The sequence below is a fragment of the Cydia pomonella genome, chromosome 2 (genome assembly GCF_033807575.1).
Source record: "Cydia pomonella isolate Wapato2018A chromosome 2, ilCydPomo1, whole genome shotgun sequence".
NCBI lineage: Eukaryota > Metazoa > Arthropoda > Insecta > Lepidoptera > Tortricidae > Cydia > Cydia pomonella.
In genome coordinates this window covers 23960181-24069073 of record NC_084704.1, presented here as the reverse complement: position 1 = coordinate 24069073, position 108893 = coordinate 23960181, and the positions used below count along the sequence as shown (strand labels likewise).

Below are 108893 nucleotides of genomic sequence, written 5' to 3'. Positions count from 1 at the left end.
TGTATTCTAATCATTTTGAAAACTGCCTTATCGTAATATCATTAGAGTTATACATTAAACTCTATCTTCTGGTCGCCTCTTGCCAAAGTTTTGTTTAAATCGCCGTGATTCACAAATTATTTAACGTAAATAATTCATGGATTGTATATGTTGTTTACCAGCATTATATTTTGTGTGACTAAAATGGGTTTGAACGATTTTAATTATAAATAAAAGCATTTAATAAATAAGGGTCTTTTATTTGTATGGACGGAATACAGAGCATAGTGATTGCTTTTCTCTTAGCTGGTTTAGAAATATTACCCACTGATTACCTACCAATGAATTTCCTTGTTTGTAGAAACATCTTGAAGCATTTGGTTTGTTATTAATCTGAAACGAGTTATTACTTGAAACATACAATACAGGTCAGATACACACAATGAAATGGAACTAACACTAGCAATAGGATGATGTCAACAATTATAATCTCCAAGCACATGGTTCCCATGTAAAGGTTCATTGATAGATCAGAATGTGTCAGGATTCACAGGGAATAAATTTTTGGTCAAAAAGAATGGCCCAGATACATACAATGAAATGCAACTAACACTAGCAATAGGATGAAGTCAACAATTATAATCTCCAAGCACATGGTTCCCGTGTAAAGGTTCATTTATAGATCAGAATGTGTCAGGGTTCAGAGGGAATAAATTTTTGGTCAAAAAGAATGGCCCAGATACACACAATGAAATGGAACTAACACTAGCAATAGGATGATGTCAACAATTATAATCTCCAAGCACATGGTTCCCATGTAAAGGTTCATTTATAGATCAGAATGTGTCAGGATTCACAGGGAATAAATTTTTGGTCAATTCAATTCAATTCAAATATACTTTATTCATGTAGGCCTAGCAACAAGCACTTATGAATAGTAAGACAGTATTACATATAATTATCTTAATCTAATTATCAGAGCAATTTATTGATGTTGTAAATATTATTCCATATATAATACTAATGAATATAATTCAAAAAGTCAAAAAGAATGGCCCAGATACATACAATGAAATGCAACTAACACTAGCAATAGGATGAAGTCAACAATTATAATCTCCAAGCACATGGTTCCCGTGTAAAGGTTCATTTATAGATCAGAATGTGTCAAGGTTCAGAGGGAATAAATTTTTGGTCAAAAAGAATGGCCCAGATACACACAATGAAATGCAACTAACACTAGCAATAGGATGAAGTCAACAATTATAATCTCGAAGCACATGGTTCCCGTGTAAAGTTTCATTGATAGATCAGAATGTGTCAGGGTTATAAATTTTTGGTCATAAAGAATGGCCCAATCACACCGTACCGTAATACCATCTCTTTCTCACTTTAATCGCTGATGAGATATTTTAACTCCTAGCCGCGTTCTTATCGCAAGCACAAATACGAGTATCGTGGTTTGGTACGTACGTCTCGGAAGTTAATTTTTAGTTAAATTATTAATAACGATTGCATCGCCACCATCTGCTTTGAACTTATAAGTTCAAAGTACGAATTAGTTATAACTAATTCGTACTTTGAATTTGTCAGCTAATCTTGATGGTGCTGTACGGTTTCATACATTGTGCGTAACTCTGGTAGTCAAAAGTAGACTTGACAATTATTCAGAACAGTTCCTACAAAATATGGCGCCAGCGCCATCTTTGTCGGTGTTAAAATTGGAGGAACGATTTTTTCTTTCATTTAACTCATGTTTATTAACAATAAATCGTTGCAGTAAGGATTACCTCATTGTGTGACTGGGAACTGAAGATGAATAAAGCGCGCAACATAGTAGGTTTCCAGATCTCCGGGCGTGGCATTTGTGATATTCTGACACCCACGTAACTTCGCACATTCCATCTAATTCTTCCAATTCATCTGTATTATAAGATAAACATTGCGTTTATTATCTACAACTATACCAAGTTTACGCAATATTTATTATCAAAAAAAATCAGTCGAATTGAGCACCTCCTCTTTTTTGAAGTCGGTTAAAAAGATGTAGCAAGTGTCTTCGAGGCAACACTGCTAGTCAACTACAAATCAAAATCTTATGTAATCCAATTGGGTTAATCACTAGCAATTGCTTACAACAGAGGGCGCTAAATAGGTTTCAACTTCTTTAATCTATGGTTTCTGCTTTCCGCTATTTGTTCGCGTGTTTTTTTTATTATTCGGCAAGTTAAATTTAGGTCAATTAGCAAAACATTATACAAATTAGTAATAATGATTGCAGCTGCATTAGCGTTGAACTTTACAAGCAGGTTAGGTAATTCTACCTTTTTCCCCACTTCGTGATTTGTCCTCGCGGGCCAGCTCTCTAGCCGTAGTGACGTAAAAAGTTCTCAATATGTCCATCTTGTGAGCGCCGGGCATACCTCGGCTCTTCTGATTGGTGGCGTGTAGGTGACGAGAAAATACGCATCTTTGGTTGCTAGTGTTAACTAATAGAATTCTGAAAAAAACAGCCAATAAAAATGAGCTTGTAGACCACGATAGCTACATACTAACATAAATATTCATATTCTTTACTCTGAGCTCTCTGGTTTGACCTTTTACGAAGTAAACGTACCCCAAAACACATGGTTCGAAATGAATGCTCATCGGAAAATTCCTCGGATAGGCAACCTTCGCGTCCTTGATAACCTGCGCGAAGCCTTCCCAGCACTGCAGCACTATCTCGTCGATCTGAGAGAGCGCCGGCGTCGCTCCGCACACCACAAGTATGTAAACATCCGCTAGCAGTTTGCAGGTCACAGCTCTGAATGCAACCTGAAATAATAGCGGGCTGTGAGAGACAGTGAACCTGCATTTGTTTTTGTCTACTACCTAAACTGTTACCTAGACAAGTTCTGAGTGCCCCCATCAAATGACCGTTCCAACCCCATAATATGGTCAGCGTCAAATCGCCCCGCTGAGTCAAAAAATTTTGGAGACCCGCTTATGAGACTCGCAATCGTTAATAGCGAATCGCAAATCCTGCAGTTTTTCAATAGAATCGTGAGCAATAATTTAAGTAACTTGTCTCGGTTGTAAGTGTGATATTTAGACGGAGCAGTGGACCACGGAGTGAAGTCAATGATGTGTTTAGTTATGCCTAGGAATCACCTACTCCGTAATCCCAAATTATTAGTGTAAAAAGGTGGTTTTATACTTGCATTAGGACTTATCTGCGGCAAGTAGACAGGCGTCTCTCTTAACGGGGCTCCATCTTGCGTGGCAGCTAACAATAGCAACAGTCTCGCCTCCCGAGGATCCAATTCACCGAAGTCTGAACTTGTGGCTACCAAGTGACCGTGGATGCTGAGGCACGCCCAGCGACCAGTCACGTTCTCTGCGTAGTTGTCTAATGCTTGCTGGAATAAGTTTCAATTCGTTTATGGGCGTATCCTATTTAGGTCTGCTTAACTCAGAAGTTTGGTGAAAAGTCATTATGGTTGACTTCGTATTTTAAGATTTTTTTAAATTACTTAATTGTTCGTACGCTACGCATAAGACGATCAAAGTGCAACCATCATATTATCCACCCAAGTTTTATGAAAGCCGACACCGAATTGCAATAACTTAGTAACATGGGTGAATTTAAAAAAATCGTAGTTAAGGACCTGTGTTTCTTAGGCTAATTGTGTTACGAAAATTAACCATATAAATTGTATTGTATACATTGTAGGGTTGTTGTGGCAACAATGGGTCAAGTGGCAATAGTTGCGTCTCTCACACATTAGAAGCGCGCACGTTTGAAGAAAAAATATTAATATAGATTATCAGAAATCTACCTCGAGCGTTTACATTCCCCACCTCAGATAGACCGTATCTCTTTACAGTACACATTTACATGATGGCTGCGATTCCTCGAGATCCCCAAATGTCAAATGGTGTAGGCATGAAAAAGGAGCCTTTAATTTATATACATACCAAATTTCTGGACTGTTCCAGAGATTTCGAGGTTGGTCCAATTCCGATTGTGCTAGTCCTCATTAACGTTTCACTTGAAAGTAAGATAGGTATTGCTATCATAGTACAAGTTTCTGTTAGTGCTTCATAAATTTACCCTAATTAGAGTTTGACATTAACAGCTTGTATAGATTTCGAGCTGTCTCTAAAAAAAGGTGACCCACTCTTGCCACAACGACCCTAGTAATTCACACACACACATGAGTTTATACTTATAACATACGCCAAAAAACTTTCATGCATGTAACTTTAATTGAAACTGCTAAGTAATTGTAGTAACAAAATTAAGTCAATTAAGTATATGTACTATGTACATTTTTTTTACAATGTACCATTTGAGAAATGGACCCCAAGAAATTGTAATTCATGCATTTTGAAATTAATGGAGCTAGATTCTAAGACAGAAGTTTTCAGTAAAGAAAGAACAAAGAGAAAAAGTGCTAAGTATAGTAAAAGTCCCCCCTTATTCATTGCAAGACTCAATTAGTCAATTTATGTTTTATCCCTTTCTTACAAATACATAAGTCAAAATGACAGATTAATAAGACAAACGAATATCAGCTATTTGAGGCTTGTAGCGCGTTTATAAATAAGGGGATATTATCCATATTATCATGACTTGCACCTTATACCTGGACCGTGAAAGTTCAGAACCCCTAGTGTTAATTTATTCGATAGCGTGACGTGACGTACGTATGCATTAAGTCTCATTTTGTATGGGATTTAGAAACAGCGCGCCAAGCGGGACCGTTTGGAAACTCAAAATCTCATACAAAATGAGACTTAACGCAAACGCGTACGTCACGTCTCGCTTTCGAATAAATTTACACTAGGAGTACAGGACGCCGATTTTTGAATTTCGATCGCTCGATTTCGTCACTAGAAAATCTGGGGAAACAGGGGAAAACGGCGAAATGCTATTTCTGAACTATAAGGGTTCCGTTTTTTGCCATTTGGTTACGGAACCCTAAAAACGATAGTTAGAAATTGGGAATATAGTGGTCAACACCACTATATTCCCAATTTCTAACTCAACACTCGTTTTCAATTCTAGGAGAAAACGAAATCGAGCGATCGAAATTCAAAAATCGGCCCCCAGAATACAAAAACAATTAAGTAAATGCCTTTAATTGAAACAAGTTAAAGAAAAAATCTTTAGCAAGCCTTATAAATACTGAGAAGTCGAGAAGAATTGGTACCTAACAGAAATTTGTAATCCCAGACCTTTAACCCATACACTCCAATGCCATAACCAAAATACGTAATTTCACCTGCAGTTGCTGTGCTTGAGGGCACAATGTACTCTGAATCAGGTCCAATACTAACGTTGGGTGGGGACTAAGCACCGCTTCTGGATCTAAAGATTCCAGCAAATAGTCTAGAATGGCGTAGCACTGACGCAAGTCTCTCTTTATCTGATCAATGTTCTTAAAACTGTCCAGCTCTTTCTTACCAATGCTGAATATCATTAGATTATGAACAGTAGAGAGAAGGAGCTCCAAATCACTCTCTAAGCCACCTGTTGCAATTCCAATTAGTGTGACACTGAAAGAAATCACATGTTATAGTATTATTTTGGATTGGGCACAATTGAATATGTAAAAAAATACATATACCTATCTGGGCAAGCAACACAAGGCATTTTTAAAAGAATGAACTGGAGAGATGAAGGACTCTGGATACAGGGCAAGTGCCTTAAGTCACCTTAGATTCGCAGACGATATCATCCTCTTTGCGGAATCAGCCAAATGATCCAGACACTTGCAGATGAAAGGAAGAGAGTCGGTTTGTACATGAACACAGGGATAACTAAAGTGATGACTAACAGCAGTAACAGCCAAATCAAACCAATAGAGATTACTGGGAACCTAGTAGAGTATGTAAATGACTATGTTTACCTCGGCAAACAAGTCTCGTTCAACACAAAGAACAACGAGAATGAAGTAAAAAGAAGGATAAACAGTGCATGGCGGAAATACTGGGCACAGAAAGAGGTACTCAAAGGAGACTACCCCCAAAACCTAAAAAAGCGGCCAAGTGCGAGTCGGACTCGCCCATGAAGGGTTCCGTACCATTTATGACGTATTAAAAAAACTACTTACTAGATCTCGTTCAAACAAATTTTCGGTGGAAGTTTGCATGGTAATGTATATCATATATTTTTTTTAGATTTTTCATTCTGTTATTTTAGAAGTTACAGGGGGGGGGGACACATTTTTTCACTTTGGAAGTGTCTCTCGCGCAAACTATTCAGTTTAGAAAAAAATGATATTAGAAACCTCAATATCATTTTTAAAGACCTATCCATAGATACCCCACACGAATGGGTTTGATGAAAAAATATTTTTTGAGTTTCAGTTCTAAGTATGGGGAACCCCCAAAATTTATTGTTTTTTTTTCTATTTTTGTGTAAAAATCTTAATGCGGTTCATAGAATACATCTACTTACCAAGTTTGAACAGTATAGCTCTAATAGTTTCGGAAAAAAGTGGCTGTAACATAATCGGACAGACAGACGGACATGACGAATCTATAAGGGTTCCGTTTTTTGCCATTTGGCTACGGAACCCTAAAAAGGTCATAATGGACTTATGCATATTGCCCAGTCTTACATATGGATGCCAGACATGGACATTCACAGGCAGAATTAGAAACAAAATTTCAACATGTCAACATGTGATGGAGAGAAGTATGTTAAAATCAGGAAAATACAAAAAATCAGAAATGAGGAAATAAGAAAGAGAACGAAAATTATAGATGCATTAAAACAAGCCCTACAACTAAAGTGGAAATGGCCTGGCCATTTGTCCAGATATTTGGACGGAAGGTGGACCTTAAGGGTAACAGAATGGCTGTCCATTGACCAAGAAAAAAAAGAGGATGAGGAAAACCTAAGAAACAATGGGCAGACGACATCATAAAACTAGCTGGAAAGAACTGGATGGAAACAGCAAAAAACAGAGAGAAATGGAAGGTTATTGAGAAGGCTTTCACCCATTAGGGATCAGTGCATCGCACTGAGCATTTAAAAGCTATAATAATAATATTATAAATTTTGCCATACTAGTTTATTAACTGTGGGGTTTAAATTAAAATATTTTTTTAAAACTATATTTAACTAACAATTAGGAAAAAATTATTTTAAAAGGGATGTACCATTCAGAATATCTCCCACTTTTCAGTAGTTAGATAACTATAAAAAAGTCAGAGTACAAATCATCAGTCTCAAGAATTTCAAAATCTCATAAATGTATTGTGAAGTGGTTGTGTAAGTGTTAATTATTTTTAAATTCAGTTTATTGCAAATACATGTTCTGAGAGGTAAATGACCATATTGCCTTGGTGCCTTGCATGTCTATTAGCAATACACTTAACACATTTACTGCCAGTGGAACATTTCCAGTCTCGGCCGCCCTGTAGTGAGTACTAGCCACCCCTTTCTCAGAATTTGGTGTGTTCAGTTTTGTATTGGATATGAGGTGATTGGCTGACTGAAAGGTAAAGTGAAACTTCACAATGTTAGCATCTGCCACACCAATGCAACTTTTCCCTGTGGATATTGAAAAATCATGAGCTAAGGTTGACTACACAAGGATAATATTAAAAAAAATTACCTTTTGCTATATTCCTTCCATAAAATATTTCCATTGTCTACTTGAGTGTTGATCATCAACAAGTTATGGCATTTGCTGAACATGTTGATTCCATGTAGAGATGCTATTGTTGAGAATTGAATCTAGAAATAGTTATAAAAAATATGAATTAAAGTAGTGAGAGTTAGTATGGGAAAGTCAGTAAGTAAATGCAATAGTGAAGAAATTCCGGAATTTCGATTTAAGCCCTCACATTAATTGCTATTCAAATCAATAATACAACCACTTATGAAAAAATTTAAACATCTATGATTTAATCTATATCACCACAGTATATATTTAAGAATATTAATACATACATATTAGAAATCCGTCAGTAACTCATAACTACTAATAAAACTCACATTTTCGCAGTTTCCTCGTTTTCTCGAAAATATGGGTACGCCACTTTCTGTAGCTACGGCTATAACTAAGACGGACATTTTTAAGTTATTAAATTATGATTGTAATTCGAAAAAGCTTTAATTAAAATTTCATCATTTCGAAAACAATGAGATGTTTTTGTTTTAACAACTTCAAAACTTTTACAACTTAGCTGGACAATAATTAACAAAATACACACAAAACAAATAGTGACAGTGACAAATTGTTTTTTTTTTTTCGTCCATCTGGACTCATTGATCTGGACAGGCTAAAGCTCTAAGCCATACTGCCTTCAATCACTTCAATGTCATTGCAAGCGCCAAGATATTCAAGATACTGCTTTAAACTGCGTGGTTCGATCCGTGGCCTGTTCGATCGTGTGGAAGTGCAAGGTAGTCCGCCGTACTAGAAGACTACGAGCAAGAAGAGATATACTGACCGGACCAAGGTCGCAGTTCGGTACGCCCGTCTATTAGAGCTTATCCCATGGTTAACAGAACTTGCGTCAACTAGTGGCCAGTAAATAAACTGAAACACCCAACCGTAGTGATTATATGCTCTTTGCACCCAACTTGTCAGAGGCAGTATGGCTAAAAAAAAGGGGGCGTTTTTTTTAATCTGCCTCCTTTTTCTACTGACAAAGTGGGTGTGACAGAGCTAGAGTATATAATAAATCTTTATTACACTTTTTATTTCGTTAACGGTAGATAAACAATTTATTATTATTATTAAGTATATAATTATAGGCGAGCAGCTATTTAGCTTTTGAGAAGTTTGTAAAGTCGTATCACTATCACATTTTACCATATTCTATTACCGGGAATGCCAGGATCAAGTATAATCGACATACTATAGAGAAAAAAAACGGGGCGGGATTTATTCTCAACGATATTGATACCTATTACCTATTGCAATTCCAATTTTTCAATGACACGTGCTTTGACTCTGCGGAACGGAAGTAACCTTAATAGCAGGGGAACCGGAGATGCTAAATTTGGAGTTACTCGAGCGTCGTAAAGACCTATTGGATTCGTAAGATTTGATGATGGGAAGTATTAAATGTCATATGTATAATGTTTTCTTTATTGCAGCGGTCAGGGAAGCGTCAACCGCCTACAGATTTTTAATACAAACATCTTCCTCTCGTTGTACTTTGCATATCATCATAAATTTGCTTCGGTGTCAATCCTTTTTATGCAGGTATTTAATCACATCACGCTGCTCTAATTTATCCATTTTCACGATATCAACCGACACGTAACTTTAAATAGATATGCCGTAAAATTGCTTTTAAATATAGACGCCAATTGAAATTTCGCGGGAAGACAGTTGAATAATGACAGTTCAAAAGGGCGGCAAAAAAAAGAAAAAAGTTTTTTTTTAATTGGCCAGGCCGCGAATTTTTCAATCAACCCTTAGAAACTAAAATGTCATATAAAATTTTCTGGATTAAGCCTAGTTTCAGAGATAATTAAATGTTTTTCGAAATCATTCTTTCGCCATAAGTCAGTACAAAACACATTTTTGACTGCGGTATTGCCACTTTGAGGTCTAGTCTGGACATACCTACTGATTCACATCGAAAAATTAAAAACATGTATTCGAGAGGCTACCCCCAAATAAGATAAAAACTTTTTAGTTAATTTTAGGTTGTGTTTATCAATAAAAATTACGTTTTATGTACAGGAGTGTTCAAAAAAAGGGGGATTTTTTTTAAAAGTCATATAACATTTTTTGCTTCTGTTGCCATCAGGAATGCACCGTTAAAATCTCTCGCAATGCTCACGGCCACCTTGTAAGTAGTGATTTTTGTATTTTCATCAACAAATCGAGCATTTACATTTAAAAAGTGACATTTGATGAGGCGGAACTGCTGATGATGAACAGAATGGAACTCTTCAACACCGCATTTGGCAATTTGTTCTCTTCGCACGTTTGTGAAGCAGTTAGGTTTTCAAGGCACATTTTTGTCAAGCTTGAGTTGATGGATGGATGATGGATTCCATGAGGAATTGAGGGTACTTCTCAACTTTTTTAAGCAAACTTATAGTCATTTTTATTATTATTTAATGCATGGTTTGAAATAATTTATTTTAAATACAGTCGAATTGAGCAATTAAATTGCGGGTACCAGTCAACCAACAAATCTGAAATGTGTCAAGGTGGGTACAGTGACAAACCTCCTTTTACTTCCTTTTCTACATAATTAGGCGTAGCTTAGGACGCTGTCTTTTTAATTTCATTGTATGAAATCCAAAATCAACAAAAATCTTTCTTTCACCGGTCTCCCTCATTGAAGTAGGTTTTTTTTCTTAAAAATTATTTAAACTGTCACTGTCCTATCCGAGGAAGTATCGTTGTGTTGCACATCAGCTAGAATTCAGAGGTGGGCAAACTTTCTTCATAGGGGGCCAGAAAAATTAAAAAAATCTGAGGAGGGACCACAACTGCAGAATAAATGCATTTTGTTTTGAAACCGTTATGTCGCGAGCCATATAAGTACTAATTATTTCGAAGTACCGGCAGCGGGTCGGCACTGGCCCGCGGGCCGTAGTTTGCCCACCACTGAACTAGATCCATTGAGTCGTCAGTATTAGATTCAGCCTCCAATGCCTCCATATCACTAACAAGAAATCATTCACAAAATACCTACAAGCCTGTAAACAATAGGGCACGAAGTAATGGCGAAATCAAGCCTCCATATTCATGCGTCTAATTCCTATTTCACATTAAGAGGAAAGAGGATGGCAGATTCTCTATACAAAGGTAGTCCCCATTTTCCTCTGTGGATATTGACATTGTGGATAATATTTTTATGTAATTTGATGTATATTAACCATAACTATGCCGCTCCTTACGTTAGACTCATTTCGATTTTTTAATTATTGCAATTAGGAGCGAAATACAGATTTCGTATTATTTTTTAAACGCTCTATAACTCTTATAACTAATAAAAAATCGATAAAAATTAAACTTAGAGGTAGGATAGCTATGGTTAATATGCAACAAATTTTGTCAAAATATTTTCAAGACGAAAATGGGGACTACGTTTGTATGAAAAGTTATTTAAATGAAATTAAAATGCATTTATTTCAAGTACCATAATGACTCATAATTACATAATTAAATTAGTATTTACATTAAACACGCACAAACATTAAACAAATAACATTAAAATTTAAAACATTAATGCAACCGTGGTTAACACATTGACAAACGTCATCTATTTCTCAATGTGTTAATCACAGTGCTGCCGGGCGTGCGAGTATGAAGTCCGCAGGAAAATGTAATATACGTGCAAAACTTGTCCGCAATCACTGCCAGGACGGTGTTGGCTGTTGGAGCTGGTGCGCACGCGTCGCACCAGGGACGCGGCTCGCAGGCGCTATTAGCTATAAAACACGCCACATGCGCAAACATCTCTGATGCGCTGCAATACCGTGGCAGCCCCATTAGCGCCCTATACTTAAGCGTTATTATTTGTAGGAGTTGAAGGGCTTCACACACTTTACACACCTTCTGATGCCACATACTGACGCACTCAACAGCACATTTCGCGGTTTTTGGGGTCGTCCACTTATAATAAATAAAATAAATAAAAATGATTTATTCAGTAGCACAAGTTATTTTACAAAGATCAGGTGGGTGCCTCTTTTTAAGTATAAAATTACCTGTGTCAAGAGACACCGCTCCTCCATTGTGATGTACAGGATCGTAATACTATGGTGTGTTTAACATAACTTTAATTACTAGAGTAAAGAACATTATTCACTAGGAGTAGACGCTATAACAACAATATTAATATGTACTAATTAATACGCTCACGCCATTACATTAAAATTAAAAACTAGTATACTCGTATTTCTAAAAGATAAATTGGTTCAAATATAATTCGGTTTTGGACAGAAGGTAAGGTATAGGGTACATAGCATACATATATATGTGTGTATGTGTGTAAGTATGCGTGTGTGTATGTATGTATGTGTGTGGGTGTGTGTGTGTATGTAAAGGTACGTGTCAGAGAGTCAGAGAAAGGGCAGCTATATTTAAATCAGTTTAAACTGAGGCAGATTACATTACTAACAAAACTACAAGAGGTAAAATTTAGGAGATTCAATTTACGAGGAAGTTTTCTATTTCAATATAGGTTTTTGTTTTGATCCAGTCTAGAATTTTCTTTTTACATTCTCTGTAGGTCGTGGGATAAATGTGAATGACTTTATTAGTACTATTGTATAATCTTGCTGATTGTGTAAGATACCTATTGCCTTTTTGCAAAAGCGGTCTTTGTTGTTAGTAGAGGAATTACGTTGACTTTCTTTCTCCTCAAGTTTGTAGACTCAGGAGAAAAACAAGTGTCTTTATGTCTTCGTAAAATAACATTTAGGATATATAATTTTCTGACCGATAATAGGCCACATAACTCATATAAGTCACTGGTGGGAAATCTAAAGGGCTTGAAAAACATGACTAAAGCGTAAAGCTCGCTGAGCTCTTTCCAATTGCAGGAATTGAGTTTTAGTGGCACCACCCCAGACAGAGATACAGTAGGAGAGGACGGATTGTGCGAGGGAAATATAAATTTGTTTTAGTAGTTTAGTTGTGGCAACGTGTCTTAAATGCTTAAATGGCCATATAAGTTTCCGAATTCGGGATATCATCAGTTCAGTTTGCATATGCCATGTCTCTCTCTCTGGTCAATCATTACTCCTAAATATTTAACACATTCAACTTTCTTGATGACTGGGCAGGCGCATTTTGATTGATTTTTGTCATTACAGTTATGAATCCTGATCTTGAACGAAGTGTCAGGCTGTGTACCGGCAGTCATCGTGAAGCAAATGTAATTGGTTTTTTGCATATTTAAGGTTAACAGGTTTTCCTGCAGCCAGGGATTTGCGTCTTAAATCTTTAATTTTATATACATTACTCATTTAGGAAACAAGATTTTACCGCGTACCCCACATTCCACGATTTCTAGAAGAAATAAATAATAGATCATCAAAAACATGATTTACTTCGAAAAATATTTAAAACGTAATTTACTTAGTTCAGCCGCTTACAAATATATTTCTAAAATAGAACTTCTTAACCTAATTCAGATCTTTTAACACCAAGTCTTGAGTTTTTAAGTAGGTTGCTTTAGTTAATTATGGGATGGAGAATTCTGAGAGGTACGAGTACCTACCTACATGCAAAGAGTAAAGTAAGTATATAAGTACATATCATCTTAAAGATGTATTGACGATAACTCCGTTTGACGGCCGTTTTTATCATCTGAAGATCTTGTTGTTTCTGTAACAAAAATTAAGATTTTAAGCCATACTAAGCTGTATTCCGGTGATGTATTTGTTAAGCTACTTTCAAGATAATCAGCTGCAAAACAAGAGTGACGTCATTCGAGGTCAATATTTTGCATGAGTTTAAGATCGTTGAACCCAAAATGGGAAGGAGTAAAATATTACAAAAGTAGTGTATACCTATGTCAATGATAGGAGTGCACTTCAGCTAACGTAGAGCTTAGGGCTCATACTTATTTTGCACCCACTCATCAATTAGGGATTGCAAATATTCGAAACTTTCAGGTATTCGAATATTCGATCTTTTCTGACGAGATATTCGAATATTCAAATAAAATTCGAATATTTTTCAGAAATAAGAAAATGAACGAGAAATCGGTTTTTTATCGTTTCATTCAAAAACTATTTGCACGTATTGCAAAAACTAATGATATTTTGCAGAAATACACTTAACTGGCTAGATTTTATCATGCTACTGACAAGGAAAGGTACCCAACTGTCCGGTTCCGATTTGATTTAAGTATATTTATATATGTTATAGAGTAGTCTAAAATAACAGACACGTATTTTATTTTAGCTGCCCAAACTCAACCTATTGGGAGAAATTGTCCTCCAAAGTACTAAAAAATTACTAAATCGTCTAACTCCTATAGAAAGTGATGTTCAAGCAACTTGCTAGTTAATGGCTGGTTTGAGTATATGTTTGAAAGCAGCAAAAAATAATGAGCACGTGTTTTGTTATATCGGCTAAAACTCATTTCTTCCTAAAAATATCGACATTCGAAGTTTTATAACATCTTATCGCTAAAGTTACACATAAAGACGGGTGTTTTTAGGGTTCCGTAGCCAAATGGCATAAAACGGAACCCTTATAGTTTCGCCATGTCCGTCCGTCTGTCTGTCTGTCTGTCTGTCTGTCCGAGGCTTTGCTCCGTGGTCGTTAGTGCTAGAAAGCTGAAATTTGGCATGGATATATAAATCAATAAAACCGACAAAGTCGTACAATAAAATCTAAAAATTTAATTTTTTTTAGGTTACCTCCCCTACACGTAAAGTGGGGGTGAATTTTTTTTTTCGTATCAACCCTAGAGTGTGGGGTATCGTTGGAAAGGTCTTACAAAACTAATACGGGTTTTCAAGAAACATTTTTTGATAAAGTGAATATATTCGGAGATAATCGCTCCGAAAGAAAAAAAAATGTGTCCCCCCCCCCTCTAACTTTTGAACCATAGGTCCAAAAAATATGAAAAAAATCGTGGAAGTAGAGCTTAAGAAAGACATTAAATGAAAACTATAGCGGACATGATCAGTTGAGCTGTTTTTGAGTTATCGCAAAAAGTTTTCCCTTCATAGTAAAAAGACTTACTTTAATTAGGTACTGATTATGCAAATTTGCCTATTTGTTTAACTCGGGTGAAAGGTACCGTTTCATCCCTTGGTTAACAATTTACTATACTTTAAGCTCCAGTTTAGCTTATTGTGACGGAAGAGTAACTACGGAACCCTACACTGAGCGTGGCCCGACATGCTCTTGGCCGGTTATTTTTTTAGGAAAACTTGAGTTTAAGCAGATATAACAAAACACGTGTACATTATTTTTTCCTGTTCTCAAACATATACTCAAACAAGCCATTAACTAGCAAGTTGCTTGAGCATTATTTTCTATAGGAGTTAGAAGATTTAGTAACTTTTAGTACTTTGGAGGACAATTTCTCCCAATATGTTGAGTTTGGGCAGCTATAAAAAAATACGTGTCCGTTATTTTAGACTACTCTATAACATATATAAATATAAATAAAATCGGAACCGGACAGTTGGGTACCTTTCCTTGTGAGATGCCCACATTTATAAAAACGAATTGAAACGCAAAACTACGTATTCAATATTTCTAGCTAAAACTTTTAGTATAAGTACATCGTTGCGTGAATTAATATTATTATAACTATAACCATCCAAACACGTAAGAGAAAAAGATAAATTAGTAGGTAATTATTTTCCGATTTATTTTTAGTCACTCAGTTGCTTATAAAAAAGCCTTTCATTCCATTGTATTTTGAACCGCTCTATTCCAGTGGTTGTGTGAGAGTAAACGGACAGTTGAGTGGTTTAACATCGAAAAGAGTGTTAGGCAAGGATGTGAAGCGGCACCGTGACTGTTTAATCTACTCACGGACAGTAGCTTGCATTGCATCATTTGAGAAATGATGAATGTGAACTGAGAATGAGTGGGTTACTCAACAAATGTCTTCTTTAGATGGCCTAGTATTGCTAGCGTCATTGCAGCGGGCGAAGAGTCGCAGGAGATACTAGAATGCATGGGTCTTTTAAAAGGAAAGGAATGAAAATAAATGTAAGCAAGACGAAAGTAACGGCATTTGGAAAGGGAGAAAATACGACAAACTGTGTTTTGATTGATGAAGAAAGAAAGGAACAAGTGAAAAAGTTTGTGTATCTTGGAACCTTGTTCACTAGGGATAGGACGGTTAGCATGATAAAGACATTGAAAGGAGAGTAAATGCTGGAAATCGTGTGAAAGGAGCACTTAACGCTTTTATGAGCAGCCACAAAGAAGGTGTCACAAAAAGCACGGTTGGCTGTGCATAGAGGGATGTTGGTGCCCACACTTATGTATGGTGGCGAAAGTTGGGTATGGCAGAAGAGGCATCAGAGCCAAGATGATGCAGAGGAAATGAGAGTGTTGAGAAGTGTATGTGGTGTGAGATTACAAGATGGAATTAGGAACAGTGTGATAAACGAAACGTGTGGACTGAACGAAGTTGTAGTGACAATAATTTGAAAATGTATGTTGAGATGGTTTCGACACGTGGAAGAAATGAGTGATAGAAGGGAAAGAGAGTGTATAAGGGAGGAGTAGAAGGCGGAGCTGGAAGGAGTAGACCTCGGCTGGCTTTGTCTGATCAAACCGGAGAAATCCTGATAATTTTTTTTCTTTGAATTTTGTTTTCTTTCATTCAAAAATTCATTAATAGTATAAAAACATCTCTGTATTAGCCAAGCTTGGACTTGTGGTTTAAATTTATTCAAATTATTATTCTTAAAAATGTCAGGTAATTTATTATAAATACGAATACGCATAATATACGAGTTTCTCGAGGAAAGTGCCGAATTAACCGAAGGTTAACGTAAACTTATACTGTATTCTTGTAGCGCGGGGACCCATGGTTTGGAATTCCACAAACATGTATTTATACTTGTGTACGAAAACACACACTTCGAAAATGTACATACTAGGGAAAGTGAGTATGTTGTTTTCTATAAAATAAGTGCGACATGAGCCCATATATTGTATGCCAAATATGGCTCTAATACAACGCTTCTGTGTTATAAATATTGCGTCTTTGTCAATACAGTTTCCCATTAACACGGGTTTAAATTAACTTTCACTACTTTATTTTATTTTATATACAAATGTGCAAAAGAGCCGACTCTGTTCGGTATAGACATACTTTGAAAAAAATAAAATACGGAAAAATATAATTTTCTTTAATAATACAAAGAATTTAAAGAAAGCGTATTTATTTTAGAAAAAATGTAAACGTCATGCCTTATTTGGAGGGAAAGGTGATGTGATTCATTTTACTGGCAACATTTATAAGTAATGGCGGCTGACGAAGGTTTGGATTTCAGGGGGCCTACCGCGAAAACCGAAATTCGCAAATTGCGGGGATCTTTCTCTTTTACTCTCACTAAAACGTAATTAGAGTGACAGAGAAAAATGCCCGCAATTGACGAATTTCGATTTTCCCGGTAGCCGCCCTGTATTCCACCTGTATTCACAATTAGGTCAAAATATCATATTAAACTCGATACTTACGCGTAAAATGTAATATCAGCCGATTTGTTTTTATTTAGTGATGAGTTGTGGACCCACATTCACCGCACATACCGCCACCTTTCCAGTATTTTTTAATTTACAACCGGGAGGTGTACACAAACCGACTCGACCTTGAGTACTTGAGGGCTGTTGGGGCTGGGCTGGCGAGTGCGACATAATGTCGTAGTTGAAGTGGCTTCACTAGGGACGTACGGACTAGGGATCTATGGCATATAAAATAGTAAAACGAATGTTTATTAAAAATCTGTCACTGTCATTAAACCTGTTTGTTTTTGCCATACGTATTTATTTATTAATTCTATATAAAATCATGGCGTGGATGGAAGTGCTTGTTCAATAGCGACATTCGTAAACGCAAACGCGTCTTGTAGTGTCATTTTTTTTAATTCAGCATGTCATATGTCATTGGAGTATTTGCCGCGCTTAATTTCAACGAATTTAATGTAGGTATAATTTATATTTTAGGTAAATTAATAAGGCAGAACCAATGCAAAATTACAAAAGCAAAGATTACGAAAATGTCTTGACACAAATCGTATTTTCATTGGGCTAGACGAGAATCAAGAACCTATATTCTTGATATTATTCGTGATATTCGTACATTACAAAATCAAGCCAAAGGTTAGTTGGGTTTTCATATTATAAGTACTTAATAAAGTTAAAAAAAAAAGCTTACCATCTTTGCTCAATAACCTGGGCCCGGTCAGTGCGATGAAGATGGCTCCCATGGGAGCTGAAATGACGACGCTAAGGACGCTGACAGTCAAAAGTGCTGTAGCAAAGACTAACTCCTCAGGACCACCAAAACTATTTCCGCTATTTATTATGTCTAGTGCTGCAGGGCCAAGTGCTGCCTAAAATAAATAATAAATAAATATTATAGGACTTTCTTCCACAAATTGACTAAGAATAAGAATATGATTTTATTGCTTACATATTAAATACAATACAGGTGCAATAGCCCTAAGCCCCACACTGATCTTAAGAAGGCTTGTGTTGTGGGTACTCAGATAACGATATATATAATATACAAATACATAGAAAACACCCACGACTCAGGAACAAATATTTGCGCTCAACACACAAATAAATGCCCTTACCAGGATTCTAACCCAGGAAACAGAGCACTACCCACTAGGCCAGACCGATTGTCAAAGGGTTGTAATTATTTGTATCACCATTTTTTATAGTAGGTAAAAAAAAAAATTGTAAACAGTCACTTGTATTTGGAAGAATTAGTATGAAATTCTTTTTAACTTCTATACACATTTTTTATCAGTTTTAATTTTTGAAATCTATCTACCACTGATTAAATATTTTATGTTACTGAAAATGGCATGGCACTTTTTATAGTGACATTAAACTTGCCTGTACAGTAGCCTTAGCCATCCATGCTAAGCCAATAAATAGTTTCTCCTTTATGTTCAACCCACAGCCAAAGCTGACCAGAAGTGTGGAAATTATTCGCAGTACCAGACAAATAACCAGGCAGACCACTCCCATGGCTACTACTTGTGGGTCCAGATCGCTTATCTGAAAGTAAGTGTTTTCATTATTGTGTTTCTTTAGGGTTCTACAAAACATATCAATATGGCATTTGGTTGATCAATTGAAGTATGATGCTCTGACACTAGTTACATGTGAAATGTTGTGTGACAGGGGCAACATAATACACCGTGTTTTTGTTGAATTCTGTTTACTTCGGGGTATTTGTAAGTATGTTTAAGGAAACTACATGGCATAGTTAATTTTCCAAATTTTTTATATATTTTTATTTTCATGAAAAGTAATTAAATGTTGCATATAGCGTTGTTGTAACACGGGCATTACATTTAACTCAACCAAACAATTGAAAACTGTGACATATCAATGTCATTTTGAACATCGATCATCCAAGATAGTACTTATGTGTAGTATCAAATGAAATTTTAATATTTATAAAATATAACTCATACTAAACACTAATTAATACGTAAACAGGTCCTAAGGCAAGTGTACACGTAAGGGCCTTATCAGATAAAAAAAAAATTATTACCTCCGAAATGGAGTTACTTAATTAGAAATATTAGAATACTGGTGTCTTTGAGAAAGTTACTTAATTTAAGCTCAGGAATGCACCCTTGAAATTAACGAAAAAAAAAAAACATGGTGTATAACACTATCCATACTTACGAAGTAACTAATTAATAATCTGTGATCAATGCTATCATGTTGTCCCTGTCGTAGGATGTTATATAATTTTTGTAATTCTTGAAAATGATGATTTAAGTGGAGTGGCATTTCACGCCAAGCGGGCAACGAAAAAAATATTAAGTCATAGAATTTGCTGATATTTGCAATAGATATACTACTTGATGTCCTGAATTTATGGATATTTTTATTTTATTTTGATTCGGCACCGTTTCCGGTTTAGAAGCATTTAAAAAATAGACAAAATCGGAGGAGTGCATTTTTCAAAAGCTGATATTGCTATTATTTACAAAACTGAAAAATAAGTTTAATATTGATTTTTATACCATATCAATTGCTCTTTCTCTCAGTTATAATAATTTTGTTTTTTTTTAAATTTCCTACAAAAAACCGGAAATTTCAAGTCGAATTTATATAAAGTTCACTATTTAAAAAAAAAATTACTTCGAAAAAACATTTCACAAAAAATGTAGTTCACAAAAAATGCCTGATAAGTTTGAGAATGGGATCTGCATTAGTTTTGGAGATATATGAACTAAAGTGCAAACGTGTCGGTCTGAGCGTCGTACTGGCGATACCACAGACCACCACCCAGTCCTAAAATATTAAATAATAAGCTGGAAGCTCGTATAACTACACCTTCGTTACGGCGGTCTATAAGTTACATTAAAAGTCACAGAAAAAAGTTATTAAAGGACGAAGGTCACAAAAATTGGATAATCACAAGGTTTCGATAGTTCCAATGAAATGATGTTTCCATATAAATGAAGATTGTATAGCATAACATTTATGACAAGTCATGATCCAGACATTTTTTCAGACAGGCCGTATGCTTGTTTGCCACCGACGTAGTATAAATAACATTTTTTCAGACCTTCAATCGTTTGTAGGATAGACCGCGCTGCGTTTCGTAATGCCAGTTCACCAGTCAGCCAGTTCACAAACTGTGGGCATCTTGCCTTGCAGGTTCTAATTACGCCTTAATTGGAGGAAAAGAGACGGATGCCCGCAATTTGCGAAGTTGGTTGTTTGCGGTAGGCCCTCTGATTTGGGTATTGTATTGTATTGGGTATACTTATTTTTTTATTGGCCGATCTCATAATATGAACTTAAATGAACTCAAAGAAATTGTTTTGTACATAATTATTATTGTTATAGTATGAATTATGATATTCATATCATAAGGGCTATCTAATACTCTTTGTAGGTACGTGATATGTTGCAACATCCAAGTTGAGTCATAAAGTCACGAGCATAATGTTTATTTTGTCCTATAAATAGGTACACTTCTATTTAGCAGGTCTATTTGATAATGATTTATACAAAGTCACCTTGGTATGAATATGAAATGCTTCCTACATGTTAAAATGACAGGAACAGTAGTCGCTCGGTAATTCGGCGCTCGCAAGTTCGGCAGGTCCAGTAATCCAGCAACAAGCGACTGAGGTGACCACTCTATAATCCTACAGTTTACACAGCCGAAAGCCGGATTACAGAGTGGTTGGAATAGGGGAAAATATTGAGCGCCTACTGTATCCATTTCAAATAAATTTAGTTTTTTTAGTCCTTAAGAAAATTAAAAAAGGTTTTTCGGGTTACCCGAGGAGTCGAAACGTTTCGTTTTACTAATCCCGTGCTGTCCGTCTGTCTCTCACAAGGCAGTATCTAAAGAACCTCGATCCTCCCCACGCTAAATGCGAGTTGGCCCTCAAAGGCTCTCAGTTATACACTCAAGACCAGATAGTTGTGTCGTGCAATAGCAAATCCAATGTCAAAAGAAGCAACATAAAATAAAATCTTTTTCTTTCTTAAATCACTTTCCAAACATTTACATATGAAACATGTGTTTCCAAGATGACTATAATTATGTATTAGGTTGACTTAAGCGCGACTTGATTAAAAATAGTAATTATTCTGGCAAATTTGTGTTGTTAACATTACGGTGCACTTGATTTACCTTACATTAAGTGAGTGCTAATGTTGTTATTTTACCGTTAGCTAAGTAGGTAATATAGCTAACGGTAAGGTAGCGTGGAATGCAATTGTAAACCTGTACTGAGTTACTTATACGTGCGAATACCAGGGGATTTTGCGCACAGATTTTGAACGATGAAGAGAACCTTCAATTGTAGATAAAATTTAAATACTTAGGTATGTTATGGTTTGGGAATCAAGGCAAAGATACCTATTCGATGCGGTGTGTGTGTGTGTGTGTGTGTGTGTGTGTGTTGTTGAGATCTTTTTAGTTGTACATATAATAGGTTCGTACTTCAATTACTTTGTACGGTAAGCTGCAGAGAAAAGGTACCACCCGAGCATACAAACTTCTATGCAGGGGTGGTACCTTTTCTCTGCCTATTTCAATTGGTGAAGGAAAACAAAGGAACATAGTATACCTTAAGAAATTCAAAAGTTTATGTAAAATCCTCAACTCACTTTGGAAACAAGCCTTTCGTTAATAAGAAGCATTTCCTTAAATCTTTAAAATAGAAGTTGTTGATGATACTTGCCGTTATTTGGGCTCCAGTAAACGCGAAGAGTATTGGCTCGAAGAAGATCCATAATATTCTGAATATATTGCTTACTGGATTCTTGTTAACGGGCCAACCTTGCTTTTCCCAATAATAAGCTGCGATAAATCCAGAAGAGACGATGGCTAGTGGACCTGGAATAACATAAGGTACTGGTAGATTATACAATAGTAGCAATTCATCCTTAAGTTTAGCTAGTCATTTAAGTAAGACATGGACATAAAAACTGCATGGTTGTATAGAATCTACTAGATACCTGAACCGCTCCATCCAATTAGATTTGATATGAATAATGAGAATAACCCGCCTAAAAACAAGGCCAGAAATCTTAAAGGTACCACGTAAACGTCGTCTTTTTCCGGAATAACGGAAGTCATGGCACCCCACAAAGAACCGAGTAATACGCCAGCGACGATGGATAATGGGCCCTGAAAAAATATTACTGTTATAAAAGTTGTAATTTGTGAAGTAGTTGACAATGAGATTTATGGGATGCTAAAATACATGAGAATTCCTTGGGTGATGTTGGACCTGCCTAACAGTTTGTGCCGCTGGTGGGGATGCATGAAAGATTATGGTATGATAATAGAAATTCAACAAAGAACAAATTTGGTGAATGCAGTCTTATCTACGCCTATATACCTTTATGATATTCCAAGTCACGGAGCCCGTGGAAAACATGGCATTAAGTATAATGGAGAATACAGCTACGCTGACCGAGTCGTCGATAGCAGCAGCTGCGAGCAGCAATGTTGGTATACCTTTAGCGACTCCATATCCTTCATCCTTTAGTCGGAATAGACATGGAACTACAACGGCAGGCGACACTGACGCTATCATAGATCCTAGAAGGAAACCTGAAACATTATAAAAACAGGCCTTATATTTAAGATCTGAATTGAACTCGATTATAATTCTATTTTTCTCGTACTCTCTCTTTCTCTCTCTCTCTCTCTCTCTCTCTCTCTCAGCCTAAAGAGAATCATTAGCAGGGCGACTCTACCAAAAGAAAATCATCCCTTATGCACTATTCTGTGTGGGGGTGGGGTGCTTTGCTTTAGGACCTTTGTGTCCGAGCGACTACCACTTGCTACTGTCTGAGCTATATCAAGAAAAGGATTACTTACCCCAAATCCATGGCAATGATAGAAGGTAGTGTGTAGTAATGGCGATACATAAGCATTCGACTAGCCAAGGTAAAAGCCCTAGTTGAAGAACTGCTGCATAATGCTTCCGTAGGACTTTAGCATCCAAACCGAGCCCAGCACGCGTTAGTATGATAACCAGAGCGACTTTTCTAAAACAAATAGTATGGGATCAATGCGAAGGTAAATTAGATTACACAACAAAGGAAGATTGATCTGCCTTCGAGTTTTTTGACTTAACTAAAAGTCATGTACGTAGGTATACGTATTATGAATTATCTAAAGACATTTGAAGCAAAATAGTCTACAAAACTAAACTAACCGCAAATCCTGATTAAGTTTTCTATAATTATCGGTCATATGCACAAGCCCGGCGTTTTGAAAAATGATCCCGGTCAGCAACATTCCTATAAGTGCCGGCAATGTGGTAATTTTCAGCCATAACCACCCGATTACGTACGACGCGATGACCAACAGTGTCATGCTGAAAATTTCTCCGTTTAGACTTACCGGTTGGCATATTTCAGCGTATAATATACCCCATGCCAGGAGAACTGAAAAGGAACAATTTATAATTTTAATTACCCATGATATAAATTTTAATAATAATCATAATCGCTCAAATTTTTGTAATGAAGAGTTGAAATTTTACATAAATGGGCCATTAAATTCTTGCGCTTATGATGCCGCAATGAACCGTCCTGTTTCAACTGCTGACCACCTTCACTCACATGTTACATTACCTATACATCATTGGTCAACTAAATTACGCGATAATTTTATAAAATAACAAATAAGTAAAAAGACTTACAGAAAATAATAATTAAAAGTTGCTGTGCACTTTGCCTATAAGTGGGGAAAATTGGGAATGGGAAAACTCTTCCCCACCACGCCGGTTCCCACGACGGCGTTTGGTCTTCTTGATGACATCGTAGGCAGAATTTTTGCCACCACCTTTTAAAAGACAAATTCCTATTAGGTAATGACCTCTTGACTTTTCTAGATTATTATTTATTACACATCTATGATAAGAAAAGTCGAAATATTCAAACTTACTTGTCATATAACTTTCGATGAGTCTGATTGTCTGCACCTGGCGAGAATGTTTTATTTTCTGTTAAATATTTGAAAAAGGCAATAAAGCAGATTAAGTACAGCCAGCAAAGGTAGCAAACTTAATAAAAATCGGTAAGATCGATCATGAAATACCTATGTCACCTGCGTCATAATCATAATTAAATCAAAATTACATCCTTAATTTTCCTTTATTCATAAAATTACAAATTTAACATGTCGAAAGGGTAATTAATATTCATATAATTAGGTCGATGTCAATTGTATTACAATTCATTAAAATAATAATAAAAACATAATAGGGCCACTTTATTTAAAGTTGTATACTACACAGTTATCTCTGCAGCTTACTGTATATAAATAATACCTGTGGTCATGTTAATCATGGTGTTGATCAGATCACTTCCTATTAGAGTTATACAATTTACAGTTTAGAATCAGCAAGTCATAATCTATACCACGAAGTGCCAGAACAGAATGAAGCCCTATTAGTGCCCGCGTTCGTATAGGTACCCTTGTAATTGTTGTTAAACAACTATTCGCGACGATAATCTTGCTACTACTGAGCACAAGTCTGCAATTGATAACAATGTGAGAATCTAAAGTAAATTTATTTTCAGAGTGCGGCCGGCATACTCGTACGTACTCGTACTGCTCGTATTTGCTATCCTTGCTTGCCGCGAGGCCGCTAAGTCAAAAGTCAACAAGATACATTTGTTGGTGATAACAACGTACCACGTGACGGTCATTCATGTGATTTTATTTGTGTACACATTAAATTGTGAGTGTTAAGGCAAAAAAATATAGTGGAATGCTCAGTGTTACAAATTCGTAAATTTATTTTATAACATATATATATATATAAGTATACAAAGGTATTACAGTGACACAATACAAATACTTACTATAGGTAAATTAAATTAATATAGGTATGTATATCTTAAATCTACAATAGGCCAGAGGCATAGTACCAAGGAATCCAAGGATGCTGGCGGCATTTCCTCGTTGTATCGCAAGCAAGCAATAAATTCTTAATTAAATGGATATTAGGTACTCGCTGATATTTTGTCTGCCCGTTGAATACAAAATAATGTCGTAAAATGATCATAAGTAGGAATGTCGAAAAATATTAGTAAAATAGGTATATTTTATTAGCAGTTTTAGACTCCCCGAAACAACTCCGAGAAAAATATTTACTTGATATTTAAAGTATCTATATTTTGTGTATGATGTCCGATAATAATTAATAAAAAATATTGAAAATATAGTTTAAATAGTTAAATATCGCGCACGCGGGCGATGTGTTCTATCATATTACTTATTTGTAGACAGAAACAGAACTAAGCAACTAAGTATTATCGGTTTCTTTATACGTGATAAGTTTTTTTTATGTGAGAGTCAGCAAACGAGTAGACGAGCCGCCTATTGGGAAGCGGTCACCGTCGCCCATGGACATAAGCAACATCAAAGGAGCAACTTGAGCGCTGCCGACCCTTAAAAAACCTGAATACCCGCTTCATGAAGAACCCTATGTCAGCATAGCGTAAAGAAAATACCTCATTCCACATTCTGCACGTTCTGGGATGAAACAAGTGAGATGCCCGCTATTCTGGGTGTGCCATGTACCTAAGAAGTGGGAAAGCGGTGCGGTGTTGATGCGGTGATAAAAGCGGGTTATTCCCACTAGTTACCACCAAGTTGTTATCAGTGGTAAGTGCTGATTTTTCTCTCCTTTTGCCACTGGTAACTACTGGGAAAAAAAATTCCCACTAGTTACCACCAACTCGGTTTGGTGGTAACTACTGGGATTTTTTCCCAGTAGTTACCATTACCACTGGTAAAAGGTGGGATTTTTTTCTCAGTAGTTATCACCAACATTTGGTTAGCGTTCAATAGTAATAAAAACAGTTTAAATAGAGAGTGCTTTAATCAATAATTAATTAAAAGTTCAATTAATTATACTTTTAATTAATTATTCGTTTAATTATAAGTCGATTAGTGATTCAGTATACTGCCTTAAAATTGGTCAAAAATATTAAAACCGGTGCAAGTGCAAAAAAAAAAAAAAAACTATCGGTAACTACTATCTACTATCGGTTATGTGGCCGGTTATCATCCGGTTACCATCTGGATGGACCACTTGAAAATACAAAAAGCTAGCCTCTAAAAAAGTCCACAGATGTAGATCGTGTCATTCACGACGACGCGTGCCTTGACTCATAGTGTCATGTTATTAAAGGTTAGATTTAACAAACCCGTGTTTAATCGTGGATGACACGAACTATGCCGTAGTGCCCGTAGTAAATTAAGTATTGTTGATTTTGCTTTTGTCGTTCAGGCAAGTTAGTCCTGCAGCGCAAAAATGGGTAATTTGAGTGCTAAAAATTGTAACGAATGTGGTCACATAAACAAATAATAGAGGTTTAATTTTGACTTTATCCATTTAACAGCATCCTTTCTAATGATTGCCCCGTACATAAAAAAACGCAAAAAGAGAAATTTGTTAAACATAACCTAAAAATTCGTTAACAATAATATTTATGCTAAACAAAAAAATTACATCTTACCTGCTTCTTTTTCGGCAAGAAATGGGCTTATTGCACTCATCGTTTTGTATATAATATTAGTAAAAGTAGAAAATACTGCTACTAAGTAAATAAATACAAGTATGTATAGGGCAAAATTTGTTTATTCAAGCCATGACGCAGACCTGACGCAGACTGTCAGTCTGTCACTGTTCAAACACTACAGTGTGCTTTCGGAATTTAGTTTTGTATGGTTTAATAATAATAGTTTACCTTGATTTCTAACTTTATTTATTTTACATTGGGATTATGATGAATAGTGTGAAGTATATTTGGTTATATTGCACACAACATTGTCGTTGTTTCACTGTTTTATAATTAGGCCATGTTTTAAAGCGCCTGTTAATAAAGTGTTGGCTAAGTTGCGTATTTGTGAACAGAAAAGCAAATTAAAGGGTCCAGTGCAAAGCAATAATTTTAGGAATAGCTAATTTGAATTTGGACCTGGCGGTCGCTGTCAGACGGAAAAGGATGTGCATGCGGGCATTCTAGAAGAAGCAGCAATATGATTAAGTAGATGTGTTGTTATGTACCTAATATTATGTGAAAAAAATATATATTAAAGTTTTGTTAATTCATGTTTAGTTACCTTCCACATCCTTTCTATTAGGTCGACGTCTTTTACAGTGCCCTGCCTATACTCCCTAAGTGTTAGTTAACTGCTTTTGAACTGCCCTATTCCAGAAATTGGGCCTGAGAAATTGTGTACTCTAAAAGCGATTAAAGAAACCATACAACTTTCGATTCTAGTTAGAATCAGTATAATCTGTGGCTTTTTAACCTCATTCTAACATGCTTATTACTTTTCTGTCATGCAATTTTAGGTCAGCAAGAAAAACTCAGTGGTCTAATTACCTAACATTAGACAAGTAGGTAACTAAGACATTAAACTAGACGGGCTGTTGCTTAGCCAGCGTATCGTCTCAGAATCCTCAGATGAACAAGTATGATGTGTAATCCCATAATAAGGAAAAGCTTTGACGGATCTCTGTCGCATTGTACTGGTTCAATTGCAAGGCGCACGCGCGCGGCGGTGCACCCGACGCGATGAGAATAGGTACTTGCACTTTAATGGTACCCTAGATACTAGCAAGTTCAATGTCGAGCAACAAAAACTAAAGACGTGATATGACAACGATTAGCCGAGTTGATTTGATGAAGCGACCGTTATTAACTGGTTCCGTTGAGAAATCTAGTTTATTTGGTAATACTAGATTAGCAGGTAATATTTGGATTCAAAGTACCACCACTATTTCTTTTCGCTTGTAAAAGAAAAATAGGCCTAAGAATGACTAGGTAACGAAATGTTATATAACATTAACAAAATATAATATCTTGTGAAATAAAGGGCTAACATATAAGGGCATACTGCATTTCAAGGTCAACCTATGTTTTCTTTTACAAAAATGCAGTGAACTTTTTCATTCTTGAAAGCATTGCTGCCAAAGTCTGAACAGTCCCAAACTCATTGTACGGATTTTCAATGACCCTTCATGAGAATATTCCTTCCTTAGAATATTTTCTCATCTATCCTACTTAGGCTACTTATATGTACTGGGACTGCCTGCGACAAACCTACTTTGGTCTGGTTATCACCAACAATTATAAATATTTGGGAATGATCACCTTTCATCAATTTATCAGCTTTTACCTTGTCTTATCTATACTACATCTAACTGCTAACCTCCTCTCATGGATGAGAGAGAGAGTCTGGAAATTTACTTCCTCGAATTACCCTGCAGAATTGCAGATGTAGAATGTATAATGGCTAAAGATGGGTAGTAATTAAATACTCAGTATTTACTCAATATAGCAGTTTTTACTCATTTATACCCAAATTCGTGGGTATTAAGTATTTAGAGTGCTGAAAGGAACATATAATATTGAAATATTTTGTAAGACGCTACTGGATTCACTATTGTAAGAAATATTTTTTAAGGGGGCACTCCATATATGTAAGTTGTAACTAATTGTCACAAAATAATTCAGATACCACCGTGTCACACATCACTAAATGGGACTTTAAAAATAACTTCAATGTTTCTTAAAACTTTATGGATAAATTTAATACTTTTGGGAAAAACCCGTTTCTAAAGGCCGAAATAATGGCCTTCTTACTTCCCGGCCTCTGTAGTAATGTACTATCTAGCATCCAGTATTTAGTTGATACGTCAATTAAAACCTACCGGTTAGCGGGAAGGTAGAGCATGGTCACGGTTGTGATGTTGAGCATTTCTCTTCGGTGGCTGTCCCCGTCGCACGCGCCACTTCTGTCGCGCGTCATTAAACTTCTCAACTGTCGTTCACTTTATCATGTTCACGCGGTTTGCATTCAAACATAACACAACATGCTTGCGATTTTTTATGAATAAAAAATATGTCTATGAGCTTTAGTAAATTTCTAAAAGGATTGACAGTGAATTTATGAGTGTTACAAACATGTGTGTGCTTAAGTGTGTTCTAGTGTTATTAATATTAATCACTATCGATATAGGTAAGTAGTATTTTTAATTACCTACTCCCTCACATATACTTAGTGTTTATTAAATACGAAACTTATTTTCAAATCACAGTAATTACACACTTTTACAAATTAAAACTAAACTAAACCTATCTTGGGGTCGAAATTATACCTACAAATATCTCCTATGCTGCTGCCATTTGGTAATGTGCCCATAAGACTGGCCGCGTTACCTCGCTGGATGGCAATGCTAATGCGCTGAGCGAGGAACGAGCCAGCCTTGCCACCACACGCCACCAGTGGAGCGGATAAGAAGGTATTTTAATTATTGAAAAAGTTTTAGGGCCTCCGGCCCCCAAGGACCTAAGATTTCTACGGCAAACGCCGCTAATACGTGGCCGTCGCCTAAAGACACGCATTTGCGACGTTTTGCAGCTTCAGCATTACTATAAAAGAAAGTACATATTATCTCTTTTTTGTGCAAAAAACTTATGGTAAAGTGTGAGTTGTTTCTAAACCTAAAAGCTTCTTTAACCAGAATAATTATAACCAGACTATGGATTCTTTCGAACCGAACCTCCTCCTTTTTGAAAGTTGGTTTAAAATGTAGCCTATATTATATTTCACCCAAGTCATAAAGAGGAATCGTTTGACACCCCATTTATTACCCACCAAATTAGCTCAGTAGTTTGGCAGAAACGTCAAAAAGATAAAAAAAACCGCCGAGTGAAAATATCACCGCTTTTTCGCTCCATCGATATCTCTGACGTTAATATCGTGCTTGACCATTTTCTAATACACACGCATAGGCTGGGATTTACGCTATTGCTGACCATGCGACTCTCATTAGATCGAGTAGGTAGCACTTTCCCCATGATAAGCATTGGGAACATCCTGAATCCAGTGATCGAAATTACATTTGTTTTGAGTTTATAGTACTTACCTACATATTAACATACTTATAATCACATGCGGCTCATACTAAACCACGTGAGCAAAAAACGTCCACAAAAATTTGTGCAAACAATTGGCGTTGGTGATGAGAAAAGTATGCTTCGACTTGTTACTTTTTGTAATTGTACAGCCGTAAAAGTGCATGGCGACTTATCAATGAATTCATTCATAATTAATCTATGCAAATTGCGCTGCTTACTTTACCTAATTTATTTATTTTCACCACAGTCCACATCAAATGGTAAAGGCCCTCTTGATTGCTCAAAAACTAATGAGAAAGTTGCATTTTATCCACATGTGGGGCAACGTAATCAGATACAAATTTTAAGTTGTTTCCTTATGTTATGTTAAATTTTACTTTTAATGATGATTTTGAATGATATTTTTTTATTACGTTAATTTGGATTTGATTTGGTTTGATGTTTTTGGTATTTCATAGTATTGTCCTCGCGTTGGTGTGTGCAAAATTTTGTGTTTGACTCGGAGGCAAAGTCTGTTTAACCTTCGTGCCTTGAAATCCTCGCCTCGCAACGCTCAAGATTCTACTACTCGAACCACTTGCTACGCTCGTGGTTCAATTTTGGGATTTTTCGCTTGCTTGAGTATCAATATTAGCACTAGCGGTTAAACAACAACTTTGCCCCTTTGTAAAACAAATAACTATTATTTATTTAATCTTTATTGCACAAAAAACTGCCATATGCATCATTTAATTGAGAGACAATAACCGAGTAGGTAAGTACCTATACGTATGTACAAATGGCATTTTTATTCCCAGTTGTTTCAGTGGTACAAGTGGGATTATTTCGTTTCAGTTGTCCGGTCCAGTGGTAAGTTGGACTGTTTTCTCCTATATTACCACTGGGTACTAATGGGTGGGACAAACGGGAATACGCCCTGACTTGCATCATTTTTTTTTTTTTTTTTTTTTTTTATTTTTTTTTTATTATTATTATTTCATGAAATAAACTTATAATCTAGTACAGTTTCCTGCAAAACTGTTTACACAGTTTGACTGCAGGCGCGAGTCTCTGTTATAAGTTCTTAAGTACGTAGCCAACGTAACATATTATTAATTAAAACTTACACCATGAATATAACTCTCTTCACTTGAGTGACATTTGCAGGCACAGGCATACAATTGTCACCCAAGTGTTTCCATTAGGTGCAGCTTTAGTGCTTTTTTAAATTTAATTTTATTGGGCTCAAGTCTGATATTTTCAGGCAGACTATTTAAAAAATACGGCAATCTTTTTCTTAATGTTCTATCTCCATAATAGTTCGTAACGCGGGGTATTTCATATTTTTGCACAGCCACTGATCTTGTATTATGTTTATGTTCTAATCGTGTCGAGATATGCACCTTATTGCTGTGGTTGTTAATAGCTAAGAGGTATTTGTGTTTTAGACTGACTGGGAGTATTTTACAAATTTTAAATAGTTTATTATAATTACCTTTACAGCTGTATCTAGTTTTTTTACTGACAAGTAACTTTAAGAATCTAATTTGTATCGCTTCTACTTTATCTATGTACGATTTGAAAGTGAGACCATAGCAATCAAGGGCATAGCTTAACACGGAATCAACTATGGCAAAGTATATTTGATGTGTCGCTTTTAGAAACAGCAATCTTAAATTGAACCTTCGATCTGGAATTCGGCTAGACGATCTATTTTCTTACTTAACATACTTATTCAAATCAGCTTTCTGCGGCCAAGCCTTCAAAGGGCCTACCGCGAACCACGTTGGACGTGATGCCTCCCTGTCACACTTGCGTGCGAATTTACAAGTGCGACAGAGAGGCAACACGTCGAACGTGGTTCGCGGTAGGCCCTCAGGTCCTTTAACCAGTCCGTAGCTGACCATAATAAGTATAATAGCTTTTTACCAACCGCCTCAGTTAAACGGCTATAACCAATTCACCATATAATGCCACTGCGTGCACCATATAATGCCAGTTGGCATGTTAAAACATTAAAAGTCATCGTTTAATCGGAATGCTTCTGTATTAAATAATTAATCATCCGCAACACCATTCTAAGAATATTTACCTAATTTTACTACGGCAGGTATTACGGTTTAGATAGAGATAAAAGATAAGTAATAAAACAATATGAAGAAAGTAAAAGTTAATTGCGTAATAGTACGATTTGATGCAGTTCATTGGGTGAACCAATGAGGTTTAACCGGCTGTTATACTCCCTCCGTCATCCAATCATTAAATTCTTTCAGTTTCTTTCGCTCTGCGGTAGGTTTGACTTACCACCAAGAGTTATTTTTGTTGTTGTTAGTAACGAACGGATCCAAGACAGGACAGGTGGAGAAAGTGGCGAGGTAGCTTTGGCCCCTTCACCTGTCTGGTCCCGAAGAACTAGGTACTGCCGTAAAATTATGGCAATTTTACCTAAGTACCTATCTAGTAGACCCGCGATTATGTGATGTGATTATTATACTCGTAATATTTCATCACTTAATCTCTTGTAGGATGGTAAATATATATATTTAGGCAATAAAGTTGGTAAGAGTCCGTGTGTACTTAAACTAACTTTGCACCGATGTGAACAGAACAAAGCAAGGGAGTGTCATTATAAATGTCATATTTTCATAGAAATTTGACATTAATGATGATATTGTCATGCTCACACTTTGTCATTGCTTAATTAGGGTTAGCTTCGCCCGACTCTACTCGACTATGAATTTATTAAAGTATTACATTTAACTATGACCTTATTCTTGTTAATTAATGAAAAAAAAATTAAAGCATAACTTAAAAGCTACCTTACCTTTCTTACAGATGTTATGTTGTATACCCACTATAACCGTACGTATTCTGTCGCCATCCAACCCAAGTTGCTAAAAATAGACATCGAAATATAATTATAAACATCAAAATTTATAATGTAAATCAGCTCATTTCGATGCTGGTAAACTCGTAATACTTTCACCTTCGTACTACGTACTTCGAAACCAAGCCTTAAATTCGGCTGAACTTGATTTCCTTTTTAACCGATATTTTTATGGAACGTTAACATGAACTGGACATTCCAGTTAACATTCGCCATTTATCGTTCACGTGAACGAGATTAATAAAATTAGCACGATGGCACCTTTAATAACAAGAACTATCTAATCAGACTCAGAGATGCGCAAAGTGTTGGCAGAGGTATCTGTTTCGGCCTAGTTAATTCTTGACGATGCGCAAAAGAAAGAAAGCAACATGGACTGTTGTCTATAGCGTGTGGTAACGCTAGTTGCAAAAACAGTTATTTTTAATGGATTTAACATTCGCTTTGATTGATGGATCCGATGTGAAAGAATGGGATTAAGCGTGGCTTTCGTTTGGCGATGCTTATCACGGTCATATTGTAACGTTTATCAGTAGTTGGAATTAACTCACTCTTAAATTAAGAGTCTTAATCTTGTAAAACATGAAAAAAATAGTTTTTCTGTTAAAGAAGATGCGGATTTAGCCTTGAATTACATTCAGAGCTAAACGCCCAGTGTACAATACGCTTTATATAAAAGTTTATCAGATGTCAGTTTTAAATTTTCGCGCTGATTTGGAATTCACGTAGAGGTTGTGAATGGTCGGTTGTTTTGACAGCTGACGTTTGACAGATATTCATAGACAAGGGTCCTGTTTCCGCAATGTGATTATATGCTCTTTGCCGCAATTATTCAAACATGCCGCCATCGCGCACGACATATGGGTACATAATCTTGATATATTGCATCAATCATGGCTTTTTTCGTTTTGAGAGTGACATAAAAATGGTCCTAAATGTTTGTTTTATTGAAAAAAAAACTAATGTACTGTAAATGCACCATATGTACTGTAATATCCTCTTAAGGCCTAGCCATAGAAATGAAAAATCCAAAATTTGCCACTGGAATTTGAACCTATAGTGCACGGAATACAGTAGATTTTATTTTGTTTGAAAATTGCACGAAACAAAACAAATGCAACTCTGTCCTAATTGAATATGATTTAAATTTCATCGAACTGAATAAGTCCTATAGGTAGGACCTTGGGCCTTACGAGGATAAATCAGTAAAGTACATATGGTGCTACTTTCCTGCACTAGTGCGCGAATAAGCACTTTCTGTGCCTATGCTGAAAATTGAAATGTTCTTGTTTTTCGAATCGTCGGTCGAATTTCCTACTTTCCACACTTGTATCGTAAATAACTATTATTCCACAGTTCATATCAAAGCGCCTTATAGAGGCTTCTGGTCACCAGAGCGCTGGCCTATATTTCGCTCAGCGGATCAGCATTGCTATCTAGCGGGGCAATGCGGCCAGCCTTCTGGGTACTATACCTAGGTTATAGCCTATTTTTTTATTTATAAGTTTTTAATAGTGTACATTTTATCTGTTGTATTTCGTTGTCTCAATAAAAAATCTACTATTTATCTATGTAATGGTAGTAGTAGTAGTAAACTCTTTATTGTACAAAAATATATATTAAAAGTAACATACAATTAATAAGAAGTACAAAGGCGAAGGGGGGTGTAATATCTAGTACTTCACAATAAATATTTCTCTAGTAGATATTAAAGTATTTGTTTTCGTAAAAATTTAATCTAATTTAAATACTCTGCAATGGGGATGAAATGTACATAGTTACTATGAAACCTCTCCCTCCCACTCAACCTTCACTGAAAGAAATATTTGCATAACTGTAACAAAATTTTGGTTACTGTTTACACAAAAATTGGGACTTGCGAACTATGTGTTATATGTTACAAAACCGTGTTTGGCTATCAGTGTTCAGGTACTGGGTATACACTACAAAATAAGTTTGTAAATTTATGCAAAGTTTATTTTCTTATAACAGTTATAACCGTAGTTTAGTTATTTAGTAAAGTTACAAAACCAGTTCGGCTATCTATTTTTTTCAGTGTTGTTATGGAACCTACTAGACAACGTAAATACATACTGTACATAGGGTACCTATTCAAGTTTCTGCCTCACACTTAACCCAGGTTTTTTGCACGCAGTGTTCTAGATTCTACTCGCAAATTGTTAATGTTGCCACGCATCTCTGACCATGCATTTTGTCAACAGTGCCACACGCCGAAGGAGATCTTATGTCGATGATCGACTTTCGCTACTGGCGCTGTGTTATGAAACGAGAGTGGAAGTGTCCGGATTCAGAAATCAATTTCTTCTTGTATACGCCGTAAGTACAAAAAGTGAGTGGCAGAAGACCTGAGTTGTCGGTATAGGTGTGATAACTGATAAATTCACTAGTTCACTTCACTATAGTGCGTTTTTTTTTTAAATTAGAGACGGTAAACAATCTTGACATGTCTTTTTATTGAAAAACGCTTCTTAAAAATCAGTAACTATTACTTATGAAAGCAAAATAATGTAAACGAACGTATATGATTTATAGTTGTTGCATATTTGCCGTGACTTATTTTTCAAAAGTGTTTTTCAATAAAAAGACACGTCAAAATCGCTTACCTTTTTTCAATTCAGTTAACCTACTTACAAAAAAAAAAATACAGATTTCGCGCTTCTCACGACTATCAGAGAATCGGAGATTTGAACATGAATATAAAATATAAAAAGTCAATAAAAGTGTCGTCTCATATAAGTGTCGAACGCCCCGGCCCGGGCCTGGACAGTTGTAGCGTATATCCGGAGTCATCCTTTATACGTTATTATCTTTTTATGTAAGATGTTGAAAGAATGTAGACAATGATATCAAAATTTGAAAATACATATCCGATTAAGCATTGTATCTACGATTTTGTAATGAATCATACATGTTTAATACATGTTTCAAGGTATCAACAGGTATAAACTATGTACTTGTACATTAATGACGTAAATTTCATAAAAGTAATTTGACTGACTTTTCTGGATTGATTCATTCCCAGAGGGCTTACATTACTGTACATTTATTCCCACTCCACTGAGGGATGGGGACAAATAGGGACAAGTACGGCGTTTACCTTATTTTAATACTTTCGATATAAAAGACATGAGGGACTAAACAGTCTTTCTTGTAGTAGTATTAATGTATTGTACATCAGTGTTACGTGAGCAGGGAACGGCCGTGGAAGCAATGGATCGACGTGCGGCACAAGGACCTCCTAGACGTGTACGGTTGGAAGCGGAGCAGGAAAAACGTGCTCATCATACACGGATTCAACGGGACACATTCTAAGAGTCCCATGTCGTTTTTACGTGATGGTAAGAAAAGCTTCCGTTCACCATGGTCGAAGATCCTCTTCGCAAATAGGGAACAATCATCGAGGCGGTCTTCTCATTGGATGCGGAACCTCACAGCGGTCCGGGGTGCAAACGGGACATTGTTGCAAAGCGCTGACTGCAGATCTGCACCAGTGTGATAAGTCGCTGGCCCAGTATTACAGGTTTCTATGTTTCACTTTTATCGAACTGAAATTTGAACATTGTCATAGTGACATTGAGTTGAATTTCAACTATCTTGAAAATGTAACACAGAACCCTGTAATATTGGGCCAGCGAAGTGTGATAACAGCTATAGTTCATCATCCACGATGACGCGCAGATTTGTCAAATCTAACATGATAATACCAGTCAAAGGTACGCGTCATCGTGAATGACACAATCGATATATACAGAGTGGAAAAAAATAATAGGCCCTGGACAGAGGCGGCGTGGGCGAGGTGGGCCACCGCCTACGGCCTCGCGGTCCGAGGCGCCTCGCGCCTCAAATCAGTACCTATATCTCGGACACACGTAAAAATGTTCATTATTTCTTACACCACCAGAGGGCTTCGCTAAATGTACCTTGCCCACATAAAATTTTGGTCTTGCCCCGCCACTGGCCCTGGAGGGAAAATGCCTTAAGACCTAAAGCTAGCTCATTTACTGAAAGGAATCATTCTTTTATTTTTAAAGGAACAAAAATGTAAAAAAAATCTTGTGTAATAAATATTCGATTTTATGGATATTTTGCAGACAAGTGTAAAGATCTAATGTTTCTTGGAAAAAATTACCATTAACATTAATTGTATCGACCAGCGGCAATCGATAAAATAGTGAGTGTTTATTCGATTCCCGGGCGAGACAAGCGATTTAAACAAAAAATGGAATGCAGTTTTGACTTAAGGTTTTAAGGCACTTTCCCTCGAGCCCATTATTTTTTCCACACTGTATATTGTCGTGTGTCACAAGGATGTCGTCAACGTATTGGCTATGAAAGACACCAGCAGTGGCTATGAATGAGCGCTAGAGAGACAAGATAAAACCTCCTTGATCAGTGAAGTATGACCACGACGCATGTAATAGTATTTTATACAATCCTGATATAATGGAGAGCTTTTCAGTCCAGCACCTTGTTTAGGCCATGAAGCTTGCTGAGTGGCCTAAGTAAGATACGAGATTGAAAAGCTTGATTATATCACTATTGTTCAATAACAATAACTAGTGATATAATCCAGCTTTACAATCTCGTATATAATATTTTTTCTATGAGTCAACTATTTAAAATAATACTTCCTCTATTATATAATCTAAAAAAGTAAACAAAATTAGGTAAGTATCTCAGTAGATAAAATGATAGACCAAAATGGTCAAATTCATTATATGTTGTAGTTCATAAAGCGATTCGTAATGAAGTCATTATAGTTGAGTGAAGAACTCATAGTGAAAAGTATGCGATTATAGTATTTTATGCAACAGTTGTATAAGAAGGGTCAAAAAAGGCGAGTGGCGTGAGTTACATTGTAAAGGAATACGCCACGAGCATTTTTTGACCTACTTATACAACGTTGCATACAATATTTTTCCTACGAGTCAACAAAATTAAATCTTAATTTAGGTAAACAAATTACAGCAAATGTATATAGCCAAGACGCGCGAGCATACTTTGTTACGCGCCCGGCCCGCCCCGGGCCGCGGCCGGCCGGTTAGCGACACCTCGTAACTCATGAGGCCCTGGTACTTGCTACTTGCTAAATTAAATTTTTGGACAGTTTTTTCTCAATTTTGGCCACCGTAGCCCTCGGAGACTAACAAGCAACGCTAAGCGGTCTTCGTAGTCTATGGGTGTTGCTATATTACGGGTGTCACATGCGTATTTCTGACTTATGAAGTAATTATTTTTACTGCAACCAAATGAATATTTTGTAAGTTGGCAGCAATGCACTTAGTTTAAAACTGTATTCGTTTTGGTTTTGTTAGGTTGGTAGCCGTTAATCGCACAATCGATTAAAAGCACAAGAGCTTTTATGAGGAATAGACAATATAGACTTTTCTTGAAACCTTTTATGTATGTTCTTATATTCGTGTTAATGAATGCATAAATGACAGATAACAGTAGAGGAGTAGAAAAATGGCCTTTTCACACAGCGAATATAAAATTCCAAGAACCCTGAGTTTTTTCTGACATGACAGTAAGTAAAACTGGTTCTTGTTTATCGGGGTTGAAAATCGCTTCACAATCGTCCAAGCAAAGTATTCGCATCACAAAACCGCCTGGGTGCATATGGCTAGAAATCGAGCTGGAAGAACGTGTACATCGGTGGCAGGACGTTCACAGAATGAGGAATGAGTTCCCTGCTAAGGTTTTCTTGAGGACATACAGTACTTATAGGGTTCTTCAAAAATTAGTATATAGGCTTTTAAATCATGCGCGTCTCTTTAATAAAAGAAAATCTATTCGTTTTATTTCCGTTCGTCACCTCATTTGCTGCCTTTGCGCCCCCTAGTTTTCAGAGCTCTTGGTTTAATGCATTATGTATGTGTTTCCCAGCATACCTGTCCCGCAAAGACTACAACGTGTTCATGGTGGACTGGTCTCCGCTGAGCAGATTTCCCTGCTACCTCTCGGCGCTGTCTAATCTGAGGTATAAGTTGACCAACAAAACGATAATTTCTATGTTATTTGAGATTTTGAGATTTAAGTCGTCTTATTTACTTACATTTTATACTTAAACTTAGCTGCCGCTGGAGCGGAGGTTGAAAAAAATAAGAGTGGTGATACCATTAAACAGATTATGGTTGCATTCTTTCAGATTAACAGCCCAGTGCACAGCACAACTGTATTCATACATAACGCAAGCTGGCGCCATGGCCAAGATGATCACCTGCGTCGGCCACTCACTGGGCGCCCACGTGTGCGGTATGGCGTCCGAACATCTCACCAAGAAGCAGTACAAGATTATTGGTAAGTGATATTAAAGAATAAGAAGTAGTCAATACTCGTAGTAGGCAATTCGCGCAAGCGTGCCTTTCCATTAACCGAACCTTACATGGAATATCATTTGATATAGGTAATTAATCACTGGTTTAAAAACCTTAGGACTTTCTGGAAACCCTCATGAGGAAGACGCATGAGCAAATAAGAAGCTAAACAGTATATAGGTAAATGGTATAAAGTTTGCAACTATAAATGGTCCAATGGATTATACCCTAGTCTCTCAGAGATTCCCTTTAAACGATAAAAGGTGGCGTGTCGTGTAGAGGTTGATGATGATGACTGAGAAAGTAGAAATGTGCGGAGAAAATATAGTCAAATTAGAAGTATGAACGGGATGCGATCTCTAAGCGCCCATTTTACCAACGTAACAAACACGCGTAGGTACATAATTTTTACCTCTGACCTTAAGGACGACGTAGATATTGAACGCGAACGCAGAGCGTTGTCCGTCAGAGCTAATATGATAGCTCGCAGGTTTGCTCACTGTTCCAAAGATGTAAAGGTCACCCTTTTTAGGGCTTACTGTACAACCTTCTACACAAGCAACCTGTGGGCTGATTATACTCGTAAACGGTACAGCGCTCTGCGTGTTCAATATAATAACGCTTTCAGAGTGCTGATGGGTCTGCCCAAATTCTGTAGTGCATCGGGGATGTTCGCGGAGGCGCGGGTAGACTGCTTCTACACCACCATGCGCAAGCGAGCGACATCCCTTGTGCGCAGAGTGAGGGCCAGCTCCAACAGCATTCTGAGTATGTTAGCAGAAAGATTGGATTGCATGTATTTGAATAACTGCTGCTTGATACACGCACGCAGTAATAAATAATTGTACAGTGTAGTTATTAAGTATAGTTATGTATAGATAGTTATAGTTCTAACACTTGGATAAGATTTACTAACACAATGATCCCCGATGGTCTTAAATAAAGAAATAATAATAATAATAATAATTAACATAGTGAAAACGTTTTCTATAGATTTATGATATTACGATAACAGGTTTTTATTGATTTTACTCTATTTTAATACCTATATTGACAGTTTATTTTAAAATGAGATATTTTAGTTAGGTATTTCGTTAATGTAAAAAGCTGTAGTATTAACGGTGATTCATTGAAAAAATTGTAAACATATAAAAATATATTAATAATTTGATTATTTGTATATCGGCAAACGCATTTGTAGATTGTAGATAACTATCAACTTATACAACCTTTACGTATGGTTTTACGCGTAGTTAACTGCATATTGTTTATTTGGTTTAATCTTACAATTGTGGGATTTTAGGTAAAGCCATTGTAATAGTTTTCGTTTCTAAGTATTGATTGATACCGTCTTCTCCCCTGAAAATAAAAAAAACTTGTATTAGAATGTGCTCAATATAACGAAAAATGTCTTCCTACCAGAGCACAGCAATGGTTGAAAATTGTTTTAATTACATAAAAAATTCGAGGTTTTATTATGTATATAATATTCCCGTAACCAGATTCGTCAGAAATTTTGTTGCGGGTGAATGCTTACATTATTGTTCCTCTGGTCGAATCGTTAAAGACATCGATCGTACAAATAGTTCATGCAGAGTTTATTGCTTTCTAATAAGAGCAATGCATGCAATGAAAGATGCTTGAATACAATAACAGTAACCTAAAATTACTTACAATTCCCGCCCAAGCCCAGAATCCTTGAAACCACCAAACGGAGTTTGACTCGTAACATGATCGTAGATGTTGATCCTGAAGTAAAAATACATGTGTGTTGGTAGGTAGATTACACTTATGTACAAAATAGAGTCCATCTAAGCTTACTCTGCGCCTACTTTGAGGTGACAAAGTGTATGTAATTGTAAAGTCATTTTTTCATAGTAATTTTTCGTTTATTTCCACACTTAAAACACTCCGTGCAAAGTCTGTGCAGAATTAGTTTGGTACGATTCTAGTAAAGTTTAGTGTTGGATTGTTGAGAAAATTTGTCAATAATCAAAATTTAAAACAAAATTTGTAATGAAACAAATGTTGTACGTACCAAACCGAACCCGCCCTGGCATATTTAGCGAACGTCATTGCGGTGGTGATATCATTCGTGATAACCCCGGCGCCTAGACCGTAGTTGGAATCGTTGGCTCTGTCCACTACTTCGTCGAATGTTTCGAATTTGAAGATGCTCTGCACTGGGCCGAAGATCTAAAAATATTTGTGAAAGTAGATTTGCAAATGGGCATTGCACCGTGAACGCTTATCATTACTACTAAGATGAGCAATCGATAGAACGGTGAAATCCGAACGGATATGACATTCTTGAGAAAGCAACAGGTGGGTGTTTCTCCTGGCACTATGGAGTGCATATTTTGGTACGGGTTTTTAAACAGCATGTTGGCATTTGAGATCAGCATAAATATGATGCAATATGCCAGTGTCTCATTATCAGATTAATTATACTCACTTCTTCTCTAGCGATCTTCATGTCATCTTTCACATCTGCGAAAACAGTGGGTTGGATGTAATAACCCTTGCCTCCCAACTTGTCGCCACCGGCCACGCATTTCGCCCCTCCCTTCTTGCCTGCCTCGATAAATCCAAGTACTTTAGTGTACATTTCTTTGTCAATCTGAAAACAAATCAGTTATGTATTATTATGACCATGTTCCGAACAATTGAGGTTAATGCTGTATGTGATATGGATTTATTTACGTTTATCGATTTTGTGCGTTCCGTGCGTTACTTTGAACTTTTAATCAAAATGCCAGGCACGAAATAATGGTATATAGATTTGCGTTTGAAGATGACGCCATACCATACTGAGTATAAGTCGTCGTGCCGGCGCAGCGACACTACCACTAGCCGCCGTTGCTAAACCGCGATAAAAATAAAATGCTACTAACCTGAGGGCCCTGTTGAACATCATCAAAGGGATTGCCAACCGATCTGCGCTTAGCGATCTCGGCTGCCTTCTGGACGAACTGATCGTAGACTCCAGACTGGACGTAGGTCCTGGTACCGGCGCAGCAGCATTGGCCTCCGTTGGCGAAGGCAGCGGCGTGGGCGATTTGTGCGGCTTTCTCCACTGGAATCATTTAAAGTAGGTAAAATTTAAACACGTTCGCGGCGGCATCGGGTCAATTTGGTTTCCCGCAAGTATGATAAATTGCCACAGCGAAAGTGTTTACTTAAAAAGTAATCTGTTATCATCTAGCTATGACCAAGATCCAAAATGCTTATAAAATATATTTTATTTTATTGTAAATAGATTTTTTGAAGTTCACATATAGTCCTAACTTTGGCGATGTGGCCGCTGTGACTAATATCAGCAGAGTTAATATACTCAACAACTTAGGTTCCTAAAGTAAAGGAAATATCCCGAGTCCGTTAATCCAATAGATGCTTTGTTCAAGTTTTAAGGTGCCGTAGGTTCAGAAAACGAGAGTTTTTGAAAAAAAAATGCAATTTTGAGGATTTTCTCTAGAGACTTCAGCAATTTGAATCCGCTCGATAGAAAAAAATCAGGAACGTCTAAAACGCATTTAAAAAAAATAATTTATGCACAAAAGCTACTAATATGAAAACGGCTTCTAAAAATGCGCAATTTTATTATTGAGGGAACTCGGCGATTACTTTTTTTTTAAATCTTACTACAAATTTTATTATAATTCAAAAACATGATATCTGCGGTCCCGAGCACGAACATCCAATACATCCATCTCGCTCACGCTTACGCTCAGTGATAGTGAGAGAGGAACCCGAACCCACGGCACCACCTCAAGCTAATTTAACAAATCATGTCAATCATCAAGGTGACGATGTATCGAGAACGTTAGGGTTAAATTACGCACCGTCGGCATCATTGAACACTACTAGAGGACTCTTTCCGCCCAATTCGAGTGTAACTCGCTTCAAGTTTGCGACTGTCGCTGCACCCATAATGATACGGCCAACCTAAAATATAAATTGCACATAGAGATACAAAAATAATGACTTATTTAATAATATGCAATATACATCGTTAAAATGATCTCGTTTAAGACACAATTAGACGTAGATGTAATCAATTAAGACGACTTGTCTAATCAATACGAGTATTTAACATAATTAATACGCTACGCTTGGTGCTTGTGGACTACTCACTAACATGCTAAACAAGTCTTAAATATCAGTAGGTATCATGCCATGTTTTGCAGTGCAAATAGTGCAAGGCATGCCATTTTAGTTAAAAGGATTTCAAGGATACATAATATGCATTACGTCCAAAGGAGGCTCTTCGCTTAGTCATTTTTAGGGTTCCGTACCTCGAAAGGAAAAAAACGGAACCCTTATAGGATCACTATGTTGTCCGTCCGTCTGTCTGTCAAGTCCCTTTTTCTCAGGAACGCGTGGAGGTATCAAGCTGGAATTTATATCAAATACTCAGATCTACTGACCCTTGCAGCAGTGAAAAAATCAAACTTCTAAGCCAACGCAATCAAAAGATACAGCCGTTTATGCCGCAAATTTTCGACCCTCGCAGGGGAATCAAAACCGACAGGGTACTTCCCGTGAACTCAGAATCTTGAAATTTGGTACAAAGCAACGTCTTATAGCACAGATAAAGGAAAAATTGGGAAAACCGTAAATTTTTAGTTACATCATGTAATAATATATACCTACAGGTTTGTATGGAACCCTCGGTGCGCGAGTCCGACTCGCACTTGGCCGTTTTTTTTTTAATTCAGAAGGTTCCCTTGTATTTGGCAATGTTTTATACCTTGTGTATCAGGCATTCTTATCTGCCAGATAATCTAATGCGGACGATCGTCGTACCTATTGTTAAAAACAGGACCGGAGACCTGGCAGATAGGAGTAACTACAGACCCATTTCGTTGGCAACAGTCATGGCAAAAATACTTGATAGTGTGCTTAACTCCCAGTTAAATAGCCATGTGAAACTGCATGATAACCAACTAGGTTTCCGACCACAGTTATCTACTGAGTCTGCGATCCTATGTCTTAAGCACACTGTCAGGTATTATGCCAAAAGTAAAACCCCGGTAGTGGCCTGTTTCCTTGACCTGTCTAAGGCTTTTGACCTGGTTTCCTATGATATACTGTGGAAGAAGCTGGAGAATACCAGTGTACCGCAGGAAACCATTAGAATATTTAAGTATTGGTATGGAAACCAGGTCAACTGCGTTAGATGGGCAGACGTGCTATCTGATGAGTACAGGTTGGAGTGCGGGGTGAGACAGGGGGGGTTGACTTCACCTACGCTCTTCAACCTGTATTAACATACAGGACTAATCGAGGCGCTCAGTAGAACCCATGTCGGCTGTCATGTGGATGGAGTTTGTGTCAACAACATAAGCTATGCGGACGACATGGTGCTGCTGAGCGCGTCGGTGTGTGGGCTGCGTAAACTGTTGCGAATTTGCGAAACGTATGTCTCAAATCATGGTCTTAAATATAACGCAACCAAGAGTCAGTTCATGGTGTTTGAGTGCGGTCGCAAGAAGACAATGGATATTCCTGCTATTTGCCTCAATGGTACCCCCATAGATAGAGTGGACCATTTTAAGTACCTAGGCCATCTTCTCGCGACCGACCTCAAGGACGACCTGGATATGGAGAGGGAACGAAGGGCCCTGTCGGTCCGGGCGAATATGATCGCCCGCAGATTTGCAAGGTGCTCAAAAGAGGTTAAAGTCACACTATTTAGGGCATTTTGCACTTCCCTCTACACTTGCAATTTGTGGGCACAGTATACGCAACGGGCATACGGGGCCCTTAGGGTCCAGTACAACAATGCGTTCCGGGTGCTGATGGGGCTGCCCCGTTTCTGTAGCGCATCAGGGATGTTCGTGACGGCGCGCGTGGACTGTTTTTATACTACCATGCGTTCACGCGCAGCATCCCTGGTGCGCCGGGTGCGTGGCAGTCCCAACAGCATCCTACGAATGATAGCGGATAGGGTCGACTGTCCCTACTTGTCGCACTGTGAGGGATTGCATTCCCCCATCAGTGTTGTTTTATTTTAAATTAGTGTTTGTTGTACCTACTAACCCCTTAGTTTGTAAGTTCTACTAATGAAAATATGTGTCCATGTGTTACATGTAATAAAAAAAAAAAAAAAAATTTCATGTATCGAGAGGAAGGCTCACTCAAGGCAGTAATTTTTCCACTATTCTAGGCTTGATAGCATCGTTCGCAGACGTTTCTGCTTGTTAAAAATTTACTTTATAGAAATCCGGATGGTCAGTGACCGCGTGACGAATCTGACCAAAAGTCAGTCTCTAATTTACACCGTGTTTTTTTTATTTCCGTTAATTTCAAGGGTGCATTCCTGAGCTTAAATTAAGTAACTTTCTCTAAGACACTGTTATTCTAATTAACTCCATTTCGGAGATAATCTATAATTTACGATTTCTTATAAGGCCCTTGCCTGCTTACATATTGATTAGTGTTTAGTACGAGTGTATACATTTGCTACTAAACGTAAGTACTATCTCGGACGATTGATGTTCGAAATGACATTGATGTCACAGTTTTCAATTGTTTGGTTGAATTAAATGTAATGCCCGTGTTACAACAACAAAAATAATAAAAACAAAAAATGGTAAAACCATTTTTTTATAACTACATCATTTAGTTTCCTTAAACGTACTTACCCATACCCCGGAGTTAACGGAATTCAATAAAAACACGGTGTATAATTAGCTTCACGATTACTGTAAATACTTAAAGCAAAATTCAGTACCTCAGTAGAGCCTGTGAAGGCAACTTTGTCGACGTCCGGGTGGTGGGTGAGCGCGCCGCCGGCCGTGGGGCCGTAGCCAGGGACCACATTCACCACTCCCGGAGGGAATCCTGCCTCCTTGATGAGGGCAGCGACGGCTAGAGCCGTCAGCGGGGTCTGTTCGGCGGGCTTAACAATGACTGTACAACCTGCAAAACGTTTTGAAAAACGCATAAGTCATAGTCGATGACTAGGTATGCGAATACTAAAGTTCGTTTGACGGATACGGGCATAAAGGACCAGCTATTATACCCTAGTCTAGGTGCAGTTGGGGCTTAAAGAACCATTCGACTCGATTTTCTATGTCCTCAATATTTTGCGTGGAGTTGCTTAGTAAGTAAGCCGTTGGTGCTAACAGATGAAGGGCTATGTCGCCTAAATTTTAATATTTTTTCTTTTTTTATTGTGTTACGTTCCACAAGGCACAAGGTAACGCGTTGAACCGGCAATCCAAATCTGTGGGTTCGAGTCCCACGTTGGCCAGAGTTGATCATAATCGATTTTTCCATTGTGATTATTTGTATATAAAATTGATGCATTGGCTATGCTGCCATTAGAATGTTTTCCAGAATTAACATGAAAAATATAAATCTAATAAAAACATAATGAACATTGTCTTCGATTACCGCAAATGTTACTCATGAAAAAAACTATTTTGACGGATTAAATCCAAAACATTTGTAGGCCAATACAATTTTTTTAGACAAATTAAAATTGGTTTATTAAAAAAAAATTATGGCCTACGATACCATATTTACGTATCTACTGCACGGAAAAAACAGTTATGTTAAATTTACAGATAATTTGTAAAATTTACAGAGAAATCTGTAAATTTAACACATATCTCTGTAAATTTTACAAATTATCTGTAAATTTAACATAACTGTTTTTTCCGTGTGTAAATCGTTTTGATTAAAAGCCAGTTTATTTTTTCTTAAATTAAGATAGTGCAGTCTTCATACGTTTTTATACTCAATAAACGTTGTAAAATAAGTTGTAAGAACAATCTAGAATACAGCGTACGTTACGCGAGTGCTTAAGGTTTATCGACATCATCAGCGCCTGACGTTCCCCTGACTATAGAAGAGAACGATTGCCGTTAGAACATTGGTACCTACACTATCTACTCCTGGTACCAGGGAATAGTTGTGTATAATTAATTGCATTGCAGGCACCTACCTGCTGCTAATGCTGGTGCAATTTTCCACGTCAGCATCGGTATGGGATAGTTCCAAGGAATAATCTGACCACAAATGCCCACAGGCTCTTTGAGCGTGAGTGATAACACATCACCGTCTGAAACGTAAACAGACACATTAAATTGAATAAAGTTAAACAATTACTTAACTTGACCTATTTTTCTCATTAAGCGTTGATCACGCATTGTAGCATAGGAAATCTCATGATAGCTACGTCAATTATAATTATGTATTATTAAGTGATAAGAAAAGCTCCGCCACGGGTTAATGGTAAACATGTGTGGATTACAAAGATATTAAGATGCAAATTAATACAATAAAAGTAGAAGTACCTAAATTATATATATAATATAATTTTTAGAAAAATCATACGAGTATATTTTGCAGTTGTTTACAATGTAGGTACAGTTATTGATTATAAACATTTGAATCCATCGCTAAGCCGTATAGTTCTTAGGTTTTACCTGTTATCGGAAAGTAAATGGTAAATATAGTACCTAGTTTAGCCAATTATGGTCTAATTACAAAAAATGTAGCGGTTACCTGCGGGTATAGTATTGCCCAGTATTTTATCGGCTTTGCCTGCGTAATATCTGAAAACACTCGCTGAGAAATAAACTTCTTCTTCGGATTGCTTGACGGGCTTGCCGCAGTCAAGGGTCTCCAGTTCGGCCAAGTACCGGGCCTGGGACTCGAGGAGGTCAGCCAGTTTGAGGAGTAGCAGCCCGCGCTGCGAAGCGTCCATGGTACGCCATGCCGAATACCGGTGGAATGCCTTCTTTGCTGCAGCTACAGCCACGTCTATGTCAGCCTATAATATAATAATTAAAATAGGTTAAAAAAAAAACATATTTTTGCCCACGTCTAAGCCCTATGCGCCAAATGTTCTAAATAAATAAGTATAGTTAATTAATCACTTATATATTTACAAAAATGCAAATAATATTTTCCTTTCCTTGTCAGAGAAATATTAAACTATAACTATGCATCATTAAATTCATCATTCTTGCATAAACAATAAGTTGTTGCCGACTAAATTATCAAAACGATTAATTTATTGTTATTATCATCAACAAATTCGCAATCATTTAAATAAAAATGTTGATTTGAACTTTGCTTCCATTTTATCTGATATTTTTATTCGAATCACTACATATATTTCTAGAAAAGACTTACCTTATCGCCTTCGGCGACCTGTGTGATGACCGACTCATCCTGAGGATTGATTGTGGGGAAGGTTTTTTTGCTGACAGCGTCTACCCACTCGTTGTTAATGAACAACTGCACATGCCAAATTAAATACACGTTAAATGCTTAAAATAAGAACTACTTTAGGTACATTTATTTATTTAAACTTGATTGCACAGTAAATGCTGTACAAAAGGCGAACTTAATGCTAAAAGGCATTCTCAACCAGTAAACCCTTGGGCCAAATAGAGATCAAACAGTTATTGCAGGAAATATGTATGTACAATAGGTATAAGAGAAATAGAAAACTAAATATTTATGCTAAACATCATAGGTACAAATTCATAGGTATAATTTTCGTATGTCTAGAGATGTCCCTTTAAATACCAAGTGTTTGTTATCGCCGGTTTTCATTAATTAAATAATTGTCGATTGAAGTAAAACTATAGGTTAATATCGTTTCTTAAAACTAATGTTATGCTAAAATGCTATTTTTTCTCTTACCTTCGTGTATTTGACGTCTACTCTCACCATGTTGGTGTTTATTTTAGTAAGAGACCGGCTGTTAACGGCACAGGCGTATCGTCCGGTGTCCGGAGCAACACTGTATTCGACGTTAAGTATATCAGGAAACTCTCCCTTTTTCTTTTAAATTCAATCGTCTGATGCGTGTATTAAGGCTCAAATTTGACACGGCAGTATTTATATCAAACAATATCACGTGGTCGCTGTAGTTCGATCGGACAAATTTGTACTTGCTTACGTATTTTCTGCTGATGTGTTCTTGTGTGTAGGAATAAAGTGTATGTGGGTGGCCACACTATGTTTGCCGGGTTGCAGACTGGCATAAATATACATAGGAATACTTAATACGCATCTATATGACTGTGTGATAAACGCAAGTGCAAACCTTTTTATTGGTTCTACACGAGTAATGAGTAGATTTGTGAGCTGAACATTGATAATTTAATACAATTGATTATTCATTCAAGCGCTGCGTTCTTATTTACTTACCATTAAATATTCTGGTAAGTAACATAACACATTAAGGGCCTACTAAAGCCGTGAATACCGGTTCGTAAGCCACGCCCGCTAGCTTCCTCACTCCCCGCTAGCACGCACACATGGAAGCGCTCCGCGGAGTCCGCGGCGCACGTGAAGGTGAAAGCTCCATCTAGCGTTACAAAAGTTAACTACGATTATACGCGGTCGGCCAGAAACTTAATTCTTAGAAAATAAAAAAGATGGCGTTATTACTTGCTACTAGAAAATAAAAAAATATATTGTTGTAAATTGTAATAAATCTGCGACTACAATATAGCCAATTTTTATTGTTGATTTTTGGAAGATGTTAATAGTACAGTTAATTGTAAGTATAACACTACCTATCTTTTTAAATTCGGTGTGATAACTAACAATGTAAGATTACATTGTTAGTTATCATATTTTATTTAGTAATATATTGTTGAGGCAGGAAATACAGGGTGCCGTTTTCCGACGACCAATTTTTCGGATGATATTGAATCACAGTTGTCAGTGGTAACTACCTACATATAAAAAAGAAAAATGTAAGTAATATGGTAACAACGAAAACTACCAAAAAAAGTGAAGTAAGTATTTTTATTACGCTGAAATATGTAATATTCAACTAATAACTTTTAAACAATTACTCAAACAATCAGGGTGATTCTTAAATTGTGTCCAGAAAATTTTTTTCATAAAAGATTTTTATTTTTCACATATTGTTACGTATAAAAAGCATTTTTTGATGCATATGGTCAAGCTTAATACCCTCAGGAAAGGTAAATAAAATGAGTACATAATCACGGTTGTCACAAAGTGTCCCTCAGTCGTGACGTTTCGGCATTTTGGCGGCCAACTCCACTATTTTGAATTATACAATATTTTTAATATAGCCTAAGTTACTCCCATGACTACGACACATCGAATGACAGCTCATACGTTGAAATTCGTCATACTAGCGCTGTAGAGCGTGACAAAGAATCGGATACACATCATACATCCACATACACGCGGAAACCATTTTTCTGCTTTGGGCAGTTGGGCAATAATAACAAATGAACGTAGCTAATAAAATCCATTTCTAAAGAGTGAATATGCCTCTAAATTAATCAAACTAATTGAGAATGTCACGACCACGTGTCTATATGACACGAACGTGGATTCAATAGTCCGTGGCGGGGACAGAATTTTGAGGCCACTGTCGTGACAATTTGAAACATGTTCGGTATTATCTAAAAATTACCTTTGACTTTGCAAATATTAAATAATTAGCTCAATCTCGAATGTATTAGGTATATCTTATGTTACAAACAATAACGTGAAATGAGTACTGACTTTTAAAACTCAAACACGGCGGTGACGCGTTAAGGTTGACCTTTTTTTTAATTAACACAAATAAATAATTTTCGGTAACACTTCTCCCTTCAGCCATTTGCAAATCTGACAACAACACAGTATTGCTGTTCTAAAAAAAAAGCGTTAAAAAGGCTGCCAGACGTAAAGGTAACTTTCTACCGAGTACTGCATGTTTATATTACCACGCGCGTCGGTGACACGAAAACTGATCACAAGATGTATGTTATTAAAATTGTTATAAAGTCGTTATATATCCATACAATTTTTAAACCGTATTGTGGAATAGGTGTAAGTGTTAACATTTGATATAAAATTCTTCCAAAAACACTTTCAAAGAAAAATAAAATATCATAAAATCCGAGGAAGTCACACTACACGTTCCGTGGCATTTAGAACTTATTAATATGTTTCTAATAAATGCTCTTAGGATATTAGGTTGACATAAAACTAGAGGTAAATTACTAAGTATATTGACATTTAGTTTACTTATTTTCTTAAAAATTTATGCTATTCTTACAGGTAACACAATTGTTATTTTGACTGTTTTTAATTTAAGTTAATTTGTATTGTATTTTCGATTGTTAGTGATGTAATTATGGGTCTTTCACCTGAAATAAACGATTTCATAATATCGTTCCCCTGGCTTTGGTTCACTGTGATTTTCATTCCCGTGTGTTTTGATATAAAATGTATTCTTCATGGGCATGTACAATGTTAAATCTTATGTCAAGTAAATGATTATTTACTTTCATGGATTAAGTAAAAATTATCGTAATCATAACAGTTGATCAAAGACATACTTATTTCTTTTCCCCTGGTTCTCATTCCATGCCTTTGGACTGGGGTTTCAACTAAAATCAACGTGTGGTACTTCGTTCTATAGATCTTAAAAATAACATTAAGTTGCTAAGGGTGTTCTATGATTCAGTGTATTATTTTGGAACGAATTGTTCCGAAATTCATTGTCATTATGTCATTTCTTGTCATTCCCTTATCGGTTTTTTTCATTCCCTCGTCGCTTTTACATTCTTTTTATCGATTTTATTATTCCCCTGATAGGTAATAAATTGACCAAAATGTATGCCTATTCGATTGATGGGCTTATATTGAAATTATATTTAATAATCTGATTTCAAAGAACGACCCTTCAATGCCCGCCATAAGCTAATTGGTTGGCTAATGGTTTCAAAAGCATGGACAAATAAAGTATAGACTAATATTATCAACACAGAATCGCGTTCCTCTGAAATGAAAAGTTTGATCGGGATATCCATAATTGCACAACGCCGTCTATTAGGAACTACTTTAATTATCAGACAGTTAGACAAGAGGTTGAAGCACCGAACCAAGTGTAATGAACTGATATTGCTGTTAAATGGCTATAGCAGTTGCCTAAACTTACAGGAAAGCGATTTTGTAAAGACATTGTTAGTAAGCGATTTTGCTAAGTATTAAACTTTAATCGTCTTTGTCAAGACTAAGATATATGATTAAGGTATAAAAGTAGAGCGGTATAATTTTAAAATCTGAAAAAAAAGAAATTAAAAACAGTTTAAGTTCTAAGATGTACATTATCAAAAACCATCCTGTATATGTTAACATTATAGTATTTTTCAAACTCGATGGGTAGGGTGACAGGTGTTATCTCTATATAATTTTTAACCTGAAAAAGGCCAAATCTCGCAAAATCGTATTGAAACGACAACTGTCAGCGTACCCATATAAAAAAACTATAGATAGCACCACACACGAGCTGAAGAGTTACATGCCCGTTGCCGCCCCTAAACTCCCCCCCCCCCCCCCCCCTCGTTGAGCTCTGGCAACCTTACTCACCGGCAGGAACACAATACTATGAGTAGGGTCTAGTGTTATTTGGCTGCGGTTTTCTGTAAGGTGGAGGTACTTCCCCAGTTGGGCTCTGCTCTAGATCTGGAATGACATCCACTAACTGTGCCCTACCACACAAAGCGAGATGAAATTCACAATGCCCATACCTCTCTTATCACAATGCCCATCTCTCTCTTTGAATGGCAATTTTAAGAAAGGGACGATTCGGTACGTTTTTCTTATTGCTCCTTGTCAAGTAAAATCAAACTGAAAAGCATACTTACTTTACTCTTTGCTGAAAAGTCATATTAGTCATTGACGTTTTGACAGTATCCTGTTAAATAAATTATGTGAATTGTTCTTAAGGCATGCGGATTACAAATCAGAGGTCGCTGGTTCAAACCCCGGCCCGTGCAAACGAGTTTTTTTTTTCTAATAAACGTGTTGAATTTTTTAGTTTTTTTTACATAATAAGTATATTTGTTTTACATAAAGATTACCTAGGCTATACAAAAATTGGTATAAATAAAATAAAATTATTCGTGTCATTAAAATATGCTTTTAATACACATATTTAAAAGAATAACTTTATTTCTGTATAAGACAGACAAGATTTACTTTTACAATAAAATAGAAAATAAGCAATATAGATATTATATAGGAACAAAAAAAGAAAACAAAAAGTTACGATTAGATTCGATGGGTCTATAGATGACTCGCATTTTTTCTTTGGTGTCTACACGACCACACAGCTACTGATACATTACAGAAGCTGTCTAAATTTCCTTACCCGTTGTAATTGTTCAAAGAGTATTAGACTTTGACGTAGCTAAGCAAACACGCACACATGCGTAACGTATAGGCCTGTAAAGATAGCTCCATTCGTAGTAGACCTCGGATTCCGTTACTAGTTAATAGAGCTACGACTCAACGTTTATTGGATATGTCGATTTTACGTAATTTGGAGCGCTGCGCGATTTGACATAGGTCTTACCTCTTTGAGGCACCACGGCCATCTAACATTACTGGCATAAAGGACGCATTTATGACTTTGACGCATGACAGAAAGAGAAGCCGAACTGCGTAAAATGGGCGTTTGCTGTTGAATTCATAAAATCAAAATCGAGAATAAATCCGTTTGTATAAGATAATAAGTTAATATTTAGTTGAATGATGTTTAAGACGAGATGAAAACCTTTACTTTAAAGTGGATTATGCTGGATGAAGATGTGTTTTCTAGTTGCACTGAGGTAAACACTAAAAATGTAGATGTAACTTTGGATTTATATTCTATCGAGAAAATTTTAAGCCTTTTTGTTTCGACTAGTATCATACCTCTTATCATATAGTCAAGATACATATATCCGAAAATCACGTCTGTTTGTTTCCGGGGCTAGCCACTGCCACGCTTCAAAGATCCCGTTATTTTTCGATGCAGGGCCTTAATATTAAACTATCTAAATTCTAAACAAATTTCTTCAATACTCATATTCGAAAACAAAATAGCCCCCCCCCCCCTTTTTTTTTTGACCTAGACCCCCTATTTTGTTTCATCCACACCTTATAGCAGTGGTCGGCAAACTTTCTTCATGGGGCCAGAAAGTTTAATAAACTTGAGCCAAAGCCAGAATTGCAGTAAAAAAATTTATGATTTTGCGGGCCATATAAGTAGTTTTTCTTTTCTTTCGAAGGCCTGGCGGGCCAGATAAAATCCTGCCGCCGAGCCGGAGTTGGCCCACGGGCCGTACTTTGCCCACCACTACGAAGACACCACACTTTAAGAGGGTAGTATACCACGTGATCGTCCATACAAAAAGAGAAAAAGTTTTACCACTTCTGAATATTTTCCATTCTCCATGATTTATTAGTATGTTATTGACACAATAAAAACTAGGATTATAGGTTTTATTTTTATTTTATTTGCAACACAATTATTTTTTAAAGCGAAGCGATACCTATAAACTTAGAATATATTAGGTGGTTCCTATGTATTTAAGTATTTATAAATGTTTATATATTATATATATCGTTGTCTAAGTACCCTCAACACAAGCCTTATTGAGCTTACTGTGGGACTTAGTCAATTTGTGTAATAATGTCCTGTAATATTTATTTATTTATTTATTATGCTGAATCTATCGACATCAAAATCAAAGTGATTTGTTAAGATTTAGTTAGTGGAAAACGTGTTCTTCCAAAATGGAATTTCATAGAAAAAGTCCTGTTAATACGCTAGGATCGCAAAGCTATTTTTCCCTCTTAAGGTTTTCTATGCGTATTTCTATGGAGCCCTACGCCCTAGCCTTACCTAGCTACGAGTTACGATTATGAGCCCTTAACTACCATAGTCCATTGTTATTAATATAATTGGTAATTCGTATAACTTATTTTAAAGACAAAAGATCCACCGAAGATCAGTTAGAGTGTAGCAATGCAATTGCTACACTTAACAAGAGGCCGATTTGAACTTACAATTTGATCTCATTTTGATATAATTCGCCCATGTAACTCGCTCGTTCGTAACTTCGTATATGTACATACTTACCTACATTGATTAGAGCTAGGAGATTCTATACAAGCTTCAAGAGCTATTACTGTCAATAAATAAGATATAATCTATTTCTATGAGATGGGTACATTGAAGTTTTATTTCGCTTGATAAGGCAGGGGAGGAAATACTGACGAGCAAGACGCTCAAGGGAGACCTCTGTTCCTTTCTAAATGTAGTCATTTCCCAAAAACTTCTTTGTTAGTTATACTTAAACTTTGTAGCCACAGTAAATTTACTGCCATCATTCGACACATAATTAAAATTTTAAGAACGCCATTTGACTTTGATATAACATCATCGCTAGAAATGATACCGCCATACCTTTGGCCTATGATCTAGTAGATGGCGCCTAGTAGAATTTATGATATTTAACAAATTTGACAAATATCAGTGAAAGAATAAGGAACAAAGTCAAATGGTGTTCTACAAGTTTTTATTATGTGTCGAAAGGTGGCAGTAAATTTACTATAGCTACAAAATTTACCTTGAAAATCCACTTCTATTTCAAATTCTCTTTGATTTAACTGACAAGATGTTTAGCACTTTGTGTCATGTCCGCAATTGTTTGTCTTAAATGTAATTATCATATCAACGTGTCATTTGATTTACCAACTTGAAATGGCCAGCTAAGTGTTATGTATGTAAAAGAGGTTCTAGAATATGTTCAATGAGGTCTCATTTAATTATCTCATTTACAGGTTGTTGTGTTGTGTAATTGTTTTTTTTAATACAGTTGATCAAAAAGTGCTACTTTACGTAGCTGTAAGAATAATCTGGAGTTGCAGGCGTACATAGGCTACGGATACTGCTTACCATCAGGCAGGCCGTATGCTTGTTTGCCACCGACGTAGTATATAAAAAAAAATACATATTTCATTACTTATCTCTTCATCATTATAACACGTTTATTTTTTAATACTGAAAAACCATTCTTAAATGTCTGAATGGAACGGAATAGCTGCCAAAAGTGCCAAAACGCTTGTCAAAGAAGAGGCGTTTTTTCTTACTGCTTCCAGCATGTTTTAAGTTTCCAAAGGCAACATTCGATATTGTTTTTATACAATTTAAATATACGATACACAAATAATGGTAAATAACGAGACTGAGATAATAATAGTACAATGTTTTATATTAACAATTGTTTCTGTCTTATAGAACATGCATAAAATAATTACTTGTTGTTTTTCTTATTTTTTTTGCAACTGTCTTAAAAAACGACGTTCGATAAACGTGCGGAAATATCATTCTTCACTTGTCCCAAGTCTTGCCACTCGCCTAGGGCTCGTGGCAAGAAATCTCGATACTCGTGAAGTAATGACATACTTTCCGCACTAGCATCGAAATGTACTATTACGTAACACATTTGTTTTCTAATTTTCTCCATAAAACCTATATTGTTTCATACTTAAATTAACTCCAGGAGCCAAGTACTATCACCTGTAAAAATATAGGTCTAGTTGTTGCAGGCTGTCGCGTTGGCCGGGGTTTGGATTGGAGACATCTGTCTTAGACGAACAGTTCTTGGCAGCAACTCACCCATACCGCGGTTATGTAAGATACTATATGTATGTATGTAGTCATGAGCAAATTTAAAAATAAGTACACATAAGTCTATAACATTACACTATAGTTATCAAGTTTTTATTATCAAGTTCTTTTGTCTTTTTTGAATGGAATGCATGACATGTTTACCTATAAGTCATTCTTATACTTAGAATATCAACTAGAAGTGCTTGTATGTACTAATTCTCTCTGTGCTAGCGTAAACAGTTGTTGGTGAATATAAAAAAAAAATACTGGCTCGAGTGAGTTGGAAATCGAGATCTGGCGTTGTGCTTTTAATATAAAACGGACAACGGGGTCAATAATGGCCAGTCCCTCATCTTGAATTTCTTCATATATTTGATCTGATCTGATCTGATTATGACAAGAACTGATAACTAAGGATCCGAAAGGCCACTTTATTTTAATCCGTAGTCGAAATTGTAAAAAACTGGACAAGTGCGGTCGCTCTCCCACGAGGGTTCCGTACTTTTTTAGTATTTGTTGTTATAGCGGCAACAGACATATATCATCTGTGAAAATTTCAAATATTCAGCCCGGTGACAGACGGACAGACAGACAGACATGCGGATGGACAGCGGAGTCTTAGTATAATTAATAGGGTCCCGTTTTGCCCTTTGGGTACGGAACCCTAAAAACGGCCGCCATCTTGAATTTCTTAATTTTTACTCTGATCACGTTGAAAAATATCAGATTTCGAAAGGCTCCTTAATATGAATATGTAGTCAAAATTTTATAAAAAGGGCTGCCATATTAAATTACTTAATTTTTGGTTTGATTTATCATAATGAGAATTGGAATCTGAGGATCTGAAAGGCCTTTAAGCGGGGGCTAACACAAAATTATAGTTTCTATACTGAATTTTTAGACATCAATAATCAAGGGCAAATGCCATAAAAAAATGACATTACCTTGCAAGGGCAGATTTCAACCATAACCTTAACTGACAGTGTATGATTACTACTAATCAAAATTTTATCAATCTATCTATCTATGATACCATAAATGAATTCGGCATCCCCAATTTATACAAAAACGATACCAAACTTGGTCTAGTAGCTTAAATGATATAGATATCCAGATAAAGTTGAGAGCCTCCCATAAAAAACGGCGACCATTTTTATTCAATCTCGAGTTTACAGTTAGGGGCGAACAATGGTGTAGTCATATTTATATAAGGAACATACAAGGTAATATTTGGCCTCATTTAATCTTGGACCATATCCCATACAAATATATCTGAACTGTTATATGTTGAAGTTTGTGTTCGTTTCAAATTAAGCATACTTACTGAATACAAGCGCCTTTGGCAATGTAATGCAAACGGGTTAGTATCACGGGGTCTAATTAGCAACTCGTCTATAGGGCTACTCGTCTAAGTCGCAGCTGGTCTACATCACCTTCGTCTAAATATCAATTGGTCTAAAAAGCAGCTGGTCTACAATTTTCTAAGTAGCATCTCGTCTAAATAGCAATTGGTCTAAAAAGCAGCTGGTCTACTCTTTCTAAGTAGCAAGCATCTCGTCTGAGTTGCAATATTATTAGTCTTCAACTTTTGTTATGGCACTAAGCGTGAAATCTGAAAAAAATATTGGACCCCCCATACAAAATGTCGACTTCTGATCGGACGAAATGTATGAAGCAGGTAATTTTTTTAATGAGATTTCAGGGTTGACAGGTTTGCTCCTTTAATAAAAGTTGATCAGAAAGACTAATAATATTGCAACTCAGACGAGATGCTTGCTACTTAGAAAGAGTAGACCAGCTGCTTTTTAGACCAATTGCTATTTAGACGAGATGCTACTTAGAAAATTGTAGACCAGCTGCTTTTTAGACCAATTGATATTTAGACGAAGTTGATGTAGACCAGCTGCGACTTAGACGAGTAGCCCTATAGACGAGTTGCTAATTAGACCCCGTGATACTAACCCATGCAAACTGGGGTTCGATGTAAGCATAATATGTCGTACACACTTAAACATGCAAGTGTTATAATGTTCAACAACAACAAAATGAAGAGGTAAAAAAGCGTGATTGTCTAAATAACTGCTTCTGGGTGTAATAGTTTATAAATATGAATGCGTTAAAGTGACACTGACACATAGTACAATATGGCGGTCAGTCATTTGTCGTTGTTATGACTAATGAGTTATTACTTTATTTTTTATTACAATCAGAATTGTCTCCGGCGTAGCGGGAACAACTGTGGGTCGGCGTGGGACATATATAATAAAATAATATAGATTTTAATGATATTATGGATTTATTTAAAATATAGTTTTGTTGTAATATTTTACTTTATGAAATATTCCTTAAAATAGATAAAAATAGAATTAAAGTAACGATAAGATTAATTTTGTATCAAAATGCATTTTCTCCGCGTTCTTATAGAAGAGGTTTTTTCGGAAGGCTCAGGGTTACAGACTTGATTTCTAGGTATTGTAAAATACCGTCCTCTCCCCTGAAACAAAAAGAAGGTACAATATTTATTTAAATCCTCCAAGGTGTTATATGATACCTTGGAGGATTTAACAACTCCTCCAAGTTTAACCAATGTCATCTTTCCTGCATAGAAATATATCTGAATACTCGCTACACTTTGTAGACTCGCTACACATTTTGGAACATACCACCCACGAAGAAATACTATTTTAACATTGTTACGTTGAAAGATAACAATCTTAAATAGAGAAAGGATAGGTTTGGATTTTTATGGTAGAATAAACTGTTTTTTTACCTGACTACAAGATATTTCCTCTTTTGTGCATTTCTTGCAGGACAGAAGCAGGCATTTCCTCTTGTTTCATTATTATCAGGAAGCAAACCCAATATGGTAGTAGATATATTATAAAAAATCGACTTACAACTCGCGCCCGATACCGGATTCCTTGAATCCGCCAAATGGTGTTTGAGCGGTCACGTGTTCGTAAGTGTTGACCCTGTAAACAAAAACTCAGTAATGTACCTATAATAGTTATTAATGTTATTATGCTGCCTTTACATGTGCGACGAGTAGTTACGGGAATGACGAGGCGTATAGCAAATAGCGAACGGATATGTGTGTGGCGCTGGAAGACATCTCTCGCTATCCGCGTCGTCAATCACCTCGCTATTCGCTCGCATATGTAGCTCCATGATTTTTGAAAAGCCCGAATCTAAATATGCATATTATGCTCGTTAAACGCGTAGGTATTTAATTATACAGAAACATCGTAATGGAAAAATCTATATTGGAAACCCTTTGCTCATGTCGTTCTTTCATTCTTCGAACTTTGAAAAACATGCCAGTGGATTTTTTAGCACCTGGTTTTAGGGTTGTAGCACAACACTATCTATAAATATTTAACAAGAAACAAGCAACGCAAAAAATTTTGGAAATGTCATAGTATGGTAAACATAGTTATAGTGAATATATGTATGTCGAAAGAGAATTTAGTACACATGGCACAAGAACGTGGAGATCTTGGCATCCCAGACGGTAGTTGAAGTTGTCGGTAGGTAACGCCGACCATCCTCGAGCCTCGATTTTGTGAAATATTTGATACAATATGTTTTACCACACGGAGCCGGCTCGCACGTGGCGGATGAATGCCAGGGCAGTGTTGACGTCGTTGGTGACGACCCCGGCTCCTAGACCGTAGTTGGAGTTGTTGGCGCGATCCACCACCTCCTCGAAAGTCTCAAATTTGTGAATACTCTGAACTGGACCAAATATCTGAAATTTGTTTAAAATAATAACAATATAGGTACCAACTTAACAGGTAGGCGGTGACTTAAGGTTATTAGGTGACCGATACAGCAGCTTATAATTATAAGCTATCAATTGAATTTAACAAATAGTTTACCTCTTCCTTCGAAATCTTCATGTCATCAGTAACATCTGCAAACACGGTTGGCTCGACGAAGAAGCCTTTGTTACCGTGACGGTTTCCACCGGCAACACAACGCGCCGACTTCTTGCCCGCTTCGATATATCCCATCACTTTGTTAAACATTTCCGGGTCAATCTGAAATGTACATATATACGTATTTTTTATTTATTAAGGTATAATCAATGTTAAAACATGCCCTTCATTTTGAATCACTTACTTGAGGACCCTGTTGAACATCTTCGTAAGGGTTACCGACGCTCCTTTTCTTCGCTATTTCAGCAGATTTGGCGACGAATTTATCATAAATTCCCGATTGGACGTATGTCCTGGTAGCGGCTACGCAGCATTGGCCAGCGTTCGCAAAAGCTGCCCGGTGGGCAATATCCGCTGCTTTCTCAACTGTGGAATAAAACAAAACACAATTTATGTCTGAGTACGTGTAAGGTCATTACAGTTTTTTTTAAACTTCACTGTTTATCTATGTAGGGATAATATTTAGGCGATGGTTACTTATGTAGTTAAGAATGGTAGAATCCATGGGGTCGTGGGTACACTCACCATCTGCATCGTTGAAGACGACCAGGGGACTCTTGCCTCCGAGCTCCAAAGTGATCCGCTTAAGATTCGTCACGGCTGCTGCTTTCATGATGATACGTCCAACCTAAAAAAATATTTTGTATAATTTTAGAATTTCGTATTGCTAAACACGGAACACTTTTATATCAGTAAACTGATATAACCAGTAAGTAAAAGTTTGTTTATTTAAAAAAATATGTAATAAAGGCTTTTTATTTAGCAAAATTTTATTTTAAGGTTGCTTACACACCAAATTTGTACTTTAATATTATTTGACCGAAGATGGTTTTGGTTAGTATCTACCTAAAATCAATAGTGCGATTAAAAACAACTAACATTATGAAGATTTGTAGTGGAAGCACATACTGTCATACCCAAATTAGCAATTCTAGTTTGGTTGGATCGGCGGTTGGAATATATAAAACATATTGACCTTGACATTGATGCTTTGAATGCGGTATAATTTTTAGTTACATAGTTTAGCACTTTATCTTGAAACCGTAACCTAGTTCGCCCCTATAGGTAACTGGTTTAACTTAGTTTCGCACCTCTGTAGAGCCAGTAAAGGCAACTTTATCGACATCGGGGTGGTGGGTCAGAGCAGCGCCGGCCGTAGGCCCGTATCCTGGGACCACGTTCACGACTCCCGGCGGGAATCCGGCTTCCTTTACTAACGCTGCCATTGCTAACGCCGTAAGAGGAGTCTGCTCAGCAGGCTTAACTACGATGGTGCAACCTGGTGAGGCACAAGTATAGTGTGTGGCAATTCTAACTAAACCCATGCAGATGTTTATTTAAATATAATATACTCTATAGCAAGTTCGACAACAAGCCATTATTTACCCGAGATATTTAGACTCATATCAACCCGAGCCACAGGCGACGGCCGTTATTGAAGACGTGTGTAAGGGTGTTGTTTTACAGACACATAGTTGTGTCTTGTTTCCCCTGTTTTTAATTTGAAAAATATTGTTTGTTTTACCGGTATCGGTAGATGACCGGTCTGGCCTAGATACGATAAGATAATCTTTATTGGTAGCGAACTGGTACAAGTCAAATACAATTGACAACATTTCATTTTCATAAAACCTGAAATTTTACATATAATTTGGAATTATTTTGCTTCCTGAACACTGCAATATATTAATATAAATTTAATATGGCTTATTACAAAAAATACAAAGGAATTAAAAAAATGTTGTGATTTTATCAAATCTACGGCACAATACGTGAAATGCCATTGCCATTCATCACGAAAAAAAATTAGCTGTCATAATATTGGATTGTCAATTAATTACGACGTATGATTGAATTTCAAAACAAAGAGAAATTTATTTATACAATTAAGTTACTTTCTACTAGGTAATCGTTTTTAAAATGGACAAAGCCGTATGGATCGATGAGGTATATACTCCTCCAAAGTATACCAAATACTGTTTCGTCCCTGACATACTGCAAAAATAGCAAAAATGATTCGTTAAGATATCGGTACAAACATTTAATTACATTACATTCGTTAGTGTTTATCCCTCGATCCGTCGTATCCGTATGAAAGCCTGATATCGGATTCGTGTATCAGTATTCGTTATAATATCCAAATCGTCGTAGAAAAACTGATATTTTATCAAAATTGCTTTAAAACAACAAGGGATCAGTTTAAAACGTTGACAATGACAGACAGCGTCAGATTAATTAAGTCATGTTTTTAAGTTGTTGATAAGAGCCTAGCTTCTAGTGTAGAACTGAAGTTACGCCATTTTAGAATAAGCACACGTAAAAAAAATTATAATAAATTAAATACAAATCCTAGTGGAAAAAATAAACTATTAGCGTATTCCTCGTTTCAATTAAAATGTAGAGAACCAATAAAATTATAGAGTCAGAAAATTGAAATGTTGTCAATTTTGTACAACATTATTACTTAGTGGGTAGTGATCCTGCCTATGAAGCCGATGGTCTTGGATTCGAATCCCGGTAAGGGCATTTATTTTCGTGATGAGCACAGATATTTGTTTCCGAGTCATGCATATTTTCTATTTATTTGTATATCGTTGTATGAGTACCCACAACACAAGTCTTCTTGGCTTACCGTGGGGCTTGGGCAATTTGTGTAAGAATGTCCCTATAATATTTTTTTACTTATTATTTATTTATTGACACTTACCGGCAGCTAAAGCAGGCGCAATCTTCCAAATAAACATGGGGATTGGGTAGTTCCATGGCAAAATTTGTCCGCATACGCCAACGGGTTCCTTGAGAGTGAATGTCAGGACTTCACCATCTGTAACCAAAACAATGAGTATAATATCGCACAAAAAGAGTTTAAAAGTGCAAGGACTATATAAGTTATAAGTTTGTATACGTCTGATATCTACGCACTAAACGCCATCTCACCTGCAGGGATAGTGTTCCCGAGAATCTTGTCAGCTTTGCCAGCGTAGTACCTCACGATACCGGCAGCCCAAATAATTTCGCTATAAGCCTGCTTCACTGGCTTTCCGCAGTCCAAAGTCTCCAGTTCACTTAAGTATGTAACGTCTCTATCCATTAGGTCAGCCAGTTTGAACAGGAGTCGACCTCTTTGAGAGGCGTCAAGGGTGCGCCATTCTGTATAGCGATGGAACGCTTTCTTAGCAGCTTGGACAGCGATGTCTATGTCAGCCTTAAAAAATATTTTTATTGTTAATAATAATAAAAAGTTTTTATTACATAGGTCTAAGTCTATTCATTATAAATATCATACATTTTATGCTCATATAGAGTCCCGGTCACTGCAATAGCAATACTTGTGACATTATCTCGCGAGCGTAAGGGCGACTCCAGGGACAGTAAAACGCGGGCGGATAGGAGAGTCCAGAATCAGGCAAACATTTACTTGAATAAGAATAAAAACAGATTTTATTTATTATTTAAAAATAAATTACTGCTTTGGGGTCTGGATTGATACTACGGATAATGAGGTCTTGGTGGCTCAGTTCACAGTTGGCAGAGCGCTGGAATTTTTTCCACTTTTAAATTTATTCTAAACTTAATAGCAACGTTCGCAGACGTTTCTGCTTGTTAAAACTTAATTTAACAGAATTTATATAAAATTCGTATCAAAGTCTTGCATTCGTTATTTAGAATAAAATTAAAGTGAATAAATCAATCCACTTTTATTTTACATTATTCAATCAAAATGTTATTCGAGAGTCCTTCTTATGTGCTCGAAACGTGTCAGGCCTATCATGACTATAAGTCTTACAGCTACATCCAGCAGTTAGTTTTATTATTAGTTAGGGTTATACCTTATCTCCCTCAGCTACTTCAACTATGACAGACTCATCTTGAGGGTTGATTGTAGGAAAGGTTTTCTTGCTAACAGCATCCACCCATTCGTTGTTGATGAACAACTGTAAATAATGAATAATGTTAGATTGATATAAGAATAACTAGTGTATTCGCTATTTAATACATGCTACAAAAATGTGTATGACAAGGAGATAACTTTCTCGCACTGTATACGGGGTGTTATACCGGGCGTGGCCTGTAACATGAGCAAATAATTAAAATATACTCTACAGTATATTTTACCTACGTACTCCTCAAACGATAAAACTTTTGTTTAACAACTTTTAAACATCATGAATTTTTTCGACTTCCCGTTTTTCATACAAAATAAATATATTGTCTTCAATGTACGCTAACATCATTGTACTTAGTCCGGTCATAAGTTCTGTCACAAAGGTTGTTATTGATAAAAAAAGTTATGGGTACACATTCCTTATTATTTATGCATATAGTTTAAAAGCTTATTTCATGGTGAATAATTTTCAATGTAATATATTTGCTGCCGCAGTTTTGCATAGTTCTGGGAAATATTCGAACTTATAAAAAAAGTCAAAAAATACGCTACTTGTTCAAAGTGGTTTTGATAACTATTTATTTATGTTTCTCTTTAACATTCCTGAATCTTGCATAACGCAAAAGTGGGGTCTTTTATATTTATTTTAATATATATTTCATGTGTATTGGGCTGACATTTTATTGCTACTGTATAAGTTTTTACCAAATCTACTTGTTGTATGGGAGTCGAATCTAAGCGTGATACTGAAAAGCACCCTTAGTTTGAAGTAAAGAGTTGTCCGAGAACCGAATGCCGGTACAAACTTATCCAGGAACTTTCTGCCTCGCACAGCTAAACTGTGGAATAAACTGTCGCCTGCGGTATTTCCGGACCGATACGACCTTCAAACCTTCAAGAAAAGAGCGTATTTCCATCTTAAAGGCCGGCAACGCACTTGCAATCTATCTGGTGTTGCAGGTGTCCATGGGCGGCGGTAATCGCTTACCATCAGGTGATCCGTCTGCTCGTTTGCCTCCTCTACCATAAAAAAATCCAACAAATGAAATATTTCCATACAAATAAACAATTGTAACTATTTTATTAATATGACACAGATTTTTACTCCCTTTTGTAAAGTATATTTATTCACAATTTAGCCAAGTATTCGCGTGTAATGATGATTTTAAAGTAAAAAATCGCAACCTAGATTTAAAACAAAGGGTCTAGCAGGCTAAGCGAACTAGAGGTGCCCCCAACGATGGATTTGGTCATTCTTTCAGGTGGTGTACTGGCAAGTCCTAAGAACACTATGCTTAATATCAATCCTCGATCTCACCTCTAGTTCGCTTAGCCTGCTAGACCCTTTATTTTCGTTTTGATAAGTACAAAAGAGATTTCATATCATGGCTATATTTTTTTATTAAAATTTTTGTATCACATTTTATCAGGCAAAACTTTTGTGACAGAACTGATGACCTGACTAAGTAATTGACGTTGCTTGTCACGGTTGTCACGCTTTAAACATAATAAAATTCGCAATAGGGACCGTGCGCGTTGGAGGGTCTGCCATCTTGTGGCCTGAATCGGAACCATAAACATGCACATGTACACGTCACGTGTTTTCTTGTGCATAGTAGATTCTGCCATCTTGTGGGCTACATCGGAACAAAAAACATCACATTACGCCTCGCTGCAAAAATCTGACGGCTTCTGTGCTGCCTCCTACAGTTCATGCACGCTCCCTATACGTCTTAGAATAAACTTTAAAGTGTACTAAAAATCAAAACACAAGTTATTTTTAAAAGTTACTGAACGAATGTTGGTCAGTCTTAGGTGTTAAAATTTACAGTTTAATTTATGTCTGTTACAACCTGTCTGTTACCCGGTCAATGTATCGGCGATTTGAAGATTGACGTTGACATTGATGCTTTTAAATTAATTAGATATACTTAAGTAAATATGTACTTTGAGAAAATGGCTTAGAAAATTGTTTTCTAAGACGGTATTTTATACCGGTGCTCACATAGATTATCTACATAGTTGCATAACTTGTTTAATGAAATGTTATTGATGTAGTGTACGTAAAGCGATTACATAGTTATTATTAGATAAAAATAATTGCACTTATCATGTAGACATGTACTCTTATGAAGCAGGTAGGTATTATTAGTTCAATACACATGCATATGTATGTCTGCACATCAGCTGTACATACATATTATGTAAATATTGTCTGGGAAAAATATTCACGTAAAGTGCTGCCATTTAGATTAAATGTAAGTACTACAACCATAGAGGAACAAAGGTCCATGACTACAACCATCTACAACTAAATGTAATTACTCGTAGCTGACTCGTATTTGGCAGCCAATGACTCAACAACATGGCAAAATCATAATGTTGCATTGACATATATCTAAGGACATACCTTACGGGCAATAAGAGTGGGGCGAGTACAGCGGTGTCACGCTTACGAATTTACCAATCGTGCAGACTAACGCCACAACGCGATTGGTTGATGAGTTCGCATCACGCGCGCGATTAGTTGTTACTAGTTGCATTAGACTACACGATTGGCTCGAATTGGTGAGTGACACCACAGGCCGGGTAACCGGGGGACATTTTGTAAGGGCGGTTGCACTTTTACATCTGTATAACCATAACTACGTTTCCTAAAATTTGAATGTATGGGAAATTGCATAGCTCTTTGCGGAGTTACCTTAATCCGTCAATTGTGCTTGATGCAACCGGTCGTAATACTATTTAGGATTAGTTACTACTACTACTAAAAGCAAACTTCTAAAAGTAAGTGGAGTACGTCACATCGGCATAAACACTAGCAACGGAAGCGGCTATGTACGCTATATGCTCTTTTAATGGGTATTGCGTACGTCTAATCAGAAGTTTAACTAGATGATCGACTTGGCCTTGAGTACCTATATTACAGACTTAGATCCCCGACAATAGAATGTTAAATAGTAGATTGTTAATCAAGGGATGGAAGGCACTCATTTCAGTCGAGGTAGATTAGCGCTCAAACGCAGTGAGAGTGCCAATAGTCCAAGGCTGAAATTATGCCTATCAACCGAGTTAAATATTCTACTTTTCATTTCAAATACGAGGAAAGTAAAATACATGTGTATTAAAAAAACATTTCTAAGTTTAAACTTTCATAGTATTTCTTTAGGGTACTTTCAGGAACCGTAAATGTGGTAGAAAAGGGTAGCGGATAAACTCTACTCCTATACTAGCTAATGATTGTGTATTTGTCAAAGCGTAGTATTGTTTTTACTCTTTTTAGTAGTACTGGGCACTGGGAGTCCAGTAATATGCATCCCAGAAAGCAATAATATGAGTAGGGAGTTTAAATTTGTGTTCTTTATATACCGCCTTTTACAAAATGTTAGATAAATTTATATTATACATACTTACTCAATATTATAAATGCGAAAGTATGTTTGTTTGTCCTCTTTGCGCTTAAATCGCTGAACGGATTTAGTTGAAATTTGTTTGAGTCCCGGGGAAGGACATAGATAGAATAATTTTTCCCGGAAATTATCCGAGGGTCAAAATTGATACATCACCTGATAATTGATGTAATAGCATTATGCTTAAATTGAATGATCGCATACACACTCCTTACACTACTGTATCAAGGCGTTATAATTGTCTCTCAAATAAGGAAGTTTGTATGGGGAATCCATAAAAAGCAGATTGTATAAAAAATAAGCTATCCAAATTACTAATTTTACGCAGACGAAGTCGCGGTCAAAAGCTAGTATACTAATGTTACTAATATACTAATACTTACTAATCCATACTTTTTATACAAATCCATACTAATATTTTAAATGCAAAAGTCCGTCTGTCTGTCTGTTACCTCCTTATTCTTAAACCGCTGAACAGATTTTGTTGAAATTTTGTATAAAATAACTATTTCTAAAGTCCCAAGGAAAGACGTAGGATATTATTTTAGATGTATATGGTGGTGAAACCTACTCGTGAATATATTTCAATACAAGTGGCAGTAGTTAACAACAATGACACTATTCTGGTTATTACAATGCCGGAAACACGTTGTATGTAATTTCATCCGCCATACAATACATGATGCCATACTGTGAACCGTGTTTTGATTGCCGTATGTATGGTCTCCAGGCAATCATCAAGATCCGATTCTAGAGGTAAGGTAAGTAATAAATATGCGGATATTTTCGTTTTTCTTTTAAATGTTACGTGTTAAGTGGTCTGTGAATTTAAATAAGAATAATTGAAGTTCATTTTTTTAATGTTACATATAATGTATATTCAAATTAATAATGGAAAGTTTGCTATGAGGAGGTGAAGTTCGATTTTTACGTGTCAGTCCAATTATGGAAATCGTGAAAAAAAGTTTTTTAACTTCCGCAGATGTTTTAAAATGCTTATTATAGTTATTATATACATTAGAAAGGTGAAAATAAAGACTACTAGTGAATGAAAATTTAAAAAAAGTGTAGTATCACAACTTGGGAAGCTTATAAGTCAAATATAGTTAGTTTTATGGTAAATATGTGTATAACCTTTTGTGTAGTAAATGATGTCTACTTTAGTTTGTACAGTCAGCGTCAAATACTTTGTAGCAACCAAAGTAGCCAAATAGTTCGGTACACCATATATTTAGTATGGTGTACCGAACTATTTGGCCACTTTGACTGCTACAAAGTATTTGACGCTGACTGTACATACAACTCTTTTCGATATTACTTTGACAAATTCCTAGAAATATGAGAAGTTACCTTTTAACCGCCTCCCCCTAACAACATCCCCCACCGATCGAAATTGGAATGTTTATTATCAACGTATAAGTAAGATAAATACTCAACTTAAGAGAAAAACTACTCTTTTAGCGGCGTTTTATTATTTATGAAAATTATATGAAAAAATCCTTAATTACAGCTGCAGATTTCATTAAACCCCTTCATTCTAAATGACATACAATAATCACTACCAATAGCTCGATACCTATATATCTCTAACACAAATCGACTTGTGCCATAAGAAATCAAATTACCCGTCTATTTGGGTAGATGCGGGTACATAGGTACATAACGGGTAGATGTTTATTGTTAAATGAGAAAAAGACTAAGTGCATTAAGTTTGTTACAAGTCACATAAGGAATGAGCAAACAGGTGTCATTGTCAAGGATGAGGAATTGGAACTAGTAGATAGCACAGTTTTTCTTGGTATAACTTTAGATTCTAAACTACAATGGGGTCCCCATATTGCTAATCTCTCGAATAGACTGAGTTCTGCAGCTTTTGCAGTGAGCAAGATCCGTCAGTTAACAGACGTGAAAACAGCTCGATTAGTTTACTTTAGTTACTTTCATAGCATTATGTCATATGGTATTTTACTATGGGGTAGTGCTTCAGAGATAAATACCATTTTTGTTCTGCAGAAGAGGGCTATTCGTGCAATATATAAAATGTACCATAGAGACACACTTAGAGATAAGTTTAAGGACATTAACATAATGACAGTGCACTGTCAATATATTTATGAGAATATTCTGTATGTACATAAAAACATTGCCAGTTTTAAGAAAAACTGTGAAATACATAATATTAATACTAGAAATAAGCATAAGCTCGCAGTGCCCTTCACTAGGCTCCATAAAATTAAGAAATCATTCATGGGTAATTGTGTAAGATTTTACAATAAACTTCCTAATATTATAACTGAATTGTCTGTTAGTAAATTTAAAAATTATGTAAAACGTAAGCTTATCTCTAAAGCCTATTATAGCACACAAGACTACATGAATGATGAAACACCGTGGGATTAAGTGTGATTGTAAAGAATGAATTATTTATTGTTATGTTATTAATGATGAAATTGATAATTCAATGTATATATATACCGTATTTTTTGACATTTAGATTTTATTCTAGAAAGGTTCTAGACTAGTATTTTTATACAATTTTGATGTTTGACGATCTTTTTGTGAAATTCTTATTATTAAGTTTACCATATCTATAATAGTTCAATGTTTTTTTAGAACAATAATAACTGCATCAATACATTGCTCTGATATTTAGATTAAGATGATATTTGTAAAATTTGACGATTTAAAAGTGCTTGTTGCTAGGCCTATTTGAATAAAGAATATTTTGACTTGACTTGATGGGTATTACCTGGGTGGGTAAATTCCCGCGAACCATCTCTATCTCTACTTACAGCGCGGTTTACGTGAGCGATGACTCGTGACTGCGACGCGGCGCGGCGCGGTGGCCCAACGGCATTCGGAGATCGCCCACGTAGGACACCTCCATAGGTATCAAAGGATTGAATTCACCCGCGCCGCGCCGCGCCGCGTAAGACACTGCCTTATAACTATAACTACCTCTAGAAAATAAAAACGCTGCTTTTTTGTATAGGATAAAAAGTTCGTGCATTGGAAAAACTGCAATAAATATGCTATCTTCTTAGGGTAACGTAGCCAAATTTGTAGAAACTGGTTTGTCATATTTTATTTAGAAACTGTATTAAACTGTAATGAGTGTTTTAAGACGCGGACGACTAGAAACGAGTGTTACGGGTTCGAATCTCGCCCGGTGACTAACTTTTGTTTTTTTTTAAATATGTTCTAGATTATATATTTTTTAATTTTTATTTGTTTTAGACAAGTTTAATTTAGTAAAAAAATGTAGTTAAGATTATCACCTATACACCACCATATTACAATAAATAGTTATAACCGAGCAAAGCTCGATCGCCCAGGTACTACATATATTAAGTTGGCAACCTCACATGACAAATCATCATGCATCAATTTCCATCTAGTGTGAGCGATGAATACTATTGTAATACTAATGTTATGTACATAAGCAAGGCTTAAAACCGGTTTTTTCTTCAAACAAACAACACCGGTATTTTAATTATTACGTTCTTTGGTTTATTATTTAATTTTTAATGGGACAATCTAATAATACGAAGTGGTTATCTAAATACATGATTCAGTGTTTGTGAGTGATTTCAAACTTTAAATAGATAAATATTATTATTTAAATTCTAATATATTGTAAAACATGTGAAGTATTTATTCATTAAATATATGGTGACAAGAATCGCCTACGAAGTTACGAACCGCGAGAAGATGAGTGAACGAACAATTATTCAAATTCATATCTTATACCTATTTCTTATTAAAATGTATGTAAAGTTAGGCAGACGCCTGGAAACACTATTTAACTTTAGGGAGAGTTTAAGAGACATGCCGAAGGTCGGTAGACACTGCCTCAAAAAAATTGAAATAAAATGTATGCCGCATGGATTTTGATTTAACTGAAAAAATTGAGGATAACCTTTATGATAGGTACCAGAATTAATAAACCTCCACCATTTTTTATTTTTATCTTTAGATTTACAAGCAGTGCGCATAAAAATTTCTAAAAATAAAAAAAATTAAAGGGTAAAATTTCTGCTTCTACATGTGTTCTAACTTTTGAGTTAGAATAGGTAACCAAATAAATGTTTCTTTGTTTGATTAGGTCTGAAATTAAATTTTAATTTGTATGACAAAAGTTAGCTATCCCAACGATAAACAAAATGGTGGCCATCTAAAATGTTTACTCTTCCGGTAAATTTTTACGATTTTCAAATATTTTCTGTGGCAACCATCAACAACATCAAGACATCAAGGGTAACTTTTTTCTAAAATATAAAGTACTTGCACTTTTTATACATTTAAATTAAATGTTATTGTCGTAGAACAATATATTCTATATCAAAAGAGTTGTGAAAATTGAGTATTTCTAAAAATTTACAACTTAAGACTCCCAAAACACCCACGTGGAGGAAAAATTTAAAATCTGATATTACTGAAAATACAATTTATTTGGGACATACGTTTTGCAAAAAAATATGAAATGGAACTGTGACATCTAGTGTCAAGTCAAGCAGCGGTACTGATCAATCAGCTACGTGACGCTAAAAGTCGACTGAGAAATAACCCGCGTTTTGGTAAGAAAACTGATGTATGGAGTTAGCAATCTATGCTTACTTATTTCTCTATTAGGTATACGGTATATTTTTTTTTATAAATAAGTATAGTGAATTTGAAACTGGCTTATATTTAAAGTTTATTTCAACAATTACCAATAATGGAAGCGTTACGAGACACGAGTACTAAAGAATAAATTGTCAAAATATCTTAATCCGATTATGTCATGAAATTAGCAGTAAAAAAATATATACAGGATGATTCAGGAGACGTGAGCAGGATCAAGCCTGTCTATTCAGTAAGATATAAGCAACTGTTTTGTACTGGTATTTGTGAGATTCACGTTAATTTAATTTTTACTGTTTAAAAAAAAAGTTTTAATTTATTTACGACAATTATGGTCACCCTCTTTGTTTTATCCATAACAAGTGAGAAATTGAATGTCATCGGAATCTGGTCACTTTTGAAAAATCGTATCTCACTCAGTTGTGACATTTTGTTTTCTTCATAATCAAAGTGCTGTCATTACGGTTAAAGAGGTTTTACTTTGTTAATTAAGTGTTGTGGGGTGTCCATGATTGTAGATAATTAAATTTGTCCTTATCAAAAAGTAAATAAGTAAAAAGTAAATGAGTAAAAATAACAGAATAATACGTACTGAGTGTATCTAAAGAAGACGTAAACTATATTTTCGGAAAATGACAGATTTTTGTTCTTTCCTCCACATGGGTTTTTTGGGGGTCAAAGTTGACCATTTTTCGAAATCCTCAATTTTTACAACTCCTTTTCTGTTATAAGATGTTATTCTACGACGAAACAATTTCAGATGGTTTGGCCACCATTTTGTTTATAGTTGGTTTAGCTAACTTTTCTCATATAATATAAAATGCTAATTTAATACCACATCAAATAAAGACACATTTATAAGGTTACCAATTTTTTTTAAATAAAAAGTTAGAGCCCATAATGTACAAGCAGGAATTAAACCCAATTTTTTCCTTCGAATGAATACTGCTCTGAAATAAAAAAGAAATAAATGGTGGTGGTTTATCTTTCCTGACACCATAAGGATAGTTATTTTTTTTATTATTCAAATTGCCCTTGCTTATTTTCATTAAAAATTAAATATTTTTAAGAAATAGGTAGGTATAAACGGAAATGCATGTCATATAAGCACGAAGGAAAAAAATGACCAAGGTAGGTAGTTTATTATCACTTTAACTTCTTGGTTATCTATGACTTGCAAATAAGAAAAAAAAATCGTGCTCAAAATACAAATTTAACGAAATTTATTTTCAGTCCGGCGTTGTTGATATCATGTTGGTCAGACTATAACCAAAGGGGGCCGATTTTGGGACACTATTTTTAAATGATTGTAATGTGTAGATGACGTCAAAACAAGCATCTTTTATTGGAAAAACTTTTCTCTAAAATTAAAAATGGCCGAGTTAGAGGCCTTCAAAGGTTGAAGTTTTTGAAGGGAGCTGCGACTTAAAATTTTCATCGAGAGTGGTGTCATTATAACACTATTTTTAAATGATTGTAATGTGTAGATCACGTCAAAACAAGCATTTTTTTATTGGAAACACTTTAAAATTAAAAATGGCCGAGTTAGGGGCCTTCAAAGGTTGAAGTTTTTGAATTTAACAATTCAGATTAAATGATTGTAACGTGTAAAACTTACAAAATAAGCATCTTTTATTGGAAAAACTTTTCTCTAAAATTAAAAATGGCCGAGTTAGACAACTTCAAAGATTGATGTTTTAAAATGAGCTAGGAGCTTTTACTTGCACCGACCTGCCTTAAAAGAGTGTTATGTAAAACATTTTTTATTAAAAAAAAGTCTGTTTTGGCGCTTCGCCGGCCGCTGCCGCGGCACGTTCGCTTTGCTCGCTCGGCTCGCGCGCTGTAAGGTCGCAGTTCTACCTAACACTCCTCCTCGCTTCGCTCTTCGTCGTACCTACACCGACCTTCTTTAAGGTGCCATTTTCAATTTGGATAGTTAAGACCACATAGATAGATTAGATAGTGAGGTTAATCATATATTTTTTTAATTTGATGTTTTTGTAATATTTTTTTTTCATTTTATATATTTTTTCTTAATATTAACTAATTGGCCTGTTGTCTTCGTGGACAATTGGGCTTGCACCTGAAATTAACTGCCTTAATTCCACGTCGACCGACCGTCCCAGCTCCCTTCAAAAACTTCAACCTTTGATGGCCTCTAACTCGGCCATTTTTAATTTTAGAGAAAAGTTTTTCCAATAAAAGATGCTTGTTTTGACGTTATCTACACATTACAATCATTTAAAAATAGTCTTATAATGACACCACCTCGACCAAAAATATTAAATAAGTTCCAGCCCCCCCTTTGCTACAGTCCAACCAAATAATTGAATTAATACATCCCTTACCTTAGTATATTTGATCTCGACGTTGGACATATTGAGGTTAGTTCAACACACGTGCGTCGCCGGCTCCGGTCTCCCACAGAGTGTTCTGAATGTATCGCTTGTTAGCTACGACTGTCGACTGTTATTGTATTCTATTTATTCAACAGCGATTGATAAACATACAAGAGCTTGTCAGACCAATTCGAACGTACACTGATATCAGACTGATATGTAGGTAACAGTACCCAGTGTAAATAAATTCGATTTCGAAACGTGACGTACGCGTTTGCGTTTAGTCTCATTTTGTATTGGATTTAGAAAGAGCGCGCCAAGCGGGACGTTTTGGAAACTCAAAATCCTATACAAAATGAGACTTAACGCAAACGCGTTCGTCACGTTATGATGTCGATCAAATTTACATTAGGGATACAGATGTCATTAAGAGGGAAGTATAAAAAGAGAATACGTTTAACCACCTCTAAATATTTACCATTTTCCATGATTTTTAGTATGTTATTGACACAATGAAAAACTAGGTTTATATTAAGTTTACCTTTTCTTCAAAATTTGCAAGACAAAAAAAATTAAAAGCGAAACTTATAAATCTAGAATATATTATGCTGAAGTAATCGACATCATAATCAAAGTGATTTGTTAAGATTTCGTTAGTGGAAAACGTTTTCTCCCGAAATGCAATTTCATAGATAAAGTACCGTTATTTCGGTTGGATCGCAAACCTATTCTTCCCTCTTAAATATCGTGCATTTCGCTCGTACTTGTCCGTACATGTATTGGCGCGGGCGAGACGAACGATAATTAAATAATATGATTCAAATAATTGTAATGTCAGTGTACGTTCGAATTGGCCTGTATGTATGTACTGATAAGGGACTGAAGCGTCTATTCTGCCTATATGGCGTTGTTCTTATGTACGTGTATCATGGGTTCTTGGTATAATTATTGTGCGGTAATATTTATAGGTAGGTAGGTGTCTGGATAATCAAATATCAGTAACTGTTTTATCATCAATTTGATAAAACCAATTATCGTTTTATTTTAAAACGAGTAATTATGTAAATATGACTATGGTTAGTTTTCCACATAGGTGCGCTACAAAAAAAAAAAAATTGATACCTACATAAATTATATAATGAAATTATTTCCGTGTGCTAATCAAAGGGGTTACAGGCCAATATTCGTTTAGTTATGTATTACTTATTAGGTCTGTTCCCAACATGATACTTATAATACTGATCTGTCAGTGTCAAAAGTGTCATTTTTGGTTAAAAAAATCCATAGACCATTTCTTATCTCTCCTTATGTTTGTATGCCTTCTAATTGTCAAAACTGTCACCTTTCCCGCTCTTTTTCTAATAAACTGTACATGTCCTGTGTTGTCTGTGATGTCCATAACAATTAATGTTTTTTTGCTTTAGGTACCTACCATAAGTCCTTTTACCAAACCAAAATTTATCATACATGCTTCTCGTGAGTGGTACGTCTTGACACGTCGTCATTGGCAAAATCCCTCCTGCCAAAACACACAAGAGGGGAAAGCCAGGAAAAAAAAAGAAGAAATGTCACTATTTACACTGACAGATTCATAGATGTCCTATACCGCGTGCGCCCGTGAGGGACAGACCATACGCAATACGATAAAAATAAAAAGAAGTTTTAGTATCCCTGACAACTATACCAAAAACAACCTACGTAATTTGGTCGGGTCAACAAGATCCTTTCACGCCTTTCTATTTTGAGCAACCAACTTGGCCTCGTTCCAGCTCAGTCCTTGAAATCCCGGTATTTGCGGGATCCCTCAAGTTAGTATACAATTTTACGAATTGGTGCTTAGTTTGAAGGTTTAAAACAAAATGAAACAAAATTTAGAAATACTACATTGTGTATTAAGGGCGGTAAACAATAATTAGCGAGCGAGTGTAAACTGAAGGCTTAATAAACACGACTTCATAATTTTCTTGTACCGTGGGACACACCATGTTTTCATCACACTAAAAAAGAGGGGAAAAAAATAAAACTTCTGCCTAATGTCGGACGTAGAAACCGTAGGTTCAAATTTAGGATTTACGGACTGCATCGCCTATCAAGTGTGACGAAATAGTACATTTCGATGCTAGTGCGGAAAGTATGTCATTACTTCACGAGTACCGAGATATGTTAGAAAACTCGGGACGAGTGAAGAATGACATTTCCGCTCGTGTATCGAACGACGTTTTTTAATACAGTTGCGAAAAAATAAGAAAAACTACAAGTTTTTTTCTATCCATGTTCTATAAGACAGAAACAATTGTAAATATAAAACATTATACTATTATTACCTAAGTGTCATTATTTACGATTATTTGTGTATCGTATATTTAAATTGTATAAACGCAATATCGAATGTTGCCTTTTGGAAACTTAAAACATGCTTGCAGTAAGAAAAAATGCAGCTATTCCGTTCCATTCAGCATTTTTTCAATATTCTACTTATATCAAAAAATAAACGTGTCATAATGATGAAGAGGTAAGTAATAAAATATGAAATATGCATATATTTATTATTCTTACATTATCAGTAGGTTTTTATGTTCATTACGACTTTTAAAGGAAAGTAACATAAACACTCATCAATAAGTAGTCATGAACTGGAACAAGTATAAATTAAAAAAAAAATGGAAAAGTTAAAAGCACTAGATTTCTTTGTATTTACTTAGTAAATTTGTGTAATAATGTCCTATAATATACACCGTGTTTTTATTGAATTCCGTTAACCCCGGGGTATGGGTAAGTTCGATTAAGGAAACTAAAGGGCATAATTAATTAAAAAAATATATACTTATATATTTTTTATAAAAAGTTATTAAATATTATATATAGCGTTGTTATAATACTGACATTACATTTAATTCAACCAAACAATTGTAAACTGTGACTAACATATCAATGTAATTTCGAACATAAATCGTCCGAGATAGTATTTACGTTTAGTAGCAAATGTACACACTCGTACTAAACACTAATCAATACGTAAACAGACCCTTAGGCAAGTGTATAAGCTCGTAAGGGCCTTATAAGATAAAAAATAATTATTGATTATCTCCGAATGGAGTTAATTAGAATACCGGTGTCTTTGAGAAAGTAACTTAATTTAAGCTCAAGAATGCACCCTTGAAATTAACGGAAATAATAAACATAATATATATATATATATATACTTATATACACCGTGAAATTAACTATCATAGTTTGTTTATGTATTGAACACTGGTAGATACAATTAGGGAACATAATAATATACTTAGAATCACCATGGTCTTGCCATTTGGCATTGAAACAGTCAAACGTATTATAATACATAAGTCATGCAAATTACAATACATTTGCATATTATAACTTAACAAAAGCGGTCTCATATTTATCTATTATTACGCGATAATTGATAATGGAGTAGTAGGCATTTTTGATAAATTTTCTTAAAATGTTATTGGTTATTACAGTCTAAATAAGATACATTTTGGGAATTTATTATATAATTTGGGTGCCATTCCAAATACACTTTTGGAACGTAAGGTCGCTTTGAATTGTTTTGTATATATTTCTCCTTCATGTTTAATGCACCTGTGATAAGTATTTTGCAGTGGAATTCGTTTGGGTATTTAACGAAGTCGGTAAGGTGATACAAATAATTTTCATATAATATGTATTTAGATACACCCGCTCGCACGGCTACCTCTGCTGCTCTGCTGAGTATTGTAAATCAGAAAAATAATCAGTTGATTGGTACGGATATTAGGCGCCGAAAAAAAAAAATTGGGGTACTTACATCACCAGTGTAAGTTTACGTAGTGGTTACATTGGTTACACCGTAGGTACCATATCTATACTTACCTATTCGATGAACATTGGTGGCGTGATCGCAATTGAAGAAGTTGAATAACACACTAATCACTTGTTTACGGCCTCTGCGTTCATTATATTATATTAATTAAAGAATATTTATGAATAGTTGGCATTGCGGGTCGAACCAATAAATACCTACCTATACCTATTAGTGAACACTTAATTATAATGGCAAATGAAGAAGACGCAATTTTTTTGCAGAGTTTGTCCTTTCGTCTAAGATTGATTTAAAAAGGGGGGCCAATCAAATTTTAAATGTAACTGAATTTTTGAATGAAACGTGTACACGATAAAAATAGTTCAATATACGGCGTTTCATGATGATTTGCTCCCCTTTAGAAAAGTAAAGGAGTTCAAAACGAAACTAAATCATTATTTACGACTATAGTGCATCTCTATCAATTAAAATTAGTCCAAATATGTAAAACCTTGTCATTGAGGGGTTCTCCTATTCCGTTTTTCATCAGCAGGTCGCTTTCACCAAATAGCATTGTTTAAATGTAAAATTCTTGATTTGTACGTCAAGGGCAAAAATATCTGTACGTTTTCAATGAGGCAAAAATATCTGTACAGTTGAGAGGCCAGAAAAATCTGTTCGATGATTCGGTCAGAAATATGTGAGCATTTAAAGGGTCTAAAAGATCTAGACGTTCACATGGTCATAAATAAATGTACAATGTCAGTATATTGTATGATTTCTTAAATTAAGAATATCTTCCGTATCATCGCTACGTGTAGTATTAATATATTACTGACATAAATTTAGCATTGAAAAAACTCTAATATAATATTCAAGAGAAAAGCCACGTGAAAATCGTATATGATAGCTGTGAAGCAGAATCTAAAATAATAGGATGATAGGTGAAACAAATAGCACGTGAATGACGCCACGATCAAAATGAAAAGGACAAACCGATCATGACAGAACTACTATAGGTAGATATTATTGGCACGCGTATTGCTCTCATTTATGTGATGGTTGCGTGTATATATTTGACTGACATTGTTCATTATCGAACAGATTTTTCTGGCCTCTCAACTGTACAGATACTTTTGCCGCTTTGAAAACGTACAGATATTTGCCCTTGACTGTACATAAAAATACAAAAATCGCTATAAGTAGGTGTACTAAAGGAGATCCGTTAAATTCTCATGGAACTCATCATCAAAACTGGAACTTGACAAAAATGTTGCGTTAAACCTTACTTGCTTAGCAAACTTAACGAAGAAAATAAATCGGCAGGTTCATGTTGTTGAAGTGTTCAATTCTTTATTTTCATATAAAAAAGTGTCAAATTGATGATGTGAAACTGCTGATGAAGGCCAGAATTACAATTTTATTTTACAGATTACAATTCTTGATTGATTTATGTAAATACGAAAATCGCTATACTAGATTATATGTGATTATAAGATTTGAAGAGTTCGTTCGATTCCTCACGTATCCCGTCATCAGGACTGGATTTTGACGAAAAGGGGATCAACCTGGAAGTATATACTGATAAATAAAAAATCCAAATCAATCTAGAAATTACAGAGTTCTGATATAACATTTATGAGTACGAGTATATACAACATTACGATTTGATGAAGTGGTTTCACTTGTGATGACCAGAATGGAACTACTCGTCGACAGGTATTTCAGGTTTGCTGATTTGTCTTCTCCGTCATGTTCGTTAAGCAAGTAAGGTTTATTATGCAACATGTTTGTTAAAATCTAGTTCATATAGTAGGGATTTAGCGAGAGTAGAGCGATTTTTGTATTTTCATCTAGCATTTGCGTTTAAACATTGAAATGGAACTGCTGATGAAGGCCAGAATGTAATACCTCATCAACAAGTATTTTACATCTTTGGTTTGGACTAACTGTAATTTTTAGAAGATGCATTGAGGTCGTAAGTCATTCAGACAGGTTAAATATGGAATTGAAATTCTTTGTTACTTTTTCAGGCTTAGATCCAGCGCGTCCACTAGCATCCGCCTACGGCTCTAGCCAGTACCGTCTGACGCGGCACGACGCGCACGTGGTGCAAGTGATCCACACGAACGCCGGCTTCCTGGGCGAGTCCGGCCTGATCGGCCACGCCGACTTCTGCGTCAACGGCGGCAGGACTCAGCCTGGCTGTCAGGGGCACTTCATGCGTGAGTGAAAGTTGTCCCCTAAGATAAAGTACAGATTGACTTACCTACATTTGCAGGAGCCGTTACTAATCTCGCTACGCTTTTATGTATTAACCTATACTATTCAATACGTTAATGAAAAAAAAAAAAGAAATCTGTAGTAATAACTAGTAAATAACGTTGACTTTTTGTTTTATCGTACACAGGGATAGCCCGATGCAGCCATTTCATGAGTTCCTGCTATTTTGCGGCGAGTGTGCGACAGAACAGGAGCATCCGACTGGTTGGGGTGCCGTGCGACTCCAACTGCCCGAAGGATCGCGGCCGCTGGGGCATCCGTTTTGACAGGCGGGCCGTGCGAATAGGCGAAGCCACTCCTGATACGTTAGTATCCAATTGTAATATTTATTTACCTACAGGCGAAACCTTTTATGCATGTGGACTTTAAAAATATAATGGCAAAGTTCTTTAATACTCGTTTTCTGTTTTATTCAGGCGCTCAGAATATATAAGAAAATAAGGCCCCGTAGGTTCGTGTTCTTCTCTCACTCTCACTGAGCATAAGCGTGCTTGGAACCGCAGTTATCATGTGTTTGAACTTTAATTTGTTGAAAGTTTAAACAAAGAAAATAGTAATCGCTGAGTTCCCTCAAAAATTAATTCACATTTTTAAAGTGAATTTTTACCTATTTGTTATTTTTGCTATCGAGCGAAGGTCAAAAAGTCAGCATTGATATCCCTGAATTCCCTAGAGAAAATTGCTAATTACATTTTTGGCAACCGTATATAAAAAAGCGGTACAATTTTCCTAAAATCTCGCTCTCTGAACCTACGGCACCTTAAGAATTAAAGTAAGAAACCTTCACAACATGTAGTATTATCTTGATTTTGCACCCATTTTAATCTATCGCCGTTTTTCAAACTGTTTTGCCATAAAATATCGAGCTGTTACGCACCAGGTTCCCTCGCCCCACCATTCTCTTGTAGTTTTGGGACTAAGTATGACGCGGGGACCATTAGAAGCGAGCAAGTCGTATGTCGTTGTAACGTGGGTACGATGTTTTTTTTTAATTATACGATACGTAATTGTGTTTTCTCTTTATTAAATAAACGTGATGTGTTATCGATTGTGCTAGTACATAATAAGAGACAAGATGTAACAGTCTTCATTGATGCACTAGGTATTACACTTGAAGTTACTTAGTGCTCTTAATGTTATCAATTATTGATGCTGTCATGTAGCAGGTGATTTGTTATAAGGAATATCTACCCTCATCTGATATTTATTTGTGATAAGAAATAAAATTAACCGATCCGATTTATCTAAAATCTAGGCAAACATGGACTGGATCAACTTTTTAATTAAGGCAACCTATTGTAATCATTTATTTCGTATCACAAATAAATAACAGATGGGGGTAGATATTCCTTATAACGTATCTTAGACCAATGCGCGTTAACGTATTTTCAATCAGGCGAATTCTTATTTTATTAATTCATATGAATTCGATCTCAATCGGATCTGTCAGTTTCAAAAGTGACATTTATTCAACCAAAAACGTCACTTTGGACACTGACAGATCCGATCCATATTTACGAGTAATCCAGATTGAATTCATACCCCTATAATTAATAAAGTAACTTTCCTAACTTAATTGCCTGCCGTTTATTACTAAGTACTTTCTGAATACTATTTTTTTTGTTTTTTCTTGTGTAATGTATATGAATATCTTCTTTCTAATATTCTTAATTAATAATTTATACTTGTAATACAGTTCCACTTCGGCAACCACAAACTGTTTAAAGTAATCCGTGAATAACGCTGTTGATGTAACACATATCTTCTGTAATACCTTACTGTAATACATATTATATTGTTGTTTGTTATCCCTTAAATAAATAAAATAACAATTAATATTAGAATATCTGTATTTTAAGAGGTATCGGCTCCAGAGGTAAAATCATGGGATTTTTAAATTATTTACCTAAAAGTTTCTTCAAGATATTTAAATAAACATCTTTTTTCCAGGTGTCGAGGCATGTACTGCGTCAGTCTAGATCACGAAGAAGCATGCCCATTCGATTAATTTAATACATAGTAAATGCTTTATTAATTTAATATTTTTAATTGTACATAAAATTTATGTAATAACTTATTTGATCAATACATATTCGTTTAAAAAAGTAAATGTATTTTATTAGTAACCTAATGCATTCTTTCGGTTCTCCAGGATAAAGCCCTTTTGAGTACTTCGAAATCATTTAGAATGCTGGCTGTTATAATTTATTGTTGTAACTATGAATTCGATATTATAGTAATAGGGAGTATTAATGCAATGTTCTGCCACCAGAGTGCAGCACTAGCACCTTTCGTAACCCATAGAGTAACTTATACATACTGTGCCTTAAACTGCTTTTGATAAGTTTGCGCTGATAATAAACCATGACATTGATGCATCAAGATGGTTTGTTTAGAAAGGGCCTTCCGGGTAACGCGAAAATGGAAATTTAGTTATCTGCCTCTTCATCGCTCGAATACGCAAGAGGAATAGAGAGGTTAGATAACGAAATTTCGATTTTCTTGTTTCGCGGTAGACCCTCAAATTGTGATGGATTGTGGTAGTGGCGCCCCCTACGCAGAGTTTCGCATAATATTCCACATTGAATGGCCTGCAGTGATCAGTGATCACACAGCATACGAAAGATCAAAGTACTGGGGAAGCCCTTGATATAAATGCATTTATGTACGTGAAAGTAGGAATGCTGCCTTCTTTCCACTTCTACAATTGAACCGACTTCAAAAAAAGTACCACCGTACCAAGTACCGTATGTATTATGTAACAAATCAGAAGTCCGTCATGTCTGGGTCGGGGGATGGGGGACGGGTTTATTTCAGTTTATGTGTGAATGATCGATGAGTAATTGAGGGAACTCCTTAAAACTTATAGCCATAGGCCATAGGTACATAATTATAGTGGGTATGTTTATCAAAAACAAACAAACATTTAAAAAGGTGCCGTTTGACGAAGTGGAAATACTGATAAAGACTAGAACGAAACTCTTCATTAACGCGTATTTCCCTTTTGGCGATTTAAAAATAGTTAGTTGTGTAGTATGGCCCTAAAATAACTATAGAAATAAACCGACTCCATTAGAAAAACATAATAAGTAAGTATAAACCCGGACTTTTCTTCATAAATTTTAATGGCGTTTTAACATTTGGAGATGTAAACCGCCCCAAAATTAAGAAAAAACGGTTCGTTTTTTAAACTACCTAACTAATAATACCTGTAAAATCCTCTATTCACCCTGTAATTTCTACTGAATTATTTTTGCCCCAGCTAGCATCGGTTGTACGGTCATATTAAAATTAAACAAATAAAACAAACATTTAACCTTCGCACACTATAAGTTTAAATGGCGGAAATAATGCCATACAACATTTTCTACGGTTTTAGGTAAGGAAAAACTAAGTAAGTAAGTAAGTAAATATTCTTTATTGCACCACAAAGAAGACAAATTAAAACAAACAAACAAACTAAGTAGATGAAGTGAAAGACATAAATTACAATCATTATATTTATTGATATACACGTATAAATATGCAAAATATGCAAACGTAGAGGAGCACCCATAGCAGATGCCTAATTCTCGACCAGTTGAGTACTTTTTTACGGTTTATGAGAGAAAAGTCAAACTAGCTCTGGCTTCCCTAGGAATATTTTTGACTCGCCGCTCTTGATATGCAGGTATACTGACTGGCTTACGTAGTTTGCGTATCCAGAAGGATTTGCTCTGCAGAGGAAAGGTCCCTGAAGGTTTAAAGAGTTTGTCATGAAACCAGAGCGTTGACGAGGACTTTAAACTACTAGAAGTATAAAGGTCTTCACCAAGATGCTGTGTTACAAATTAACAATATTGATTTCAGATAAATAGGTATAAATTCTAGTGCAGTAGGTTCCATAAAAAAAATACACAAGAAGTATAGAAGTTACAATGACTGCTATTTTGTTTAAATCTCTATTTTTTCGCCTATCATGAATCATGATTAATAGCCAATCCCTCAGAGTCTAGTTTTTAGGAACAATAGTTAGGAAGAGATTACTACAGCAAAAGTTGCAATCGTTTGCGTAGAATATAGTTTTGAAAGACATATTCCCGTAGAAAAACTTTCCACCGAAGTAATCGTCTACCATTTCCTCAACGTTTATTTTCAAATTGTAGTTGCCCTGAAAAAAAAATAAGTACGATAGTCCATGAACACGCTGAAGGTGCACTGAAAGTTTATAAAATATTACAGGGAACTGTGGAGAGCTTATAAATGCGTGAGGTAATTTGCTAAACAAAATACCAATTTCTAGATGAATGACCGCTATTGATATTTTCGGTATACAAAGCTGATCAAGTTAGTATCTAAACTTAATCAAAATCATTAAAGACGTTGGCGAGAAAAGTTTTACTATTTTTTAGCACTTCGGCACGTCCGATATATCTGATTGCGACTGTACCTACAAAAATTGCTCGTTAAATAATATTGTCTTCGGTTACCGCGAATAAATAATCTATGTAAACGGATTATATCGCGTATAACGGATTTAAAATATATATCGCGAAGTTTCGAAAATATAATCAATATGTCGAAATATATTTTAATTTCATTTTACGCGATAGCTATCAATCCGTTTACATATTTAGTTTTATTTTATTGCTCGTTGTGATATTTTTCAGCCGATTTTCGGCGAAGGAAAACATGAGCCGTGGTATAAAGCCGTGAGGAACATAATGTCATATAAAATCTGGCATCTACTCGTACTGCTTTTATGACTTCCAAATGTAAAATCCAACGTTTGTGGCTGTTGTCATATGCACAAAAGTACAAATCATAATAAACGCATTTTAGGCATACTCTTATTTAATGGAGCCGATTATTATACGTCAAAATGCTTTATTTATGCTTTAAATGTACTTTGTGACTATAACTGCGGACCGTCAAGTCCCATTTTACGTTTTGATATTATAAGTAACAGGCAGTTTTCATACGCAAACGAGTAACTAAAATTGTAATTAATGTCGAAATTCTCTCGGTGTTGTATGGGGGCTGTCAGTATTCTTTATTTACTATATATTTAGTAGATAGACTCTGATAACACTTACCTTCGAGATCATGCAGTTTTTTGAAATCTTATACATTTTCTCTAATAATGGTCTGACGAACAGATGTTCACACGGGTTGTTCATTTGGAGTCTGAGCAACTCTTTACCATTCGACAGAGCCAATATTTTTCCCTGAAACATATCAACCTAATTATTTAAATAGGTACCTAAACAAACAAAAAGTTTTTTCTACTCCTTTACTAATCAGTCATTAATACATTCTTGAACACTAAATGTAAGAGTATACTTAATCATAACAGTGTATAGGCAAATTAACCAAAAGTCGTTTCCTTCACGATTTTCGTAGACATTTCTTCTAAATACCTAAAACTGATATGTGTGGCTACCACGAGTTCGGTACTGACATAAACGCTATCCAGAACGTAACTTACTTCTCCCCCTCTCTCCCCCTCCATACATTAAAATCGAAATATTCGACCGTTAGGTGTTCTGAGCCCAGTTATTGTTATACCTAAGATTATGCTTCAAAACCTGTGGGAGAAAAAATTCGATTGGGATTCGCCAGTCCCATCAGAGATGAAAAATGAGGGGTTTAAATTTAAATTACGAAAATTTAAATAATCTGTCTAATTTCAACATAGGTGCTAGGCGATTCGCCTAAGCGTATAAAAATTCATTCCTTCAGTGACGCGTCTCAATCTGCGTATAGGGCATGCAATTATTTTAAGTCGATAGGCCCGAATGAGGATGTTACTGTCAAGTTCTTATGTGCAAAATCAAAAATAGCACCCCTTAAATTCACCAGCATTCCGAGACTTGAATTATGCGCTGCGCTGGTCGCCGCCAATCTCTCGCAGTCCGTGTTAGAGTCCCTCAGATATAAGCCAGATATAATAGTGCACTGGTGTGACAAGCGTAGTCTTGGGATGGACCAAGGGTGATATAAGTAGACTGAAAACGTTTGTTGCCAATCGTATTGGTGAAATAGTAGAACTTACTTTGCCGCAATCCTGTAGGTACGTTACTACAGATTTAAATCCCGCAGATTTCATTTCGCGAGGTGTTGACTCAAAAAACATAATGTCGTTGGATTTTTGGTAGTCAGGTCCCAACTTTCTGCTCAAAAATGAAAACGATTGGCCTGTCTTAAAAGTTAAAGATTCCGAACCTCTGCCTGAACTGAAAGTGCATGCCACAGTAATAAGTGAACCAATAGTTGATATCGAAAGGTTCTCTTCGTGTAATAGATCCATTAGATCGTTTGCTTATGTACAAAGATTCATATTCAACACCAAAAATAGCATCAAGCGTAATGGCATATTAACAGCTGATGAATTGCGTGGCATTCGTTATGCATTATTGCTCAAGGCCAATCTTTTTCAGACTAATATGAATAACTTTTAAGTAATAATAAGCCATTAAGCAGTAAAAGCAAAATATTGTGTTTGTCCCCATTTCTAGATAATAAGATAATGCGTGTTGGAGGGCGCTTAGATGCCACAGATTTTTACTCTTTTGATAAAAAACACCCCATTTTACTTCATGCATCGCATAGACTAACAAGGCTTAACTTCGAAAGAGAAATCTCGTCAATATGCACGCTGGTCCTCTTTTGTTATTTTCAACCGTAAGAGAAACAGTTTGGCCAGTGAACGGACGTCACCTCGCATGGCGTGGTGTAAATAATTGTGTTAGGTGTAGACGCCTACGAGGTAAAACCCTACAACCTAACTAACCACCTCAACGTATTACCCCCGACTATCCTTTCTTGTCAGTCGGGTTGGACTTATATCATTAATCGCAAGGGCCGTGGATTTAGTTTGATTAAATGTTACTTGTGCTTGTTTGTCTGTCTTCGTTACAAATGCATCCATCTCGAAGCCCATAGTGATTTAACTAAGGATGCATTAATAATGACTCTTCGTCGCTTTATAGCGCGCCGAGCCAGACCCACTGAGATTTTTAGTGATAATGGGACTAATTTTGTAGCTGCTGCAAAGGAATTAGGGTCATTTATCAAACAAAACCAAGAACCTATATTTGATTTTGCAAGCCAAAACCTTATAAAGTTTAAATTCATTCCGGCTTACACTTCTCATTTTGGTGGACTATGGGAAGCCGGCGTTAAATCTGCTAAACATCATATAAGGCGTGTTATCGGTAATAGCCACCTGACTTTTGAGGAAATTTCTACTCTATTTACACAAGGGAATCTATTTTAAATAGTCGTCCATTATGTCCGTTGTCGTCGTGTCCCAATGACCTTCTTTCCCTATCCGCCGGACACTTTCTTATCGGAAGGCCGCTAACTGCTCCACCAGCGCAATACTTGGGAGACTCTAAGGAAAACTATTTTCAGCGCTATGAACGCCTGGAAAAAAATTCTGACAGCAATGGCAGCGCGACTACATATCAGAAACGCAGCAAAGGACTAAATAGAAGAGCAACGCTGCCAAGCTGAGCGTCGGGGATATGGTACTCCTTTCAGAAGATAACGCTCCCCCTCTGTCATGGAAGCTCGGTCGTGTTCTACGCCTCATCACGGGATCCGATGGAATAGCCAATGGCCACCACAAACAGAGGCTGTGTGCGCCGCTCTCTCGTACGTCTGTGTATGCTTCCGACAGCCGAAGAGCTTCGAGGTTGGAAAGCGAGTTTTCAACGGCCGGGAGTATGTACAGGCTTTGAAAGCCTATATTAAAAATGGAGTGATAAGTGTCGTATGTTGTGAACTTTGCGTGAATCTATCGGCAGGCGTTTACAGTGCATGGAACAATTTTAATTGTCATCGCTCACTTCAAATACGATCTTTGTACAAGCTACATCGTCTTCTTATTAAATTAATTTTATATGTATACGGGCATTTGATTTACACCATCATATCATCTAAAGATATGACAGAGTCACTATTTGAATTTAAGATTATTCAGTGAACTTAATAAGGCCTTGGTCTCAGCCTCAGCGCCAAAATGCTTTATATATAAAATAGGTTCTAGGACGATCTACGCCTGCCGCTAGCATCAGTGTCTGCACGTTGTATGTTTGGACGCGGCTTCTGTAGATGGCAGCATTATAAACTAAGTTTATGTTTATTTGCATTGGAACCACAAATTAAAACGATATAGCTACCTACTTATATATTTTTGCATTTTCTGCTTCGTGACAATACCAGCTATAGTTTAGTTTATTTTTTAAGTTCGCATGAAAGTTTAAAAATATATTGATCGGAGAGGCTAATGGTGCATCTTGAGGCGATTTTTTGCTAACTTTTTAGTGAGGACAGTGCCGTCACATGTGCGCGCAGTATTCAGAACCCCTTTGCGTTAAGTCTCACCAAGCGGGACGTTTTGGAAACTCAAAATCCCATACAAAATGAGACTTAACGCGAACGCGTACGTCACGTTTCGCTATCGAAAAAATTTACACTAGGGGTACAGGACTATCAATATATCGTTTCAGATTACGACGAAGGCCAGTGGTTTACATTTAATACATACCTTAGACGGAGTTGTGTTTTCCAAAACTGTAACCTTTATGACCAGGATTCCATTGTTAATTACCGTCTCCGAGGGATCCAAATACGTGCAATTTTTGTTTTTCGGTCCCGGACACAGATCTAACTTGGTAATATGCAATTGGAATGACCCCTAAAACAAATGTATTATTAGATTATTACTACATGTACGGCCAACCATATTTCTCATGAAATAAAGGAGTAAAGTTTTCAAAATAGCATACGTAAAACTTAAACTCTGTTTGAATCTTCTTGGAGAATAAGATATAATTTTAATTATAATAGTACATTATGATACAAGTGTGCTAAGTTGGTCATTACACACGAGGCGATATTGTGCGCGCGAGCTGTAAGCGAGCAATAATGCACACGCGTTTCATACGACGTTTTTCAACACACTTGCGAGGAAACTTATAAATTAGATTTTTTTTTGTCAAAACAGTAAAAGTACAAGTTAATTGAAGTAAGTTACCAACACGTTTTCCAAAAAAGACTGGACGTTTTTGCTGATTTTCCATTGAATAAAAGTTTCATATGCCGCCAATTATTTGATGGTATAAGGCTATCGTTCTCGACTCTTGCCTCTATTAGTATTACTGGCAGCGTCAACTTTATGTGTTCTTCATTTCCAATGCTTGAAATAGTACATTGTGCAACGAGGGGGGTAAGTGACATTTTGGATACAAGGGTGGTAATTCCCTCCAGCCTTCGGCTGTCAGGAATTAAAGACCCGAGTTTGCAATATTCTTACCCCCGGACTTACACACAATGTTTTTAATCACACTTGCGAAGAAAAAACTAAATTTTAAGCGAAATAATTCTTAAATACGGTGACATATCAAACATTCGTCCGCCATTTTGTAATTTCTTGGCAGGTGAGGCATCGAAGGCACAGACCTATTCGGCATTCAGACACGATTGAAAATTATATAAAAATATTTTAAACGGCTGTCAAATTAAACAAATTAAACAATTATAAACAAAAACAAAAATATTAAATTAGAAACGTCAGTATTTTAAAAGTAAAACTCATTTATGCTGCTTGGTTTGTATTAATAAGTGACATAATTTAAAACAGATATAACTTCCTAGGGATTTATAGCATTTTTTTCACAATCCATAACTCCCGCGGGGACAAAATAGGCCCTTGTCCTTCAGCACACCTGCATGAAATAAGATCTTTTTCGAGCAAGTGTGATGAAAATGACATTTTCGTCAATATATAAACTAAAAACATGCAAAACTATTCCAATTTTATGACAAATACGGAAACGAAAATGGCTGGCGCATTATTATTTTTACGCACGATTTCAATGCGCGTGCAAGGCAAAGGCACGAACGAAATCGACACACAGCCAATTAAAAAAAATTAAAAAGCTAATATGGAGATCAAATCGATAAATAAATTATGTTTGGTGTGATAAAACCTCTTTGAACTAACATTTACAAAAAAAAATATTACTCGACCAAATTAAAGAAGGCTCCGGTTCCATGCATATTATTAGCAATCAGTTACCTTCTTAACTCAGTCGGATAATATAATGAAAAAGCACGAGTGTTATAATATACTGAAACAGCACGCGTGTTAAATATCTAGGATTATGAGCCAAAAATCGATGGAATAAAAACGTCGTGTTGAGCAAGTGTGTTGAAAAATGATAAAGTATGGTTCTGAGATGACTCTCTTCCTTTTATAGTACATTACGATACGAGTGTGGAAAATAGGAAAGTCGAAACGAGTGGCGATAAAATAAAATACGAACAATGGGACTGTTTTAAATCGACACGACATGCGAATTACCTATTCGCACATGTATCGTACAACGTTTTAATAGTAGTTTTAATAGCATACGGCCCTCTAATAAATTTTCGACATAGTTACGTAATATGCTAAATATCGTACTAGTAAGATAAAGTAACACCATATGTACTGTAATAGTACATTTCAATGCAAGTGTGCAAAGTGTGTCAGTTGTCCCGTGTCTTTTATTCGCCCACGGTTCATAAAAGACATCTCGGGACTCGTAAATAACGACACTTGCACACGTACATTGAAATCGCGAAAAACAATTTGGCTGTCTCATAGAAATCAGCGGCATCGGCATCTCATCAGCCGGAATGTATGAAACAGCCAAAGTTTTACTTCGCCCCATAATAAAAGTTGTTCAGTATGATCTATAAAGTCACTACGGAGAGTATGAAGGGTGGTTAAAATTTCACCCTGTATAGTTTCCTTCTAGGCTTGTCAAAAAAAGGAATATGAAAGACCAATTGAAAACGACTCAAGGAACTAAACATTGTAAGTAAAACATCTAATGAACTGTCTTTATCGCTTAAATTTAAACATTTGGTATTTGATATTATTCTTATAGTTAGGGTTGCCAGTTGCCATACGTCCCGTATATAAGGAACTGTCATAATAATTAAGTATCGCGTCCCATATTTTGTTACTCGTCCCGTTTTTGTCCCGTATATAAATGCCGCTGCAGAGTACGTATATAAATGATCACACTCACCTCTGTTTAACAACATATTTATTATGGCAACCCTACATATATTATCTCAAAAGTCCAAACATGAGGTTTGCCAATAAGTTATGCAAATTTATACTATACCTAAATATAGATATATAGAACAGAACAGAACAAACATAAGTACATAACTAATAAAAAAATTAAGTGTCAATATATTAAAATTAAAAAAAAAAATCCTTTTTAATGAAATTAATATTACAACTCACGTAGCCTGGAGAAGAACTAGACACGTTCGTAAATACGAAAAATAAAAAGTAAAGCATGATTAAATGACCCATGATCGTACGCCAGCCAGCGATAAATGAATTTAAATAATTCGTAGTCGTTTATACATAAGTAGTTTATTTATCTGATGGGCTTACGGTTCGCTGCTCATAATAGTTATAATAATATTAAAGTATGTACCTACGTCCATCAAACTTTTTAAATACTATCGCATCGCCCGTATGAATCGCTAAATAAAATAAAGGTATATTTTTTCCCACAAAATCCGAAATGCCTTTTGTGAAACTGGTTTTATCTGATATTGTTTATTGTCAACTAGTTGTCAGTAAATGCCTCGGTGTTAAATTATGCGTATTCACTAGTTAAGGTGCAGTGGTGAACCCACCAGCAGTTTTTGAAAAATCGTAGCGCTTTTTTAGATAATAGTACGGTTGCAGAAACATACGTGTATTAGCAATCTGGAGGCATTGCTCTATCTGGAGCAAAATTATTATAAAAAATTACGGACATAGGTCTAAATCGCACCATTAAAAATGTATACCTATTTTTGTACAAATAAAATGCGTATATTTATTTTTGATCGAATTACTTCGAATATCAGGTACTTTTCGCGACGAGTGATGGTCTAGTCTTTCTTTTGTGGTTGAACTTAAATGGAAAAAATATTGAAGAAGTATGTTTTTTACCATAATTATTATAACTAAAATGTTACATTTCTAAATAAATGAATGTGCTGAACTTCTATAAAACGTGTACAACTTAGATCATAGAAGGTACAACATTGCGGTAAAAACATACTTTTTGAACCAAATAAGACGGGATAGGGATCATCATTCGTCGCGAAAAGTACCTAAAAGATTTTCTTTTATCTATGGTGTACAAACATTTTACGTCACAGCTACTGTAAATAAAGATGAACTGTCATATGCACTATCATTCGACGCGAGAAGGATAGGTACTAAACTAAGTAGATCACTGTATAGCCACTATAGCCAAGCAAGTTATAGCGTTGCAATGCCAATGTATGTAGTATATCTAAATAAGGAGATATTTGTGATTATTCATTTCTCATGCTCCGAAAATGGGTCATTGTTTTTCTAACAAGTGTGAAGAAACTGATACGTTTCTGTACTGGTTTTAAATGGACTTGTTATACATTTCCATTCTGATATTTAACTCCCCATTCCATAAATAACGATACTTTTACCTAAATGGTTATTTGAAAGCACCCTTAAGAAATGCTATAAAACTTAATTATACTTAATCTTGTTTTAAAAAACACATGTATTTTTACTTTCCTCGTATTTTAAATGAAAAGGAAAGTGTTAAAGGTAAAAGGCACAAATGAGTGCCTTTCATCCCTTCGTTAACAATTTACTATTGGAGTAGTAGATCCATATTATCTTTTTTCTTCTATGTTAACGGCACCAATCTTAGGACATTTAAGAAAAAACTTTGGAGTATTTTGGATATTTCACCGAAATCTGTAAAATGTCTACCGCTTTAAACTTTAAAAGTTGAATGTTCAATTCGGTCTTTCTGTTTTGTATATATTTAATGAAAGCTACTGCAATTTGTTTCAATATTATTAACCAATTAAAACTATGGTTTTTTGCTCCAGTCATGAGATGTATGGCGCCATTAATTTTCAAACTAGAGTCTGTTCCTCTATCAAAAAATAAAATAGCCACAACCGAATATAGAACCTCCTCCTTCTATGAAATTGAAGTCGGTTAATTCATGAAAAATTAAACTTAAGCAGCTCTTTGGCTCTTGTTTATGGTAAAATGTTGCCAGCGATTAAAAACTGATGGTAAACTTGTTTTACAGGATATAATGTCTATACCATCCGATTACTGGTGCTTGTTCCATTATAGGGGTATTTACTATAATCAACTTATTGTTTTTGCAGAGACCTTGATTTAATCCTAGATTGATGGTAACGTTATACTACTACTTGTTTTATGTTAACCTTAACCTTAGGTAGCTACGGCTTGTCAGTTGTCAGATTCAAAATGTCAGACAAACGCTATGTTATCATCAAAATATTTACCATGTTATTAGCGATAGCTGCAGGTGGTATTTGGATTGGAGCTGAAAAATTTACGAAACAGAGACCTCGGTACAGGGACGAACAGACACTAGTCGGGGGCACGATATGGAGTCAAACTATCATCACATTAGGACTTATCATATCAGAATTAACAGATGACAATTTAGCGATATTGATCCATGGCTTTTTCTTGGCGTCGGGTATCTTGTTATTCTTATTGACTGGAATATTATTGGTGAGTGACCAGAATTATTTATATTATACATATCTCCTTCCTATAAAAAATTAGTAACTATCGAAGCAGAAACTGTGCTTTGATAGTTCTTCAAGACTCTGCGAACAGGGGCATACATATATAAACGCAGCACGGCTGCCTATGCTAATCGGAAATAGGAGCTTAAATAATTGTGAACGATTGCAATTAGGTTACACGCCCGCTGTTAACCATTTTTGACCGACTTCAATTCCAAGAAGGAGATTATGTATTCGGTTGTCGGTTGTGGCCATCTTTCATGTATGTATGTTGACCGATTACTCTGATTACCTGATTATGAAGATCACTGATGATATGTGGAACTTCTCTTACTACAAAGACACTCACTCGCACTCACACTCACTTTCCACACGTTCCACTAGGAAATCACCAACGAGACTGAGAGGTGAGCGATAGGAGGTGAAGGAGAGGTTGGTGATGACATTGAGGGATCAGACGTTTTGGCTTTAGGGGTTGGGGCTTGACAGGTCAGGTTTTGGGGAACGGTTATATCATGGGTCAGGGACTGAGGGATCGTGATGTTGGGAGATGACGCGTCGGAGGTTGGAGTCTGGGGATTGATGGTTGAGGGATCGGGGGTTTGTGGGATTGGACTAGTAGTAGGAAGGAGGATGGATTTAGTGACGTGAATGATAACCTAGACGGACTCGAGGAAAATCAATAATATTTACGAAAGTTTACGAATTGAGTGTTAAACATATGTTCTTAATTCATGCGTCATATAAGTAAGCTTTTAACAATACCTTACTAATGGAAATGGAAAATAAAAACTTAAAAAAAAGGAAATCGACTTCAGGAAGGATTAAATAAGTAAAATATTATTCTATTTAAGTATATGCATTAACAAATGATATGATAGAAGTCGGTGCCAAGCTAAATATTTGATGTGATGATTCATGACGCCGATTTTCAGAGTTCAGGAAATGCACTTATCAGAGACACATAATAGTTATATTTAGTTAAAACAACTTAAGATATGTATCTGAATTGTAGGAACCGGTCTTAAAAAGTAGTATTCGGGTAGTTTATTTTATTTTAGATGTAAAAAATATAATAAAGGCCCAAATTATGGTCAAAAAAATTATGATCTTTGTAAACTGTACCTCCAAGTGTATAACATTTTTAGATTTTGTTACATTAAAACAAGATTCCCACGGCGTGCTTTGTTGTTACCATTATCATATTTAAGGGTTTAATGAGAACCCTAAAAGTTAAGGAATCAGTAGGGATTAACATCCTGCTTTATACAGAAATTAATTAGTTTATTAGAAAACCCAATTCCCCTTATGAGGGCGCCACTGGACGGTCGACGCAGTTTAATAATGTTTATATTGCAGGTATATTAGTTTTATAACGGGCCCCTAAAACTTCACTCATAATAATAATAATCGTTTCGCAAAACGGCGTTTTTATTGTGAACTCTCGCATAGATTGGTTAACGTTTTGGGTAAATTTAGCTAATGATTTAAAGTTCATTTATTGTATGCTGTGTACAGAAAAAAATGCATAAGATACTAAGAAAAAATAACTTAATATCGACTGTACCATCTGATAAGTAGTAGTAGCAATAAAGCTAAATACTGGTGAATATATAAGTGCCTACCCTTTGTGCTAACCGTAGGACTTCGCCCAAAAACTTTATTTTATAGAATTTTTGTTTTTTTAGATTTCCTACGAATTAAATGTTTGGAGGCGCGACCGAGCAAGACGTAGGCAGAGCGGTAGAAGAGCCAGCTTGGTAGCTGTAGTGAGAAATACTTCACAGCAAATTCTGCTAACGCGGACGTTTAACTTATCCTATTTTTGCATCGGAATAGTGTGTTTTCTTGGTGGATTGACTTGTATTATTAACTTAATATTAATTGTCTAAGGATATTACAATTTCAATAAAAATGTACTTAAAATAAGTTAACGCTACTGATATTTCTTTGAAAATTTCCAAATTTCATTAATATCTGATTCCTTATTTGATTTCACAACCAAAATTATTTGGTTCTTTTTTTGTTAATATCCAGTTCGACGATGGGACCCATAAGGAACCGTGAGAACTCCTCAAAGCTTATACGTACAGGGTACACGATATTGGCTATTTTTATATTTATCTTATGATGATTATGATTATCATAAAATATATTTCATGATCAACACAATATAATCTTATGAAAATATTACAAGCCACGTCTCGTTTGGGACGATTGTAAATGAAATAGGATTAGATAAATTCGTGAATAAAACTACTTACCAACGATATTTATAATATGGGCAGGTAATGAAGGAGATCAAAATGAGACGATTACGATGACATATTATCTTATTTTTAAAATCTACTCAAATATTATAAATCTCATATTAGAACGCACGAATATGAGATTTATAATATATATATGTACATTAATATTATACGACAGTTTTACACAGATAGACCTAGATCAACAGTAAGCTCAATAAGGCTTGTGACAGGTAACGATGATATATATAATATATAGTTACTTATATAAATACTTATACATGAGAAACCTCCATAACTCAGGAACAAATATTTGTGATAAACACATAAAATAACGTGGATTCGAACCCGGGATTTCTTGCTTCGTAGGCAGATTAGTCTTCCTGACTAGGCTAGGAGGTCGTTTGAGATTTATAAAACCCAGTTGTACACATTTTGATAGGTACCTACTGATGTACATGTTACTCATCGTATTGTTTAACAATGTTAATCATAATTGTTTAAATACACGTCGGTGTATAGTAAACATAGTAATATATTGTATTGATTAGGGCAGTAATCCACCAGAAGGAAGCTAATAGTTTGGTCGTGGCTTTAAAGCTTCTGAATAAGAACATCGACATCAGCTGTCCCGATTCAACTTGCATACTTCGGACTCGCGAGGAAGGCATTTATCGTTGCAACTTATTAAAGCTTAAATATTTAGTGAAATTATATTTATTAGGTTCTTTTTTATTTAATTTTGACTTCAACCGGATGCAAGACGAAGTGCCTGCTTTTTCTGATGTTTCATATCTGCAACATGTTTCCAGTCACAGGAGAGTGGCAACTTTAAATATCTCATCTTGATTTGACTTTCAGTGCGTTTCGCTCAAACTCATACAGTTAAACTCAAGTTGCAAAAAATCAATCTCTGACTAGGAACATATTTGTTCATCCAATCCCTTTCTCCAATGTAGCTTATGGTAACTCCGCCAAGTTTAAACATTCTAAATAATCATATCTGAGAAACCTTGAACATATTTTTATTTTTTATATGCTTAATTGATCGGAAAATTATGCGTAATAAGAATGTTTATCTAACTAATCATATCTGAAATAACTTGAATAAGACTATTTTCTGTAACTAAGAGCTCATAGCTTCAGATATTAAGCCATGCGTATCTAAACTATCTAGTAGTTATAGGGGGCCTACCGCGAAAACCGAATTTCGCAAATTGCTGGGATTTTTCTCTTTCACTCTCAATAAGTCGTCGTTTTGGAACAGTTTGCGTACGCATTTCTAATAATAGGCCAATTATGACTGTAAATGAGAACATTTACCAAGATGTGTTTTTCCTGCATTGGTTGTCCGCGCATCAGCAACCGAACCGTAAGTAGTTTTTAGTATTTATTTATTATATTTTTATTGTATTTTTATTTTTACTGTAATTTCTTTTTACTGTAACTTTTTTCTTTTCTTTGTAATTTGTATTTGTATTTTAAAATTATGTAATGGGTATATTGTCTGATTAAAGAAAACATTCATTAATTCATTCAATAAGACGTAATTAAAGTGACAGAGAGAAATGCTTGCAATTGACGAACTTCGATTTTCGTGGTTATAGCCCAGGATTTAACTGTAAATAAGACGTCAAGTGATACATCTGTTTTTGGAGTTGCTCCTTTGAGATCATGTTGGATCATTCTTGACTGTCAGCCAGAGAGTCGCATCTTGGCAACAACAACAACAGTAGCTTGTAAGGTTAACTAAGGAATGAAAGAGAAACATTTTTATTACGAGATTGTTTGCCAATATTTTGACTATTTCGAGTCAGAAATGAAAAATTGAGATAAAATAAATCGATTGTTATTTTTCGAATCTGCAGTTAAACAGAAGGAAGCTTTTGAACCCAAATTTTATTGATAATCTTTTAAAAAAAAACTTGGCAAGTAATGCTAGTAAATACACAATATCAAATCTGTTAGTGGTTCGTCAACTTAAGAACTAGCAGCATTATATAAACTTGAAATGTCTATATTAAGGTTTCAATTCACTGAAGATTGCAAGAGAGGAGCAGTTCGCTAAAATGGCGATAGGATTGTAAGTTTTCATCAGATACAATATTTTTTTAGGTTTCTTGAATTTCCAATAAATTAGGAATTCATTTCTTGACAAAAGTCTTGATCTCCGGTTGACGCCGTACGCTGGGTACAGCGTAATGTTCCTTCCCATAAAATGTGAATTGTGAGGCTCTATGTACCTAATGTATGGCATTAACCGAATAATCAAGGCACAACACGCACGATACAGTTATTCATAGCCAACATTTTTTCTTTTTCTATCTGGAATTTGTTCTTCGGTCTGACTGAATTGTGAACTGATTGCAGCCTGATTTTGACCGGCCTGCTGGCCTTCGGCACGTACTGGACCACCAGGTACCTGATCTCGGCGGCGGAGCAGAGCACTACCACCTCTACTACTGTCACGCCAAACGACGAAAGTATACTACGCTTGATGTTTAATAAGTCGTGAGTATAATTTTATTGAACTCTGCACTGAATTAAAAAAAAATAGTTTTTACTTTGTAAAAGTAGATGCTAAAAAGCATTTTTTATTAAAGCCGTACCGTAAGGTAGCAATAAATTTAATCCTAAATACTAGACAATTATGAAAACATTTCCCTTTTAAATTTAATTACTTATGTACATCTCGGTACCCGTACTTATTAAAAGTTAACCTGAACACCTAGGCACCATTTCGGATATAAGACAATTAAAATAAATCATGAACTATAAAACAATTTAAATTGACAAATATGTTGCTACTGTAACTGTGGCTTAGCATTTTGAATGCGTAAAATTTCGCAGGCATTATTTATATCTCTCGCATCGACCGATGGTCCCTAAGACACTTTCTTCAAGTCTCTTTTGCTTGGACTTAATTTTAAAAACATAATTAAGTAATATGTTTTTACCGTATGCGTATTTTAAGTAGTACATTCCTGACAAAATAATTAGCTAAACTACCAAAAAATCAATATCAAACATTTATAATCACACCTATAAACACCTATAAACATTTTACGTAATGGAGTACCTTATTATGAAAATGAACTGTCATCGGAAACACCATTCGACGTGGGAGGTTGGTTTTGTGCTTCGATGTTTTCTTAATATTTTGATACAAATAATATTCGACGATATTCCCCAAAGTTTCTAATAAATTTTGTTAACAGCCCTGGTAGGTTATGCGAGAGAAGAAAATTGTGATGGAAAATGAACGAAGTTTTAATTAAAAAAACACATAGTTATTGCTTAATATTTAGGTAGATTGTGTATTATAATTTACTTATATTTACAATTATTAATTTCAGTGGTTGACATCGACATCAGCTGTCCCGCTTCAACTTGCATACTTCGGACTCGCGAGGAAGGCATTTATCGTTGCAACATATTAATGCTTAAATATTTAGTGAAATTGTATTTATTAGGTTCTTTTTTATTTACTTAATTTTGATTTCAACCGGATGCAAGACGAAATGCCTGCTTTTTTTGATGTTTCATATTTGCAACATGTTTCCAGTCATAGGAGAGTGACAACTTTAAACATCTCATCTTGATTTGACTTTCAGTGCGTTTCGCTCAAACTCATACATAAGCAAGTTGCAAAAAATCAATCTCTAACTACCTAGGAACATTTTTGTTCATCCAATCCCTTTCTCCGATGTACCTTATGGTAACTCCGCCAAGTTTAAACATTCTAACTAATCATATCTGAAAAACCTTGAACATATTTTTATTTTTTATATGCTTAATTGATCTGAAAATTATGCGTGAAAATAAGAATGAAACTTGTCATGGGAACTATGAAAGTATTTAGTTTTAAGACTTTAAGATTTTTGTAAGTTAGGATACTGTAAAACAACCCAACTTTAGTCCCTTACCACAACTAAGGTCCACAAGTTCAATACGTAGTTACGTAATATCAAAATTAATGTTCTTTTTCGTAATTTTCGAGTTATTGTTCTCTCAATTATAAAAATATTTTATCTCAGAAATGCGTCACTCAAATACTCGTAATAGGTAGTCACACCTATATAAAGATATTCGAATTTATTTTGGCCATAGTTGAGAGTTTTTGGACTTTAGTTTGTTGGTTTTACGGTACAGTCACATCTGAAAAAATCGACACGGAAAAAGTGCCAGAAATATGTATACACGACCTTATTCTCCATATCTCCAAAGCTTACTACGAGGGTCATGCCAAAAGAAGTTAGATACTCTATGGTCATTTGATCGATACTGGCCAGTTATACACCATTGTAAAGGTAGGTTATTTGCTAATAAATTCAAATATGGAACACTCGGAAAATGTTAGGATTCCTTTTTTAATTATTTTTTTTCTGGGTAATTTTGGAGGGAAATTTTCGCAACAATGGAGCTCACTCGACGTGATTTTCGTGTTATGATTTATTATGATTTTAAAAAAGGTTTAAAACCTCAAGAGTGTTTTGAACTTTTAGTTTCAACTTTTGGCGAGTCTGCTTGTTCACGTGCAACTGTTTTTAATTGGTTTGCTGAATTTAAAAGGGGACGAGAGACCTTTGAAGATGAGGCGAAGACCGGACGGCCGCCAACCGCAGTCACTCAAGAAAACGTACAGGCTGTGGAAAAAAATGTTCGTGCGAACCGACGAATTACATATGCAGAGCTCGAGCGTGAGCTGGGTATTGGATCAGCAGCATTGCAAACTATAATTCATTATCATCTGGCCCTTCATAAGCGTTGTTCAAGATGGGTGCCGCACAAACTCACCGATTTGCAAAAAGACCGCCGCGTAGATTGGTGCAAATTTATGATAGATAAATTCGACGCTGGCGAGAAAAAAAATGTATATGATATACTTACAGGTGACGAAACATGGCTATATAACTACGACCCCGAAACAAAGCGGCAGTCCACAGTATGGTGTTTTGAAGATGAGCCGACGCCAACAAAATGTCGCCGAACCCGAAGTACACAAAAACAAATGATTGCCTCATTTTTCTGCAAGACGGGACATATTGCTACGATAGTGCTAGAAGATCAAAGGACAGTCAACTCTGAATGGTATGTGACAGTTTGTGCCCCCAGAGTACTGTCAGCTTGGTGTGACAAGCGGCCGAAATCGGGAACTCAGCACCTGCTCTGGCACCATGACAACGCTGCCCCTCACACTTCTGCTAGAACACTTGACTATTTCAGCTCAAAAAACGTGACTATCTTGCCCCACCCGCCATATTCCCCCGACCTAGCCCCTTGCGATTTTTACTTATTTCCCAAAATTAAAGAAAAATTAAAAGGAAGGCGATTTGAGAACAAAGAAGATGCCCTGGCTGCGTATAATTATGAAATTTCTGAGGTATCTAAAGAAGAGTGGTCATCGGTATTTTCTAAGTGGTTTAGACGGATGGAAAAGTGTATACGTGTTCACGGTGACTACTTCGAAAAAATAGATAGCTGTAATAAAGAATAAAGTCGGTAACTTTTGAGTATCTAATTTCTTTTGGCATGACCCTCGTATACATATTTTTGCCACTTTATCCGTACTGATATTTTGAGATGTGACTTATACATATAAATAACTTTGTTAAGTGTGATTGCATTTCCTTTTATATCATCATTTTTATACATTGTAGTCAGAAAATAAAGAGTTTTAATAAATAATATTTATTCACCTCAACGACTCGGAAAATGGATAATTGTTTATCTGAAAAGGTCCCCATTGATTTTTCCCTGTGTGGCGTATTTCTCTCTATATTCATATAGCTCTGTCTCCACCAGGAAAAAATGGAATTGATGTTTTTCATGGCATTTTACCCTTGATGAAAAAGTGTAATCCCACCAAAAACATTTCATGTAAAGTGTTGCCAAGACGAACATGCGCCTATAGTTTTCACATTAAAAAGTCATCAGATCTCTTAATATCAAGACTTTTACTACGTTAATCCCAACCCTTTAACTCTATAAATCCTAACTTTACGAGCTCTAACTCTATAAAGTTATCATCTTGGTTAAACAGTACAGCTTGGCCGTTTTGTTGCTGTGACATAGACATGCTCGTGGTCAATTTTTGTAACAGCAGTGAAACGGCCGAGCAGTACTGTTTAACCAAGATGATAGCTTTATAGAGTTGGAGCTTGTAATGTTAGAATTTATAGAGTTAAAGGGTTAGGATTAACGGAGTAAAAGTTTTGGTATTAAGAGATCTGATGACTTTTTAGTGGGAAAACTATAGTTAACGTTAGTAAACGTTAGTCTTGGCAACACTTTACATGATTTTTTTTTTGGTGGGATTTCATTTCTTTTTGTGAGATACCCTTCGGGTTCTTTTTCGGGTTGGATAATTTGCGCTTCGGCTATTTCTGTTTTAAAGCCCCATTCTCTTTCAGTCTTTCTTTTTATTGGCTGTTTTTTATTATTTTCAATAAAGGATAAATCAGGGTGATATTTTGATCTAAGTCAATTATATTCAACTACAGCGGACTGTTGTGCTTTGATACAGCCAAAATCAATATTAATTAGGTGGATTCCAATCAAATTAGTGACCCTTGAAAGAGCTACAAAAGTCACAATGTTCCACAACATGAACAACAAACATACCTAACTTTAAATGCCACCTCGAAATTAATTTATTAAGAATGTTAAGGAATAGAAAAAACAGGAACAGTCACCCGACATTGAAATCACACGATGGGGTCCGACCCCCGCTTGTAATGAAACTATCTACTTATACAAACTTCTAAATTAGCTAATGTTGTATTTATGTATGTATGTATATACTTTATTGTACATAGAAATAAAAACACGAAAAACACAGTTACAGAGTAAATTAAATACAACAAAGGCGAACTTATCCCTGTATTTATTACCGAGACTATTTTTTTTTGACCACGCAGAATTATCTAGCACTAACTCAATATTTTGAGACGTAAGTATACGTTTAAAGTTTGCAGAGGTCAGAAAAATACTGGTGTTAAGATAAACTATATACTTAGGTAAAAAACGTCTTGCATGTGTAAATGAAGTGATCAAATAGGAAATATTACGCAAAACTCTGCGGAGGGGGAGCCACTAGCACATTCAGAGTGTCTGCGAAATACGAAAATCTAAACTTCTTTATCTGCCTCTCTATCACTCTTGCATATTCGAACGCTAGAGAAGCAGATAACAAAATTTATTTTATTGATTTTCGCGGTAGGTCCCTTTAAACAAACTGCCTTGATGCATCAATGTCACATTTTATTGGCAAATTCGCATCAAATTATCTGTGAAAACTTTTCAAAAACTGTGCGCTAGAGCTGCACTCTGGTAACAGTAATGCTATTAGAATAGACATTCCATTTTAGAAATTTTGAAATGTAACGTATGGTTTGGTAACTCGTTAATTGCTTGTGACAGAAGCCAAAATTCACCCACTAGTTTATCTGTTATTGTGGCGCAGTCGGGAAACCCTCCATGTCTAAGCGCGGCGTCGCCAGTTCTAATATGTCACTTAGTCATGTGAGAATATTTTTTGGATTTTTTTTTACTTAAATTTATTTTTTTGACTGACCAAGCGACTGCGGACGTGCTAAGCGTTTCCGTTTCAACTTGAACAAAAATGTTTTCCTATTAAACATTATTTTTAATTAGGTGTATTTTTTTATTATTTTAGGTCGCATTACTACACTGATGTTCGTGTAATTTTGTGAGCACATTCGAAGCAATTACTCCAAAAAGTATTCACTTTCTAAAACGTTCTAAAAGTCGAAAGATGGCAGTAAATTTACGTCGATGCAACGATTGAGTTGTAAGTTGTAAGGTTGAGAAAGTTTACGACAAGAAACAGTGGCAATACTATAGAGGGCGCTACTTGGCTGCTTTACGTGAACCCTGTTCAAATCAGAACTTTGTTTTTTTTTTGTATTTTTTTTATTGTTGTTTTTTATTAGCATTTCAATCACTGCTATTACACAAAATTTCACGATTCTAGGACTTCACAAACCAATGTTTCTTTGGTATCTCCATTTTAAAGAGTTGCAGGGTGAAAGTTACAGATTTCTCGTGACTACATGTGTTAGAATTCAGACCCGTCTGGTCTAGCTCTACATGCCAAATTTCAGCCGTCTAAGACTTCAGGAAGTAGTCTATCTTTTCTATGACACGGATTTCATATGGCTCGGACAGTGAAAATTAAGGTATCTACAAAATCTAAAGTATAATAGATAGCCTAAATAAACTTGGTATTTTTGACAAGTACATACTATCTACATAGTATCTTAAAAATTTCAGCTCTCTAGCGTTATTCAAACCGCACCTACGAGGGTCCGAAAATACGACGAAATGTGCCGAGAAAAGATAGGCACTGCCTTTTACCCTTTGTCGCGTCTTGGCGGGGGCACGACCGTGCCCCGAGGTAATTCAATATAATAAACTACAAATATGTGTTAGCCCCCTCTTAAAAAAATCATCAGATTTCCCGTTACCACAAGAAAGACTTAGATAACCATTTTCTTACCTTAGATCTTACCTTGACACTTAATTACTGGAATTAGCCATAAGGTAATATGAAATATTAGCTACGCAAATGATTTGGTCCTGCTTTGTGCCTAGAAGCTAGAAAGGTCGGCCTAAGTATATTGAAAATACTGACCCCCTTATTCATAAACGCGCTCCAAGCCTCAATTAGTTAATACTCGTTTGTCTTAATCTGTTATTTTGACTTAAGTACTTGTAAGAAATGGTTAAAACATTAATTAATTAATCGAAGTTTATAGCGCGATTATTAATATGGGGATGATTATCTCCACATACAACGTTATAAAATACCCGCGTTGATCCCCAATATCTAAATGTACGAGATATTATGTATAAAGGCGTGAAAAAATTTAAAGGACATCAAGATTATTATTTTATTATTTTATTTTATTACAAGGAGATAAAACAGAAGCATACAAGTCAAGAACAACATAGACAGTGTATACGTAACTAGTACAGTATAGATTATGATGATTCCTTAGACATATCTCACTGAGAACATAAGTGGTATCAGAATGTAAACCTAGCAACATGCAAACTCTAATTTAACTATTTCCGCTACAAAATCTATATGCATTTTCAACGAATCCTACTTCTTATTGTTTTATTTTGTACAATTTTGTCACAGCAGCCTTGAATGAGGCACGGGAGCATGAGAATAAATCTACATTCGAAAGTAACTTGTTGTGGTGGTCGCAAATTCTGTGTATAGGAGCCCGTTTGCCTGAGTTGGAACGCGTAATCGGTAAGCTAAATAAGTGTTTGGACCTGGTCAACTTCTGCGGAGTGCGGAACTGTAAGGCTGCGAGGAGCTGCGGGCAGTCTACATCGGCTACACAGATGTTGCGCAGCATCACTGCGTCAGCAACTGCACGTCGGTTCTCCAGAGAAAGCATATTATACCTGATCAAAAGATCAGCGTATGAACAACGTGGACTCTTCATTTTAAAATTCAGAAAACGAAGGAATTTCTTCTGCACCATCTCTATTTTATCAATGTAAATTTGATAGTATGGGTTCCACGTTACTGAAGCATACTCAAGATACGATCTCACCAGTGATTGATATAGAAGAATAAGAGTGTCTTGCTTTTTGAATGGTTTAGATGTACGTATTAGGAAGCCGAGCATTTGGTACGCTTTTTTTACAACGCTGTCTACGTGTACATCAAGAGTTAGTTTAGAGTCTAAGTGCAAGCCTAAATCACGTATACATTCAGTAGTTTCCAGACGGTGTTGATTTATATGATATGAGTTATGAATTATGTGTTTCTTTTTTGTGAATATCATATGTTTACATTTGTTGAACGCTAGAGATAATTTATTTTTTATGCAATAGTTATAAAGCTTATTTAAGTCACCTTGTAGTAAGGTAGTGTCTTCATGACTTTGCACCCTTTTATAGATTTTGAGATCGTCAGCATATAATAGGACGTTACTATGTTCGAAGCAGGACGAGATATCATTGATAAATACAACAAATAACAGGGGCCCTAAAATTGACCCCTGAGGTACGCCAGACGTTACGGCTGTAGGTGACGATGTGAACCCATTCACTACAACAAATTGTGTGCGATTCTGTAAGTATGAGGCAAACCACCTGAGAAGATTCCCTTTTATACCGTTGTAGGAGAGCTTGTTCAAAAGTATCAAATGATCCACTTTATCAAAAGCTTTCTGGAAGTCTGTATATATTGTATCAACCTGCTGTGTCTCATCTAAAGATCGAAAGAGATAATCGGTAAAAATAACGAGATTAGTGGATGTGGATTTACCTCTAACAAAACCATGCTGCTCAACTAGTATCGAGTTTTTAACAGACTCATAAACCCGCGAGTGAACTAATTTTTCAAATTAGGATCCTGAACACCTTTCTATGCAGTGAGGCCTTACATAAGGTGTAGTCCAAGCTTCTAGGTATGTAGACGCACCAAGATCCATATCTACAAGACCGTAATACACCCAATTCTAACCTACGGGTGCGAAAAGTGGACACTGATGCTTAAAGAAAAAAATATACTACTAGCTGCCGAGAGGAAAATTGTCCATAATACCGGCTGTACACACTCGTTGAGAGCCTCTCAGCAATGCTCTGATTCAATTGGAGAACCGCGAGACGAGAATAGGAAGAGCGAGACGAGAAGGGAGCAGTATGTACACTACACTCTCGGGGTGTCTCGATGAGTGTGTACAGTCCGCATAAGATTCCGGATATCCGAGGAATTGTTCAGATTAATCCCTACCGCTTCTTTTCGCCATCGCTCTACGCGACAACATTTCCATCCTCACCATTTAGATGGTTGGCAATCCTCAACTGTGCGTTTCTCCAGGAACTTTCTGTCTCGCACAGCTAAACTGTGGAATGAACTGTCGCCTGCGGTATTTCCGGACCGATACGACCTTCAAACCTTCAAGAAAAGAGCGTACTCCCATCTTAAAGGCCGGCAACGCACTAACAACCCCTCTGGTTTTGCAGGTGTCCATAGGCGGCGATAATCGCTTACCATCAGGTTATCCGTCTGCTCGTTTACCTCCTCTAACATAAAAAAAAAGATACTTGAGCCCAAACGACAACCAGATGGAGAAGAAGCTGGAGAGACATCAGAGACCTAACACCACAGGGGAGACCTAAAGCTCACGATTCCGTTGGCGAGGGCATCTTGGGAGAATTCAACCATTCTCTTCGGAATGTGAAAACAACTTACCTGGGCCGCCTAGTAGGAGCCTATAGGACACCCCAGGTAACGCTGGAGTGACACGATGGAGTCGGATCGTATACAATTGGCAAGAAGTAGCACAGGACCGTGAAAATTGACGCTGTCGTGTCGGAGGCCAAGACTCATTTTGGTTGACTGAGCCAACAGAGCAAGTAAGTAAATTAGAAAATAATATTAGGTTAGCTTAGGTAGGCGAGATTTTACATAAAAATAATAACAAATTGGAACGTTCATTTCAAATGCATTGACTGAATAAACTCAGAGAATCGTTGCGATATCTTAGATTATACGACTAACTTATGACAAGTGTACACGATCGAAACTGCCTTATTAGATAGATAGGTACAAAATAATTATTGATTATCTTCAACACGGAGTTACTTAAAATTCCTATACATTTTAATATTTTTATCACTTCATATGTTAATGTGTTAGACATATAACATTTGGAGTTCTAAGTACATATTTTTGCGAACATTGACTTGTATGTATCCTCGTATGTTTACAAGACACTTTTCGCATGACACTTTCTGCTATCTTCTGCCAAAGGGAACAGAGAAAATAATAATGCCTTTCTCTGTCTCTCTCTATTAAACTCTTAAGAACACATTAGTACATTGACTTATTGACGTAAAGTCCTAGTTCCCCTTGGAAGGGCAGAGGGCGTTCACAATGCAGCGCCATTGCGTACTTCATCGGGTTGTGCGCCTCACCTTGGGCCACGATAGCCTGAATGACTTCAATTCAGGTACCACTGAGCGCCGC

At 35.9% G+C, this 108893-nt stretch overlaps 6 protein-coding genes and 2 long non-coding RNA genes across 14 annotated transcripts; 3 read left to right on the top strand and 5 right to left on the bottom strand.

Annotated features, from left to right (window-relative positions):
• Positions 1-218: 218 nt before the first annotated feature.
• On the bottom strand, positions 219-8188 carry LOC133534699 (protein fuzzy homolog). 2 transcript variants are annotated; one of them, XM_061873932.1, is made up of 8 exons: positions 7976-8188; positions 7593-7714; positions 5250-5523; positions 3183-3380; positions 2597-2796; positions 2304-2479; positions 1770-1902; positions 219-372 (listed from the first exon to the last, which is right to left on the bottom strand). In XM_061873932.1, exons 1-8 carry the CDS (start codon positions 8051-8053, stop codon positions 315-317), a joined length of 1239 nt encoding a protein of 412 aa, XP_061729916.1. In that variant the 5' UTR covers positions 8054-8188; the 3' UTR covers positions 219-314. The 2 variants fall into 2 exon arrangements, with proteins under 2 accessions (XP_061729916.1, XP_061729917.1); XM_061873933.1 differs by lacking the exon at positions 7976-8188 and adding an exon at positions 7931-7949.
• A 1092-nt stretch (positions 8189-9280) lies between these two features.
• Positions 9281-18689, top strand: LOC133534703 (uncharacterized). Its single transcript, XR_009802078.1, has 3 exons — positions 9281-9789; positions 17616-17771; positions 18586-18689. It is a non-coding gene; the product is annotated as an uncharacterized LOC133534703 (long non-coding RNA).
• Positions 11066-26805, bottom strand: LOC133534696 (sodium/hydrogen exchanger 9B2-like). Of its 4 annotated transcripts, XR_009802076.1 has the most exons (12): positions 26658-26805; positions 24073-24109; positions 23828-23970; positions 23339-23570; positions 22999-23168; positions 22514-22728; positions 22128-22299; positions 21851-22005; positions 18515-18683; positions 17827-18000; positions 17130-17353; positions 11066-13289 (listed from the first exon to the last, which is right to left on the bottom strand). XR_009802076.1 is itself a non-coding variant. In XM_061873925.1 (11 exons), the coding sequence occupies exons 1-11, from the start codon at positions 26695-26697 to the stop codon at positions 13225-13227; spliced, it is 1572 nt and encodes a 523-aa protein (XP_061729909.1). In that variant the 5' UTR covers positions 26698-26805; the 3' UTR covers positions 11066-13224. The 4 variants fall into 4 exon arrangements, 3 of the variants coding, with proteins under 3 accessions (XP_061729909.1, XP_061729910.1, XP_061729911.1); XM_061873925.1 differs by lacking the exon at positions 17130-17353; XM_061873926.1 differs by lacking the exons at positions 17130-17353; positions 26658-26805 and adding an exon at positions 24458-25299 and having other exon boundaries at positions 24073-24130.
• Positions 25662-83731, top strand: LOC133534700 (lipase member H-B). Of its 2 annotated transcripts, none has more exons than XM_061873935.1 (8): positions 25662-25800; positions 35160-35274; positions 36151-36296; positions 38845-38938; positions 39107-39258; positions 80759-80950; positions 81136-81313; positions 82959-83730. In XM_061873935.1, the coding sequence occupies exons 2-8, from the start codon at positions 35183-35185 to the stop codon at positions 83014-83016; spliced, it is 912 nt and encodes a 303-aa protein (XP_061729919.1). In that variant the 5' UTR covers positions 25662-25800; positions 35160-35182; the 3' UTR covers positions 83017-83730. The 2 variants fall into 2 exon arrangements, with proteins under 2 accessions (XP_061729919.1, XP_061729918.1); XM_061873934.1 differs by lacking the exon at positions 25662-25800 and adding an exon at positions 26921-29169 and having other exon boundaries at positions 82959-83731.
• On the bottom strand, positions 40414-58067 carry LOC133534697 (aldehyde dehydrogenase X, mitochondrial-like). 2 transcript variants are annotated; one of them, XM_061873929.1, is made up of 11 exons: positions 58049-58067; positions 48426-48530; positions 47793-48060; positions 47230-47346; positions 46012-46199; positions 43118-43220; positions 42170-42351; positions 41731-41895; positions 41314-41471; positions 40950-41024; positions 40414-40634 (listed from the first exon to the last, which is right to left on the bottom strand). In XM_061873929.1, exons 3-11 carry the CDS (start codon positions 47992-47994, stop codon positions 40559-40561), a joined length of 1266 nt encoding a protein of 421 aa, XP_061729913.1. In that variant the 5' UTR covers positions 47995-48060; positions 48426-48530; positions 58049-58067; the 3' UTR covers positions 40414-40558. The 2 variants fall into 2 exon arrangements, with proteins under 2 accessions (XP_061729913.1, XP_061729912.1); XM_061873928.1 differs by lacking the exon at positions 58049-58067 and adding an exon at positions 48942-49100.
• Positions 59002-75108, bottom strand: LOC133534698 (aldehyde dehydrogenase X, mitochondrial-like). Its single transcript, XM_061873931.1, has 11 exons — positions 74930-75108; positions 64493-64597; positions 63600-63867; positions 63370-63486; positions 61754-61941; positions 61188-61290; positions 60847-61028; positions 60603-60764; positions 60315-60472; positions 59622-59696; positions 59002-59218 (listed from the first exon to the last, which is right to left on the bottom strand). Exons 1-11 carry the CDS (start codon positions 74957-74959, stop codon positions 59143-59145), a joined length of 1464 nt encoding a protein of 487 aa, XP_061729915.1. The 5' UTR covers positions 74960-75108; the 3' UTR covers positions 59002-59142.
• Positions 83732-84494: 763 nt separating the features above from the next.
• On the bottom strand, positions 84495-87826 carry LOC133534701 (uncharacterized). The gene is made up of 2 exons (XM_061873936.1): positions 86084-87826; positions 84495-85158 (listed from the first exon to the last, which is right to left on the bottom strand). The coding sequence occupies exons 1-2, from the start codon at positions 86222-86224 to the stop codon at positions 85000-85002; spliced, it is 300 nt and encodes a 99-aa protein (XP_061729920.1). The 5' UTR covers positions 86225-87826; the 3' UTR covers positions 84495-84999.
• An 11052-nt stretch (positions 87827-98878) lies between these two features.
• Positions 98879-100711, top strand: LOC133534688 (uncharacterized). Its single transcript, XR_009802075.1, has 3 exons — positions 98879-98954; positions 99242-99382; positions 100228-100711. It is a non-coding gene; the product is annotated as an uncharacterized LOC133534688 (long non-coding RNA).
• Positions 100712-108893: the final 8182 nt, after the last annotated feature.

Bases quoted from the DNA above. Each gene is read 5' to 3' on its own strand.
- LOC133534700 (XM_061873934.1), top strand. From the start codon at position 29,100: ATGAGTGTTACAAACATGTGTGTGCTTAAGTGTGTTCTAGTGTTATTA. The intron at 29,170-35,159 runs GTAAGTAGTATT...TTTTGTCAACAG, and splicing joins ATTAATCACTATCGATATAG to TGCCACACGCCGAAGGAGAT. The intron at 80,951-81,135 runs GTGAGTGAAAGT...TATCGTACACAG, and splicing joins CTGTCAGGGGCACTTCATGC to GGATAGCCCGATGCAGCCAT.
- LOC133534697 (XM_061873928.1), bottom strand. From the start codon at position 48,971: ATGGTGAGAGTAGACGTCAAATACACGAAG. The intron at 47,347-47,792 runs GTAACCGCTACA...TTTACGTTTCAG, and splicing joins GGGCAATACTATACCCGCAG to ACGGTGATGTGTTATCACTC. The intron at 43,221-46,011 runs GTACTGAATTTT...TTTATATTTTAG, and splicing joins CCTTCACAGGCTCTACTGAG to GTTGGCCGTATCATTATGGG.
- LOC133534699 (XM_061873932.1), bottom strand. From the start codon at position 8,053: ATGTCCGTCTTAGTTATAGCCGTAGCTACAGAAAGTGGCGTACCCATA. The intron at 2,797-3,182 runs GCAAGTATAAAA...CTATTATTTCAG, and splicing joins TGCCGCAGATAAGTCCTAAT to GTTGCATTCAGAGCTGTGAC. The intron at 2,480-2,596 runs GTACGTTTACTT...TGTTTTTTTCAG, and splicing joins TTCGAACCATGTGTTTTGGG to AATTCTATTAGTTAACACTA.
- LOC133534701 (XM_061873936.1), bottom strand. From the start codon at position 86,224: ATGTTTCAGGGAAAAATATTGGCTCTGTCGAATGGTAAAGAGTTGCTC. The intron at 85,159-86,083 runs GTAAGTGTTATC...TTTTTTTTTCAG, and splicing joins AAAACTGCATGATCTCGAAG to GGCAACTACAATTTGAAAAT.
- LOC133534696 (XM_061873925.1), bottom strand. From the start codon at position 26,697: ATGAGTGCAATAAGCCCATTTCTTGCCGAAAAAGAAGCAG. The intron at 24,110-26,657 runs GTAAGATGTAAT...CATTCTCGCCAG, and splicing joins TCTTGCCGAAAAAGAAGCAG to GTGCAGACAATCAGACTCAT. The intron at 22,729-22,998 runs GTAAGTAATCCT...ATAATGTTTCAG, and splicing joins ATCATTGCCATGGATTTGGG to GTTTCCTTCTAGGATCTATG.
- LOC133534698 (XM_061873931.1), bottom strand. From the start codon at position 74,959: ATGTCCAACGTCGAGATCAAATATACTAAG. The intron at 61,942-63,369 runs GTAAGTGTCAAT...GTGCCTCACCAG, and splicing joins TGCGCCTGCTTTAGCTGCCG to GTTGCACCATCGTAGTTAAG. The intron at 61,029-61,187 runs GTGAGTGTACCC...TTTATTCCACAG, and splicing joins CGTCTTCAACGATGCAGATG to TTGAGAAAGCAGCGGATATT.